This window comes from Lutra lutra, chromosome 9 (genome assembly GCF_902655055.1).
Source record: "Lutra lutra chromosome 9, mLutLut1.2, whole genome shotgun sequence".
Lineage (NCBI taxonomy): Eukaryota > Metazoa > Chordata > Mammalia > Carnivora > Mustelidae > Lutra > Lutra lutra.
Genome location: NC_062286.1, coordinates 58243538 through 58387368, shown reverse-complemented (window position 1 = coordinate 58387368; position 143831 = coordinate 58243538). Strand labels below are relative to the sequence as shown.

Genomic DNA, 143831 nt, shown 5'->3' with positions numbered 1-143831 from the left:
GGGGGCCAAGCACAGCAGGCCTCTGGGTCAGACCCATTGCACATCTCATCTCTTCTTGGCTTTTGCTTCTCAGCACACCCAGGCTAACACACACTTGCCATATTGAATTATTTGCTGCAATGTTCTGCTCGCCTTCCACCAGCCTTTGCCACGCTGTTCCCTCCATCTGGAAGATCTTCTTTTCCCTCCCTGATCCTTTCCTTAACCAACCCTTGTCCGTCCTTCAGGATCCAGTGTGGAGGTCACTTCATTCGTCAGAGACCTTTGCTGATGGCCCCCTGTGATCCAGGCATTTTTCTGGGCACCAGGGATACATAAGGGCTAAAGAATGGGCAGTCCCTGCTCTCATCAAGCTCACTTTATAGAAGGTAAATCAGGACCCTAGGGGGCTCAGTTGGTTAAGCATCTGCCTTCGGCTCAGGTCATGATCCCAGGCTCCTGGGATGGAGTCCCACATCGGGGCTCCTTGCTTAGTAGGCAGCCTGCTTCTCCCTCTCCCACTCCCCCTGCTTGTGTTCCCTCTCTCTGACAAATAAATGAAGGGGATGGGGTGGGTGGGAGTTATCTTAGGCAGAAAGATCAGGGAAGGCTCCTTGGAAGGAGGTGACATTTGATCAGAGTCTTGAATGATATGATGGAATGGGTCATGCAGATTTCTGGGGGAAGATATTTCTAGGCAAGGAGAGACCACAAGAGGGAGGCTGCTAGGGCTGGGAACCCCAGCTCTGGGGAAAGTGCCCCCAATATGTGCTCCTACCGTACCTCCTGTGTCCCTAGTGGAGTGTGTGTGTACTAGTTAATGTGTTATGGTTAACTTGTCTGCCTCCCCTCCAGATAGTAAGTCTGAGGACAGGGACCCTGCTTGCCAGGCTCATAGGTAAACACTGTATCCCCAAGCCTGGAGCAGGGTGGGTACTCAGTACTGATGGCAAATGCTTAATTATGGTGACAGCCATCAGTTAATTGAGAGCTTACAGTGTGCCTGGCTCTACAGTGTGCCTGGCTAAATGTTTTATGGGTCTTTTCTCACTTAACATTCCTAAGAGTTAAGTAGGTAGCATTATCATCCCCACTAAACAGAGCCACAGTGGGGCCCACCATGCTTCCTCTGCAGGCACGAAGAAACTGAGGCACAGAGAGTCCAAGTCACTTACCATGACAATATAGCTGAAGGTGCATAGAAATGCATTGAAAGGGGTCAGGCTTTGAACCCCACCAGGCTGAGGACTTAGCCACAGTGCTCAAGAACCTGTCCTAATTCTAACACAAGGCAGGGCCTAAAAAACTTAGCAGGTGCTCAGCTCCAAGGCAGGAAGCCCCCCAGGTCGGTGTGGGGTTTCCAAGGTACGGTTCTAGCCAGAGGCTGCCAGTAGACAAGGTCAAGGGGATCTTTAGGAGGTCCACGCCAGCCCTTGCCTCCAAGGAGACTGAACTAGAAGACCAGAGTGATTTCGAAGCCAACTTAGTGTTCGCTCTTTCCTGCTCCCTAGTCCAAGCTTAAACCTGACGGTGAGAATTGCAAAATCCATTTGATCAGAGGCCAGACAGTGCCTGCCCGGGAAAACATGTTGCTGTGAAGAGAGGAGGACATGGTTCATGCCAGCACTGGCAGCCCCCGCCGGAGCTCTGCATTGGAGACATCGGTGTCCTGGCCACACCCGAGAGCCTTGGCTGTGCTTGCTCACTCCTGGCCTTAGCCTTGTCCTTCTGCTTGCCGTGAGGCCCAGTGGCCCCGGGTGCCCACCCCTCCGGCCACTTTGGCTGCTCCTCTGGCACTCCTGGTGGTGTCAGCTCTAGGCTGAGGTACAGAAGGCTTCGGAGTCATCCCAATGGGAGAGACTGCGCCCAGTGCCACGGTCTCACAGAAGCAGAAACCGAAATCCCAGGTTGGGGGCAGAGCCTGAGCAAGACGCCATCCATCATCTATAGTTTCTTCTTCCTGCCTGACTGCTGCCTCCTCTCTGGCTCTCTTCCCCAGTGATGCTCTCCAGACCTGAGAGTCAGCCTCGCTGTTCTTGCCCAGGGCCCAGCACGAGTCCCGCCCACTGGTACAGTCAGGCCCGACTGCAGCCACGACCTGCCCAATGCCCAATGCCTCCCAGCATGCATTCCTGACCCCTCCACTCCATTCTCACCCTGCGGCCAGATGTACTGCTCCAGAAGCCAAGTCAGGTCATGCTGCAGCCCTGTGAAAAGCCCCTGATCACTCCCATCACCGTGGATGGATCCCTGGTACAGCATCTGGTCCTCTCCAGCTGGGTCCCAGGCCCCTCTCAGCAAGTTCATTCCCAGCGCATCCCATCCTGTAGGCACAGCTGACATCCCAGCCACACAGCTCACCTAACTCAAAGCTGCTGCAGGAGTTAAACACTATTGGACTGGGCACAGCGCCTGGAGCATACTAAGAGCTCAGCAAATATTAGCTTCCCTGGGGGCCTGGGCACTTCCCCACCAGGCTGCCTTCTAACATCCACCTGTGCCAGCTGATGGGTGAGCTTGGCTCTGCTCTCCAAGGCAGGAGACATGCCCTTAGCTGGGACCCCAGCCAGGCCCTCCACTCCCCAAATCCAGGTTACACACTCCAAGAAAAAGGGTAAAATGAAGAACACCTGCCTTGCCCACTACTTCTTGGGGATTTTTTTTTTTTTTGAAGATTTTATTTATTTACTTATTTGAGAGGGAGAGAGTGCACACACACCAAGGGGGAGAGGGAAAGGGAGAAGGGCAGGCAGACTCTGCACTGGGCTCAATCCCATGACCCTGAGATCATGACCAGGGGGAAATCAAGAGTCAGACGCTCGACCAAATGAGGCACCCAGGCAGCCCTCAGGGATATATATATATATATATATATATATATATATATATATATTTTTTTTTTTTTTTTTTTTTTTTAAAGAGAACACTGAGGTGTGCCTGGGTGGGTTAGTCCGTTAAGCATCTGCCTTCAGCTCAGGTCATGATCCCAGAGTCCTGGGATTGAGCCTCATGTTGTCTCCCTCCTCCCAGCAAGGAGCCTGCTCCTCTCTCTCTCCCTCTGCAGCTCCCCTTGCTTGTGTTCTTTTACACTCTCTTTCTCTGTGTCAAATGAATAAATAAAATCTTTTAAAAAAAGAAAGAGATTGAGGTAGTGCTTCTGGAATGGCACACTTTATTCCCATCGCCTGGAAAGCCGACGAGCCACTGTCCCCTTGAACTCCCATGCCTGCTCCTGCAGGTCTCAACTTGGGACTGGGGAAGGACGCCAGGGATATTTCACCCCTGGCACAAGGGGATAATCGGCAGTAGGTACTCTGTGTTCTAACTGCTTAGTATAACATGCAGGTACTTGTGGTTTGACAGGCAAAAGCACAAGGGCCTTGTTTCATGAATGCTGTGTATAACATTCGGAAGTGAGCAGAGAGCAATCCCATAGCTGCAGGGGATGGCCTCTGTGAGCCTTCATGATGGATGCAGATACTTTTTTTTTTCTTAAGATTTTATTTGTCAAAGAGAGAGAGAGAACACAGATGAGGGAGAGGCAGGCAGAGGAAGAAGCAGGCTCCCCATTGAGCAAGGACCCCAATGCGGGACTTGATTCCAGGACCATGAAATTGTGACCTGAGCGGAAGCCCAACCCACTGAGCCTCCCAGGCGTTCTGATGCAGGCAGATTCTAAGCTGCACCAAGAACCCGGAAGCCATCTGTTCATTAGGATGTCTACTTACCCATCCATCCATCCATCCATCCTTGCATCCATCCATTTATCCAGAGTACATTAATTTTGCCTCTTTCTTTTTTATTGCCAAATAGACATTGTGGAAGAATACTACAGTTTGCATGTTTGTGTTCCTCAAAAGTTATATGTTGAAGCCCCCATCCCCAATGTGATGGTGTCTAGAGGTGAGGCCTTTGGGAGGTGATTACACTTAAATGGTATCATGAGGGTAGGACCCTGATGGTGGGATTAGTGCCCTTATAAGAAGAGGGTGCAGGGCACCTTTGTGGCTCAGTCAGTTAAGCATGCAGCTCTTGATTTGGGCTCAGGTCATGATCTCGGGGTCGTGAGATCAAGCCACCTGCTGGGCGCTGTGCTGAGTGAAGAGTCTGCTTCAGATTCTCTCTCCCTTTCCCTTTGCCTTCCCCCCACCTCGCTCCCACTCTCCCTTGCTCTCTCTAAAATAAATAAAAATAAAATCTTAAAAAGAGAAGAGGATGTGAAGGATAGTGGCTGTCTGTAAATCAGGAGGAGGACCCTCACCACACATGGATTCTTCTAGCACCTTGATTTTGAGCTCACCGGCCTCTAGAACTCTGAGGAAGAAATGTTTGTTGTTTAAGCCACCCAGTCTATGGTATTTGATTATAGTAGCTCCAAGTGATTGAGACAAAGATTAATGAAAATCAGAAAAGCAGACTAGCTCACCCAAACTCATTGCAATCCTTCCTCTCTCCTTTCCTTCCCTAATTTCTCCTATCCTGGCAATGGACAGGGAGTTGCTAAGATGATAAGTTACAAATAAGGTAAACTCAGTCCTTTTCTCCCTTTATTGCAGCTAATCTTTGAGCTTATGAAGTATTTCAAACATTTGGAAAATTGTAGAGAATAATGTTAACAATCACCCAGTCACCCATCACCCACTCTAATGAACATTAACCTTTTGCCATATTTGCTTTGAGGTTTTGGGTTGTTGTTGTTTTTTTTTTTTTAAGGAAACAAAATGTCATGGCTCAAAGTGGCCTCCCTCACCCCCACTGCACCTCCCTTCCATAACAGTTCTCTGCAGCTAGTATGTAGTGTCTGGGCAGGTTTGGGGCTTTTACTATGTAGGTTTAGCCCCATACACAATGCACAGTATTGTTTTTGTAATTTGGGATTTTATATACATGATATCATCCTTTTATGCATCCTTTTACAACTAACGTTTTACTTTTATTGCATTTTTTTAAATGGCATGTGTTGTAGATGGTGGTTGTAACAAGTTGGGCAACACAAAGGTGAGTACAGGAAAAGTTAATCGTCTCCATCTGCACCCTCCCATCCCACCACTCAAGGGAACCACTGTTTACAGGTGACACAAGCCTTTCTGTGCCTTTTCTCTGTCCTGCACTAACCCACAGAAGGGCTCTGATGCCGAGAGGAAGAGCTGGGGAAGGTTTGGGACAGGCTGGGGCAGGCAGGGGTGGCCACACGCACAGATGTTGCCTCTCTGGTGCTGCGGCCAAGAGAGGAAGGGCAGTCAGGCTGGGGGTTGTGGGGGGAGGGGAGGTGTGCAACTTCCCTGCTGGCCGTTAAGCCACAGCCTGCGGGTTTCACCACCCATACCCTCTCCCCACGGGCCCTGCAGTCTGAAGGCTCTCCAGGTCAGCTGATGAGCGGTGTCCTTTCTATAAAGTACCATTGGGCTAGGACGTGAACAGGGTCTGTCTCTGGACAGCTGGGTGACCATAGCAAGCCATGTAACCTCTACAGTGAAGAGACCACAAGACTTCTCCAGTTCTTTCCCATTGATGACTATCCGCCAGAGCATCCTGGCTGGAAGCTGACCTGCCAGTGGGTCAGAGATGTTGGAGAAGCTCTGGTAGGCCAAGCTGACTTTAGCTGTGACTGAGAAAGGGTTCACAGATAACATGTGTTTTGACTCCTTCAGGAACCTGGAATGAGAACACAGAATGCCAAGAAAGTTTCCAGGTTTTAGGTTTTTGTTTTGTTTTGTTTCACTTTTTACAAGTGAATAGGACCAGACATATTATGCTTAGAGCTGGACTGGAATGTTTTTTTCTTCCTTGCAAAAAAAAAGAGCCAATAATTAGAGCTTAAGTTATTTGTCTTCAAAATGCAAAGCAGTGAGAGAACGTGAACGGGAGAACTGAGTTGCTCCATGGAGGACGCCTGCCTGGTGTTGGACTCCTGAGCCCGTCTAGTGTGAGGAAAAATATAAACCTTGCCAGGGCTTACAAATCGGGCTCTGACCTTGACCCTGGGACCTCTCTTGTTGTTAAGTTCTATAGTTCTATGTTTTTCCTTTTTCCCATTCATTCATTCAATGATTTTTTTTTTTTTTTTGATGTGTCAGTCATTGTACTAAGAGCTGGGGATATCAGTGAAAAATCAGACAAACCCTCACCCTTATGGAATTCAGAACTTCTTACAAATAATCTCAAAACACAAAGACTTCCACTTTTTATCAATATTCCAATAATTCATTCATTCATCTTTCAAATGAAATGATTTCCACAGTACCCTCGTGCCAGTTGGATACAGGTATTCCCGGCCCCATTTCGCCATTGGTCAGACAGAGAACTAATAAATAAATTAATAAAGACAGAGAAGATCAGCATGAACATTGCAACCTTGAAGGAAACACACACAGAAGTGGAAAGGCCCATATCTCACTTCCTGGAACCTCTAACAAGCTCCTCTCATGGGCTGGAAGAAACTTGAATGTACAGATCTCCTGATTTAATACCAAGAAGAAAGTTGAGGGCGCCTGGGTGGCTCAGTGGGTTAAGCCACTGCCTTCGGCTCAGGTCATGATCTCAGGGTCCTGGGATCGAGGCCCGCATCGGGCTCTCTGCTCAGCAGGGAGCCTGCTTCCCTTCCTCTCTCTCTGCCTGCCTCTCTGCCCACTTGTGATATCTCTCTGTCAAATAAATAAATAAAATCTTAAAAAAAAAAAAAAGAAGAAGAAGAAAGTTGAGTTTTCAGACCTGACTGAAGAAGCTGGTGGCAAGTTTGGAGAAATGATACTGGGGTAAGACAGCTAAGGCTTCCTGACTCCTTGGGCAAATAAACACTCCCTAGCCTGATCCTTTTCTCCAAAATGTTGAAATCCCCATCTGGCATCCCAAGCTACACTGTTGTGAGGTCCCCTCCAGGCTGGGATAATGACACCTCCTCAGGTCCCACCGAGAGCCTGGTGGCCATCCGGTCCCTTCCATTGACGCCATTCAATAGCAAAGCCTGGGCTCCCTAACTTGCTCTGTGGGGCTTTCACAGGATACTTAGTAACTTGCCCATGGCTCTGGTTCCCTCAGCTCCAGGCTCCCAGCCAAGTTCTCCAAATTGTGTTTATTAGCAATGAAAGGGCTTTTTAGCCTTGCAGCAGAATGGGGTGGTGGTGGGGGGAGCTTTTGTCTCTTTTCTTCACAGGGCTATGAAATCCCTTTCAGGCTGCTCTTCTCTCCCAGCACGGCCCACCCATCAGAAGGCATCCAGTCCTGAATGTGGGCCCGCTGGGCCAGAAGGTGGCTTCCAACAAACTCCCCAGGTGGTCTCAAGTTGGTAGCACAGGCATAACAGATTATGTGAATCTAATCTGTTCCTAAAAATTTGCTGGTGATTTTAGGATATCCAATGTCTATACTGCATTAGTTATAATGCAGGGGGAAAAAATAATGCATTCCCAACCAAACAAAAAACCACAACCAACATCCTCTCAATCACTAAAAACACTCCAACACTTATAAACAACCCATCACGGAGCTCTAAATAATATGAATCAGTGGTCCCTGGAAGTATGGTTGTAGATCAGCAAGCATCAGCATCACGTGGGAACTTAAAAATGCAAATTTAGACCCCAAACTAAACCTACGAAGTCAGAAACTCTGGAATAGGGTCCAGCAGTTTTGAGTTTTAGCAAGACCCCCGGAGATTTAGATGCATGCTAAGGTCCGGAACCACTCATAGAAAGCATTTAACAATTACCTAGTTAGTTAACACTTAAAGAACTCCTTAGCAGGTACATTCGGGGTGTTTTTGTTTCTAAAATTTTATTATTTTATTTATTTTATTTTTACTTTTTTATTGAGGTGTAACTGAGCTATTATATTCAAGTGTACAACATTGTGATTCAACATTTATAAACATTGCAAAATAGTCAGGGCAGTAAGTTTAGTTACCATCGGCACCTTACAAAGCTGACACAATGTTATTGACTATATTCCCTATTCTATACATTACAACACCAGGACTTACTTATTTCATGACCGCAACCTTGCACTTCTTGATCCCCTTCACCCACTTTGCCCCCAACACCCCTCCCCTCTGATAATCACTAATCTCTGTATATATGTATCTGGGTTTTGTTTTATTTGTTTTGTTTTTTTAGATTTCATGCTTAAGTGAAATCATGTGGTACTGTCTTTCTTTGTTGGGCTTATTTCAGTTACCCTAATACCCTCAAGACTTATCCATATTGTTACGAGAGGCAAAATTTCATTCTTTTTTATGGCTGAGTAGTATTCCCCCCCCATGTGTGTGTGTACCACATCTTTACTCATGCTTCCATCAAAGGGCACTTGGGTTGTTTATGTTATTTCCATATCTTGGCTATTGTAAATAATGCCACAGTGAACAAAGGTGTGTATGTATCTTCTTGGATTAGTATTTTCATTTTCTTTGGATAAATATCCAGTAATGAACCTACTGGATCATATGGTATTTCTATTTTTAATTTTTTAAAAGATTTTATTTATTTATTTGACAGATATCACAAGTAGGTAGAGAAGCAGTCAGAGAGAGAGGAGGAAGCAGGCTCCCTGCTGAGCAGGGAACCCGATGTAGGACTCGATCCCAGGACCCTGGAATCATGACCTGAGCCGAAGGCAGAGGCTTTAACCCACTGAGCCACCCAGGCACCCCCTATTTTTAATTTTTTAAGGAAACTCTTTACTGTTTTCCATAATGGCTGCACCAATTTACATTCCCATCAATAGGACATGAGTGTTCCCTTTTTTCCACATTCTCACCAACATTTGTTATTTCTTGTCTTATTTTTTTTAAAGGTTTTATTTATTTATTTGACAGAGGGAGAGGGATAGTAAGAAAGGGAACACAAGTAGGGGGAATGGGAGTGGGAGAAGAAGGCTCCCCATCAAGCAGGGAGCCCGACGCAGGGCTCTATCTCAGGAACCTGGGATCATGACCTGAGCCGAAGGCAGACACCCAACGACTGAGCCACCCAGATGCCCCTATTTATTGTCTTACTGATGCTAGCCATTCTGACAGGTGTAAGGAGATATCTCATTGTGGTTTTTTTTTTAAGATTTTATTCATTTATCTGTCAGAGAGAGAGAGGGAGAGAGAGCGAGCACAGGCAGACAGAATGGCAGGCAGAGGCAGAGGGAGAAGCAGGCTCCCTGACAAGCAAGGAGCCCGATGTGGGACTCGATCCCAGGACGCTGGGATCATGACCTGAGCCAAAGGTAGCTGCCCAACCAACTGAGCCACCCAGGCGTCCCCTCATTGTGATTTTTACTTGCATTTCCCTGATGATTACGGATGTTGAGCATCTTTTCATGTGCCTGTTGGCTTATTTGTGTATGTTCTTTGGAAAAACATGTATTCAAATCTTCTGCCCATTTTTTAATCAGATTGTTTTCTGTTATTGAATTGTATGAGTTCTTTATATATTTTGGATATTAACCTCTTATCAGATATATCATTTGCAAATCTTCATTCAGTAGTTCGCCTTTTTGTTTTGTTGACTGTTACCTTCATTGTGCAGAAGCTTTTTGGATTGATGTAGTCCCACTTGTTTATTTTTGCTTTTGTTTTCCTTGCTTTTGGAGTCAGATTCAGAAAATCATCACCAAGACCAATGTCTAGAAGCTTATTGTGTATGTTTTATTCTAGCAGTTTTACATGCTTGAGCTTTAGAAAACAAAGCCCTATTAATTGCCCCATGAGGCAAGAGAAGTTACTAGTTCTAGGACACAGCCATGGAGGTGGGGAGGCAGGTAGAAACATGGATACCATTTATCCCTCAGTGATCATTTATTTTTTTTTTAAAGATTTTATTTATTTATTTGACAGAGAGAGATCACAAGCAGATGGAGAGGCAGGCAGAGAGAGAGAGAGAGGGAAGCAGTCTCCCTGCTGAGCAGAGAGCCCGATGCGGGCCTCGATCCCAGGACCCTGAGATCATGACCTGAGCCGAAGGCAGTGGCTTAACCCACTGAGCCACCCAGGCGCCCATCATTTATTTTTTTTTTAAGATTTTATTTACTTATTTGACAGACAGAGATCACAAGTAGGCAGAGAGGCAGGCAGAGATAGAGGAGGAAGCAGACTCTCTATGGAGCAGAGAGACCGATGTGGGGCTCGATCCCAGGACTCTGGAATCGTGACCCGAGCCGAAGGCAGAGGCTTTAATCCACTGAGCCACCCAGGCACCCCTCAGTGATCCTTGAAAAATAGACACCATTGATTTCTTCATCAGGAGAAGCTGCCAAAGTCACCCATTTGCTCAGCATCTCAGAGTTTTCCCTCCCAGAAAGGAGAGGAAGGCATCCACCCAGTTCACAGACTATAGACTTGGAATGGGACCATCCCTGCAACTTCCCCAAGCACATGCACACAGAGTCCCTTACCCCCAGGGACTGAAGCAGCAGTGTTAAGGTAAGGACTCCCTCGCTGTGCAGCTTCTTATGGGAAGCAGTGAGCACAAGAATTTCTGTTTTGTTTTTACAAAGAAGGCAATGCATTCTTTATAATGATTATTTATAGTGATTATGCATTAAATCATAGTTATTATTTAACACATAATGAATGAGTGGTATTATGTGGTGAGCATAGCCTTCCCAGGAGACAAAAGCCTTGAGTTTTCAGAATTTCTCTTATGACTCCTCCAAACTGCAATCCTCAGAGGTCGGTGTTCCAAGTCTTAATCATCTCTGTCCTCCCACACTCAAGACACTACTGGCCTCTTTAATGATTTAGTGAATTAACTCCTTTCTGTTCCCGGTACTTCATGGAAGCACCCAAGAGAAGATAAAAGATAAAGCCCTTGTGGACAATTCCCTGTGTGCCCGTGGGAGGAAGCGCTTGTGATGTTTGCATCTGAAACGAGACCAGTGTGACCTAACTGGCAGAATGCTGTGAACGAAGGGGTTGGGAGTGTCCATAATCCTTCCAGAGAGTAAGAGTTAGCCCCTGAAAAGAGCCCACTGTACAGGGCAGCTCCAGAACTGAGGCCAGCGGCTCCCCGCCCAATGGAGGGGGTTTTCTCAAAGAGGGAGACCATCATTTGTCTTCATCATTAGATCCCCAGCACCATCTGAACACTCTCTCTCCCAATGTTTGCTATAAAAACTTAGCAACATTTTTACTCAAAATTCACTATGTGAATCAAAAATCATTCCATTAGAGAACTGTTGTTGCTTCATCAACAACGTGGAGGTTTCGGGAATTCCCCGCAGAGGCTGTGCCATAGACATGTCCCTTCTCTTCTCCTAGCAGTAGAAGGACCTCTTGCACCTCTATTGTTCATACATATTGTGAACCTATCTTGTAAAAAAGTTGAGAAGCCTGTGAGTTAAGTAGATAATCGAAGAGTCCTAAAAATCCCATAACTTAGAAGAAGAAAAGTTGGGAAATGATAAAGTATATTGCAAGAGGTGAAAACATGAGAGGCACAGATGTAGCCAAGCACACATTCCATCTAACGTGTGTCATGTATTTCTGTGCCTTCTAATGTATTAATTTTGGATCTTTAACAAGTAATTTAATTATTTTTTATATTATATTAAGGGACTGTCTATAAACTCCTTGAGTGAAGGTGTGATGTAAAATGGGGATCATATGAATGTCGGTCTAGGTGTAAAGCTATTTTTGATGTTTAGCAAAAGGATATGAAATCGAAGCAATGGTCAGTGAATTTTATTGAACAGCCAGAGTTTTTATAGTGAGCACTAGAACTAGAACCCTTCAGTAATGGTATTTTTCTAAACTCTAAAATTATGAAGAAGAAGCAAGTCCCCTGACAATAAATTCAAATTAGGAATATAACTAAAATGAATGAGCCCAAAAGCCATCTCAAAGTGCTGGAATACAGCACCACCTTAGTTCATGCTCAGAAACCACAGTGAAGTGTCTTACATCACAGAGGATCCAGATTAAGAAAATGTCAAGAAGAACTGGAGATGGATGATAGTTGTAGAACAGGGTGAATGCACTTAATGCCACGGAACTGGACACTTAAAAACAGGCCAAAATAGTAACTTTTATGTTATGTACATTTTACCACAGTGAAAAAAGAATATGGTGCATCACTGACTTTCTTGGTTTTGTATGTATTATTATAGGTGTTTAGTTAAGACTCTTTGGTAGTGAGACGTTGTGATTGCAAAAAAAGGAAAATTATAAGGATGCAAGGGTATATCCCAGAACCCCCGGGCAAGAATGCTAAGAAATCTCAGGGAGGAGTAGAATAAGGAACAGGAGAGCCATTGGGACCCTTCTTTGTCTCTACCTTTCTTTGTGATTCTGTTTTATCCTCATTCTCTCTACAGCTTGGTTTCTCTGTTTCTTGGGCCCACAAAATGGAATATGCTCATCGCCTTCCTCTCTCCAGTGGCTCCCAAGTTCACTTAGCATGCTGTACTCCCAAGTTGAGAAACTCTCGCAGTCTCTGACTCCCAGCTCCATATTCGGAAAAAAGGGAAGCTGATTGGCCCACCCTGAGTCAGGTGACCTCCCTTGGTCCACTCAATCCTAGTTACAGGGTAATACAATCATGGCCAATTTCTCTGGAGAACCCAGACTATACACCATGTTATACTCCCCCCCCCCCCCCCATTTTGATCCTTTTCTTCACAGTTAAATACAAAAGTCAGATACCCGGGGCGCCTGGGTGGCTCAGTGGGTTAAAGCCTCTGCCTTTGGCTTAGGTCATGATCCCAGGGTCCTGGAATTGAGCCCCACATCGGGCTCTCTGCTGGGCAGGGAGCCTGCTTTCCTTCCCTCTCTCTGCCTGCCTCTCTGCCTACTTGTGATCTCTGTCTGTCAAATAAATAAAATCTTAAAAAAAAAAAAATCGGGTACCATACACAAAACAAATATCCAAATCGAGGTCAAACTGTTCCTGGCATTCAACATGCTTAATGATTTCCGTCTTTGCCTTAACTGAATTGAGTCTAAACTCCTTATTTTTGATCACCAGAATGAGCTCTCGTTTTCCACTTTAAATTTGTTTTATAAAAGAACCACTGCAAATATAATAAAATATTTAAGTAATTATCCCCAAACTGTCATAGTGACAAAAATGATAAAGCAGTAGAGCAGTCGGCTAGCAAGCAACTTCCTGCATGATAGCTGGAAATGTTCGTTTTTCTCAGCTGAATCTTGAGAGTCTCAATCTGGCATATAACCCTCTGTTTAGGAGTGTCAGTTAGAACATAAAGAGGAAGTTTAGGTAATCTTAAAGCCCAGCCATTAAAGTTGAGAACAACCTATGCTGTGTAGCACTAAGGTGTGTAAGTACACAGCTCACTCTCTCGCCATATTTAGCAAGTGACCAAAAGTGAAGAAAGGAAGGACATTGAAGAGATTGTAGCAAGGGCAGGTTGTGTCCACTTTCAGGAGGAGGGGTAGTAAGGATGGCATTTGGCCTGGGCCATAAAAGATGAGGAACATTCTGATACATAGATAAAGATTATTAGGGTTTTAGGAAGTCCAAGAAATAATATCCTTTTTCTATCCCCCCCCTTCCCTCCTGAGTTTGAACTATTTGAGATGCAGACACAGGAGTCTGGCTGGTGGAAATGAAAATATCCCTCTTATTGTCTGTAAAGCTGTCAAGATAACATGTCTAAAGTCCGTGGCCAGTGGGTTTAGGAAGGCTTAACCTCTGAATTAGACACACTCCCCAGTCTGGGGCCCAGCTGGGTGAATGCTTTATACTGCACAGAAGAGATGTCAGAACATAGGTCTATCCCAAAAAAGGAAGGGTCTGGAGCCAGCATACCCAGATCTTTCTCTTAGAGCCACCTACCAGATACTACTTCTGAGATGAAGATTAAGGGATTGGGGTGGGAAGAGAGTTAACAGTTATCTATGAAAGGGATAGGGCTAGGGAAGACATAAACGTGTGGTGGTGTTTTTTTTACAATGAGCATGCATTATTTTCATAACACCATTATTTTTATACTTAAAAATAAAGTCATTCAGAATTGAGTGTGAGAAAGGAGGATCAATTTCACTCAGGACAGAGACTATGTCAGTAAAAGAATAAAAGAAGACTTGTAGCTGTAGCCAGGAGAATGTCAAAACCGTGAAGCAGAGACTAAAAATGATTCAGATTAACTAGCACACATTACTGTTTTTAAAAGAGTTACCCAGGATGTGAACCATGTGTTATTATTTATCCATTTGGAATTTGGAAATGAAAACTTGTAGTCCTGAGGAAGATACAACAGGTTCGGTGCTGAGATACAGAAATCAATTGTTAAATTGTAAATTAAGTTAAAATTTTAATCTAAGAGAGGATATACTTTAAAGAAATCTTGAGATAGGTTTTCAGTTTTGTTTTTTTTTTTTTAAGATTTTATTTATTCATTTGACAGACAGAGATCACAAGTAGTCAGAGAGGCAGGCAGAGAGAGAGAGAGAGAGAGAGGAGGAAGCAGGTTCCCTGCCGAGCAGAGAGCCCGATATGGGGCTCGATCCCAGGACCCTGGGATCATGACCTGAGCCGAAGGCAGAGGCTTTAACCCACTGAGCCACCCACGTGCCCTGGTTTTCAGTTTTCTTACTGTAAACTCTGTCATATGGAGTAAGTTACTTCTATGACTTAGGCCAGAATTTTCCTGAACTGTGCTCTAAAGAAATTGAATGATGTTCCATAAAAATAATTGATATTGATGCTGTTTTTCTACCCAAATTTATTCTAGAAAAACAGATATGTAAAAAATCAACTAAACAAATATCATTATTTAAAGATCTGCCTTTAGCCCACCTCTCTGAAGCCATCCCTGGAGGACACATGCTCTGGGCTGTGAGGGAGGCGTAGCATTTACCAACTCACGTGTAAGCTCAGGCTCACATTCCCAGAAATTGCCTCCACAACACGCACCTTACTAGTGGAACCCTCATGTTGTTCAGGGTGCCCCAGGCTGTAAGACTTGATTTTTCTGAGCTCTTTCACAGTGAGTAGCAGCCGCGTAACAGAGTTTGGCAGGTGCAGTGAAATGTAAGAGTATGTCTACTAAATGGGTTTCTGGAAAGATGTTTTCCTGATGAAAGGGAAAGACTCACCTGCTTGGCAACTTTGACCTTTTGTCCTTGCCCTTTCTCGTGCTTGAGATACAGACTTCACATCTGGAGTTGCAGCAGCCAGCTTGTGACCCTGAGAACAAAAGTCACATGCTAAGGATGGTGACCCAAGGAACAAGACAGAGTTGGGGTCCTTCAGGACATCAGTCCTTCAGTGACATACAGTCACTGTACCAGTTCTGGTATGTTCATGTCCAAATTTATTCTTATGGGGGAAAAATGATTTTATTTAAACCACTGTCAGATTCTTGTTAAGTGCAGGCAAACCCAACCCTATTGTATGTCCATGTACATCATTTATTGATCGATTACCATAAATGTCACACCCCTGGTCACATGATTTCAGCATATATTCATGTTATTAAGTACTGCTTATTCAATAGCAAACAATTGTACGGTATTAACATGTTTAACATTAATCTATGGCCAAAATAAGAAAGCTTTAAATACAAAGAAGGGTCTTGGGATTCTAAATGGTATCTGAAATGACACAAATTTAGAATACTTTAAAGTGAAAAGACACAAACTGAGCTTCAACTTCCTAAGAGAAAAAAAAAAATCTGAGTGTGTTGCCCAAGCTGAAACAAGGAACACGATCTGGAGTAGCCTAGTTTAAGAGGACACAAATATCACACAACATATAGCTGACATCCTTTCTGCCTTTGCGCCAGTGTATCTGGCCAAGGCGGGACTTTTTATAGCACCCTGGCCTGAAACCAGAGGCCAGAGACGCACCTGATAGCCTTCTCAGCCACACCAAGGCTGTTCCCAATAGAAAGGTGATGTTTAAAAGACATACAATAGGGGCGCCTGGGTGGTTCAGTGGGTTAAGCCTCTGCCTTTAGCTCAGGTCATGATTCCAGGGTCCTGGGATCAAGCCCCGCATTGGGCTCTCTGCTTGGCAGGGAGCCTGCTTCCTCCTCTCTCCCTCTCTCTCTCTCTCTCTCTCTGCCTGCCTCTCTGTCTACTTGTCATCTCTGTTAAATAAATAAATAAAATCTTAAAAAAAATAAAAGACATGCAATATTTAAAACAATATAAAAGACACAAAACATACAAAAAATTAGAACACAGATAGGACACAACCTATATTAGAATTATTTTATGAGTTTTATAAGAACATGAAAAATAGAAAGACGTTGTGCTTGAATGTTTTTCCTTAAGGAAATTCTTCTCTGAGACCCTTCCCCCTGTCTTCTCTAGTACCAGCTGGTATTACAGCAGATCCATGTCTGCTGCTGTTCCCACAATACCTCGACATTTTTAGTGTATTCCATGGTTAAGGTTAAGGAGTTTGGGAAACTCTATCCTAAACTGATAAGATTTCCAGTTTAACCTTAAAAAATGTTTAAAAATCGTAGTCCAAGGGGACCTGGCTGGTTCAGTCAGAAGAGAGTGGGAGTCTTGATCTCGGAGTCATGGGTTCAAGCCCCATGTTGGGTGTAGAGATTACTAGAAAAAAATAAATAAACTTAAAAAAAAACAACAACAACCCTGTAGTCCAAGAATAAGAGTCAGTGTGGCCTAGAAAATCCCAGTTAACATCCATAGGAAGAACGTGCTGGTTGTTACTTTTATTCAGCTTCCTCTTACATTTTTTTTATTCATAAAAAATCAGATTATGAAAGTGGGTCATGTTGATTAAGAGAAATTCCAGCAATGCCAAAGTATACAAAAGCCTTCCCTGACAGACTGAACACTTTGCTAGGGCAGGCCATGCCTGTCTTATCTACTCCAATCTCTCCAATCCCTAACCCTGCACATAGTAGGGCTTCAAAGTGGTAGCACCCCCTTTCCATGGTTAACGAGCTAAGGTGTTGCATTGCAGACCTCTCATATGCAGGATTTTAAAAATAAACTTTTAATTTTAGAGTAGTCTTAGGTTTATAGAAAAGACTGTGACAGTAATACCGAGTTCCCATATACCCACACCCGCTTTCCCCTATTTTTACCATCTTACTTTAGAATGGTACATTTGTCACAATTAATGAACCAATCCTGGCACTGTATTGAGATTTCCTTAGTTTTTACCTAATATCCTTTTCTGCTCAGGATCCCATCCAGGACGCCATACTACATTTGGTCCTCATGTCTCTTTAAGCTCCTCTTGGCTGTGGTAATTTCTCAGACTGTCACTGTTTTTGATGACTCTAGCAGTTTTGAGTGCTGGTCATGTATTTTGTAGGATGCCTCTCTTTGGGGATTTGTCTGATCGTCTTCTCATGATTAGGGGTTATGGATTTCAGGAAGGAAAACCATAGAAGTAAAGTACATTAAAGGTATATATTATTGGGCACTTGGGTGACTCAGTCGGTTAAGCATCTGCCTTGGTCTCAGGTCCTGATCTCAGGGTTCCAGGATCAACCTCCCCAGTGAGTTTCCTGCTCCGTGGGGGGTCTGCTTCTCCCTCTCCTCCCTGCTCATGCTCTCTCCATCTCTGTCACTATCTCTGTCTCTCTCTCTCAAATAAATAAATAAAATATTTTTAAAAAGGTATATATTATCGGGGCACCTGGGTGGCTCAGTGGGTTAAAGCCTCTGCCTTCGGCTCAGGTCATGATCCCAGGGTCCTGGGATTGAGACCTGCATCGGGCTCTCTGCTTGGTGGCAAGCCTGCTTCCCTTCTTCTCTCTCTGCCTGCCTCTCTGCTTACTTGTGATCTCTGTCAAATAAATAATAAATAAAAAATCTTTAAAAAAATAAACAAAAGGTGTATATTATCAATATGGCTTGCCACTATTGATGTTGACCTTGACTCCTGTACAGATTAACATTACTCATATACTACTAAATGGAACCTTCTGTCTTTCACATCAAAATGAACGTCTGGTTCCAGTTTAGAACAGTGAGTGTTCCCAGTTAGTTTGGACTTGAGCTACCTAAACACATAGATGATTCAAAAGAAAGATCTGTGACCTTCACACCAGCCGTGGGTGTGGAAGGAGGTACAGGGTGGAGAGGAGTGAGGATGACCTGCCCATTTCTACAGTATGCCAAACCCATGGGGGAGGCTTGCCAAGGGCCAAGGTCAGCTGCCAAACAGGGCCAAATGCCCAGTCTTCTTCCTATTCTCTGGTGATGACCTTTCATGGTACGGCTCAAATTTTCAATCCTCTCTCCTCTCCAACTGCCTTCCTGATGGTGGTGACTCACCCCCCAGCACTCTCAGAGGAAATAGGAGTCCAAGGAAGCTAGGCCAGAATACAAGGGAAAGAAAAAAGAAAACAAGGATTTACATTTGACAAGTTCACCAGATGATGTCTACCTGCCTTTCTGTTACACTGCAAAGTTTTGGTGGATTCTTTCTTGCAATAATCAGACAAGAATTCAAATTCATTTTCTTTGGATGGAATTAGGATTCTGAGTGTTGCTTTTCTTTTCTATTTATTCTGATAAATTAACTCATTCAAGTAACTGAACTGGACCACACAAAATAGTAATAAACATGTATTATATAATTATTACTTTAGGCAACATTTATTAAACATTTTATGATGTACCAGGAGCTATGCTAATTATTTTATGTATATAGCTCATGCAATTCTCAGCAACATGCTGCGGTTGTTAGCTCTGTCTTCTATGTAATTATACGTAGCACAGGAAGGTTAAGTAACTTGCCCAAGATCACATAGCTAATAAGTAGCCAGGAAAGACAGAAACACAGTCTGACTCCTCATGCCATATGCTATACCATTTAACAAACCAGAGCTCCATACTTCTACACAGCTCAGCAAACCACCAGACCACTGCTCCATGCTCCTACACAGCTCAACAAGTCCCATACTGTATCATAGTATCTACAATGCTCTCAGCAGCCTGCAAGATGCTGGGGATAGGTGGATAAATAAAACAGAATCCTGGCCCAAAAGATCTCACTGTTGCTTCACTTTTTCCCAGAAGTGCAAGGGATCCAGAAGTCCCCACAGGCCCAGGAGCAGATTCAGGGCTGCTGGGGGAGTTGACTGTCCAAAGCAGACCTCAAGTCAGGATAAAGAACTTCAGGCTGTGGTGATTTTGAGACCAAGGGAAATGGCCATGGAATTTGACCATGATCCAAAATAACTAACAATATTCAAAATGTTGAGTAGTCAGTTCCAACCCATTAGAAAAGACATACAACCATCAAGATGGAGGACACGGCCTATCGGCCGATCCAAACAGCAGCAGATAAGAACAGGTAGGAGGGACTGAACATTAGCCCTGAGACAACCCTCAGAGATGGAGCAGTATGTGTCCAGGAGATCCCTGAAAATCCTGCTGCTCTCAACCTTCCCCATCTCAGGTGGATGTCAGTTCCAGTTTTCTAATTTTTAGGCCCAAAACTCAGAGTTGTCCCTGTCTCTTCCCCTTCTCTCACATCCTGTCCAATCCATTGGCAAAAACCTTTGGCACTACCTTCAAAATATGTTCAGATTTGAACCATTTCTCACCACCTGCTGTGCCACTACCCTGACCTAACCCACCATCACCTCGGCTTGGGTAATTACAACAGCCTCCCAGCAAGGCTCGCCGCTTCTATTTTAAATCCCCTGACAGTCTTATTCTTAACACAGCAGGTCATTTCAAACCAGCTGAATCACGCCCCCAGAGGTCTGCGGTAGCTCTCCATCTCACAATAAAAGCCAAAGTCACCATAGTGTCCCACGACGCCCCGCCGGGCCAGCTCTCACGACACCTTTCTGACCACAGCTCCTGTCCCTCTTCCCTTATTCATTTTACTCCAGCCACACCCACCTCCTTAGTGTTCCTCGAACATGCCAGGTACATTCCTAAGTTAGGGAAAGCAGGATCAAAGTTCTCCTTCCAGGGTGATCTTGTCCCAAGCAAGTATTTTTGAGGGCTAAGCTGAATTGCTACTTCCTGGATTTTCCTGGTAATGCTTAGCTGCTAACTAAATCTGATGCTGATGTATGTGATTTGCATTAGCACAAAGAGCATTTTCTGCAAACACTATTTGAGACTTACTATAATTGCCTTTTCTTTTGAATGTACTATATTTTAGTTGTTTGAGTATCATTATGTACTCTTGTTTTGCACAAAGGTGTCAGCTAAGGGGGTGGTGGGGAGGTGTAGTGAAAAAGGGATGCTGGGCGCCTGGGTGGCTCAGTGGGTTAAGCCACTGCCTTCGGCTCAGGTCATGATCTCAGGGTCCTGGGATCGAGGCCCGCATCGGGCTCTCTGCTCAGCAGGGAGCCTGCTTCCCTCTCTCTCTCTCTCTCTACCTGCCTCTCTGTCTACTTGTGATCTCTCTCTGTCAAATAAATAAATAAAATCTTTAAAAAAAAAAAAAAGAAAAAGGGATGCTGAGGTAAATCAGAGATTAATAACCTAGCAGCTACTGCTGGGCTGGGGAGCAAATGGGAAGAGGTGGTATTTCTAGAAACGAAGTCTTCGAGGAGGGCTTGGCAGGGCTGGCACCCAAAGTTCTCTGAGCAGGTGCGTGCTCCATCCTCCTTGAGGGGTGCAGACCCGAGGGAGCTTCCGCTTCTGAGGAAGATGTAGCCGGCTGGTGTTGGCACCTGTGAGGGCTGTGCAGGGCTGAGGACTGTGGTGGGGACTGTGGAGAGAAGCTAGAAGCTGGAGCTAGGGCTGTCTGCTGCTGCCAATTATCTTCCAACAGGAGGGAGGAACAGGAAAGAAGTCCTCCTCCCTTCCCTTCAGCTCACCCATTTCCCACCACTGCTTCCCAGAACCGCAAGGAGCAGGCTGGCAAGGGAATGTGGGAAATGTGGGAAATGTGGCTCAGCCCCAACACGCCCAGAAGCGGAGAAGGGTGGGCCTGGTGTGGGCAACAATAGCTGGATAAATAGCACAGAGGTCATGAGGTCACTGGGACTTTCCAGTTAAACTCTTAACTTCTTTCAGTCATATTTTAAAAAAAAATCTTTCGCGCTTTCCCTTGAAACAATAAATAAATAAATAAATAATTTAAAAAATCTTGTTCTGGTTTGAAGTATTTCCTGAGTTACCAGTTCTCCATATATCATATTTCTTATCAATTTTAGTGTCATTGAATATATATGTGTGTGTATATATACACACACACACATTTACATGAAACTGTGTATTTAAATATCAGGATAACGTTAATGGACACTATCACGTGCTGGTATCCGTTTAGAGTTTACTCAGGGTCTGACCTGGGGACTGGAAGTGCACTCCCTTTCTTTGTCTTTCTTTTATTGTGGTAAAATATACATAATACACATTTATCATCTTCAAGTTTAGTAGTATTAAGTATATTCATATTGTGCAGCTCTTCTCCAGAACTCTTCTCATGATGCAAAACTGAAATTCTGTTTTCTCTATGAAACAATAACTCACAATTTCCCTCTCCCCAGCCAATGGTAACCACCATTCTACTTCCTGTCTCTATGAATTTGCCTACTCTAGGTAACTGGTTTTAGCAGAATCATACAATATTTGCCCTTTTGTGACTGGCTTATTTCACTTGGCATAATATCTTCAAGGTTCATCTATGTTGTAGCATATGTCAGAATTTCCTTCTCTCTTTTTTTTTAAAAGATTTTACTTTAAAGTAATCTCTATACGCAACATGGGGTTCAAATTCACAACCCAAAGATCAAGAGCCAGGCACCCCTTAAGGTTTTTTAATATTCTGTTAGGTACACACATATATACACCACATTTTATTTATCCATCCATCAATAGATACTTGGGTTGCTTCTACCTTTTCGGCTATTGTGATAATGCCGCTATGAACATGGGTATATTTCCCTTCTCTTTGATAATCCTTATATAGCGTTTGTTTGTTTGTTTGTTTGTTTTTAAAGATTTTATTTATTTATTTGACAGACAGAGATCACAAGTAGGCAGAGAGGCAGGCAGAGAGAGAGGAAGGGAAGCAGGCTCCCTGCTGAGCAGAGAGCCCGATGCGGGCCTCGATCCCAGGACCCTGAGATCATGACCTGAGCCGAAGGCAGTGGCTTAACCCACTGAGCCACCCAGGCGCCCCTTATATAGCGTTTTGATCCTCATTCTACATGAGGCCTAACCATGTCAGGCCTAGCACTTCCTTTCATCCAAAAATGAAGTTTGAAAATAGGGGTGCTTGGGTGGCTCAGTTGCCTAAGCGTCTGACTCTTGATTTCAGCTCAGGTCATGACCTCAGGGTCGTGAGATTGGGGCCCACGTGGGGCTCCACACTGGGCATTGAACCTGCTTAAGATTCTTTCTCCTCCCTTTGCCCTTCCTGCACCCCTCCAAATAAATAAACAAATAAAGTTTACCTACTGCATAGTTTGAGGAAAATCAGTATAATGAAATAATATATGTTTTTATTGTGAGTAAATACCTGGGAATGATCACAAAGGGAATATAATGAAATAATCCAATGTTTGCATGTTGCACATGGTGGCCACCATAGCTGAGGCTGAATTTCCCTTAGACTGCATGGCAGACTCGTCTACCCAACTTTCCTTCTCTCCTTCCTTCATCTGGGTCAGACTTGCATTGCCTTCTGACAGCTGTCTTGGGACACAGTTCCCTCCACCCTTTTTTCTCTCACATTGCTGCTCCCTGCATAAAATCCTAGTATGTTTTCTTCCATCTCAGCATCTGCTGCTTAGTGGATTTGGACTAACACTATAACAAAGAACCACAAAACTTTCATGGCACACAACAGTGGTTTTTATTGCTCATGTTTCTCGGAGTGGTGGTGGGGGCGGCTAGACAGCTCAGCTGACTGGCTGGTTCCACTTCCACGTTTGGGGTAGTCTGGCTGGTAGTTGATGGAGGATGAACTCTGCTATGATGACTGAGGACTCAGCTGTGCTCCGCGTGTCTCTCTTCCCCCCAGGCATGTTCTGATGGCAATGGCACAAGAGAAAAACCTAATGTGTAAGCCTATTTCAAACTTCTGCTTGCCTTGGGTTAGGTATGGTTGAGTCCAGACTGAGTTGGAGGACCCTGAAAAGTAATATAACAAAAAGTCGGGATACAGGGAGAGATGAAGAATGAGGCTATTTTCAGAATCTACCACAATGTCTGTGCCTTTTCCCAATTGGTGAAGCACCACTCTTTCTCAGCTTATAAAAAATTTTAACCTCTTAAATTTTCTATAACCACCTCATTGTAGAGTAACTCAATAGAGAGGAATTCTGAACTGCTGAGTATTTACCAAGAGACTGAGTTATCCACATGAAGCTATTTAAACTGGAGAAAAACTTCCATGACATTCACTGTCAAGTTCAGACTATTTTCTTCCCCTCCCACAGCCCCCTCCCTCAGTGGCCCAGTGCTGTGAGTGCCCAGAACAAAGATTAGATCAGCTACAGATAGCAAGTAATCTATATTTTCTTTGTACATTACAGTGATCGGTTGGATTTTCAAAACACTTCCACACAAAAATAGAGAAGTTTGGGCATGATTGTTTTAAAAATAAATTTGAATGAATTCAAAGTTATCCATATAATAACATCACTTACTTGCAGGCCAACATTCTTTCTTAAATAGCAGGAAAATCTGTTGTGGTTCAGGTAGGTAGCCAGGAACTACATCTAAGCCTAGGTTCACTGCAGTTGTGGGCACTGAGTATAAGCATCATTTGTCATGTGTGTCCTATAAGAAAATGCATGGAGAACCTCGTTGTAGCCCACAGTGACCTCTCTCCAACTGTTCAAGCTTCTGTAACTCATACTTCCCGGTAAAGTTACCCAAATCTGCTGTGCAACAAAATCAAGAATGGAGCCTTCCTACCTCACGCACCACCACCCCTTGCCATCATTTATTCTCTCTTGTAAAAATAATTAATGTTTTAAATTTTGAAAAATTTTTAGCCTGAAGAAAATCTCAAGAACAAAACAGTTATCATCCATATACTCCTTACCTAGCTTTAACAGCCAGTAACATCTCCCCCGACACATTGGTCTCTGTATAGGTACAAACATTTCCCCTTTGCCAAGCCATCCAAGAGTGGCATGCAGACACCATGACACTATCCCTAAATACTTCTCAGCACTATCCCAAGAATGGGGACATTGTCCTATTATCCAGAACACTATTGTCACATCTAAGAAACTCAACATTAGGTTTGACATATATTAACTTTCCCTAATGGTCTCAAAATTTTACTTTGCTTTTCTTTTAATTCAGATTCCATTGGATTGGGTTGTTATATCTGGTTAATCTGTTAACTGGAAGCATAAATAATATATGACTGAGTCCTACCCCAGAGCTACAAAAATAAAATTTCCAGGACTTGAGCCCTGGAATCTATTCTTTCTAAACTCTTTCTAGATGACTCTAATGAGAGTCAAGTTTGATGACCACTGAGTTCTACTTGTAAGGTTATCTTTTCAGAAGTCTGCCACTCTTTCCCAAACAGACCTCAGAGAATTCTAGGGCCAGGCTTAAATTAAATTAAACTAAATTCTTGGGAGAACCATAACCCATTCTGATTGATGTCCATTTCTCTTCTACCCTATCCAACGTCCCTCTCCTGTAATTCCAACTGCTTCTTCTCTTAGCATTGTAAAGGTGGTATGGTTTATAATTTTTGACTTTACCATGATGTGAAATTGATGTGCATTCAGTAGAAACAGTACTTTGAATTTTAAATTTGGGTATTTTTCCCAGGCTAGTGATATGCAGTAAGATCCTCTCTCATGATGCTGGGCAGTGGCAGCTCTGGCTCTCAGTCAACCACACAATCAGTAGGGTTGATGACTGATACACTTACAACCAATCTGCACCCACACAATCACTCCATTTTTTTTTCACCAGTACAATATTCAATAATGACAATGGATATTCAATGCGTTATTATAAAATAGGCTTTGTGTTAGAGGATTTTGCCCAGCTATAGGTTAAGGTAAATGTTCTGAGTGCACTTAAGGTATGCTAAGCTAAGCTATGATGGGCCATAGTTTAGGTATATTAAATGCATTTTCAACTTACGATATTTTCAATTTGGGGACATAACCCTATAAGCTGAGGAAGATCCCTCCTCAGGAAGAAGGATTTAATCGATAGGCTTCGAACACCTAACCCTAGACCTTTTCTTTAATTCTAAACTCTGTTAACTCAATGCCCTTGTAAATACTTTTTGATTGTACCGAGGCATGGGGTAATGCAGGGGAGGATTGGCTTGTTGTAATGCAGGTTCCTAGGCCATCCTCCAGGCTCAGGGATATGCACTTTGATCAGCTCCCCAAGTAATCCATACTCCTTTTTTTTGTATTTCACTCAATGGACCTTGCAGAATGATTTATGCTCATTAAGCAACTCGGTAAGAATCTGATTGTGTCAATGAATCAAATCCCTACCTGTAGAACACTTGTCCACAAAACGCAGATACCAGACTAACCTATATTCCCATCTTGTACACATTTCTTCTGATGCTCCGGTTCACTGTTCTCTCTAAGAAGCACATGTTAGCTAACATAGCTTTAGCTACTCTCTAAAACCAAAGAAGCAGACTTATTTCTGTTTCATTCTGCCTTTTACTCCCACTCTGACCAAATTCCCTTTTAGTGTTGACTCACAGTGTTTATCTGAGTCTGCACCTGACCTTTTGATTCTAGGGGCATCTTTATGGCCCCCTTTTCCCTTTTCCTTCCTTTTGGTGGCTAGAGATGATACTAAGGGGAGGCTTGAGAAAGGATCACCAATTACAAAGTCACCAGTGCTTTGACGCCACAATGCTTTTGCTCACAAAGTTGTCCACCATACAAGAAAAATACCTTATTTATTATTTTGGATTTTCACCTCACTTGCTTTGTTTGCCAAGTAATCTGATCTATGTGAAAGGCAAATAATCTTTTTTAAAAAATCACACTGCATCTTCTACAAAGCTGTGTTTTGCTGACACAGAAAGAATGAGACTAAAGTTTAACTTTTTAAGTATAGTTGTTATAATTGTTAAACTATCTGGTATCTCTCAGTAAAGGTAAAGACGTATTCTGGAATCCAAATTGGCCTGTGTGGGATACCATTTTCCTTTTTTAGTTCATTCGTGGCAGAAGATAATTCCTACTATGTAATTCTAGTGATGCCATTATCATCCTAGTGAAATAATGAGGAAAATACTGAACTGGCATCAGATGTGAAAACAGAACTGATACTATCTCTTGACTAGCAGAAGCCTGCAAGTGTGTACAATACCAAGTATTAGCCAATACATAAGTATATTAGGAGTGATAAATAGTCACTGTTGACGATGTAGGGAAAACACCATATCTATGACTTCTTATATAAAAAAAAATCCATAGCATCACTTTAGTGAGGGAAATGAATTCTTCTTCATGACAGATAATGCAGCCATGGCTTTAAGAACATGACTAAATGATCCCAAAGGAACTTTCTAACAGAGTCGTCCAAAGAGACCTCAGAGCGAGGGCACTTCTAGAAGCAGCTGACGTATGTGTGTGGATCTAGAACACATGCATGTTTAAGCTTTATGTGGATTGAAGATGGCAGCAAATTCTTTGCTACTCCCTTTTTTAGAGGTGGAGTCTAATTCTCCTCCTTTGAGTCAGGGCTGGTCTTAGTGACTTGCTTGACCACCAGAAGGTGGTCAAGGGAGGGAAGGAGGAAAGTCAACCACTCTAAGAAGTTTGACTACACTGAGATCAATCACCATGCTGTGAGGAAGCCCACACTAGCCACACTAAGAGACAGAAAGACAAACAGAAGAGAGAGAGAGATGCCCTGCCAGCTTCACTATTCCAGCCACACTAGCCCAGGCACCGTGGTGGGAATGAAGAGCCATCTTGGACATTCCAGCCTCAGCAGACGTAATGTGGAAAGGAACCAAGGATCCCAGCAGCTCGCCAGGCATGTGGCTTGGGTCGAGCTGGAGCAGCCATGTCCAGTCATGAAGCCTGCCCCGCTAAGGCTCCCATCTGAATTTCTGGCCTACAGATTCATGAGCATCAGAAAATGGCTGTACCTTTATGCTGCTATGTTTTGGAGTGGTTTGTTCTATAAAAACATAACTGGAACAGATGTCGAAGGGAGGATTTATATGACTCAGCTATTGCCACAATGAGACAGCATAACACATGACTCCAAAACTCAGTAAGTTTCAACAACAGCATTTTATTTTTCTTTCTTCGGGGTCCGTGGGCTGCCTGGGATGTCTTTAGGCAGCAAGGTGGTCGCATTTGCAGGGGCAGGCTGGATTCAGACATGTTTCTCACCTTTGTCCTGATGCCAGGCTAAAGGGGCAGCATCTACCTGGGACGTGCCGACTCGCACGTCAGCAGGAGTCTAAGTGCAACTCCACAAAACATGTCGATGCCTCTGCTTACTTTATGTCCACTTATTTTATTGGCCAAGTAGGTCATATGGTCAAGCTCAAAATCAAAAGGGCAAGTAAATATACTCCCATCCAAGTGGGAGAAACAAGAGAGGAAATACTTACCGAGCAGTACTCCAGCCTATTGAGAGTGTCAAGCACCTAATGATGGTGGTGGTGGTGATGGCGAGTGGTATCATACTGCACCACTTGCAAGGTATTTTGTAATGTGGTACTTACACATCTAAAATCCAGAGAAAACACATGTAAGTGTTGTAGGGGGATGTGTCTAAATATAAGAATCAATGATTTTTTTGTACTAAATACTGACAGGGAGGAGGCGTGTAAAATTATGAAAAGATGAAAGAAATGTAATGGAAGCGCAGAAGGGGAGGAATTAAGAAAAAAAAGGGGGGGCGCCTGGGTGGCTCAGTGGGTTAAGCCGCTGCCTTCGGCTCGGGTCATGGTCTCAGGGTCCTGGGATCGAGTCCCGCATCGGGCTCTCTGCTCAGCGGGGAGTCTGCTTCCCTCTCTCTCTCTCTGCCTGCCTCTCTGTCTACTTGTGATCTCTCTCTCTGTCAAATAAATAAATAAAATCTTTAAAAAAAAAAGGGGAGAGAAAAAGAAAGCAGAAAGTTAAACCCTTCAGCAACTGTTGGGGAGGCTAGGAGCCGACAACCTGTTTCTTGATTTGCCTCCCGTGGAGGCAGAGCAGCTCCAGGGCAGCCATTCCCCAAAAGAAGTCCCCAGACACCAGCTCCTACTTAAAGGGAGGGGTTTCTAGTTCAAACATGAGGCACAGCATAAGGCACTCCCAACACTGCTCTCCCACCGAGCACCACATATATGTCCAGGGAAAGTGCCAGCACGGCAGGGCGTTCCTTAAGTCAGGGCTTTCCTCACTCCCAATGGAGGGTTGACTGTTAACACAGCTCTGGGGTGCACAAAAGTGTGGGCAGCAAGCACAGTGGGAGCAAGAGGGCTGCAGAAAGGCTTTGGGAGAAAAGTGAACTGGGGCTAAGTGCAGAGGCGAGAAAAATGTGGAAGCAGCACACAGCCCTGTGTTTGTAGCATGCCTACAAGGTACAAGCCTGGCAGAGAGAGCCAATGTCAGATCCTGGTAGGTCTTCAATGCCAGGATGAAGAGCACATTCTTAATTTAGTGGGAGCCACTGAAAGCTTTTGAACAAGAAGTGGTATGGAGGAGTTGCCCTAGAATCCATCCCTTCCTGCTTCTTTAGTAACAGAAGCACCAGTCTTTTTAAAAAGATTTAAATTAATTTATTTATTGAAGTACAGTAGACACACAGTGTCACATTAGTTTCAAGTGTACAACATAGTGATTCAGCAAGTCTATATGTCAAGCTGTGCTCACCCCAAGTGTTGCTGCCATCTGTCACCATACAATGCTATTACAATAACATTGACTATATTCCCTACACTGTCCCTTTTATTCCCACAACTTACTCATCAGAGGCACCAGTTTTTAACTGGGGATATGCCTGTGCAAAATAAAGACGACATTTCTTAACTTCTCTTACAGCTAGGTAAAGTCATGTTCTGGTTAATGAAATACAAAGCACACAGCATGAACAACTTCTAGGAAATGTTCTTAAAGGGAGAAGACATTGCTCCTTCTTTTTTTCCTACTGGAAAAGTGGAACTTAATCCTAACATGTATATTATTCATTAGGAAGACTGGCCTGGGGCAAGGCAAAATATAGAAGAGCATTGGAGGGGCGCGTGGGTGGCTCAGTGGGTTAAAGCCTCTGCCTTCGGCTCAGGTCATGATCCCAGGGTCCTGGGATCAAGCCCTGCATCCGGCTCTCTGCTGGGCAGAGAGCCTGCTTCCTCCTCTCTCTCTCTGCCTGCCTCTCTGCCTACTTGTGATCTCTCTCTGTCAAATAAATAAATAAAATCTTAAAAAAAAAAGAAGAGCATTGGAGATGGGAAGACTAATTAGGAGAACATTTTGGCAGCTGAGATAACAAGTGAGGAAGTAAGACCTGAGCCAGGATGGTAGCAGTGGGAATGGATGGGAGGCACAGATGTGATAATATTGCGAAAGGGCTGTTTGTGGGACTTGCCAATTGATCAGATGAGAAGAGACACTAGAGAAGGAAGAACCAAAGGTCACCTGAAGCTTCATACAGTAATGACTAGGTGGTCAGTAATGTTAGTAACAGAAATAGGGGGTCCAGAAGGATGAGCAGCCTTGAGGAATGCCACCATGAGTTTGGTTTTGGACATGTTGTGTTGGTATGCTTGCAGGATATTCAGGTGGAGATATAAAGCAGGTAACTGAAAATTCATTTCCGGAACATGATTTGAGAATCCTTTGGTTAAATGTGGTCATCAAAACAAAGGGAGGGATGGGGCGCCTGGGTGGCTCAGTGGTTAAGGCCTCTGCCTTCGGCTCAGGTCATGACCCCAGGGTCCTGGGATCGAGCCTCACATCGGACTCTCTGCTCAGCAGGGAGCCTGCCTCCTCCTCCTCTCTCTCTCTGCCTGCCTCTCTGCCTACTTGTGATCTGTCAAATAAATAAAAATCTTTAAAAAAAAAAACAAAGGGAGGGGCTGGTTGGCAAAACAGAGTGTATCTGTAGAAAATCCTTTCTTCAGTGCACACAGAGAAATAAACTGTGTTCTGAAAACATAAAAATATGTTCACATGCTCCCCTCCCTCCATCAAAAACAAACAAACCAAAAAACCCCTGCAAACTCCAACCAGTGGCTGGCTGGCTGGCGGGCTTCAAGCAAGGAAATCCTCCCTGATCTCAAAATTTGGACAGCTCCTTAAAGTTCCTTAGGAAGGCATTTTGATTTGCACGAATATCTGTCATGACATGTTCTAAGATGACTCCTTTTCAGCAAGAGATCTAGAATAATTGCCTTCCTCCTTAACTCAGTTTAGCCACATGTAAGAAGACTTCTTTTTCACATAAGTCTTAAAAGACCAATTCCTTTCAAGCGCAGCATGAGAAAATATGAGAAAATTAATACATGTGACAGAGGTAGTAAACGACTCTGCAGAGTTTTCTCATGTATCTGCCATGACCGGAGCAGATACTAATTAAAGGTTGAAATAAAAAGGAAATGAATCGAATGTTAACATTAAGAAACCATCTTTGCAGGCTGGCTAACCACTGTATGTACAGTTTTCCTGCCACGGCTGGGGTCCGGGAGATGGAAGAGGTTAAAATCCTGTGGCTTGTCTACTACCCAGTAGAAATGCAACTGGATGTGGTGGCGAGAGAGCCGTTGATTCTGTAGGAGTTTTGCGTCTTCAGCCTACATACAGCCCACACACACAGCCTGCACACAGCTGTGGGGCAACCGAGGGCCTATCCCGGAGGCTTTAAGCCCCTCTGCCTAGGAGAGCGGGAGCGCGCGCTGGCGAGCCCGGGAGCTGGGTTTGGTGCTACCTGGGACCCCGTTTCACTTACAGCTGAGGCTTTGTCAGAGCCCTTATCGAACGTGAGATAAGGTTTTTCTAATTCATCCATCCAGCATCAATCTTCCGTCTCAGGGCCAGGCCCGCGCTGGGCACCCCGGTGTGCTTTCTCGTACAGGACTCCTGGAGGAGGGGTTTTAGGCTGGAGGAGGACACGACCGGAGGACCGTCCGGGGTGGGGGCCTAGCCGCACGCGGCCCTTTTGCAAGAGAGACCGGTGCGTTCTCGGACAGACCGCGGGGGCGAAGACACCCACCCTGGAGGGAACCCTTCCCCTCCCACAATCCTCAGGACCAAAAACGTAGCTGGATTCCACATTCTCCCGGGCCTTCTGACTCCTAGGGCCCAGACCCTGGCCAGCCTGAGAGGCCCTGGCAGGTGCCAACGAGCCCGGGCCGTCCTTCAGGCGGTGCCCAGCCGCGGTCACCCGGAGCCCGCCCCAGTTAGCCCGGCAGGGAGGTGGCTACGGGCGCCCGGATTGGCCGGCCCCCCAGCAGCCGGGGCAGCGCCCCCAGCCCTGCCGCCCCTCCCCCCGCGCCGGCAGCCTTGGCAAGGGGCGCGCGGCGGCGGTTCCCGGCGCTGATTGGCCGAAGCCGCGGGGGGCGGGGCGGCGGGTGTGAAGGGGGCGGGCTTGGGCTGCTCCCGGCTCCCTCCCCTCTTCCCATCTGCGTCCTCTCTCGCGGCTCCCGCGTTGCATCATCTCCAGCTCGCGGCTGCTGTGGAAAGGTTGGGCGCGGCGCGAACCACTCAGGCCGGGGCTCCAGCCTGCTCTCCCTCGCCTCTCCTGGCCCTTTCCCCACCTGCTTCTGCACCCACGCCGGGAGCTCCCCGCGGGCCGGCTTAACACGCGAGGTACAGCCGGCGGACGCTCTGCCAGATCTGTTCATTGAGATTCCCAGCTTATCCCAGAGCCAAGTCCCCCGCCTCCTTCAGCTTGGGGCCGCGGGCAGCGCCATGCAGAAGAGTAGCGAAACCAACGGCTACCTGGACGGCGCCCAGGCGGGGCCTGCAGCAGGGCCTGGCGCGCCGGGATCCGCGGCGGGACGCGCGCGGCGCTGCGCGGGCTTCCTACAGCGGCACGCGCTGGTGCTGCTCACGGTGTCGGGAGTGGTGGCGGGCGCCGGACTGGGCGCAGCGCTGCGCGGGCTTAGCCTCACCCGCACGCAAGTCGCCTACCTGTCCTTCCCCGGCGAGATGCTGCTCCGCATGCTGCGCATGATCATCCTGCCGCTGGTTGTCTGCAGCCTGGTGTCGGGCGCCGCCTCCCTCGACGCCAGCTCTCTCGGGCGCCTGGGCGGCATCGCCATCGCCTACTTCGGCCTCACCACGCTTGGCGCCTCGGCGCTCGCCGTCGCTTTGGCGTTCATCATCAAGCCCGGCTCTGGCGCACAGACCCTCCAGTCCAGCGACCTGGGGCTGGAGGAGTCGGGGTCCCCTCCGGTCCCCAAAGAGACAGTGGACTCTTTCCTCGACCTGGCCAGGTAACGCCCCCCACCCCTCGCCAAGTGCACAGTGAGCTCTCTAATGCACTCCAGCACGCGCGCGCACACACACAGACGCCCACACCACCCTCATAAATTGTTAAGAGTTCATTCTTTTTTTTTTTTTTAAAGATTTTATTTATTTATTTGACAGACAGAGATCACAAGTAGGCAGAGAGGCAGGCAAAGAGAGAGAGAGGAGGAAGCAGGCTCCCCGCTGAGCAGAGAGCCCGACGCGGGACTCGATCCCAGGACTCTGAGATCATGACCTGAGCCGAAGGCAGCGGCTTAACCCAATGAGCCACCCAGGCGCCCCAAGAGTTCATTCTTAATCTGCTGCGGGTGATGAACCAGCCTACCGTTAGGCGGAGTGTGTGTTAGGGAAAAGACAGTGTCTCACCAATGCTGTACTCCTTATACCAACTGGCTGCCCTTGCCAGTAAAAACGTCCCAACCACACCCCAATAGCTTCACCCTGTTTTTTCCCCACGATGCCCGAAAGCTTCTGGGAGCATTAGTTAGATTTTGCCTGTATCATCCTCAGCTGTAATCTCTGGCCTTCCCTGTTTCAGCCCTTTGGCTGAGAGGAAGGTGGCAATTTTTGAAGATTGTCAGTGGACCCAAGGATAACGAGGCTGGGGTTAGTGGTATGAGGCCCACTGTCCAGAAACATGGCTCTCTGGAGCGCTTGGGACAGGTTGCTGGCCACCCCATAGTCAGGACCATTGTAGAATACTGTGAGTTTCAAGGAGCTTTATTTCTGGAAGGGTGAGTTCTAGAGGGGAAGGAGTTTGCTTGCTTTTTGTGACTCCTTGAAGTTGCATTTTATCCCTTGAGATGCAGTGTTGTTTCTGGATTTTCCGAAGCCTCAGCCTCTCTCGGTTTCTCCGTTAGCCCAGAGTTCACAGATGGGAAAATTGCAGACTGGAGGAATTTACCGTCCTGGCCAAGTTCAGCTGAATGAGGAGCTCAGTTGGCTCCTTCTCCAGGTTTCCGAAAATTCTGGATTCGGAGCCTTGGAGGTATGTTTTGTCTGGAGTCACTGAGGCAGAGTTCCTCATGGCTGAGGCTGTGAAAAACAGCAAACCCTGGGCAAAGTTACTTGGCTTCCTGCTATTTCCTTTTCTCCCTCTGGAAAATGTGATCACTGTCTGCCACTTGAGAGTGTGTGTGTTCATTTGAAACTACAACAATAACAATAAAAAGTCCAAGGCTTTTGTATTAAACACACACACACACACACACACACACACACACACACACACACACAAAACCTCCATTGAGGGGGATCAAAAAGTTCTTACCAAAAAGGCAGGTGGAGGTGGCCTATTAGGACTTTGATATAATCACAGTCTTAGTATCTAGCAGCTTGATATTTGGAGTCTTTCGAAACCCTTAAAGTTTTGGGGCTTTTAGGTGGGTGCTGAAAACAAAGTCTACTAAGGTTGAGAAAGCCTTTTGCTTATTACATTCACCTATTAGTTAGCTTTCTCCAGGAGGAAAGGTGGTTATGGGGTTAAAAGATTCTTTTTTGCAGGGGTCAGTGGCCCTGGAAAGGAAGTATGGGTGCCCAGCTCTGACCTGCTGGTGGTACCCCAGAGGGAAGCTCAGTAGCATTCTTTTATCTCCAAAAGAAGGACAGTAGCCCCCAAAGGGGGCAAGATAGGGTGAGGGGTTATTTTATTACCACCTGCCTCAGGAAGGACATCTTAGTTCCTGATTGTGGTTTTCTAGGTTTAGAACCAAGCCCTACAGCTGTTGCTTCTGAAGTGTATGGTGAGTTCACTCTGTAGGTTAAGCATCTGCCTTTGGCTCTAGTCATGATCCCAGAGTCCTGGGATCGGTCTGCATCGGGCTCCCTGCTCAGTGGAGAGCCTGCTTCTCCCTTTCCCACTCTCCCTGCTTGTGCTCACTCTCTGTGTCAAATAAGTGGATGGGGTCTTTAAAAAAAAAAAAATGAAGTGAATGGTAACCCAGCATCATGGCTGAGTGGTCTCTCTGGGTGCAGACTTCTCAGTGACTTGGGCTGCAGGTGCTGGAAAGGACTAAGAGAACCTTTGTTGTGGCTTGTTGGAAATAGGCAGCCTTTCATAAGACTTCTTACAGTCAGCCTCCAGCAGCTCCTGGATAAAGGTAGGGCAGGTGGTATGATCCTATTTTACAACTGAGGAAACTGAGAGAGATTAAGTGATTTGCTCAAGGTCACAGAGTGGTTTATCAAAAGAGGTATTAGGGAAAATATGGGTCTTGTGCCCCAGCATTCAGGGCTCTGTTTCTCCCACTCTTCCCTCCCCCAAGTCAGTTTGCTATAGTAATGGTGTCATGGTGCTGATTTAGTCCTGCCATCTCAGAAATGTTTGCTCTGGGCCAAAAGGGCATCAGGTAAGAATGTGATTTGGGTCAGGGCAGATGCCCACTTGCTCTAAACAGAGGACCTGAGCCCCGGCAGTGAAGGAAGGCCTGTGTACTGCTGCTCTGACTGGCCTTCACCTTGAGCAGCTGGTGAGAGGGAACTGAGTTTTGAGCCATAACCTCAGTGCTTCCTGGGTCCCTGGGTCAAATTTTTAAATTTACTTCCATCAAAGAAACCCTGCAGCTGCTGATTTTGTGGGACTCTGGGCACGTTCCTTGGCAAAGGCAGGGCGCAGTCCTTTCTGCCTGTGGGCACTGAATGAAGTGAGCCGGCTGGCAACCACCTCAGTTATCCTGCAGGCCGTCACTGGGTAACTGCCCAGAACTCAAACAGGCAGGAGGAGTGGGAGAAGTCTCTGACTTCTCATCAGAGAGACTCTGATGACCAGGCTTTGCTGGTGGGGGTGCTCCTCGGGGTCTCTCTGCTACGATTTCTAATTTTTCTCAAGATGGAACTACAAGTCAGAAAGGAATGAAGCTCATAGACATTCATTATAACTTTTAGAAGATTTTCAGAATGCCATTGCTGAGTGGTTTGATTTCCCATCACACAATGGATTAGAAATAACAAAGGCCAGGGAGTGTCTATGAGGCACAGGTGCTAGAAGCAGGCCCTTTGAGAACTGAGAAGGGGTAATGGAGAGCAACTGGCAGGTGGGAAAGTCCTAGTCTCCTCCTGAGCCTCCCAGAGCTTTATGCCTGGGAACCCAGAACAGCAAAGGACTCTCAGAACTGGGTGGGACCCAAGTTCTCAAGCTGTGACTGCTCGTCCAAAATGAAACAGATGCAGCACCAAAGAGACCAGGAAACAGGTTATGAGGAACTCATTATGGAACTTCTTGGTCCCTAACAAGGCTTACTGATTGTGAGTCCTAGAGCATGTCCCTAACCCCTGTGTCTTAGCTTCCTCATCTCTGTAACCGGCATCCTCAAAGTATCTACCTTGGAAGTTTCCTCTGAGGGTTACATGAGTTAATGTTTGTAAAGCTGTTAGACCAGGGCTGGCCCACTCTGCTCTGGTTATACACGGAGTGGTATTACAGAGCTATCGGGAAGTTGTCTTTGTTTCACATGAACTTATGGGGATGGCCCTCTTTTCATAGTCTGAAAGAAAAGAGAATGAATGTTGCGGGGAGGGAATGTTTGGAGGAGCTCAGGATGACTTGAAGCTTATGTATTTAGGTATTTTGGGAACTACATGGAGCTTGGAGAAAAAGAAGTGAACAGTTACTATGTTTTGGACTAAGAGAATCAACACTGGGGGGAAAAGTTGGGGGGCACCTGGCGGACTCAGCAGGTTAAGCATCTGCCTTCGGCTCAGGTCATGATCTCAGGGTCCTGGGATCCAGCCCTGCGCCCTGCATCAAGCTCTCTGCTCAGCAGGGAGTCTGCTTTTCTCCTTCTCACTCTCCCTCTATGTTCTCTCTCAAATAAATAAATAAAAATCTTAAAAAAAAAAAAAAAAGAAACAACACATGGGAAATTTGGAAAATGTACAAAAGTCAAAACTGAACCTAGAAGACCCTTCCATTCTAAAAGGGAGCAGAAATTCTCAGGTATCCTCTCTGACATTGCAATTTCTGCATTCCCCCCACCCGCCCCCTGCCCCGGCCCCTGTATTACGTATTTGTGGTCTCTAAAGTTGACCAGTCGACCTCAATTTTCTTCAGCTATAAGTGGAAAGAACTGGCTTCTAACATTCCCTTGGGTATTAAAATTTATAGTTTTCAGTTGGAAAACCAGAGGCTTATCTGCAAAGGTGGCAGGTAGGGACAGCTCCTGGGCCCAGTGCTCTGTCTGCACTGGCATCCGGAAGAACGGCCCAAGGCCACTTTTTTTTTTTTTTAATTAACATATAATGTATTATTTACTTCTTGGGTACAGGTCTGTGATTCATCAGTCTTACAGAATTCACAGCACTAACCATAGCACATACCCTCCCCAAAGTCCATAACCCAGCCACCCCATCCCTCCCCCTCGGCCCCCCAGGAACCCTCAGTTTATTTCTTGAAATTAAGAGACTCTTATGGTTTGTCTCCCTCCCAGAGGCCACTGTCTTTTGCAAAAGTGTAGCAGGGCACAGCCCTGTGCCTGGTAGACACAAGTGAGATTTTGCCCGTTGCCCAGTTTTCTAGGCTTTATTGTTTAATTCTTGTGCTCATTTTTTTTTTTAAGAATTTTTTATTCATTTATTTGACAGAGAGAGATCACAAGCAGGCAGAGAGACAGGCAGAGAGAGAGGAGGAAGCAGGTTCCCTGCTGAGCAGAGAGCCCGATGCGGGGCTCGATCCCAGGACCCTGAGATCATGACCCGAGCCGAAGGCAGCGGCTTAACCCACTGAGCCACCCAGGCGCCCCTCTTGTGCTCATTTTTTCAACACTGAACAGTGCTCTGAGCCTTTCCCTTCACGGAGGGAGGCGTGAGGGACTGACTTTTCTGGTCAAGGACTGGTGTGAGTATGATGCCTTGCAACTTGCAAAGAACACATTTCTTTAATAGCTTCAAAGAAACCTATCAGAGACTGAGCTCTAATCCTAGCCCCTAGGTTGCAGTCAAGAGAGTGAATAGTGAATAATTTCTTTTAACTGTTGGCCATAGGAGGCTGTTTGGCCTATGCCTATGTCTCTCTTCTATAGGCAAGAGGAAGATTGTTAGCAAATCTAACACGGATCCAAATTAATGGAGGTTTCTCAGCCTAATTAGTCACCAAAGGGAAAAAGTGGCAGCGTGTTATTTAAAAAAATAATAAAAGATTTTACCTTTACACCTTTCCTTCTGCCACCCAGGAGACTACCTGAATAGTTCTGAGACTGAAAAGAGCATATACCCAGTGAGGTTGCGTTGGGGGTGGGGGTGATTAAAAGCAGACACTGGGATCAATTACCTGATTTTTTTTTTTTTTTAAAAACTCTTGGAGGTAGGTGTTATTTTTTTTTTTTTAAGATTTTATTTATTTATTTGACAGAGAGAGATCACAAGTAGACAGAGAGGCAGGCAGAGAGAGAGAGAGAGAGAGAGAGAGGGAAGCAGGCTCCCTGCTGAGCAGAGAGCCCGATGCGGGCCTCGATCCCAGGACCCTGAGATCATGACCTGAGCCGAAGGCAGCGGCTTAACCCACTGAGCCACCCAGGCGCCCTCAATTACCTGATTTTGAATCCAGCTCTATCACTTACTAGCTGTGTGGACAAGTCTTTAAGCCTCTCTTTTCCTCAATTTATTATCTGTAAAACGAGACTAATAATAGTATCTACTACCTGCATTTGTTATGAAGATTAAATGAATTAATACTGGAGTGTCTTGCTGATACTGTCAAGTGTCCCTGCCCCTCAGGGATAGCCCCAGGTCACTTGTTACAAGAATTAAAACTGTTTTCAATCTTACTTCCCGAAAAGTCCCCCAAGCCAGGGGCCTGGCATTAACCTTTCCAGCTGGAATCTAAAACTGGAGATGGGCCTCAAAAAGAGGATAGATTACTCTCCTGCCCCCCACTGTCACCAGAGTGTGAGCCCACTACCCCCAGCCCTTCCTCTGCTCCCAGCTTTGTGGGGGGTACCAAGATCTGAAGGGGCATGTCCCTGTTAACCGACTCTGTAACAATAAACACTAAGGATAATAAATGTTTAGCAGGTGTACATACCGTGCTATATCCTGTTCTGAACAGTCTTTGAAATTTTCATAAATTCAGTAAAGAATTTTTGAACTTAAATAAAAGGAAATATTTCTGGAACAAAAAAATATACCTAAGCAACAGTAAATTGTTTTCCATTCTTCTCCTATAGGACAGGGAAATGCATACCACCCTTGACAAATAGGATCAGAAGAGCAAACAGTACCAGATGTATAAAGAAGGAACATTTTTGAAGTTTTTCATTGTGTGAGCTGCGTGCATGTTCACCACCACTAACAGAAGTTCAGCCTCCTCTCCTACCAGGTTCTCGGTTTAAGTAATGTACCCAAAGATTCTTCTAGCACTGGAAAGGCTTGTCCATTCATTCTTTCCTAATTGGGTCGGACGTGGACTCTGGATTTAGTATGGACTTGATATTTTTGCAGATGTTTTTGACTTAGACCTACTCTAAGAAATGTACTTTAAATTATGGCTTCAGTACACATCTACCCCCTCCCTACCCCACCCCCATACGCAACATGAAACAAGTGCTAAAACAGCATTTTAAATGTGATACATGGAGGTTTTTTCAATTCTGTCTAATGTATTACATATTTTATAAAATAATGGCTTTAACTAGTAAATTGCTTTCACAGCCTACTAATGTTAGAGAAACTGGTCCAGTGTAGATCTGGTATTATGTAATTTAGGAAAATTTCTAGGGATCCAATAACAGAAAAAGGAAATATTTGAGAATTTGAGTAAGTTGAAGAGCTCAGCGATTTGAAGGCCTCTAACACCCAGTGAAATCGGGTACTGTGTAAATGTGAAGAGTGGAAAGACCATTTGGTCCTTCTTACTCCCAGACTCTGGATCTCAAAACTCTAGATCTGCACTGTCCAGTAGGACAGACACAGCCACAAGTGTTTACATTTAACTCATTTACATGTAAATGAAATAAAATAATTCAGATCCTCCCTAGCACCAGCCATATTTCAAGTGTCCAGCAACCAATGGCTACCATATTGGATGATGTTAGTCTAGGTATGGAGCATGAATGGGAGATGTAAGCCAGCTTAATGTCTCCAGGTTCTTGGTGTCCCATGTGTTAAATGAGGGTGTTGATCTTGACCACCTCTAAAATCTCCTCCAGCTCAAATGTTTCTTATTTTGAAAGCACGCAGAGTTATTGTGTGAATGTGAGCCTAAAGATAGAGCTGTGAGGGGCAAACCTACCTGAATGCAAGAGAGCTCGGGAGTAAGGAAGCTAGAGTTCCTTCATAGCAATGTCTGTGTTTAAGAGCCAAAGGAAAGAGGGGTAAGAAGCTTGCAGAGAGGAGATCAAAGCCGAAGGGCTGACACTACCCGACTATATAAGACTTACCATTAAACAGCAGCAATCAAGACAGTGTGGTGTTGGGGCACAAACAGTCAAATAGATCAATGGAACAGAACAGAGAGCCTGTGTAAATACAGTCAGCTGATCTTTAACAAAGAAGTAGAGGCAATACAATGGCACAAAGATAATCTTTTCAACAAATTGGGCTGGAACAGCTGGAATCTGACCCCTAGATACTGACCTTACACCTTTCACAAAAATTGACTCAAAATGGATCACAGACGTATATGTAAAACGCAAAACTCTGAAACTCCTGGAAGAAAACAAAGAAAACCTAAATGACCTTCAGTACGGTAATGACTTTTTAGATACAACACCAAGGACGTAATTTGTGAAGAGTGCAGAGAAGTGTTTTTGCTTTACTCTATAGCCTCAGCTCCTTGCCCTTAGTATGGGCAGGAGGGACTGCGCCTGCTCTGTGACAACCAGAGGGACCAGGGGAAAGGAGGATGATTTTATGGTTGCTACATCTCACTGCCCTCAGGTGGTGCCTTCCCAGGGACTAATATCCGAGAGCTGAGCTATAGAAAGTGCGGTCATCCCTTTGAACGTATGTATTTTTTTGGTTGTAACCTCTTTGCAGTTAGCACTGTATCTCACTTTTTAGCCTTTTAAGGAGATATGAGATACGATTTAAATATAGTAAAATGCACCCATTTTAGATGTACAATGAGTTTTAATAAAGAATGAGTTGCGGGTACCTGGGTGGCTCAGTGGGTTAAAGCCTCTGCCTTCCACTCAGGTCATGATCCCAGGGTCCTGGGATCGAGCCCCATATTGGGCTCTCTGCTCGGCAGGGAGCCTGCTTCCCCTGCCTCTCTCTGCCTGCCTCTCTCTGCCTGCCTCTCTGCCTACTTGTGATTTCTGTCTGTCAAATAAACAAATAAAAAAATCTTAAAAAAAAAAAAAGAATGAGTTGCAATAAAGAAAGTCTCACAGCAAGAAATAAACCCCAATTTTATGTAACCTAATCATGAAAATGACATCCCATCAGCATGCTGTATTCTGTTGGCTAGATGAAAATCATAGATAGGCCCCACCCACACTCAAGGGGAGGGTATTGTACAAAGTGTGACTACCAGGAGTCATTTTAGATTGCTTGCCAACCTGGGTTGCAGTCAGACCTGCCTACCTCTGAAACCAAAGGCACTGCAAATGGTTGCCTGGAGATTCCAGGGCTAGGTAAACAACTCAGCTGCAGAAATAAGTATTAATGGGTGTGTTCGCCACAAATTGTAAATGATTCAGTGTTTTACAAATGGGTCGTCAGTGGGATTTTGTTATATATCACGACCAGCATCCTGCATAGAGCCTGCAAAGGAGGTCCTCATCAAAAACTGTTCCCATGAAGAGATTTTGGCTTCAAAATCTAGCTTAAGTTGATCCGTCCTGTTGCCCGCCTTTTACAACAAATATTTTATAAAATCCTTCATCCTGAAATGAAATCCATAAATAGAATTTCAGTGCATTTCAATTTCAGAGCATCAATGTGACTCAACAGAAGGATAAAAAGAGACTTAACTTATAATAAAAATAATGTGTTTCCATATGTAGAGATCCTAAAATGAAGTGGTTAGGCGCTTGCTTCTGAATTTACAGTCACCATTAATGAGACAGCTGTAAATGCAGGCTGTTGCTTGATACTGGTGTGTATAATTAAGGAACCCAGATCCTAAAGTTTGCCATTGGTGATGTGATTTTCCAGGAGGATGAGCAATTTTTAGAAACATTCTGAACAAAACAAGTAAAAACTCATTCTATGTTTTACACAGTAATTACATTCCTAGAAAAGTCAGTGTGTGTTCAAATTGTACCAAAAGACAAACAAAACCTCGTTTTGGAATGAGTTTAGGCTGAGGTCTTTATAAATAAGGTTTTCATCTACAAGTATGTCATATGGGACATTTGGGATATGTGAAGGCCACACTCAGTAGAATGAGTGGCTGGGACCTGGCACCACCCCCTATAACTCTCCCCCAATGGCAGAAATGCCCCCCAGTTATTTCAATAATGAAAGCACTCCCTTGGATTCCACCAGTGGGCAGTACCACTCCCATTGAAAAACACTGCAGTAGGGCTTAACTTCAAAGGGATGGGAAAGTGATGCAGTTTTCCTAGAGAACCACAATGGAGATAAGGGTAAAAATTGGTGCGCTCTGAGTATTGTGACCCAGCAGCTGAGGCATGGCTGGGTTGTTGGATCAAGCGGAGACCACAGTAACTGCTGGAGGGAGAGGGAGAGGAAACACTGTGTTGGGCTGTCAGGAATGGGTATCCGAAAGTGGACACTTTGAACACTGAATTTTAAGAACACTGACAAAGTGCTTTTTTTTCTAACAGAAACCTGTTTCCCTCAAACCTTGTGGTTGCCGCTTTCCGCACGGTAAGGCTTGATGCTTTGCAAAAAATTAGGAAACTTACAGGGGTGGTGTATAAATGATGCTATGGGGTTATTTAAGGTGGGTCAGAAAGGGGTAGTATTGTTACAAAATTTGGTAACCTGGGCCTAAATTTTTATAGCATGGATCCTGGAGTAAAAAACAAAGTGAAATAACAACAACAAAAAAAACAAACAAGAAGGTTTTCTAAAATATCCCACTGGTTCCACCATTTTTCATATCACCTGAGAAATACTCTTAAATCACATTTTGGGGTCTCTTAAATATTTTATAATGTTTGAAAAATATACTTTTTATCTTTTTTCTGATTATAGAGGTAATATATGCTTATGTAAAAAATAAAAAATAGGGGTGCTTGGGTGGCTCAGTGGCTTAAAGCCTCTGCCTTTGATTCGGGTCATGATCCCAGGATCCTGGGATTGAGCCCCGAGTCGGACTCTTTGCTCAGCAGGGAGCCTGCTTCCCTTCCTCTCTGCCTGCCTCTCTGCCTACTTGTGATCTCTGTCTTTCAAATAAACAAATAAATAATCTTTAAAAAAATTAATAAATAAAAAATAAAGTGCAAAAACATGGAAGAAATTAAAAATCACTCATAATCACAGCCTAGAGATACCCATTAACATTTTGGTACACATCCTTCAGATACATTTTTTCTCTACATGTGCACACACACATGTGTTAGAAATAAAAACAACTGTATTACATATCTGTTGGTATGTACACATACTACACGTTTTTAACCTCTTATTTTTTTTTTTAAAGATTTTATTTATTTATTTGTCAGAGAGAGAGAGGGAGAGAGAGCAAGCACAGGCAGACAGAATGGCAGGCAGAGGGAGAGGGAGAAGCAGGTTCCCTGAGGAGCAAGGAGCCCGATGTGGGACTCGATCCCAGGACGCTGGGATCAGGACCTGAGCCGAAGGCAGCTGCTTAACCAACTGAGCCACCCAGGCGTCCCTTAACCTCTTTTTTAAGGCAGCATATTATAAACATTTTTTCATGTTGGTAAATACCCTTCTGCATAATGTTAATGGCCCTATTCCACTATGTGAGCATATCATAATTTTATTCTGTCTGTCCCTTATTGATAGACATTCAAGTTGTTTCTAGTTTTACCTAATTTTGGCAAGACTGCGAGTAACGTCCCTGTAGCCGTGCTTTATAAGGAGAAGGAGTATAAAGGTCTAGATTAGGTGGACTAATCTCATTGCCTTTTCCAAGCAGACTCTTCCGTTTCTATTTACAGCCTCTCCCTCAATCTCTCTCTTTAAAAAAAAAAAATTTTGCTGGGTGTGTGGGAGGCTCAGTTGGTTGAGTGGCTGCCTTCTGCTCATGTCATGATCCTGGAGACCTGGGATAGAGCCCAGCATCAGGCTCTCTGCACAGCAGGGAGTCTGCTTCTCTCTCTCCCTCTGCCCCCTCCCCACTGCTTGTGCTCACTCTCTCTCAAATAAATAAATAAATAATTTTTTTAAAAACTGCATATAAGCACAGCTGTGGCTTATGTATATAATGTAAGGTAGGAAAAAAAATAAAAGGTTTATGGGGTTTTCAGTGCCTGTCACAGAAGGCATGGGGTGGGTTTTGTTTCCCGTCACTGGTAATCACGGGACAGCTGAACACCTCTGCTTGTCTGAAAGCCTGATAAATCGAAGGTGAGAGAGACCAGACCGCATCAAAGGCAGGCACAAAGCAGTACCCCATAATGGGCTCCTCTTGACAGTCCGGAACCAGGTGTCCTTAGAACAGGTCAGGAAAGGCATTTTCTTAGAGACTCCATTCAGTCGTGCATTCTGTGATAGGTAGACCCCTGAGTGCCTTGTGCAGAAGTATGTGAGGTTGATTGTAGGACCCAAGTTTGGAGAGTCATTTCACTTCTGATAAGTGAGTCTTCCACAAGACTTAACCAGAAAACACCATCTTGTCTCATATCCTTTGCTTTGGAGAGTGGGAACCAAGCAGATTAGAAAGATCAGAAGTAGATGCTGAGGGGAACCTGGGTGGCTCAGTAGGCTAAGTGTCTGCGTTTGGCTTAGGTCATGATAATGGGGTCCTGGGATCGCCCTGCATTAGGCTCCCTGTTCAGAGGGGAGTCTGCTTCTCCCTCTCCCTTGGCCCCTACCCCTACCCCAGCTCATACCCTTGCTCGCTGTCTCTCAAATAGATCTATCTTTAAAAAAAAAAAAAAAAAAAAGTAGGTGCTGAAAAGCATTCAGGCTCAAATAAGTTCTGGAACAGAGAGGAACATTATGAAATTAATACCAAAAGTCAAATAGTATAACATGTCAGCTGTTAGAAATATCAAACTATCAGCATGAAATTGTGCAGACCTTCTCCTCCAAACCATTGTTCCTAATGGTGTGAGTCCCTAGATAACTCAGAGGCCTCTTGGGGTGTATGCTGCCTTGGTCTTAAGTAACTTTTGTGTAGTTCTTAGAGGCCCTTGTCAGGCCAACCAAGTGAGGAATTCCTAGAACACTCAGAGTGAATAAGAATAGCAAGAGGTACAACAGTCCTTTTTCAGTTTCTCTGGTCGGCCTTTACCTATGAACTGACAATGTCTTCTTCTTCCTCTTGTTCCCAGTATGCAACTGATTATAGAGAGGTGACCCACAATACCAGCTCTGGAAATATAACCCGTGAGAAGGTAAAGCTCTTTATAAGATGACTTGTGGCAAATAACTTACAAAGCAAATAATGCTTTTTAATTGAGGGAGCATACATGATGCATCTTCTTCTCAGCAGGGCCGAAAACTCTGGGGTTTGAAGGAACTATCTGAAAAACATAGATTAGGTTTGCTCCTTAGGTTACTTAGCAACATGGCCAAAGGCCAACATTGGCAGCATTGGAATCTTCAGCAGATCCATTTCATCAAATTGGACCTGATGTCCCTTTCTTCAAAAAATATTTTATAACACCCCTTCTGCTGTCCTGAAATGTAACGAATAGGTGATTTAACCCATCTCTACACATAAAACTTGTCTCAGAGGCTTAACTCACTATAGCCATCATTCACTCACACATATTTTTTGAGTAGCTATTAATGGCTGGACACTGGGTGAGGTCCCAGCCTTCACGATAGAGCTGGAAGGGACAAGGGACCTCAAGGATTATTTGGTCCTGCTACAGAGCTGTCATGGGAAGAAGAAGGTACTTTGCCCCTTCCCCACCCCACACAGACAACTTCTCAGGGCTGAGGGGCTCTGCGCTTTACCAGCCTTTCTTTGAGGAGAAGTTGTACTTAAAAAAAAAAAAAAAGTCGAAAGCTACTAATTAGTCCAATTCACTTCATCTCACAAGGTCAGAGAAGTTTTCTAGTCCCAGAGCTGGGACTAGAACTCAGATCTATGGTAAAAAATGCTCTTCTCTTTTTACCATGCTGATGTATGTTTCCCGTTCAGAATTTCATGTGCTTTGATGGAATAAAATGTTTGTCCAATACATGCTTATAGTAGTGAGATTGAGCATTATGGAAACAAAATAAGGAATATAGTATATCTATATATTTTATTTTAAGTCAGTGACTCAGGAAAGAATATCCTGAAAACCTTTTGTGAAATTTGTCAGGTAGGAGGCCACCATAACAGTCTAGCCACAAAAGATTTATTGACCTTTGGGAGGCACAGTTACAATCTCGATGTGAAAGAACTTTTCACCAACCAGCTCTTCTTTAATTTTTTTTAAATTTATTTTTTTATAGTTATTACTGCAGTGTAGTTGACATACAACGTTATATTAACCAGCTTTTCTTTTAAAAGCAGCCCTTTGGGGGCATCTGGGTGGCTCAGTCGGTGAAGCATCTGACTCTTGACCTCAGCTCAAGTCTTGATCTCAGGGTCTTGAATTCAAGTCCTGCCTTTAAAATGCTACCTGATAAAATAAAAGTAACCCTTTGAAGTTATCGTCTGACCTCTACTTGAATTCTCACTCATCCGCTGTAAACTTAGACCCTCTGTCCCCTGCGATCCTATAGATCCCCATTGGCACCGAGATCGAAGGGATGAACATTTTAGGATTGGTCCTCTTTGCACTGGTGTTAGGAGTGGCCCTAAAGAAACTTGGCTCTGAAGGAGAAGAGCTCATCCGTTTCTTTAATGCCTTCAACGAGGCGACGATGGTGCTGGTGTCATGGATTATGTGGTAAGTTTGGCCTGCCTGCTACTCTCCCTCTCCTCTCTCTTGCCATCCAGAAAAGAAACCAAGTCTGCTGTGTTAGGTCAGCCCTGTGGGGCCACCCAGCCTGTAGTTGATGCACCATGGGCCGGACTTGATACAGGGGGTGGTAGAGGTGGAGACAGTTCTTCCTCTTGTCCAGGCCCTCAGAGAATCAGGAATGTGCCATCATTACCAGTCCCTTTTTCAGCACCCACAGTGACCCGTTATGGTTCTATCCCTGGTAATCGATTTAGTTATGAGGTTCCACCATTATCCATATCATATAGGATGCCCATATCATCTTGTGGGGCAATGAACTCAGTAAGTATGCTACCTGCTGCATAAAATAAGGTTTATTTATCTTAAAACAGTCGACTTCAAGCTTCAAAGGGGCCCCTTCCTATAATATTTCACAGCATGGAAGACAAATTTATTTTCACCCCATGCATACATAAACTTGGAATGGTCTCCTTTTACATAAATATTTCTTTATGGAACATCAATAAAAGCACAGTTGTTTAATAAAAACCAATGGATTGATTTCTGGCTAACAAGTAAAAATTTGACCAGAGGGGCGCCGGGGTGGCTCAGTGGGTTAAGCCGCTGCCTTTGGCTCAGGTCATGATCTCAGGGTCCTGGGATCGAGCCCCGCATTGGGCTCTCTGCTCAGCAAGGAGCCTGCTTCCTCCTCTCTCTCGGCCTGCCTCTCTGCCTGCTTGTGATCTCTCTCTGTCAAATAAATAAATAAAATCTTAAAAAAAATTTTTTTTGACCAGAGGTCTCAAAGAGACTTCTCAAAAAGCCTACCAATCCCAATGCCCATCCCTTAAAAGTTTTACCTTGCTGTTTTACTTGGGCCAAACTGCTGTGCATTTTAGCTTCTACTTGTATATTGTCCAGAAACGTAGTGTATTCTTTCGTATATGAAACATTTTCCTTATTGGCAACCCTTAACTATCTCAGGAGAGAAGCCTGGAATTTGGTAGTAAAGTTTGGAATCGAGTGGGAGGCCAAGTCCAGAGCCCCCACTGGTGGCGGTGTTTATCTTCCTCAATCAAAAATTTCAGAGTCTGACTCCATCATTTGCAAACATGACTGCTCATATGACTGTTGTTGTTCTGGGCAGAAAAATATTTTTCAGAAAGGAAAAAGTGTTTTCATCGCATGTCAGGTTCTTTTCCTGTCGTTTTTTTTTTTTTTTTTTTTTTTTTTTTTTAGTCTAAAATCCTCCCAACGTTTGGATTAAAGGAAATTATGCAAGAAAGTGATGTTCCTATGTTAAGACATTTGTTTTCAATTTGAAAACCAATTTATAGTCATTCCTTCAAATCGGTATACTAGTTACATAACCAGGTGTTCGGTCAGGCAGACCCTGCTGTGTGTCTGACTGCCCCTGGAGATCTGATGCCCAGCCAAGTGTATGTCACACAGAATTGGGGTGTAAAATGACTTACCTGGTTAAAGGATCTTAACCAGGTTTGAGAGGGATCTCCAATAGCAGCTCTTTCTGCTTTCTTTCCTTTGCTCATTACCCACTAAAATGTCAAAGCACCTGCCTGTCCTGCACTATTCACAGAAATAATGCCTCAGTGGCTTAAATACAGGCTCAGCAAACTTGGCAGACCATGTGGTCTCCGACAAAACTACCAACCTTGCCATTATAGGATGAAAGCAACTATAGGCTATTTATAAATGAATGAACATGGTTGTTCCAATAAAACTCAGGGTGCCAACTCACACATTAAACTATCCAAGGAGGAAGGAAGAAGAGAGGAGGGGAGTGTCCTAAATTATTAGAAGAAAACTCTTTAGGAAACTCTTCCTAAATGAATGGAAAAAGTAAAAGCCATAAAAAACTGCTAAATCTGACTACAGCAGAATACAAAATGTTTGCCTACAAAAGATACATTGAACAAAAGAGGACAATTACTGAAAAAAATTATATTTATTTACATATAATGTATATATGTACACACAGACACATATCTGAAAGCATAAATTTCTGGAGGACTGGTACCAGTTCACAAACTATTTGTCTGTCTGCAATGAGATTTATAGGGAAATTAAGAGTAAGCGTTTAGAAACTTCTGTAGCAATTTCATATTGCTGCAACATCCAAGCACCTGACCACTTTTCTAATATTTTATTTCTGTTGTCTTTTATAAGAATATTGGTCCATGATCAGCTGGATAAAAATACACCAAAGATTATCCGAGAAGCACTAAAGCAAGGAGTTCTGGTTGTTGAAAAAGAAAAACGACTGAATATACTATTAGAAAGTAGACAAAGTATGTGAGCAGGTAATTGATAGAAGAGGAAACCTGAATGACCAATAAACATTTTAAGAGATGCCCAACTTACTAGGATTAGGAAAATGAGAAGTTTGGTCTTATCAGGCATTAATAAGAATGAGGATAGTTTTGAGCAAAGGGTGGGATGTCTAGAAGCATCCCTGGCCTCCATCCACTAGATGCCAGTGACCCCTTCTGCAAAGCTGTGACAACCAAAAATATCTCCAGATATTGCCGAATGTCCCATGGGCAAAGTCATCCCTGAATCAGAAGCAGTGGTGCAGGGAAAAGATTATTCTGGACAGCTGGTGGGACTATGAATTCGAAGAGCTACTTTAGAGAACAAGTTGTTGAAATCTACTAAAATTTAAAATATACACACACCATAACCCACCAGTTTACTTCTTGGTGTCTCTACCTAGAGAACGCAGCGAGGTAGGCACAAAGAGACTGCTTGCAGCATTGTTTGTAATGATGCAAACCTGGGAACAGTCTGAAGGTCCAACAGCAGAACAATGGCAAGATGATGTATAGTATTTCAGTTTTGAGGCTAATATTTAAAAAGAAAAAGGTAAAGGTGGAAACAACCCAGATGTCCATTGGTAAAGGATCAGAAAAATGTGATATATACATATAATGAAATATGATTCAGCCTTAAGAAAGAATGAAATTCTGACATGAATGAACCTTGAAGACATGATGCTATGTGAAATGGGCTAGTCACTAAAGGGCAGATATTGTATGATTCCATTTACAAGAGGTACCTGGAATAGTCAAATTCATGGACACAGAAAATAGAACAGTCGTTCCCAGGAACCACTGGGACGCAAGTGGGGTTATTGTGGAACCACTGGGGGTTATCCCAGGAACCACTTGGGGACAAAAGAGGTTATTGTTTAGTGAATACGTAGTTTCAGTATAGGACATGGAAGCATACAGGACATGGATAGATGGATAGTGGTGATGGCTGCACAGCCATATGAATGTACTCGAAACCACTAAAGTGCACACTTAAAAAAAGGTTAAAATGGTAAATATTATGTTATGCACGTTTTGCCACAATTTAAAAAGACAAAATGAGGTAGATTTCCATGTATTGACATGAAAAGATCTCAGAGATATAATGTGAGGTTCAAAATAAATATATAGATTTATATACCTATGGATGTACCTAAATGCATAGCAAGTGGGAGTAGTTACCTAAGGTGGGGTCTGACATGAGTGCCAAAAGAGGATTTGGGCCTAACCTGTATTTTAATTTTTTCAAAGGAGAATGCATTCATGAGCTCTATGAAATTTAACATTATAACACTGCTTAGAATATCTCTGTAAAGAAAATTCAGGAAACCAGTGACAGTGGCTATCTCCAGGGAAGGAAACTGAGTACTTGGGAGGCAAATGTGGAAGGAACACTTGACTCGTCCTTTTGAACTCTTTCAAATTTGTGATATTATTATCTATGTGATTGAAACTTACAAATAAAGTCAATGGTTATAAAATTCTTCCTAAATTTATATTAAATTCAAAACAGCTGACTTATGGGGTTTTGTAGCTCCCATAGTTCATTCCTTCCCTTTCTTCTTCCTGTCTCACCATTAAAAAAATCTTCACGTTCGAATGAGTGTTCCCTGAGGGTCATTGTTAATGACTTTTTCCCACGGAATCATGTTTTCCAAACCACAAAGAACTGAAAACTTAACAAAAGTCCCAGCTTTGGCTCAATTCTGTATCACAGCAATTCTGCAAAATAGGTGTTAGTCTTTTGTGTTTCTAAGTTCTCAGAACAAGACTTACCAAGGCTGAAGGTTGAATTCTCAGTCCCAGAGGCTTTGATCTTGAGTTCCTCGGCTTTCTCCTTGGCAGCCCATGTGGTTGGTAGCATCCCTCTCTTAGGAACATAATATTTCCAGTCGTTTAAGCATCTGCCTTCAGCTGGGTGGTTCAGTCGGTTACGCATCTGCCTTCGGCTCAGGTCATGATCCGGGGGTCCTGGGATCGAGCCTCACATGAGTCTCAGCAGGGAGTCTGCTTCTCCTCCTGCCGCTTCCCCTGCTTGTGGTCTCTCCCTCTCTCTCTTTCCCAAATAAATAAATAAAATCTTAAAAAAAAATTTTTTTTTTAAAAGAGCGTAACATATCCAAGGGGAAAGAAATCTGGGTTCTGGGCCTGACTCTATGACCCATGGTGATTCATCATGTTAATTTTACTCAGTTTCACAGCCTATAAAATGGGCCCATCCTTTTCAGTTCCTCAGGATCATTCTAGAGAGATCTTCCTTCTTTTTTTTTTTTTTAAGTAGGCTCCATGCCCCATTTGAGTCTCAAACTCCCCGCCATGAGAACAGGAGTTGTGTGCGCTCCTGACTGAACCAGCCGGGCACCTTTAGAATCATCCTAGGGAGAAACGAAGACCACTTAGTTGAAAGGCCCCATGCTGGGTATCAGGAAGGGCCTGGATCTCCTGGGCCCATCATCACATCACTCTTACTGACAGGTACCTGTGCTCATGCCCTAGGTATGTACCTGTGGGCATCATGTTCCTGGTTGGAAGCAAGATTTTGGAAATGAAGGACATCATCGTGCTGGTGACCAGCCTTGGAAAATATATCTTCACATCTATATTGGGCCATTTTATTCATGGAGGAATTGTTCTGCCACTTATTTATTTTGTTTTCACAAGAAAAAACCCATTCAGGTTCCTCCTGGGCCTCCTCACACCATTTGCAACAGCGTTTGCCACCTGCTCCAGGTGAGTCGGGTGCTCTCAGCTACCCTGAGCCATAGTGATGTGGAACCAGGTGAGTCCAGCTGCATACTTATATGGAAGTGGGTTTCTGGGATGCCAGAATGCGGGATTGTCTCATTCCCTTTTCCTTCTTGCTCCTTAGAGGTCAGATCATTGTTTAACCTAATTGTGGGTCCTCACCCTAATTACTAAGACCTTTGCCTGAGTGAAAGAAGGCAATCACTTACCTCAGAACTCCTTACAGGGAAGTTTCTAGAATGATGCCTGCCCAGTTCTCCCTCTAAATGCATGAATCACAAAATAAGACCAAGGTATCATGATGAGGAACAGGTGCTTAGCTCTCTGGGAGTCCACAGTATTGTGGGATTATTTAATTTAGTACAAAAGATGCATTTTTTTTTTTTAAAGATTTTATTTATTTATTTGACAGAGAGAAATCACAAGTAGGCAGAGAGGTAGGCAGAGAGAGAGGAGGAAGCAGGCTCCCTGCTGAGCAGAAAGCCCGATGTGGGGCTTGAACCCAGGACCTGGGATCATGACCTGAGCCGAAGGCAGCGGCTTAACCCACTGAGCCACCCAGGCGCCCCAATACAGTGTTCTTTTTTTTTTTTTAAGATTTTTTTATTTATTTATTTGACAGAGAGAAGTCACAAGTAGGCAGAGAGGCAGGCAGAGAGAGAGGAGGAAGCAGGCTCCCTGCTGAGCAGAAAGCCCGATGTGGGGCTTGAACCCAGGACCTGAGATCATGACCTGAGCCGAAGGCAGTGGCTTAACCCACTGAGCCACCCAGGCGCCCCAAAAGATGCATTTTGTCATTACTGGAAATCCTTCCCAAAAATTGAGCTCTCCAGGTGTGTTAAAGAAAACTTTCAAAGGGGACGCTGGGTGGCTCAGCTGGTTAAGCATCTGCCTTCAGCGCGGGTCATGATGCCAGGGTCCTGGGATGGAGCCCCGCATCAGGCTCCTTGCTCGGCAGGGAGCCTGCTTCTCCCTCTGCCTGCTGCTCCCCCTACTTGTCCTCTCTCTCTCTGTGTCTCAAACAAATAAATAAAATCTGAAAGAAAGAAAGGAAGGAGGGAAGAGAGGCAGGAAGGAAGGAAAAAAGAAGGAAAAGTATCAAAGGATGGCCGCACATTACATTCACAAATTTGGTTTTTGTCTCCCTATTGCATGTTTCCTCCCATCCTCAGTGGCTATTTCCGTGATAACGTGCTGGGGTGGTAAAAAGAATTAGGGAGGTAAGTTTCTGTGGCTTAGAAACAAACCTGCTTCTCAGCTGTGGCAGCCTCCCACGAGGCTGGCTGGAGAGCATAGGACTTACTCTTCCAGTTATCCAGGAACACAGTTCCTCTCCAGGCTCTCACCGCCATTGCCACTTCTTGGTCAAAAAGGAAAAAAAGTCATAGTTTGCCTTTTACTTCCAGGGGGGAGGGAGGCGGGGAGAGGGACAATTCAAGAGAGGAGATGCACTTATGGAATAAATAGTTCTTTGTTGTCTTGAGAACATTTTGCACCATGAGGCAATGTGGTGTTTCTTGAGATATGAACACGTGTATCCAAGTAAAAACGTACCAGGTAAATCTAGAGGGTCCGATTTTGAATACTTCAGGAATTGACATTATTGCACATTGTGACTGAAACTTTTCTTAAAGATTTTATTTATTTATTCATGAGAGAGAGAAAGGGAGGCAGAAGGAGAAGCAGGGTCCCTGCTGAGAAGGGAGCCTAATGTGGGACTCAATCCCAGGACCCTGGGATCATGACCTGAGCCGAAGGCAGACGCTTAACTATCTGAGCCACCGAGGTGCCCATGACAGAAGCTTTGAAACAATTCCAATTTTCCCTCTTTCTTCAAGGGAAAAAAAAACCAGACATTAGGATGATGTTAACTGCTCTGTTCCTGGGTCTGCACTGAGTAGTCTCTTAGCCAGGCTGGAAAGGACTGTTGTCACAGTTGGCCGTTTCTCCCTTTCCAGCTCAGCAACCCTCCCCTCCATGATGAAGTGCATTGAGGAAAACAACGGTGTGGACAAGAGGATCAGCAGGTTCATCCTCCCCATCGGGGCCACGGTGAACATGGACGGGGCAGCCATCTTCCAGTGTGTGGCCGCGGTGTTTATTGCCCAGCTCAACAACATCGAGCTGAAGGCAGGACAGATTTTCACGATTCTGTAAGTTCATTATTATTCATCCTTAGGTCTGGGTCAAAACTCGAGGGGTTTTTCGTTGTGTGTGTGATTTCCTTTGAAACACGTCATGAATACCAACCTCACCATGACTTGGGGAGGTCCCATTTGGAAAATGACAGCATGAATTCATTACTTGAAGAGAGTGAATCATCTCTGAAGGGCTCAGCTGGCAGCATCTAGGGTTGTGTGGTTTTTGGTTTCGAAGCCGTAGCCGCCATATTTTGCATTTCTCTGGGCCCACACCATGCTCTGTATTAATGGCTAGTCTTCTGTGCCATCCCCTAGAGTGACAGCCACAGCATCCAGTGTCGGGGCAGCAGGCGTACCAGCTGGAGGGGTCCTCACCATCGCCATTATCCTGGAGGCCATCGGCCTGCCCACTCATGACCTTTCTCTGATCCTGGCTGTGGACTGGATTGTGTAAGTAGCAAGTCCTAAGGGCAGTGAATAAAATAATGTTTGTGGTGCCTTCCCTAGGAGCTTGGCATCCTGCTGTGTCTGGGAGAAGAGACACTTCAGACATGCCTTGTGAAGGAGTTCAGCTGGCAAGACAAAATTTTATAATTTTGTTTATTTATTTGTCAGAGAGAGAAAAGAGAGAGCACATACACACAAGTAGAGGGAGCAGTAGGCAGAGGGAGAAGCAGCCTCCCCACTGAGCAGGGAGCCCGATGCAGGCCTCGGTCCCAGGACTGGGATCATGACCTGCGCCAAAGGCAGACCCTTAACCAACTGAGCCACACAGGTGTCCCAGGCAAGACAAAATATAGGAAAAATTAAACAGTATAAGGGTCAAAGGCCCATAAATGACCACGAAATGTCATTACTGAGAACTTGGTTAGAGCATCCAGGAAAGTGGGAGTCCAAGACCCAGGCTGGGCTCCCAGTGCAGGCCCAAGGCGGGGACCAGGGTCTAATGGAGATTGTTAGCTGCATAAGAGTCATAGCCATTGGAGCAGTGAGCCTTTGGGAATGATTGTCCTTGGCCTGAAACATGCGAGGAGTGATTTCATCAAGGGAAGTGGAGATGAACCCAGCTGATGTGAGTGGATTGGGCTCAGGGGAGGAGGAGTTACGAAGGAGATGTGATTCAGGCCACCATCACCAGGGCTCCTGTAGAGGCACAGAACAGTGAGTGTTGATTCTGAGTGTGGACTCCTTGAGTCATTTGATACCTTCTTTAGGTTTCAATAATACATGTTTTATAGGGAAGGTCACCTGAGGTGCTAATGTTGGACAGTAGAGCATATGGGTAAGAAAATGAGCCCTGGGGCGCCTGAGTGGCTCAGTGGGTTAAGCCGCTGCCTTTGGCTCAGGTCATGATCCCAGGTCCTGGGTTCGAGCCCCACATCGGGCTTTCTGCTCAGCAGGGAGCCTGCTTCCTCCTCTCTCTCTGCCTGCCTCTCTGCTTACTTGTGATTTCTCTCTGTCAAATAAATAAATAAAATCTTTAAAAAAAAAAAAAAAGAAAATGAGCCCTGGAATCCAGGTACCTGGGTTCACATCCCAGCTTTACCATTTACTAGTTGTGTGATAGGAACTGTTCTGGACTTTGATGCGTTCACCTGTCAGATGGGACTAGTAATAGAACCTACACAGAGCTGGGTTAGAGATGAAATAAGTTAATATATCCACAGTGCATGGAGGAGTTCCAGGCTTGTGGTAGAGCCTAGTAAACAAGTAAACACTAGTGAAAAAAGACACTGCTTGCCAGGCTAGCCCGAGCCAGGCATGGCATCACCTAAAAACTAGAGTCTGGCCCTGGGCTCGTGGCTCTGCCCATTGTGGTTGGGAATGGTGGTTTCCAACTTCTTGTGTAAGCCCCAGAAATTTTCAGGGACTTCTCAGAATCCTTTAGAACAAGGAGGGTGAAATGGAGACCCGCATTGTCTACACAGCTCATTAGAGGGAACTCGGTTCCTTAGCTGGTGTGTTGGACAGGACCGGAGCAGAGTGTTAGAGCCAGCTGCTTCTGTCTGAGGAAGGCAGGCCTCTAAGAGACTGTTAGTCAAAAACAGGGACAAAGGGCACCAGGCAGATGGCCCAGTAGAGACCTGAAGTCACGTGAACCACTCACCACCCCATAGCCTCTGCTTACACAGCCCTCAGCTTCTGTGGTGCTGGCAGACAAGTTCACACTTTTCTCCCTTTCTGCAAAATGGGCACTGTACTTGCTCTGAGCCTCAGGAGAGAGGGTGGTTATTGGACTAACCTGTGGGAAGACAAGCTTCTGGAAAAGGACAGTGCTATGAGATGGTGTTTGCCAACTGCCATAGAATACAGGAAAAGTTGAACATTCAGCAGAGACACAGTGTTGAGAGAAGAAGAAGGGGTGTTCCCACAGTGTGCTGCTAAGCGGGAGAGAAGTTGGGTCTGAAACCCAGTCTACACTGTCTGTCCCAGCTGTGCGTGACCCTCATAGGATGGTGTCTACTCTGCATAGAATACATCCATAGAAAGGTGTTACTAACCTCACTGGGAGTTGTGAAGTGTGGGTGGGTGACTTTTGTTTTCTTTTTTCTTTTTTTTTTTTTTTAAGATTTTTTATTTATTTATTTGACAGAGAGATCACAAGTAGACGGAGAGGCAGGCAGAGAGAGAGAGAGAGAGAGGGAAGCAGGCTTCCCGCTGAGCAGAGAGCCCGATGTGGGACTCGATCCCAGGACCCTGAGATCATGACCTGAGCCGAAGGCAGCGGCTTAACCCACTGAGCCACCCAGGCGCCCATGACTTTTGTTTTCTTGATGCTTCTCTTCTTTCCAGGTTTTCCACAATCAGGGTCTGTTACTTTCCCGAGAGTAAGAAATATTGACTGAAACAGTTTGGAGTAAAGTGAGGCCCAGGCTGCTGTGTGGCAGCAGCCGCAAGACCTGCCTTTTCTTCCCCCGCAGGGACCGCACCACCACCGTGGTGAACGTGGAAGGGGACGCGCTGGGTGCCGGCATTCTCCACCACCTCAACCAGAAGGCCGGGAAGCAAGGCGAGGAGGAGCTGAGCGAAGTGAAGGTGGAGGCCGTCCCCAACTGCAAATCGGAGGAGGAGACATCGCCTCTGGTGACGCACCAGAACCCCGCTGGCCCTGCAGCCAGTGCCCCCGAGCTGGAATCCAAGGAGTCGGTTCTGTGAGGGGGCTGGCCCCGGGCGTGCCCGCCGGCGGTGGCGCCCCGCCGTGTGGGGGCGGCCAGGGGGCGCGGGCCCCCTGCTCACTGACTTTTAGCCCCGTGCAATGCTTTGGCCCGGTCAAGGGTTCGAGGATTATGTCTCCGTGCAGGCATCGCGCTTCCCAGCGGGAACTGGTTACCGGAGACCAGGGGGCTCTGCCATATGGCTTGATCCGTGTACAGGTGCAACTGTGTGTGCTTTGGAAACCCGTCCTGGAGCTGCAGGCTGGGGGCAGATCGGGCTCCCCGGGACGGGGTAGTTACGGCTTGGAACAACGCACAGGTGCCCTTCACTGCCCGCAGGCAGCTCTGCCCTCGAGGTCTTTCTGGGCAAACTAGGGGGCTTTACAGCCCTCTGTCATGCAGCCTTGAAAGCCAGAGTGATTGGAAAAATTCCCAAATTCTTACCTGTGGCTGGAATTCACTGAGCTGGTACCTGAGGTGTTGAGAGATTTCTAACTTGGAGGTGTGGCTGATTCTGATTCACTGGTTGCTGGTGGGCTTGGAGGTGCAGCACATTGTTCGGTTGGAAATACTACAGATCCCATTAGCACTGTGGGAGTCTCTGGTCAGTAGCATTAAGTAAACAGCTTAAATGCTAAGGTCAGAGAAAGGAGGGGGTATGCAGCCAGCAAGGGTAAGGGCAGCACCCTGTCAGGACAGACGGACGGACACACACACACACACACACACACACACACACACACACACACACAGATACACACAGTCATCCTCAATCTCGATCCATCCCCAGGGAAGTTTTCTGCTTCCAGGACCTGGCCTCTGACAACACTGTAGCTTAATCCCCATCCAGGCCCACAAGGGGCCTTTTCCTTCATGATCTTCACATCGAGGATGGGCTGGTTCATTAATCCAATCTTAGAATTCAGCTAGCCCCCTAAAATGCTGCACTTTGCAAAACAAAAATGAAAACACATAAACCCACTTACTAACTGGGGTGGGGTGCCCCATTCCCGGGTCCCCAGGTCTCCTGGCTTTGGCTAATTTGCTGTGGGCTGGGTTTCTTTTCCGGCCAGTAGATCAAAAGTTTAAGACTGGAAACCAAATGTCCCCATTCCTGCAGATACCTGCCGACTTGGTCTGAATCTAGGCGAGGGGACTTTATCCGGAAGACCAGTGTTGCCAGGGATGGGGAGACTGAAAGGCACAAGAATGCTCATTCCCTGTGGCTGTTGGTGGGTCTCTGTGATGTGACCTGCCTCGAGTCCTGGGCCTCACTTTACTCCATTTGTAAAATGGGGCTGATGTCACCTGCCTCTTACCTACCTCAGAGGGATCTGGTGAGGCAAACTGACTGAATCTGTGATAACAACCCATTCATTTCTTGGATAGCAAATGCTAACAACCTACGCTCTTATGTTTTACCCAAGTGAGACCTTTCTTCATGGAGTCCTTGTGCTCCTGGTAAAGACAGCTTCTCCGAGCAGAACTTTGTTCTCTGAGTGCGGTTGCAACTCTGCCATGCAGCTTGTTCTCTTCATAGATATTTGCCAGTATCGAGTGCAACCTCTTCCGGATGTTGTTCAGCTACTCTTGAGTGAACCACGCCATCCTTAGCACATTTCTGGGTTCTTGGCTTCCCTGTGACTCCTAGACCCCAGGCACTGGCCGGCCACCTCACAACAGTCCATTAACAGTTCCCGGACGTCCCACCTCATGCGGTTCTCTTGTTTTCCCTGTTGCTGTGACATGGCTGTCACCCAGGCCCTGCAGAAGAGGAAGGCGCTGTGGAGATGTGTTTCTGGTGCTGTTGAGAATGGGAGGGCAGGGACAGAGGCAGTCAGGCCCCTCCTTTTGGGGTGTGTGCCTGAATGGAAGGAGTGGGGAAGAGCCCTGAGGCTTAGAGCTGGCCTGGCCAGTGGGAAGGCCCAGCTCCCTCCAAATCTCTTTAAACCAGCCAAGCTGCTCCCATCCTCTGTGAGGCCAAGAGGGACCAGGAACTGAGCCGAGAGCTGCCTGGAAACCTTGACACTCTGGCTCATTGCTGATCCCCCTTCTGTTTTGAAAGGGGAAACAATCACATTGTTTGATCCCAAATTGCAAATGAACATTCTGCCTTTGCCTCTGCTGTCTTTCCTTCTCCCACATATCTATGGCTCTATTTGCACACAAAGGCATATATGTATGTGTGTCTCCATGTTGTTTTAGCTCTCATCCAAGCAAGTTTTGAATTTGGATAGAAGTGACCTAACCACAGTGTTGTGGCTTCTGCAAACTGATTTTCCTATGTCTAAAAGTAAGTTTCACAAAATGTTAAAATTAGAGCTGCCCATCTCGTGAGCGCGCCTCCTCTGTCCCAAACCTGGCAAGGCAGTAGGCAGAGTGCTGGGCCCAAGAGGGGCCCTTCTATATGAAATCCCATACGACAGCTCAGCTCCCCTTCCTCTGCGAGGAAGAAGGTGCTGTGTGCCTCCTTGTTTTTCAGACCAGAGTGACCTGGCTGGGGAAAATCCCACTTTCTCACTGTCTGAAGCTATCTCCCCCACTCTTCTAATATGTTGTCGTAAATACTGTTTTGTGTGTGTGACATTTGCCTTAAAACATAGCAGTCCTCAAAATGAATACAGTATTTCTGCTAGGATCTGCATGTTCCTTTCTTCCTCTCTTGTGTTCTGCAGTGGTGGTTCCAGGTTACGGAGCTTTTCTAGGGGATCACCTGAGGGGGGTCTGAATGGATTTTGTTCTAGCAGCTTTTAGCCAGTCTGACCTCCTGAGGCAGGGTAGGCCCGCTCTGGTGGGCCAAGCTGCTGCAGGGCAGTCACTGAGGTCCTGCTGTTTCTGGATGCTTCCTATTCAACACTACCAAGGCTCAGTAAAAAGTGGGTAGTTTTGCTATATACCTCCATAAAGTTAAGTCTTCTTAGAACAACTAGGTCAACAGGCCTTAACGGAGCATCTATAAACTGAGACCCACGCTGGAAGAATGCCCTAGTCCATAGAATTACCGAGAAAGTCCCTGCGTGGGGCACTTGCCCAGGCCTCGACCATCATCCACACCACACCCAGCCCTTTCTTTTATATAATTTCATTTTCAGTGACACCACATTCCAGCACAATTAGGGAATTTAGAAGCCTCTTACGAAAGATTATCTGACAAGCTCATACTGGAAGCCTTAGTTTCCAGGTTCTGGGGCCTCTGAAGAAACAAGTCCCATTCTAACCTGGACATTTCCAGCTTTTCATATTGTACAGACACTGGTTTTAATTTCTGGCCAAGGCTTAAGGGGATGAGAACAGAGTTTACACAGACCAAGGGCCTGATGGGGCCTGTTACTAAATGACCAGATTCTCACCTTGGAGGACAGCTGTCTTACTTCTTGGTTTTGAAGAGCGTGTGAAGGTTGTGATGGTACTTAGTGCTTCAGCTTTTTAATATAGCTGCAAATCAAGAGGAGCAATTCCATAAGCTGCCTCTTCCCAAGTGAGCAAAAAGTGTACTGTTCTGTGGGCTCACCTGAGCATCCTGAGGGGAACTTCCCACAGCATCTGTGAAGGACATGAGTGACGCAGCAAGGAGTGTGCACTGTCTGGGCTCTGGCCTAGCTCTGCTGCTTGCTTTCTCTGTGACCCCAGGCGCAACAACCCCTCTGAGCCTCAGCCTCCTTACCTCCTCTTCTTTTTTTTTTTAATTTGACAGAGCACGCAAGCAGGGGGAGCAGCAGGCAGAGGGAGAAGCAGACTCCCCACTGAGCAAGGAGCCAGGCAAGGACTCAATCCCAGGACCCTGGGATCAGGGCCTGAGCCAAAGGCAGATGCTTAACCGACTGAGCCACCCAGGTGCCCCAGCTTCCTTATCTTTAAAATGGGGACAATAATTTACCAGGGGCATAGGCTATTGTGAAGAGTAAAGGAGTTAATACATGTAAAGTGGCTCAGAAAGGTGCCTAGCACATGCCACGTGCTCTGGAGTGTTGGCTCTCAAATCAGACGCAATGGCAGAAAAAGTTCCCGACCAGCCCGTGTTTCTTTCTGTGTGGGCCCATTGAGTAACATGCTGGCGTTTGATCCCTTGCTCTCTTGAGGAGATAGGAAGATCTCTTTCAGCTGGTCTGTGGCTTTAGAGTAGAGGAGTGTGCCCATTTGGAATATGTGTTCTAGAAATATTTGGATAACTGCTTAAAAAGAACCAGCCCTGCAAACAATCGTCAGCATGCACTCAAATGTTTCTTACTCACAACAGAAACCCTCTACTCATGCTTTCTCTCTTTAGCTGTATCCTTCCAAGTTGCCACTCAGAATGATGGCAACACCCTGTCATCTAGATAGAAATTTGCTCTCCTGGTCAAGCTCAACCCCTCCTCCTCATGCTTCTGGGAGGCGCAGGCAGGCTTTGGTGTTGAGGGCGGTTCTGGTCCACCTCCCAGTCTCAGGGCCTTTGACCTGCAGTCCCCTTTACTTGGGGCTGCCAGTAAGTGAGAACATAGCAAGAGGGAGAGTATTAAGTCCTTTGAAAGATGGACAGAGATTTAATCCATCATGCCTATGTAAAGAAGCCTGCATAAAAACCCAGAAGGGCAAGATTCAGAGACCTGAGAGCTTTCAGGCTGGTGAACATGGGGAGGTGCTTGGTGGTGTGGGGAACCCCCCAACCCATAGACACACTGGAATTTGGTCTTAGAATCAGAGCTAGCCACTTTGGGTCTCTTCTTAGCACATGTGCCTTCTTTCACTATCTAGTTAGTGCTCTTGACACAAAACCTCTCTATGTTGCTGTTAGTACTTCTATTCACACTTCCTGCCATCTGCGTTTTTGTACAATAAAAGTATACTACGTTTAGTATTGTTCTGGACAAAGCTGATAGTGCCTTTCACATGAGGAATTACAGTCCTGAAGAAGAGTTGACATAGATGTTCTTTTTTTCTTTTTTCTGTTTTTTAATAATACCCATTAGTCAGTACGTGGAGAATTATCCTGTGTCCTCAGCCAGTGAGAGCTCTCCTAGCATGCCCTATTTGTGAGCCTGGATCGATGAGCACTTGTGTTTACTTTTTCATTTTGAGTCATGGAAGTCAAAGTGTGTATTTCCCCATGGTGTTTCTGTTCTCATGGCAATAGCTATTAAAAGACATCCAAGTGACAGGGCGGGAAGGGCCACAAATGTGTCAAGGAAGAGCGTCCAGCTGGATGTCCAGATGAGCCCCTTCAAGGAACCGGATGAACAAACAAGACAAAAATCGGCAGTTAGGCATGGAAGCGGGGACCCCTCTAATGAACATCAGAGCACATGAGCATATGAAACTGTGAACAGCAACTAGAAGGAAGGGTCTCAGGAGACTTGTCACAACTTTAGGGGATTTGAAGAGAAGGATATCCCAATGCATCTCCTTGAGACCAGGCTGAATAGCTTTGATCTGGACAGAGTCCCTACTAGTCAGTGTTCTAAGTTGCAGACAACAGCATCCACTGTAGTGGCAAAAAGCAAAAAAGCATGATTTTACAGTATTAGGAGTACACTGAATTTCTGAGGAGGGGGAAACAGGTGGGTTGTTAGTGGCCAGGAACAATGCAGCTAAGGGTTCTGAGTTCTAAAAAACTGTTTTAACAGAAGTTACATCGCTGCCACTGCCCGCCCCTCCCCAACACCTGGGACATTAGGAACCAGTGTAGAACCCCCCCCCCCCCAGCAACTGCAACCTCCCAGTGAAGCTCTACCCTGTATTCCTCAGTGCTACCTTCACACTCACCTCTGAGTTTCACACAGGTGCCTCTGCTTGGCAGGGCTTTGAGGAAATCCAGGAAGGTGGTCTCTAGTTTCTTAGCCCTCACAGATCAGGAAGCTACACCTGAGGGAGGTTAGAAGGGGCCTTGAGCCAATGGGTCTGCCACAGTCCCCACTTACAGGACACGTGCCCCTGTTCCAGACAGGGTCAGAAGTTCCCTAAATGCCTGTTAGGACAAACGCAGACTTTCATACGAGTGAATGAAACACTTCAAACCTTGTCATGGTGCTACTGCCCACCAGCCAGTGGATCTCTGTCTGTGGTATCACCATCTTTGTTCAGCAGTTTTCATTTGACAATTATGTGAACTTGCACTTCTTTTTCATCCCTCAAATGAGCAGAAAAGCAGAACTGAGAGGAATGATATTTGTGATATTAAGCATGGGCCTCATAAGTTTAATAAAACTGAAGGAAAGATTACCAGGAGTACCAAAAGCAGTCAACCCAGAGGCTCAATGAGACCCTTACTGAGGAAAAAAAGTTGAGTTGCTTATTCACATGTAAAGAACACATTTAAACTTGTAACACTATATATATGTGTATATACATATGTGTATATGTATATTTTTAAGTAACTCTATATCCAACATGGGGCTCGGACTCAATCCTGAGATCAACAGTCACGTGCTCCACTGACCAGGCCAGCTAGGCACCCCCACTAAAACTATTATCATTGAAAAATATGTCTGATGGACAAAGTGTCATTAAATGAGCCATTTATCTGGATGAGAGTGAAGTAAAGACATGAGGGAAGGGCAACTGAGGGAAAGGCGCCTTCCTCACCACAGCAGCAAGGGGTTTGAAGGGGTGTCAGGGGCTGATCAGTCTATGCCATGTCTATCATGGTCAGGGCTCCATGGGCTACACAGAGCTAAACACTTGTCCTGTGTATGCTGCTTCCTTGTTGGCTACATTGAAATCTCCTTTCACCTTCTGACTAATATCTTCTCCCACTTACAAACATACTTCCCCCTGTATCATTCCCACCTTAGGGATGCTGGTGTCTTCCAACAGGCCAGAATTGCTCATTGCTGAGGTAGCCACTAGCCTGCTCCTGAGACTTTCTTTTTGTGAACAGCAAAGGACTGGTCCTAGTACTGGTCCTACGACTAAATTCTCTTCTTTTCCTTTTTTTCCTTTGCTTTCTTCTTCTCTTTCTTTCTTTCTTTAAAATATTTTATTTATTTATTTGACAGACAGAGATCACAAGCAGGCAGAGAGAGAGAGAGAGGAGGAGGAGGAGGAGGAAGCAGGCTCCTTGCTAAGCAGAGAGCCTAATGCAGGGCTTGATCCCAGGACCCTGGGATCATGATCTGAGATGAAGGCAGAGGCTTTAACCCCCTGAGCCACCCAGGCACCCCTTCTTTTCTTTTTAAAAAGAAATGGATTGGAACTTCACCAAAGAAACAAAACCATCTTAATTGGGACCAATGGAGTCATTACTGGAGCAAGGAGGCCACCCTGTGGCTAAGTGTCAAAAAATGAGGTACAAGGTGCCCCCACCTACATTTCTGCAATTAATCTTTTCATCCTAAAGAGCAGACAGGAACACCAAGACAATATTTGCTAAGTTTCTGTTCAGAATGTTCTATTGGCTTTACTAGCTAAAAGATTTAGGCCAAGTTTGTGCCTAGACCAGCATCATTAGCATCACTTAGGAACTTACTAGAAATGCAGATTTTAGGTCCACCCAAACCCACTGAATCAGAAACTAGGAGTGGGGCCAGCCATTGAGTTTTAATAACTCCCCTCCCCCAGGTGATTCTGATGCCAGGTAGCCTGAGAACCACCAGTTTAGACCATCTAGGTAAAAGATTATCTCCCTGGGGAGTGCCTGGGTGGCTCAGCGGGTTAAGCCGCTGCCTTCGGCTCAGGTCATGATCTCAGGGTCCTGGGATTGAGGCCCACATCGGGCTCTCTGCTCAGCAGGGAGCCTGCTTCCATCCCTCTTTCTGCCTGCCTGTCTACTTGTGATCTCTCTCTCTGTCAAATAAATAAATAAAATCTTAAAAAAAAAAAAAAAAGATTATCTCCCTGGGCTGGGCTAGCATAGCAGCTGTACTAACTTGCTGATTGTAATTATTGTGTCATTAATTCAGCAACCATTGCATTTCATTCATTTAACAAATGCCTAGTGTGAAAGCCTATGTGATTGGAGCAGAATAGCTGAGGGAGAGTAGAGGAAAGGAGTTTGAGAGGCAGGCATGGGCAAGGTTGTGAAGACAAGTAGACCACAACGAGGACTGATGGGTCATGGGAGCTGCTGGAGGGAACTAAGGGAAGAGAGAAGACTGTCTTATAAATAATCACTTTGGCTATAGATGGAGAACAGATTGTCGTTGGAAGCAGAACAGGTAAGAAGCTAGAACAAAACTAGGGAGAGGGGAATGGTGACTTGGATGGGGTATGGCAGTTAGATGTGTTGAGATGGCTGGCTGGTTCTGAATGCGTTTTGAAGGTAGAGCCAGTAGGATTTACGGATGGATTGGATGTGAGATGAGATTGAAGGGAATCTAGGTGGACTCCAAGGTATTGTGCCTAAGCAAAACATATTAAGTGAGAAATAATTAAGTGCCTACTAAAGATATACTTAAGATGTATTGCATAAAGATCAAATGTTTTAGTAGGCAAGACCAATTAAATGAAGATTATGGGTTGTTTTTCTTTCCACATAATTTACCCAGTTGTTTTAGTCAATATATCTCTTCTTTTATAAAAATGTTTTAATTTCAATAAGCTACTCAGTGGATTGTCACAGACAATACTTTCATGCACTTGTATCTACAATGAACGCAGAGGTTGTACTTAAGGTAATCAACGGCTATTCTTCACATTAGAAGTAGAAACAACTCCTTTACCAATTTGCTACTTTTGTTCTTCCTGCGGTGCAAATTAGCAGCAATTATGCATACCTGCAGACATACATTTTAATACCTAACAGAGCCATACCCTCCCCCACTTAATTTAGCAGCCAGATACCTGGCAACCTTAACCATCTGGAACTCAGGTATAAATTCCCAAACTATTCTCAGCAGCTTAAGTGATTTATCTAAAATTAGGGTTAATGGTTTAATAAGCTTAATTATTTGATTTCCTCTGGCAAACTTGCATTTTCCCCAGGTTTAATCTAATTCAGTAAGTGGTTATTGAGTGCCTACTGTGCACAGGGCACCCTGTCAGGCTGCCATGAGGAGTGTAGAAGGGACCGCAGAGAGCAGATTACATTCACGTGGAGGGGGAGCGGGGCGGAGGGGAGCAGACCCACTGGCTGGCACAAGGAGGTGAGAACTCAGGAAGACTACCACCTAGGAAAGAGGAAGTCCCAGAGCTTTTGATTCAGCACTAATAACACCAGATAATTAAAGAGCTCCCTAGGCTAAATTACAGCAAGCTCAGTGCCTGAGCTTTCCTAACGACAATGAGTCGTAAAATTAAAAAGAAAAATGATTGTTAGTAATTTAATTTCTTTTTTTTTTCTTTTTTTTTTTAAGATTTTATTTATTTATTTGACAGAGATCACAGGTAGGCAGAGAGGCAGGCAGAGAGAGAGAGGAGGAAGCAGCTCCCTGCTGAGCAGAGAGCCCGATGCGGGGCTCGATCCCAAGACCCTGAGATCATGACCTGAGCCGAAGGCAGAGGCCTAACCCTCTGAGCCACCCAGGTGCCCCAGTAATTTAATTTCTTACTGGGAAATGATACAGACATTTTGGAAAACGTTTAACCAAAATAATTAGCATTTAACTTAAAGGGTCTTCTCTGGTTGTCATAAGTGATTAATTAAATTTGGACTATCTCCTTTCCATTAGAATTAATAGGATGTTAATTAAGTGTAAATGTATTGTAAACATACCTGAAATGTTCTATTAAGGAAGAATTTGAAAACTGTATATTGACTGGCCAAATAGACTGCTAGTTTGATCTTTTCACATTAATGGGCTACGGGCTAGATGTACTGGGACTGGGGAGCAATTGCTAAGTTGTTACCTTGGGTTCTTTCCTTTCTTTCAAATTTCCCATAATAATTTTTTTTTAAAATACACAGAAAAGGGGGTGCTTGGGAGGCTCAGTGGGTTAAGCCTCTGCCTTCAGCTCAGGTCATGATGTCAGGGTCCTGGATGAAGCCCTACATCAGGCTTTTTACTCAGCGGGGAGCCTGCTTCCCGCCCCCCCCCCCCACCCCGCCTGCCTCTCTGCCTACTTGTGATCTTTCTGTCAAATTTAAAAAAAGAAAAAAATCTTTAAAATACACATTAAAGTAATAGAATAGAGTAAGGAACCTCCATATATTCATCACTCATTGTTCAATCTCATTTCATCTACATCCACTCACATCCCCCTCCTATATTATTTTGAAGCAAATCCCAGACATCATATAATTTTACCCATGAATGTTTCAGTATATATCTTACTTTAACAAGTAAGGACTCTTTTTTTTTTTTTTTTTTTTTTAAGATTTTAGTTGAGTGAGAGTGCGCATGCGCGGGGTGGGGAAGCCAACTCCTTACTGAGTAGGGGAGCTCAGCCCAGCGTGACAGAGGGTCTTGATCCCAGGACCCTGGGATCACGACCTGAGCCGAAGGTGGTTAACCGTCTGAGCCACCCAACTGCCCCCAGGTAAGGACTCTTTAAAGAAATCCCCCAAGCTCCGTTATCATGCCTTAAAAAATTAACAGTAATTGTGTAATAAAATCAAACTCTGGTCAGTTTGAATTTCATTTGCTTTGTACAGTTACAATGTGTATTAGTTTGATATGATTTCAACTCCACTTGTCTACGACTTGAGTTGTTTTAATCCACTTGCTTATGACAAAGACCCAAAAAAAAGTTCTTAGAAGTTAAGTTGTTTTGATATGAGGTAAGTTGTGTCAGGATGGTATCATCTGTTCTCACTGAGAAGAGGCGGGGAGCTCAGTGCAGGAGTGGGGGCCCTGTTGGGGCGTATCAGTAAAGACATAAGAAGCAACTATGGCAAGTTAGTCTATAAATAGCGAGAGCGAGAGACGGTGAGGACTATCAGAAAGGGTTTGTCCGAGTTCAGCTGTACTTTGCTAATGTAAATAGCTCTCGAAAGACTCTGGGGGCGATCAGCTCCTACCTGGGTGAAGGCTGCCGTAAAGGTGACTCTTTCCTCCAGTCGTGAAAGCTGAGCAGCAGCCATAAAGGAGATCCTCTGGCCCGCGTCCCCAGCAACGCGCCCTAGCAACCGGGGATTTTCACTTTTGCACTGGCAACAGGACGGCAGCCCTGAGTTGGTTAAACCATCTCTCCTGAGTACCAGCTAAACATAATCATATACCACAATTAAATTTAGACTTTACTCCTTTTGTCTTTCCTTGTCTGGAACAATTACGTGATTAATCTCTCATTGGTTTGGAGTGTGTTATTTACTGGCTTGAGACATTATCCTGTTTGCTATTGGCTTGTGACATTCCCACACTGAACCTGTGTTAAACACTGCTGACCCTTGAACAACATGGTTTGAACTGCATGGGTCCACTTCTATACAGATTTTTTTCTATACACTACAGTACTGTAAATATATTTTCTCTTTCTTAATAGTTTAACTTATTGTAAGAATATAGTATGTAATGTATATGACATACCAAATACATATTAATCACCTGTTATCAAGAAGACTTCCAGTCAACAGTAGGTTATTAGTGTTGAGTTGTGGGGAAGGCAAAGTTACATGTGAATTTTCGACTGCATGGGGTTTGGTGCCTCTAACCCCCACGTTGTTCAAGGGCCAACTGTAAATTGCTGGCCAAGGCCTACTCAGTCTCTGATCATTAACATGCTTCCCCAAAAAAGTTATAACTTTTAAAAGGTTCATCTGAATTAGGATCCGTATCAGGTCCACACTGCAATTGATTGGTATGTCTTAGTGCATATGTTCCCATATACCACTGCTGCCTTGCTCTTTAAAACTTTCAAACCACTAAACAAGAACTTCTCCCTTCCCTTGAGCAATGTGGTTTGAAAATGTATGATTTGGGACTGCTACAAAACATTTTGCTACTGTCCAAGGTGAAAGCTGGTCAAGGTCCCAGCAGGAAACAGCTGCTACAGCCAATTTGAGGAGCAATGAATGTATATAAATATATATGGGGTGCCTGGGTGGCTCATTCAGTTAGGCAGCTGCCTTCAGCTTGGGTCATGATCCCAGAGTCCTGCACTGGGCTCCCTGCTCAGCAGGGAGTCTGCTTCTTCCTTTCCCTCTGCTTCTCCTCTCATCCCCCACCTCATGCTCTCTCTCTCTCAAATAAATAAATAAAATATTTGAATATATATATATATATATATATATATATATATGCATAATCCACAATCATGGCAAAGTGTAGGGAAAACGCAAGAATAGTGAAGTATCTTGTGACTGTTCCCACTCTAAACCTCTGGGGAGAGTGATGACCAGAATGCAGACAGCAAGGCCTGTATGGAGAGGGTCACCTCACAGGTGAGGGCTGAAAGCAATGCGTTGTAAGCCCCAACAGAGACAGAAGTTTAATAAATACTCCTAGCCATCCTCTGAGCTCTCCTGGTGCTCCACACTGGCCAAACCCCCAGTGGAAGGCAGAGGGGAAAGGAGTGTACCAATGTAATCCAGGTTAGCCTCCAAGATCACTGAACAGCATGCAGAAGAATAGAAAGACATGAAGAGGCAAAAAGAAGGTATGGGGGAAAGGAAAAGAATGCCAGTTGTAGAACCAGACTATTTGGGTTCAACTTTTGGCTTCATCACCGACTAGTTTTATAGCCTTAGGTAGTTAATCTCTATGCACATCAGTTTCCTCATCTATACAATGGGGATTTAAAAAGTACATGAATGCCAAAAAAAAAAAAGTACATGAATGCCAATAATAGTATTTGATAATAAAACACTTGGTGAGATTAAATGAGATTATTTAATTATTTTAATAATTTATCATTAAATTATTAATAAGTTAAATTAAATTAATTATGTGAATTTCTTAGCATTGCCTAGTACATAGTAAATGTCCATTAAATGTTAGCTATTATTGTTGTAATGAATATTATCTTAGAACTGTCAATGGAGATATCAAAATACAATAGATTAGGGTACTAATGTAAGTTGTGAGTTAGACTAATTTGTAGGATTTTCAAAACAGAGGGCTGAGATCTATTAGACAAATTGCCCAGACTGAGGCTGTCAGAGGGTACTGGTGGTTGGAAATGAAGAGAGAATTTTCACAGCATTTCTTTAGAGTAATAAAGAGGGGTTTGGCAGTCATTGAGCTGCGGTCCCTCGGCTATGAACCCACCCTCTGCGCTTAGGTTTCATGGTTCTGGCGGGGGGATCTCTCCCTGGCCTGCGGCTCCATTTAAGCTCCGCCAGTAGGGGGCAGCAGAGGAGGCCACAAAGGGGAGCAAAAGGGCTTTTTCCTTCCTGTCTGTGTACTCCTCCCATCTCCACCACCTTGGCAACGCTTCTTCACCTTCGCAGCAACAGTTCATGCCAATGGCATCAGCTGTTTGCAGTTTAGTTTCCCACCTCTCTCTGACGTAGCTGCGCACACCCACTTCGGCATGGAGAGCCATCTGGCTGGCACCCTGTCCCCAGACATCTGAGTTTCAGCTCTACGGGCCCCTCGACAAGCTCCTACATTAAAGAATTCCAACTACTTGTCTTTGTGCTCCCAGCAGTGGTGTGGTAGTGGCCTCCTGCAGATGCTATGTCCATGCAACCTGACTGTTCTTTTGCCTTTCAGTTTTGCCCAGTTAACAACTCTTATGTTGGGGCGCCTGGGTGGCTCAGTGGGTTAAGCCGCTGCCTTCGGCTCAGGTCATGATCTCAGGGTCCTGGGATCGAGTCCCACGTCGGGCTCTCTGCTCAGCAAGAAGCCTGCTTCCCTCTCTCTCTCTCTCTGCCTGCCTCTCCGTCTACTTGTGATCTCTCTCTGTCAAATAAATAAATAAAATCTTTAAAAAAAAAACAACTCTTATGTTAACTTTTCTCAGTTAAAATAATGGACATGGTTTCTGTCTCTGGACTGGACCCTGACTGACGGGGTGGGGTCGTGCCTGTCCTCACCCAGGCTGAGTGAGAGGGTCGTCAACTAGAGGTCTTGGAGGGCTGGCTGTGTCCCCTGCAGCTTTGGAGGCAAGTGGATGAGTGTCTCCCCATCACTCAGGAAATCTACAGACAAGAGGTGGGCTGATGAGCTGCTTTGGAAGGAGGATGGGTGACCCCTGCATGCCCCATTTCTCAGGGCATGGAACACAAAAGTATGTCTCATGGACATAATGGTGGCTGAACAAGAGAGATGGAGCCAGTGGGATTGTCTTAGACAGCCAGCAAAAGGCCCATCTAGAGGAACAATGGAGGAGCAAAGGAGAAGGTCAAAGTAGATTTTTAGGGACTGTGTGGAACAAAGAAACTGCTGCGTTTCTAGGTGGAGAGAATTCAAGTGAAGCCAGCAGTATTAGGGTTCTTGAAAGAGAACCCCATGAGAAAATGAGTTGTTTTTTTAAAATTATGCACATCGTTTTCTTTCTTTTTTAAGATTTTATTTATTTATGTGACAGAGAGAGAGACAGCAAGAGCAGGAACACAAGCGAGCGGAGGGCAGGTGGTGGGGAGAGGGAGAAGCAGGCTTCCCATGGAGCAGGGAGCCCGATGCAGAGCTTGATCCCAGGACCCTGGGATCATGGCCTGAGCCAAACGCAGACACTTAATGACTGAGCCATCCAGGTGCCCCCAGAAAAATCAGTTTTAAACCCTTCCTGGCCTAAAGAGCATGAAGCCCTCCTACCATAGTACCAGGCCAAAACTTACTTGGCCCCATCTAACCCCTGACTCCTGTAATCTGGATGGGTCCAAAAGCAGAGTTAGAACACTGGGTGGGGGTGGGTTCTTAGAGCTGGGAGCAGGTGGAGGCTTATTACTTCTCCCCCTAACACACACACATACACACACACACACACACACACACACACCCCTCATAGCACACCCTTGTAGGGAGAGGGAGAAGATATAAAATCAGATTTGGAGTTCTGAATACTTAGGACTAACATCTTAATGGCTAAAATGAGACTGTTTATGATTTAAAGCTATGACTTCTGTTTACTTAAAAGTAATGAGGCTTGCAGGGTTTGGTGCAGGTGAGGGGGAAGACTTACTAACACCCCCACCCCAATCCCCGCAAAGGGGATGGGATTTAAAACTAAAGTTGTAGCAACACCTGGATGGCTCAGTCGGTTAAGCATCTGCCTTCAGCTCAGGTCATGATCCCAGGGTCCTGGGATGGAGTCCCACATTGGGGTCCCTGCTCAGTGGGGGAGTCTGCTTCTCCCTCTGCCTCTCCCTCTGCCTCTCCCCTTGCTCATGTTCTCTTTCTCTCGCTCTCTCAAAAATAAATAAATAAAATCTTAACAAAAATAATAATGCTGACAATAGGGTAATTCCTATTAATACAGCATCTTATTTTGTCTAGCTAGCAGAGGTTCGTTGTCCCCCAGCATTCTCTGCAGGAAAGATCTGTGTCTTCAGTCAGATTTGCCCTGTTCAAATGTCTATGTCCTCATTGTGTGTGTGTGTGTGTGTGTGTGTGTGTGTGTGTGTGTGTGTGTGTGTGTGAAAAGAGAGTGGGGATGAGCTTTAGTAAAAAGTCCCAGGAAATCTCTTGAGTTCTGTTCAATGTTCTCTTTTTCCTAAGTGCATTTTCAGAAATAGAAAAGTCCTAGCTCTTAATGGAACTAAGTTTTGCTGTTGAGTCTGAACCTGTCAGACACAGCAGGGGCCATCCTGGAGGGAAAGCCTTCCTGATCGGGTAAAGCGGGTAAAGCGTGCAAACAGGAACTGACCGCTTCCCGCCAAGGGGCAGACCTCACCATACATGTCAGGGAGTTTCTGGAAGACGGACTCCAGCACAGAGAAGACCCTCTATGGCTGTTTTGCTAACCAACACTGCACCCAGTCAGTCCACGGTTTGTGACACTCTCTGAGACAAAACAGACTCCATCTTGCGGTCATACTTGAGAACTGCACCACTGCCCTCCGGTTTCCCCTAAGGGCAACAAGATCGCAGTCCCTTCTTCCCTACTCCTTTTCATACCTCAAGGTCTCTTAAAAAAAGAAAAGCATACCAAAATAAAAGTTACTGTGGGGACTCTCATGCAGGCATCTTTTTTTTTTTTTAAGTTTTTTTTTTTTTTAAGATTTTTTATTTATTTATTTGACAGAGAGAGATCACAAGTAGACGGAGAGGCAGGCAGAGAGAGAAGGGGAAGCAGAGAGCCCGATGTGGGACTCGATCCCAGGACCCTGAGATCATGACCTGAGCCGAAGGCAGCGGCTTAACCCACTGAGCCACCCAGGCGCCCCACATGCAGGCATCTTAAACACAATTTGCCTCAAACTGTTTTGGGACCGTTGAGCTCGGGCAAGAGAATTCTTGAGATGTTGTACCCAGCAACTTAGTAAGTTTATTTCAATAGGGCAGGGACAGGACCTGTGGGCTGAAAGCTGCAGATTCACTGTATAAAGCTGGTCGTTATATGCTTAGTGCTCTAGGGGGAAGGGACATGCAGGGAGTACTAGATCATAGATGTTTTCTTAGAATTTCTACTTTTAAAAATACTTTTGCAAGATTTCTCTGGTGCTTATCATCCAGCTTGATATTAACTATTGGTAAGACATACAGGCAGTCACAAGACCCTATAAGAATGTAGCAACCAGTATATATTTGATTCTTGTGGGAACTATGCGGGCCTTAGGTCAGGCTTCTGGGCTAACAGTGAACGTTTTTCTGCTTCTGTCCCTCATCAGAATCATCTATATTCTTTATTCTCCAAGTTTCTACATTCTCTTCTACCACTATTATCCATTTTCTTTGGTTTCTTCAAAGTCACAACAGGCCAGGTGCTTTTATTTTTATTTATTTTTTTTATTTTTTAAAGATTTTTTTTTTTATTTGACAGAGATCACAAGTAGGCAGAGACGCAGGCAGAGAGAGAGGAGGAAGCAGGCTCCCCATTGAGCAGAAAGCCCGATGTGGGGCTCGATCCCAGAACCCTGGGATCATGACCTGAGCCGAAGGCAGAGGCTTTAACCCACTGAGCCACCCAGGCGCCCCTGGGCCAGGTGCTTTAAAAACACTTTCACATTTAATCTGATAATAACCTGACAGACTGACAATTGTTACTGTGGCCATTTTACAGATGAAGAAATCTAGGCGAATGGGCCCTGAGTTTCAATAACTCATCCAAGGCCATACAACTAATGAGTAGGGGAGTGGGATTTGAACTAGGTATATTAGATTGACAACTCAGGCTCTTTCCACCGAGCCATGCTCCCTCTTGGTTGATAGGATTTTCATCTACTCGGGTTTGGAAGCTGGAAACCAGTAAGGTGTTCTTGATTACTCTGTCTCCTTCGCCCCGTGTGGAGACGGTTTACTGGCCCCACCTCCTAAAGGACACTGAACATGTCCTTTCCTCTTTCCCACTGTCAAAATCTTCCTTTGGCCCTTCCCTTTGTTTCTCGTATGAAATCCTGCACAGTCTCCTAACAGTTCCCATCCTGTAGGGGCCTACTTAGCCAGAGTGACTCCATCTCGGTTAAACAGCCATTTTGTTGTTTGTGCAGTAAAACTTAAACTGACCCTCCCCGCCGAGGAACTTACTTAAAAGCAAGTCTGGAAAAGCAGTAAAATATGGTCGACCAGTCCCTGATAATAGAGCCCAAATACAAGGACGGGTCAGGTCAGGTGGAGATAACAGAGCCCAGAAGGCAAGGACAAGTTAGGCCAGGTGGAGACAATCTCATTGGTCAGGCTTAACCACATGGCCTTTGCTCTATAAAAGCTAGTCTGTGAAGCTGGGGGTGGTTGTTCTCTTTGTAAGAGATGGCCCGGCTGGTCGGTTTGATTCTCGGTGCTGGTGCAAAATAAAGCTTTGCTTGATCTTCACTTTGTATCAGTCTCGCTCCTTTGATCACGGACCCCATCAGTCCCTCTTGCATGTGACCCCGCTGAAGAGATGTCCTCATTTTAAAATCGAACTCTAAAAAGGCACAACACATCCAGAACATGTATTGAGAGCCTTAACAATGTCTATACCCTTTCGGGGCACCTGGGTGGCTCAGTGGGTTAAAGTCTCTGCCTTCAGCTCGGGACATGATCCCGGGGTCCTGGGATTGAGCCCCACATCGGGCTCTGCCCTGTGGGGAGCCTGCTTCCTCCTCTCTCTCTGCCTGCCTTTCTGCCTACTTGTGATCTCTCTCTGTCAAATGAATAAATAAAATCTTAAAAAAAAAAAGAAACAAAAAACAATGTCTATACCCTTTCAATCAATAATTCTCTTTCTATGAATCTACTTCCAAACAAAAAAATCCTGCATATATAGAAAAAGTTAAATGCACAAAGATGGCGGAGAGGCAGTGTTATTGATGTGGAACAGTCATCCTCTACCGCTTTTTAAAAACTCCATTATGGGATATATTATCTAAATTAGTTCATTTCAACTCCAAACCAACAGGAAAACGTGGCCCAGGCCATCCTGGGGAGGTCCTTGGAAGATCCTGCAGAGTGGGTCCTCCTTGGTCACTGTGGAAGGCCCCCCACCTCAGTTTGCCTGGTTCCCTCAGTTCTAGGAGCTCACCAGCCTGCATGTCACCCTTGGGGACACACAGATACACTGTGGGGCTGTTCCTCACTGTTCCTCTCTGAGGTCTGGCCACCTCCCTGGAGTGCTGCCTCAGCAAGCATGGACTCCTCCCCTGGCCTGAGGACCTCTTGCCTGGGGAAGGTTCCCCAGCACCCCCCCTCCCACCCCTCAGCTTTCCCTCAGAGCCATTTCCTGTCTCCTTTGCCTGCCGCCATCACTAAATCACCTCAGGGGGTTTCGGCTTTTGAAAACAAAGGCAGGAAGGGAAGTGTTTTGTAGACAACTCCTTTCAGCCTGCCACAGACCTCCCTGGGGGAAAGTAAGCACAATGCCCGGCTACCAGCTGGAGGAGGAAGGCAGAAACCTGGGGGGAAATCCCATCAAGGTCAAAATGTGAATACTAGGGGCGCCTGGGTGGCTCAGTGGGTTAAGCCTCCGTCTTCAGCTCAGATCATGATCTCAGGGTCCTGAGATCAAGCCCTGCATCGGGCTCTCTGCTCCGTGGGGAGCCTGCTTCCCTTGCTCTCTCTGCCTGTCTCTCTGACAACTTGTGATCTTTCTTAGTCAAATAAATAAATAAAATCTTTTTTAAAATTGTGATTACTACACATGAAATCTGTGGGCTGCGCGGAGAGGCTGATGTAGTCTGGACATCACACAGTTTGTATAACTGTTCACCCCACTTGTTTATTCCAGATGCAAATATCTGAAGTTTTGGTGAAGGTGGTTGAAAGAACAGTTATTTTTACAGCAATGGCACTTGGTTTTCCCGGATTTACAGTGTCTTCCATGCCTGTGGAAGTCCCTCCCGTCTGTGGCTTTAATTGTCTTGGCCATATGACCAACTACCCGAGCTCCATCTCCAGCCTTGACCTCTGAATTTGAGCTCCACGTCTCCAAAGGACTGAACGACAGCACTACCCAGACACCTCCTTTCACTTCTTGTCCCAAACCTGCCTCACTGTCGTTCCTGAGACAGCTTCCCCTGCACGTGTCTTCTTTCTGTCAGTGCAGTGGCAGTGTATATAAGAAAAGCAGCATTCCTCTCTACACTGGCCCCTTCCAGAAGCCTCAAAATGCCTGCCAGAGGCCCCAGTTTAGAGGCTTCTTTACAAAAGTTGTCCTGTTACCACCTCAAAGGCAAACGAATGAACTGGGAGGAGCCCAGTCCCAAGGGCATCCAAGCTAGTGGCCAATCTAGACCTTCTAAGTTGCTTGGAGTGAAAGCCCTGACCAGCCAGAACACCCTCAATACCGAGAGACAGGGAAGCAGGGGAGAAACGACCAGGAGGGACGGGAGATGGAGAAAGAGAAACACAGAGACAGAGATCGAGAGACAGGAAAAGTCAAGAGACAGAAAGAGGTGAATCAGAGGGTCAGGGATAGAGACGGTGAGGGAGACAGAAGGGATGAGAGACAGAGACACACACCAAGACATAACAAGACAGATGACAGAGGCAGAGAGATAGACTAAGGAGATGGAGAGAGAGAGAGGTGAATAAATTGGACAGTCAGTTAGCATCAAGGAGAAAGGTTCAGACATGGGGAGGGGGGAGAGACTCAGGGTTAGGAGGCAGAGTGGCACCCAGTGAGCCTCTCTTACCCCAACCCCACCACAGCCCAGCCCCCACCTCCCCTCCCTGTCCCCCGTTGGCCCCCTTATCTGAAGCTAAAAGGTGGGGGGCAGTAAGGCAGATGGTGGGCAGCTGGGCATGGGGAGGGAGTTCGGTGGAATGCATGTAAGGAGAGCAGCCAGTGGGAGGGTAGAAAATGATAAAGGCCATGGTAAAGGTACACACCAAATGTTGCAGAGTTCCAAGGAAGGGGTAGCGGTGGTCTGGTTGAGATAAGGGTGGGCTTGATGAAGGTGGGGGATTTAACCTGGGACCTGATACACAGTGTATGGACTATACTGGTCTTTTGCTAAGCTCAGACTGCTCATAGTCTGCTTATCTCAAATTCTACCACCCGTAAATTCTTGGCTTTTTGAGACCTTATTTATTTGACTGTGATTTTTTGTTTTTTGTTTTTTGAAGTTCCCTTCATTTTGATTTGGTGTCCTGATTCTCTTTTTGATCTGGTTGCCCATTTGGACTTGGCCCAGTTCTCTGTCCAGCAGGGTATCTGGGCTGGAAAAGACCCAAATCTCAGCTCCTGGGGTTAGGTGACTCCCCCAAAGGTCTTCTGTGTATTCAGTGAAGACCAAGGGTCACATAGGCAAATGCCTTCTTTTTTTTTTTTTTTTTTTTTTAACGATTTTATTTATTTATTTGAGAGAGAGACAGTGAGAAAGAGCCTGAGCTAGGAGAAGGTCAGAGAGAGAAGCAGACTCCCCGTGGAGCTGGGAGCCCGATGCGGGACTCGATCCCGGGACTCCAGGATCATGACCTGAGCCGAAGGCAGTCGTCCAACCAGGCGTCCCATGGCAAATGCCTTCTGATATCAGGCAGGTAACAAATGTGTGAAGAGGCTGGCTTTTTTTTTTTTTTTTAACATTTTATTTATTTATTTGACAGAGAGAAAGATCACAAGCAGAGAGATCACAAGCAGACAGAGGCAGGCAGAGAGAGAGGAGGAAGCAGTCTCCCTGCCGAGCAGAGAGCCTGATGCGGGGCTTGATCCCAGGACTCTGGGATTACGACCTGAGCCGAAGGCAGAGGCTTTAACCCACTGAGCCACCCAGGCGCCCCGAGGCTGGCTGTTAATTAATCCCTGTTAATCAGCCAATCCCCAAAAGCCAATCCTCTGGGCCTCCTCACCTCAAATGAGGCTGACTCCTTGGCTCCAGCAATTGGATATTTTGTTTTTCTTTTTGTTGTTCTTTACTCTTCATTTTATAAAAGTCTTATGCCTCCTACCCTATTTCACAAACAGTGCTCGTGAGATTTAATTTTTATTAAAAAACAAAAGCAAATGGGGTGGCTTAGTGGTTTAAGCCGCTGCCTTCAGCTCGGGTCATGATCTCAGGGTTCTGAGATCGAGCCCCATATTGGGCTCTCTGCTCAGCAGGGAGCCTGCTTCCCTCTCTCTCTGCCTGCCTCTCTGACACTTGTGATCTCTGTCAAATAAATAAATAAGATCTTTTATTTTTTTTAAAGATTTTATTTATTTATTTGACAGAGAGAGATCACAAGTAGATGGAGAGGCAGGCAGAGAGAGAGAGAGAGAGAGGGAAGCAGGCTCCCTGCTGAGCAGAGAGCCCGATGTGGGCCTCGATCCCAGGACCCTGAGATCATGACCTGAGCCGAAGGCAGCGGCTTAACCCACTGAGCCACCCAGGCGCCCATAAATAAGATCTTTTTTAAAAAAAAAAAAAAAGCAAATAAAATCAATGTGCAAACCCATCAGTGTGCTACTTTCTGCTTTTGCTGTGACTCTTGGTTTAGACAAAAGCTGTAGCTATCAGGACAGGTTCAGGAAAACCCAAGTCTTTACACCCTAACTGCCTGAGGCTCCAAGCTCCACGAGAAGGTATGTACACGCTATTCACAGCTGGGGTTCACACTTTTAAAGGCCTATTTTATAAACGAATCTGGTATTCAATGTAACCCAGACTGCTCAAAATGCTGCTGAGCAAAAAGATCAGAAGGGATGAACCAGTCTAACACAGGTTACGTTGTGACTCCCCTCCCCCACACCCAGCACAATGGTAGTTCTCTATGCTCCAGGATTCCGTAGGGCAGTAAACGCTAAAGAGCTGGGTCATTACGGGCTTCTAGGTATCACTGCTGGCGGGGGTGATGATGGAAAGGGACAAGCATCAAAGCCGTCCACCCTCAGACTCCACCACGGATTCCCCATCAGACCTGGCTGCTCACAGAGCCTCTAAGCGGTTGCCGGCTCATGTATCCACACGCCTCCCACCCTTTACGAGACTGCTTAAGTCCCACCTCGCCCCTTAAGTTTTCCCCAACCACTCCTGCGCTTGTGCCGGCTGGCACCAAGTCGCGCCTCGGTCACACGCCTGCGTGTTTAGATGCGAATGCGGACGCGAATACGCAAAGACCGTGGAACCGCCTCCCGCGTGTCGGCGCTCCTCAAACGCTACCGCGTGCCCTGCGCAAAATGAATGAACGAATGCATGACTCAGCGCGCGACCTACACGCTAGAAGAGAGCGCCCTCGCAGGACCCGCTTTCCCGAAACAGACAAACGTGATCCGCGAGCGCGGAAGGCGAGGACTGACGGCCGAAGAAGATCCGGCCTCCTATAGGCCAGAACGGCACGAGGGGTGGGCTCTTTGGGGGCACCGGTCGTATATTGGCCGAGCCTCCCGTCTTAGGGCTGGGACTGGCCGCGCAGCGCCAAAGGACGCCTCCGCGCGGAGGAGGGCGTGCCCTAGGGGCGTGCCCGGCGCTCGGTCCCGCCCCCGGCGTAGCGGGCTCGGGCGTGAGGACCGCGGTCTTCACCTGGGACCCCCGTGTCGGGGCCGCCGTGTCGGTGTGCTGTCGCCGCAGGCCTGGTCGGGGCCTTCAGAGGGCTTGAGGCGAGGTAGGTAGCCTCAAAGTCGAGGCTTTGCAACCCCCGCCCGCACGGCCCGTTCCCCCTGCCCAGCAGCCTCTCCGGGTCTACGAACAGGGCGCGTCGCCGGGCCCCACGTCCCCTGCCGGGAAGGGCACAAAGGGCTCCTGGGGGACCAGGGGGGCCTCGTGCCTTCGCCTCCATTTTGCAGGCGGAACGACGAGTGCCGGGCGCGGAAGTGAGAGGCCGGGGTTGGAAGAGCCTGAGCGCGGGGAGGCCGGGCCGAGGGGGGCGCGCGTGTCCACGTATCCTCCTGCCTGAGCAGCTGTGCTGCTGGTCGGCCCCGGCCGCGGACGAACTCACTTTCCCTCGCGGCCTGTCCTCGGGCGTGTGCTGTTTACCCTGCGCTCTCGCCGGGGGCCAAGTGGCCCCTGGAGTCAGGCACTGGCGCTGCTTGCGGTTGGTGCTAATGCGGAGACCCTCTCTCGCCAGCTCAGGGTCATTCCCACGGGGAAGATGGAGACGAATGATGCTTTCTTGGTGCCGTGAATGCAGCAGCTGCCGAGGGGGAAAAAGTACAGTGTCTTGCTTTTTTGTCTGGAAGGGCCACCCTTTCCATCTTCACCGGAACTGTTCTTAGCAGCCTAGGGGCACATGCTCTGGTCCTTTGTAATTATTTGGTTGGGCTCCGTGTATTGTTTGTAATAAAAATGAGCGGAAACCTGCCAGTGCCACAGCAGATTGAACCTCACTGAGAATTCAGTGGGGAATGGGGCCTGCACGAAGATTGGTAGTATTCATAAATACCCTAACAGCTCCTAGATCTAGGGTGGGAAGGATGTTGCTAAGATGCATGACAAAATCTATAGGTCATTTTGCCTAGGGTTTGGTTAAAAGAAGTTGAGGTCACCATTTAATCCTCGTTTGTACGTCACTTGGATCAATTCTAGGCTACTCAGTACTGAAAAGAGTAAAGAACTCAGTTTCACCTCTCCTGAAAAACCTTTAAAGCTCTCCCCCACCCCACAGCTAATTAATCACGTCTTCCTTTAGGTTAGTTTCTACTGCCTCTGCTTTAAACATCCCATTGTAGTTTCCCCAGCTCCTAGCACAGTGCTTGCAACATAGAAGACACTTGGTGACTAAAGCCAAAAGAAAACAAAAAAAAACCAGCAGTGTAGCCAAAACTTAACAAAACAAAAATTTTCATTCTTTAATTTTTTTAAAAGATTTATTTATTTATTTGACACAGAGAGAGAGAGAGCGAGAGATCACAAGTAGGCAGAGAGGCAGGCAGAGAGATGGGGGGGAAGCAGGCTCCCTGCTGAGCAGAGAGCCCAGTGCTGATGCTGGGCTCATGCCAGGCTCCATCCCAAGACCCCGAGACCATGACCTGAGCTGAAGGCAGAGGCTTAACCCACTGAGCCACCCTCATTCCTTTAATTTGTTGGGCCAATTATTTTTAAGATTACTTCGGCTTTTCAGTTAAATCAGGCTTTATCTGTCATGTTACTAACTCTGGGTAAGTTATTTAACTTCTCTGTGCCTCAGTTTCCTCATCTGTAAAATGGGAGTTACAGTAGTACCTAGTCCACGGGTTCTGAGGATTAAATAAGATATTGATATAAAGTGCTTAGATAGTTCGTGGCTCAAAGAAAATGTTCAGGAGCTGTTAGCAGTTATTAGGATAAAAATAAACAGATACTTAAATAGATTTACTCATGTTAAGTATCTGTGTATACTTGACCCTTCAGGGTCTCTCTGCCTGTTAGTCCTTATCTGTTGCTTGATTTTACAAAGTCCTTAAGCCTCTTCTGACTCCCCCACAGTGAACATATTCCATTGATTATCTGTTACTCATTTAGAATCTCACCACCTACTATAAATTGAGTGCCAGATAATAATTTGGCCAAGTATTATAGTAGTAGTTGATACACTATTAGTGTGGTCTGATACTCAGAATGGTCCTGTAAGAGCAGAGGAACAGATGGGGCCTGATGTGGCTAATAAGAAATTTTCAGGATCATTGGTTCAGCCAGAAAGGCGGAGGTTGTGGAGATGGACTTGGAGTGGCTTTTCTCCTTATAACTTAACTGTGTTCTCATGAAGAAACTGTCTCCTGTCTTTGAAGTTATTCACAGACATTGTGTAAAGTGGAAGAAGTCTTCTCATTGGCTTTAGACCTGTTGGCTTGACCTAGAGGTGGCAGATAGAACCTATAGGGGATGTTGCCTCACTTCCAGGTTTTCCTGTACCACTTTCTGGGGGCAGGATGCAGGCTAAGTTGTATATTTCCTTCCAGCTGTAGGTCCCCTTGACACATCAGTTTCTCTTAAATCATTTGGAGTCTCCAAAACAAATACCTTCTCCTTTTCACTTGTAACTATCACAAGAATTCTGGTCTCTGATTCTGTTTTTAATGTAGCCATAATGAATCCTGAATCCTTTCTAGGGAATACGGTTCTTTCTGGGGTCTCCTTTCCAGATCTGACATACTATAATTAGCTATTAAAAACCTGCTACAGGGTGTGAACTTTCTCTGATGTCCTGTTGCAAAGACTTTAAGGGCAAGGACCATAAATTTCCTTCTCAAGTGTGCCTGGCATAGGATAGGCACTCAGTGGAGTGTGCCATTGGCTCAGTCTATAGAGCGTGCGACTCTTGATCTTGGGGTTGTAAGTTTAAGTCCCACATTGGCTGTAGGGATTACTTTTTAAAGATAAAATCTAAAAAAAAAAAAAAAAAAAGACAGTGAATGGTTGTAAAGCCACTGTAGTTGTTCTTTCCAGTATGCCAAAACAGACTTACTGACTAACCTGGTGCTTCTGAAACATTACCAGTCACTTGGAAATCTTGCTCAAATATAAATTCTGATTCCAAGGCTCTGGTAGGGCCGGAGAATCTACATTCCCAACAGGCTCTGAGGTGATGCCCATGTTGCTGCTCTCAGACCACACTTTGAGTAGAAACATGCTAACATAAGTATCTGCATTTGGTTTTTACTTTTTTTTTTTTTTTAAGATTTTATTTATTTATTTGAGAGAGAGAAAGCACAAGCAGGAGGAGCAGAGGGAAGGGGGACAAGCAGGCTCCCCACTGAGCAGAGAGCCTGACATGGAGCTTTACCCTAGACCCTGGGATCATGGCCTGAGCCAAAGGCAGAACACTTACTGACTGAGCCACCCAGGGACCCCTGCATTTGGTTTTTAGAAGTACTGCTAAAAACAGGTTTTGTTTTCTTATGGTTTTGAGATAAAGTCTTGAATTTATTATCTTTTTTTATTTATTATGTTATTCTATTTTTAACAATCTTATATTTTGTTCCAAAAAACTGTTCGTGAAATCGTTCCAAGATACTTTCCATATAACAAGGTTTTTAATAGAAGTAATTGAGGCAGATAGGTTGAAAGAAAAGTAAGATGAAGTCAAGGGTAAGATTAGTATAAAAGGTGAGTGCCTTTCTATCGTAAGCTTTTTGCTTGGATAGGATTGCAGATTTGTTGCTGAGTTTCCTACTAGTCAAAGCAAAGAGGAAAATTTTACCAGTTTCGCCAGTACCTTTCAAGTAAAAACAAACTGGCTGTTCAGTGAAACACTTGTTTTTGTTATGGAGACCAGAGAATTCTCTGGTGCCTTCTCCAAAAGAGGATCCTTTGGTACAGTGAGCAGCATTTTTATCAGTAAGATTCTTAGCTGTCTTCGTACATGTAACCTGACTGCCTCATGGAAAACACTCAGTACTGTAGTACAAGCAGTGGCTTGTGGAACAGCAACCATGGTTCCAGGACCAGCTTGCTCAGACAATAGGAGAGATTTTTGTTACAGGAAAGCTGTTTTTCTGCCTTGCTCTTTGGTGGGAACAGATGGTATGGTTATTAAAACATCGAGTCCTGAGCATCCTCATGGTTTGAGTTTTGTTGGATGGGGACAATCTGCTACGGAGACCAGAGAGCTCGTGGTTGAGTGGACAGGGGGCCGGAAGCTCAGCCAAACTCCTTGTAGATATGGCAGTGGCATCTCTTTAAAGGCCTTTCATAGACCTGCGTGATGAGTTAGAAGACTCGCCTTCCTGCGAGGCTGTCTGGTGGTCCCAGTCAGTTGCCAGCCAGCCTGTGAGTGAGTGAGTGAGTGAGTGAGTGAGAGAGAAAGCAAGTGAAGCAGCCTGGCCACAGCTTTCCCACCATATTGATTTAGAGGGAGCCAGTGGCTCCTTGCCAGGTGGTAGAGGATTCCTTCTGACTCTAAGTAAAACATATGGGAGTAGCCTGAGGGGAAGGAAAGGGGCTGCTGGCGCTGGAGCTTTCTGAGGATGGCATCGGCCCGTTACCAAGCCATGGGAAACATGTCTACCCTCTGCAGCTTTGAACCTTTTCTTCCTTTTCACTTGGCTTTGACCTTCCTTTTTACTTGGCTTATTCCTTTTACTTGGCTTTGACCTTCAAATAAAAAGGTGGACACAGCACCCAGGGTGACCTGCCCCACAGGAAAAGACAGGGTCAATGTGGAAGACTAAGGGACTTGGGGGCTTCAATAGCCAGGGAGGGAGCAGGTAGAATGGCGGTTGCTCTTGGCTATTAACCTGCCAGTCTCAAACTTCCAGCCGCAGTATTCCTGGCTCACTCACTCACACTCAGCCCTGAGGCAGGCCTTGGCCTCTTTGACTGTCCCTTTTGTTAGCTTCCCCTGCATATGTATTTACCCCCTATCACGCTGCCTCCCACGCCTGGATTGGCTTCTGCCTTAAGTTCTTTCCCACAAATATTGTTCCCCATCAAAGCTTTCCAGCAACCTGACAATGTTGGGTCCTGCCCCGCCCCCTCCCCTTTTTCTTGTGGGCAGTTTCATGTTTTTAGAGAAAGAGCAGTACTAAGAGCCTCTTTGTCTGGTTCTCTGGTCAGATTCCGCCACTATGTGTGAATGGCATTCACCACCCATACCTGTGGCCTCCTGTGAGAACCCGGGGAGTCTGAGGCATTTGGCCTCTGCAGTGGTAGGGCTTGCTCTGTGAAGTGACACCTGCCCTGTGTAGCTGGTCTAGGTGGCTGGTTGTGTGCTTGGGGACAGAGATGGGCCTTGCCCCAGCACAGCTTCCCTGACAAAGTTGGTATAAATCAGATTATTTTGTATGGGGGTGGTGATTTAACAGATCCTGGAGATAATGCTCAGTTTGATTAGAGGAGGATCGCTCTCTGGTTGGTCATTCATTCCTCTATCCGAACAGTTTATTATTTATTTATTTATTTTTAAAAGATGTATTTACTTATTTATTTGACAGAGAGAGAGAGAGAGAGAGAGATCACAAGCAGGCAGAGAGGCAGGCAGAGAGGGGGAAGCAGGCTCCCTGCTGTGCAGAGAGCCGATGCCGGACTCCATCCCAGGACCCTGAGATCATGACCTGAGCCGAAGGCAGAGGCTTAACCCACTGAACCACCCAGGTGCCCCCATCTGAATGGTTTAGTTAGAGGAATATCCTCTCTCTCCTAAAGCAGCCCTCTTTTCCCCCTCCTGGATAGGAGTGAGTGGGAGGAAGTGCCGGCAGCTGTGACAGGGCTGCACCAGGCGGGGGCAGCTAATACCACGAAGGGTCAGGTGTCCAGCCTGCAGAGTCAGCGTTGCCACATAGGTGACGTGGGAGCATATTTTTACTGTAGGGCAAGTGGATGCCAACCCTACCTCATTCCTGATTATATGTATCTGGTAGGTCATATGGCCTCTGCGGGAGACTGATAGAGAATTTTAATAGCAAAGTCCTGGTGGTTGCTAGAATATCCTGAAGCTTATGTGCCTTGTGTCTTGGTTTGGCCAAGGACAGAGCAGTTCTGGTGCGTATAGACATTTTCCAGATGGAGGGTGGAATTTACTGTTCGTTTTCTGCGCTCCGAGACCTTCAGGCCCTCACTTCAACCTTGCGGTACTTCCCTGTTACAGAGGTGGCCTCTGCTCATCCCAGAGCCGCTAGCCTGTAGGAACACTGTGAGATCTGTGATCTCTGAGCAGGAAGGCCCCACACAGAATTATAGCTTCTGTAAAGCTATTGGCCTGGGAGGCAGTCCAACACCACAAGTCCCTTTTCATCATCAGGAGCCGTCCATTGGAAGAGGAATAAGTTGCTTCTCATTCAAAGCAGAATCCGCAGCTCCAGCCTCACCTCAGAAGGTTAGAAGGGATGATGTGTAAGATCTAGAACCTATGGAAATGAGGGCTGGACCTTCATGCCGATGCCTGCCTGGCAAGGGCAGACAGGATTGAACCTCAGAAATCTAAGACTTGTGCATTTGCTAGGCCACTTCATCAAGAGTGAAGTTTTAAAAATGCTTTTTTGCCTTCAGCAGTCACTACTTCACGGAGTTTTCCCTGCTTTTTTCTATCCTTCGTGCTCTGTAGCATCTTATATACAACTTGGAACTACCCTCGTGGACTTCTTTTCATTCTCTTCCTTCACATGTGTCTGTCTTCCCATAACTTGTGTAGTTGGAGGGGCATGATTGGTCAGGCAGATTAACAAGTAAGATTATGAAGAGACTGTTTATCCACACTGAGAAGATAAACCTGCCTTTTCCAAAGCACTGTTTTCATGAAAATCATCATTTCATACCATCTTAACCTGTTGCTGAAGGGCCTCTGGGGACAGTGTTAACCTAGTTCTAGTTTGTATGCACACTTGAAAATTACCTAGAGATGTGTCCTGAATAAGCTTATAATTCTAGCTCACCACTCCCCACCCCCCAGGATAAATGGGTACCTTATTTTTTGAATGAGTCCAGACAAGACATAAAAATTACATCATCAAAACAAAGTGATCATTTGTTTGCACCCTTTTCTTGTCCCAGCATCATCTTCCTGCTAGGTCACAAGACCACACCCATTAGTGGATGGGGAAAGCCGGTAGAAGGGGAGTTAGCCACCCATCATGGCCTGACTGTAGCCATTGAGAGAGTTTCTAGGAATGGAGCAAGAAGTCGAAATTGGGGTCTGCAGGTTACACTCTTCCAGCTCTCGGGCTCAGCTTAGACACGTTTTTGTGTGTAGCTTTTTAAACAGCCACAAGGTGAGGCTGTAGCTCCATGGAAACCTGTTTCAGCAGGCCTTGGTCACTCATCTGTCTGTCCTGTCTCTTCCCTCTTCTCCGTGTGCTGATCTGCTCTGTAACTTGTTCCCTTGATGCTTCATAAAGAGCTTGGGTTCTGGAGTCAACAGCTTCCAGGATTTGAATCTCTCTCAGCCTTGGTTTCCCCCTCTGAAGGTAGATGAGGGACCTGCCTCCCTTGGGAAAACCAGCTCGCAGACTGCTGGGGGCGGTTCTGGACGCCGGTGCTGTGTGCTCTGCCCGCTTCTGCCTGGTTGGTGGTGCTTCCTGGCTGCCTTGCTTGTAGTGAGGAAAGATGGGGAGTAACCACAGCATCCCCCCATAAGGGACCTGTGAAATAAACCAAAAGGCAGCCTTCCAGCGGAATACAGTGCTGGGCAGTGATTTGAAAGAAAGGAAACTCTCTCTGTGTATTGCTGAGGAAAGGTCTCTGAGATAATTATTTTTTTAAAAAAGGAAAGAAAACATTCTGAAAACAGTGCACTGCTTTCATGTAAAGAGGGAGAAGACTGAAAGATTTTTGTGTTTGTTTGCAAATGCATCAAGAGGTGAGAGACATACACAGAAATTACTGAGACTCTTCACCTGTTTTTATGGGAATATCTAATAGTAAATATTCTGCCTTTGTTCTCTGAAACATTGGCTGTTTTTTCTCCCTCTGTTGGATTCCTTTTTGGCTTGCAAGGTGACTTGTTGGCACTGATTCGGTGCCCCACACCCCCCTCCACGATGCTGATGACCTTTGCTGCCACTCAGTGTTCACTGGGTGTGGGCCACTGTCGGATCGCCCGATGTGCGGTAGCTGGTTTTAGTGAGGGATGGAGACAAGGGCAGAGGGAGACTTCTGCGGCGCATTTTATATTACAACTACCTGTTACCTGTCCAAAAACATTGTTCTTCTGCCCCACCCGGTGGTTGTGAGAAGTAAGAGAATAGTGTGAAGTGTGTGTGCTCGTCTGGGGTCGCCTCTGATTGGACCTGCAGCCTTATGTGCCCAGGCAGACAGAGTGCTCTCAAGGGGCAGCTGTGCCCACCGAGTTTCCCAGTGTGCGAGCTGAGCCCTTTCCATGGCCAACCCCACTTTCTCAGCTTCCCCATTGCTCCCAGCACCTCCTCTTGCTATCCCTCCAGCCTCTGGTCTCCGCGGAAGCAGGACTATTTTTGTCCAGGTTCTAGCTTTGAGGTTGGCCCAGTGCATTCTGGGTGGCCTCTGAAATCCCGGGCACTTACGCTTCCGTTGTACCCCTTACAAATCCTCCGGGAGCTGTTCCCCTCCCACCAGCCCCAGCCCCATCCACCAGTGCTCCCAGCCTGGACTTGTTGCCTGTACCCTTAGGCTCAGGGAAGGGGGTCTCTGTTATCCTTGCAACTCTTAAAGGAATGGTTGTTATTTTCAGGTCCAGTTCCCACATTGTTCCTTCTTCCCCCACCAAGTGCTCACCCTGGTCTCCCTTGCTTGCTTGCCCACGCGTGCATGTGCATGCGTGCTCGTTGGCATGGGCTCTCTCTCTCTCACTGTCACTGCCACATGCATACATGCTATGTGGCCATTGTCCTTGTTACCCACCTGCATTTCCCCACCTTCCCTCAGGTGCCCGTTCATTATTCCCCAAGCTAGTGGGAGAAGAGTTGCTGCTTGCCTTCTCTCTGGTCGCTGGCCATCCTCGGAATGAGAGCTGGCCACCTGCCTCACAGCCCGAGGTGGGGTTTCTGTGTTTTGAGAGGATCCTTCCCCCTCCGCTGGGCACAGTGGGCACTGCGGGAACACCCCAGGCACAGCCACGGCCGGAGCCCTGACCTGCTGTTCCCTGGAGCAGAGCAGCCTGCCGACAGGAGCATTGCAGCAAAGGAACTGTGGCTGGCCTGGCACAGGGAAGGCCCCAGCCAGGCCCCATATGCACTGGGGCCCAGACGAAAGGAGGGGTGTAAGCCTTGGTTCTGATTGGGACCTGCATTCACCTGCCTGGGCACCTGCTGCTGGGGCTGGTGCTGGCCTTGTAAAAGCAGAGGACATAATGGTCTGCTCGTCTGTCCCCTTCAGAAAACTCCAGGGCCAGGGAAAAGCCAGACCTGTGTTCTCCTCTGAGGAAGGAGGATATAATAAATAATATATAAATAATAGTAATAAATAATAAATAATATATAATAAATAAATAATAATAAACACTATTTTTTTTAAAGATTTTATTTATTTATTTGACAGAGAGAAATCACAAGTAGGCAGAGAGGCAGGCAGAGAGAGAGAGGAGGAAGCAGGCTCCCTGCTGAGCAGAAAGCCCGATGTGGGGCTTGAACCCAGGACCTGGGATCATGACCTGAGCCGAAGGCAGCGGCTTAACCCACTGAGCCACCCAGGCGCCCCTAATAAACACTACTTATTCTTTATTTTCTTGACCAAAAAAAAAAAGTCCTTTTTTTTTGACATACTGGTTTCATAAGTACGACACAGTGGTTCCACAATTATACGTGTCACAAAATGCTAACCACTGTAAGTGCTAAGTATAGTCTTTGTCAGCGTACAGTGTTATTCCAATATTATAGATCATATTCCCCATACTGTGCTTGTTTACCTTTTTTTTTTTTTTTTTAAGATTTTATTTATTTATTTGACGGGGGAGAGAGAGAGAGATCACAAGTAGGCAGAGACACAGGCAGAGAGAGAGGAGGAAGCAGGCTCCCCGCCGAGCAGAGAGCCCGATGTGGGGCTTGATCCCAGGACCCTGAGATCATGACCTGGGCCGAAGGCAGAGGCTTAACCCACTGAGCCACCCAGGCGCCCCTGTGCTTGTTTACTTTATACATCCCTGTGACTGACTGACTTTCTAACTGGAAGTTTGTACCTCTTAATCCCGGTCACCCACTTCACCCATTCCCCACCCGTCCCCCTCCGGCAACCACTAAGTTTGTTCTCACTGAGTCTGTTTCTTTTTGTTGTTCTCTGTTTTGATTTTTAGACTCCACGTGTAAATGAAAACATATGGTATTTGTCTTTCTCTGACTTATTTCATTTAGCCTAATACCCTCTCGATCCATCCGTATTGTCAGAAATGGCCAGATTTCATTCTTTGTTTCCATATTCTTCAGCTGTTTCCGTATCTTGGCTGTGGTCAGTAGTGCTGCGGTGAGCAGGGTGGCATAGATCTGTTTGAGGAGCCTCCATACCGTGTACCATGGCGGCTGCTCCGGTTTCAGGAATTTACCGGCACTCTGTGGGGCTCCCTTTTCTTCACCTTGCCGCAACACTTCCCATGTCTTGTCTTTTTGATTTTGGCCATTCCGACAGATGTGAGGTGAGCTCTCATTGTGGTTTTCATTTGCATTTCCCTAATGATGAGTGATGTGGAACATCTTTTCATGTGTCTCTTGGCCCATCTGTGTGTCTTTTTTGGAAAAACGTCTGTTCAGGCCCTGTACCCATTTTTAAAAATCAGATTTTTTTTTTTTGGTGTTGAGTTATATGAGTTCTTTATATATTTGGATAGTAAACCCTTATTGGATACATGATTTGCAGGTATCTTCTCCCATTCAGTAGGTTACCTTTTCTTTCTGTTGGTTTCCTTCATTGCAGATGTCTGTCTTAATCATTAAAAAGCAAGGTTTCCTGGACACAGATGCAGAGAATATATCTTTTTCTTTTCCTTTCCCATTCTGTAGAGAGCTGAAGGCTTCAGGGGAACCCTGACCTAGGGACATCTCAATGGCCTTGGGAGAAGAAAAGGCAGAGGTGGAAGCATCCGTGGACACAAAGACCCCGTCTTATGGGCAGTGGAGCCGCAGGGAGCAGGAGGTGGACATCGTGGGGCTCGTGAGCAAGGAGCAGGAGCCACCACTGTGCCTGGAAGCTGAGGCAGGGCCTGCCTCCCCTGTATGGGGAACAGAGGGGCAGTCTGCCCCTGCCTGCTCTGATGGGGGTGACCCTAGCCCCTCTGCATCCTGCCAGCCACAGGCCAACGCCAGCAGCAGGGAGCCAGTGGCTGGTAGAGCTCAGCTTGCTCTTGGTTGCCTGCCTCCTCCTGCTGGTGCGGGGACTAGAGACATTTTGCACTCTGTGGGAAGCCAGGTAGGTAATAAGGCAAGTGGGACTGTAAGTTTAACTAATGTGGTCCTTTGGGATTATGTTCTAGCATTTTCTTACCATCTTACCTGCTTTCCCAGCCCCTGTACAAGATGGGAAATTGGCGGGTGGAGGGGGGGGTGTCTGGGTGTGATGATTTCTGTTTAATAGGCTCACTTGGAGAGTTGGGCCTTGGAGCCAGTGGAGGACTCTGTCCACACATGTCCTGTTCCTCAAGAGTGTGACTGGTGACCTTCTGAAGACTGGGGATTCTCTGGCCGGGACCTAGTGCCCAGAGGGCTGGGCCAGAGGGAGCCGGGTCCTATTTCTGCCTTCGTGATCTGAACTCTTCGGGGGGGGGGGGGTGCTGAAGAGACTTGGGGAGGGAGGGTCCAGGGCTGTGGGCTCTTTGAGGCTCTGAGACTGTATCCCTTTGGGACCCAGGGAACCTGGCAGAGCCCTGGAGCCGCCCTGGAGCCCCCGTAGTGGGCGGCCCTGTCCCTGGGTAAGAAGAATTTCTTGGGCCTTGCTGACTGCAGGGAAGCCTTGCCTAGTCAAGTCAAAGGGAGCAAGCAGTCCTGCTTGGCTCTGTGACTTCAGGCATATCACCAAATCTTTCAGGCCCTCAGTATATTTGGGAAGGTGACCTGAATGATACTTCCCAGGTCATGAATATCCTTCCCAGCTCTGACATCCTGTTACGTTCTGCTTGCCAAGGCCTCCCACAGGACTGGATTTGGTCTCTTCAGTATCCTGTGGCCTTGGCTGCTGTAGGCTGCCCCCATGTGGTTCTGTCCTGTGAGGATGGGCTGATCATGACGGGGAGGAAACAGCAGCTGGGCCCATCTGCCTGGGAGCGGGGATGGTGGGAAGCCCAGGGCACCTGTGAGTCAGAGATTTGGTGAGGCAGGAAGCAAATAAGCAAACCTGGAAGTAGCTGTTTCATGAACTTACTACATATGGACTTATTATTTGTGGTACCTGTTGTTCATTGAGCTCTTACCCTGTGCTTCTCACACCTGAGTTCCTTTAATCCTCGTGTCCTGAGGAAGGGGTACTTCCCCCCCCTTTTTTTTTTTAATTTCTTTTCAGCATAACAGAATTCATTGTTTTTGCACCACACCCAGTGTTCCATGCAATCCGTGCCCTCTCTAATACCCACCACCGGGCTCCCCCAACTTCCCACCCCCCCCACCCCTTCAGAACCCTCAGATTGTTTTTCAGAGTCCATAATCTCTCATGGTTCACCTCCCCTTCCAATTTCCCTCAACTCCCTTCTCCTCTCTATCTCCCCTTGTCCTCCATGTTATTTGTTATGCTCCACAAATAAGTGAAACCATATGATAATTGACTCTCTCTGCTTATTTTTTTTTTTTTTAGATTTTATTTATTTATTTGACAGAGAGAGATCACAAGTAGACAGGCAGGCAGAGGGGGAGGAAGCAGGCTCCCTTCTGAGCAGAGAGCCCGATGAGGGACTCGATCCCAGGACCCTGAGATCATGACCCGAGCCGAAGGCAGCGGCTCAACCCACTGAACCACCCAGGCGCCCCTGCTTGACTTATTTCACTCAGCATAATCTCTTCCAGTAGGAAGGGGTACTATTACTATCACCATTTGACAGACCAGGGAAGGGAAGCCCAGAGTCCTCCGTCCGGAAGGTGGCAATTGGGTTGGCATAAGTCTGTCTGGTTCCAAAGCCCACGCCCCTAACCTTCCTCGGGGGCAAGTTCTTCATCAAACAGACTGGAAACTCAGAGCTGAAGAGGCTGAGATGAGGGACTCACTGTGTTCGTTTATAAGAGGCATGAGCTGAGCAGGTGGGGCTGGTGGGTCCCCTGCCTTTTGGGTGTGGATGTATCTCAGGGCAGGGGTTTCTGCTGCCCAGGACACGCTTCTCAACAGTTAGGTGGTATGCCCCAGCATGACAGCCACGCGAGCTGTGCCTGCTGTCTGCTTGCATGAAGACTGGAGGGTAGGAGTGGTTTGGGGACCACGGTTGGCTTCCCGGAGCACGTGGAGCTTCCATGCTGGCCACTTGCCACACGTTGTCCAGTTCTCGCATCAGATGGCAGACTCTGCTTGCGAGAGCTCTCCTGAATATCATCTGGGTCCCCAAGGAAAATTCTACAGCTCTCCTCTGAGAAAGACACTTGGTTTGCTTATTTTCACCTGAGTGCTTTTTTTTCCCCCTCTTCTCATTGCAGATGGAGGAGACCAGGCTTTCTGCCTCAGAGGATCTACCTCAGGCTCTCAGTGTTCCCAGAGCTACAGGCCTTTGCTCAGGACATGATGCTGATAGCGAAAATGACTCATCCCCGGTTGAGTCGCCGCGAGCACTAGACCTCAGCCAGCAGCCCCACTACTCAGGTTTCCCTTTCCCACCAAGGTGGAGGCCGCTGGCGAGCCAAGCTGCCCCTGTTCCTCAGTTCTCCAGCTGCAGTGTCTCTGCCTCCTCCCTGGGTAGCAGTCTCCAGGGTCACCGAGAGAAGGCAGAGCCTCCAGGTTGCTCCATTGCCAAGGTCTCCTCCTCCCTGCAGCTGGTTGTCCCCCCGCTGGCCCCCTCTGTGGTGGGGCCGGGACTCCAGTGGTCACCACAGCCCGCGTCTTCCGGGGTTGATGCTCCTGGGCTGGGCAGGAGGCGCCTCTCCTTCCAGGCGGAGTACTGGGCCTGTGTGCTGCCAGACTCCCTGCCTCCTTCCCCCGACCGCCACTCCCCACTCTGGAACCCGAATAAAGAGTATGAAGATCTGCTGGACTATACATATCCGCTTAGGCCCAAGCCTCAGCTCCCAAAGCACCTTGACAGCCACACGCTGGCTGACCCTGTCCTGCAGGACTCAGGTGTAGACCTGGATAGCTTTTCTGGTTCCCCAGCAAGTACCCTGAAGTCCCCCACTAATGGCTCCCAGAATTGCCCATCAGCAGAGGCTTTCCTGCCATTCTCTAGGCCCAGGGAGCCAAGCCTTATGCGGTCGCCCTCTGGAGTACCCCAGAAGCAGGGCAGCCTGGGACTGGCATCTTGTAACCAACTCGCATCTACCCCCACAGCCCCAGGCCGTAGGGACGCTCCTTGGGAGAGCAGAGAGCCAGCCCTGAGGGGTGTGAAGGACTGGCTCCCCATGGGCAGGCACCTTGAGGTGGGATCTCCCCAGCTGATGACATGGGACAGAGGGTGGCCCTTGCCCAGGATGGAGAGAGAGAAGGGGGCCAGCCATGGTGTCTGGCACCCTGCCTGCCCAGAGTCCAGATGGAAATCAGAAGAGGAGGTAGAAAGTGATGACGAGTATCTTGCCCTGCCCACTCGGCTGACGCAGGTTTCTAGTTTGGTTTCACATCTAGGTTCCATTTCTACCTTGGTGACCCTGCCCACCGGGGCTGCCAAAGGGCAGACCTCCCTGGACGCGTCAGACAGTGATGGGCCAGCTTCCCTCCCATCAGACTCGAGCCAAAGCCAGCTTCCTTCGGGGACTGTCTTCAGGGGGCCCCGGGGCCCCGAGGGCCAGAACCACTGTTTGCTGCACTCCTTCGTCCAGGCAAGGGGCCCTGCAGGGGACGGCAGTCTGGGGAGCAGCCAGGCGCTGGGGGTCTCCGGACTGCTGAGAGCACGCTCTTCCTTGCCAGCTGTGTGGGACCAGCGTGGGTGCTTGGACCCAGATGCTACAGGGCAGCCTCTCGGGAAGGGAGAGCAGGGAAAAGAATCGCTCGTGCAGTGTGTGAAGGTAAACAACGTTCAAAGGGCTTTGCCTAGAGGTGTGTGTTCTGCCAGTGCATGGAACCAAACGTAGAAACCTGGAGCACTTCTTATGGGCTGGGCACCGTGCTGTGCCTTCTCTTACTGGATTCTCACAACTGGGCCCAGTAAGGACTGCTGTGGTCGTTTCACATGTGGAGAAAAGGCAGTGAGGGGTTAGGTAAGCTGCCCACCCGAGGCGGGAGCCTGACTTAACCACCACTCCAGGCTGCTTCCTGGGGCTCTCGACCCTGAGGATTGAGAGGTATTCTGCACAAGAAACGGTCCGTGCTCACGTGCCCTTAGGAAATACTGAACTGAACGAAGGTAAATGGTTTTCTTTCTGTAGGTCTTCTGAGAGCTTCAGTTTGATAAAGTGGTGGAGCCGCTGAGTTGAAGTCATGGAGGCACTGTGTCCTGGCCATCTTGGTCACCAGACCTCTCGTAGACTGGGGGCTGTCTGGAGGTAGAATTCACAGTCTGTGGAACGGGGTCGCCAGCATCAGGCAGATCTGAATTTGAATCATGGCACTGCCATATTTGGAATTTTGGCTCAGTCTTTTGAGTTTGCTCATTTGTGAAGTGTGGGGCCTTGTCTCTTTGGGATGATGTGTGGATCACATGAAATAATTCATGCCGAGGGCTTTGTATAGTCCCTGACACAAGGATGTTCGGGAACGTGGCTCTCCGCACACACACAGTCCACGCGTGACCTCAGGCCCTGGGTGGGCGCACGGACACTGCACATGCGCAGTAGTAGGCCGGGTGGCGAGACCCAGAGCCAGCACAGCAGACATTTCCTAGCACTTGAGGGCTTGAATCAGCCCCCGTGATGTCCATGTATGATTCTGTTTGTCCTGGGAAGGAGGAAGGACAGATGTTAGCATGTGCCTCTTCTGTGGTAAAATACTGAACGCAGTCTTTGAGGCAAATGCAAAACGGACACACAGTTTTGATTCACTTGTTTCCTGCCATGGGTTCCAGTTTGTCACGATTATAGTCATTTATTTTGTTTTCCTCAGGGACAGAAAGTTAGCAGTGGTGCTCACCCAAGAATCGGTTCGCATGGCAGGTGTGCCTGCTCTGGGCTGGATCCTGTTCTCCCCTCGTGCAGGGCAGGCTTCTCAGCCTGTCATTTTTGGTGTCACAAAGGCTGAGGGGAGACCGAAACCATAATGCCTTCACGGAGGTCTGGAGTCATGGGGTGTGGACAGGCAGGGAAGGAGGGAAGAGACTGACTCTTCAAGGGAGGGAACGCTCAGGAAGGGTACACAGTCTGTCTCCCAGAATCCCCTGGCTTGAACACATAAACCGCAGTTTGGTCAGTAATACCAAACTTGTGTTCTTTTGTCTACACAGACATTCTGCTGTCAGCTGGAAGAGCTGATCCGCTGGCTGTATAACGTAGCAGATGTTACCGACCACTTGATTCCATCCAAGTCCAATCTTACAGGTCTCAAGTCTTCTCTGCAGCTTTACCGGGTAATATGTGGTCCTGGCTTCTGGCTGTTCACTCACCAGAGTGGTGGCTAAGTACTTGATTACAAAGTAAAAGCTCAAATAACTGATACCCGGTATGTGATGGTGCAATTGACTGTTTTACCTGAAACCTAATCAGAGGCCCTTTTCAGATTTTTACTGCTGAGAAACTAAAATGTAGGAGCTATTTCCCAGGCCAAGCAGAGTTTGGAGAAAATATACTGATCCTCACTCAGATCTACTTAAGGGAATTTGCCATGTAATTTTGCAGATGTCTCGGGGTTAAATGTAGAACTGCACTACTACGAGTCACTAGTCACATATGGCTATTTAAATTAAGTACAATTAAAGATTCCTATTTTCCAGTTATACTAGCTACATTCTAAGTGTCCGGGCATCATATTTGTCTAGTGGCTACCGTACTGAATGGTGCAGATAGTACATTTCCATCATCATGGAAAGTTCTGTTGGACCACCCTAATTGGAACCTGCTTCTCAGTGTATTTGGTTTTGGGTTGGGGGGTGTTTGGGTTTGGGTTTTTTGGGTTTTTTTTGTGGGTTGTTTTTTTTTTTTTTTTTTTTTTTTTGCCTCTTTTTCATTAAGGTTTTGTTATTTTTAAAATCTTTAATTATGAGTTCTGGTTACTTTGACTTTAGAGTAGGTGTTTGGTGTGATAGTGTGTGCCTGCTGTTCTGGAATAGTTGTCAATAGGTCCCCCTTCATTTTCAGAAGTGTTCTGAGATGTATGATAAATTGTACAATTACCCTAAGTATAACATTAACCTTGACTGAACTACCCACAGACCTCTAGCATGTTTGGTTGGCCAAGCATTTCTAACCTCTTTTGACGGAGCACAGGTAGTGTGTGGGGTCTGAGCCCGTGAGGCTAGTCTAGAAAGGGTTTTCTGAGACAGTTCTTTGGATTTCTGTCACCTAATCAATTGCCTTTAGAGACACCTTAGCAGAGCAGCACACCCCAGCATCCCCCCCACACCCTGGCAAGAGAGCCTTTGTCCTCCAACGTGGCACCAACTAAAATGTAAGGGCAGGGCCTTCCCTGAATGGGCCAGCTGTTGTACTTCAGTGGGAGTGCTGTTTACTGCTGTGTGGAGAGGTTGCCCTGAGTTCCCTGCCCAGAGTATGCTTGAGGAAAGAGAAGGTTGAGTGGGACAGGGTCCTCCATGTGTAGCTTCCAAGTGTGTGTGCAGAGCTGAGCAGGGCCCACTCCTTCGGGGCTCAGGGATAGTACTGCTGTGGGGAGAGAGGAAACTGCCTGGAAGTTGCCCAGGAGTGTGGGCCCAGTGTCTGAGCTTCATCCTCATCAAGGCAGGTGCCAAGTAGAACAAGTCCAGTCCCTCCATTTTATCCCTCACTCTGTCCTTCTCCCCATCATCGTGCAGGCTAGCCAGAGCAGCTTTCTTGCTTTGTGGGTAGAACTGAGATCTGAGCTGGGCGTTATCCTCACAAGTCAGTAAGACTAGCCCTCTTGTGTGTCACCCACACAGCTGTGTCACAAAGTGGGACTGTTGTCAGCCCCTTCCCCACACAGATTGGTACATGCCGCATGTGTGTGGGAGAGCTAACTTGACCCCTAATGAGATGATAGCTCATATAGGCATGTCTCTGTGTTCACATATTGTCAACTCTGACTCCATCTCATGTACTTTGTGTCCCATAAACACAGTGGGTTTATGGCAGCATATAAACTACAGAAAATACTAAATAATAAAATAATAAGTACAGGTATTAGGGCAAAGGAAAACTAAAGATAGGAATATAGTTAAATCTAAGATTAAGATTTTTTTTTAAGATTTTATTTATTTATTTGACAGATCACAAGTAGGCAGAGAGGCAGCCAGAGTGAGAGGGGAGGAAACAGGCTCCCTGTTGAGCAGAGAGCCTGATGCGGGGCTCAATCCCAGGACCCTGGGATCATGACCTGAGCCGAAGGCAGAGGCTTTAACCAACTGAGCCACCCAGGTGCCCCTAAGATTAAGATTCTAATTCCAGAATGTGAACCACCCAAGTTCTGTACCCCATACTAAAGGTCGTCATGGATTTGACTTTACACATCTTAGCCGCTAGAGGAACGTCAAAAACAACTACAAGGCTTGGTACCCACAAGGGGAAAACAAATCAGCTATTTAGGAGACTCACAGCTTCCCTGATGCTATCCCGAGGCCCAAGGTCCGCACAGAGTAGGACACTGAGGGAAGAAGTGGGTGGGGGTCCCTCTCTTGTGGGTCTTACTAGGTTCGTTAGAATAGAAGTGTTTTGAGAATCCTGTAGCCTCCTGAGTTTAAAGAAAACTCCGTGAGATACGACCGAAAGAAACCTGGACTCCCAAGTTGATCATGAACCAGACTCTGTCGGGGAGAAGAAAACTCTTATTTTGTCCGACTGTAAATGGAAAAAAGGATGGGGTATTTCCTTTGGGCTCATAGTAGGTGAAGTTAAACTAATGCACTGCTTATTTGGGGAATTGTGATGATTGGGTGGGTTTGTCTTCAGGTTAGAGGGGAACTGAGCTACTACTCCACAAAGGATCATTTTGAGTTAAGTTTTATCAAACAATAGTAACAAAACTTCTTTCTTTTCTGATATGCTTTAAGCAATTCAAGAAAGATATAGATGAACACCAGTCCCTGACGGAGAGTGTCTTACAGAAGGGGGAGATTCTTCTTCAGTGCCTGTTGGATAACACCCCAGGTGAGATGCTTGAAGTTTTGAATCGAGCCGGCACTCACTCCCTCTCAGCAGCAGGTCCAGGGGCCACAGGGTCACTGGTAAGGATCCAGCAGTGCAAGAGCACCACCCTCCCCCCACCCCCCTGGCACCCACTGCCTTAGATGCTGATGGCTGCCCGCCAGCCCTCACCTCATCACTGTCCCTGCAGCCCAGCAAGCTGGTCACCTAAAGGTAAGCGGAGTTGAGCCTGCGAGGAGGACACTCTTTTTTACCTTCTCCTGATACTGACCTGCATGGGAATGCTGGTTTTCATCCAGTCATCCTTGGTTCTTTAATAGGATGTTCACAGTAGGGGGCCTTCAGGGGTTCCCCTCCTTTCCCAGCACAGGCTGAACCCCTCTCTGGTTATCTGTTCTCTGGCATTCTGCTCTGAGGAAGTATCCGTTTCCGTATTTGAGAGCAGTCCATTCTAAGGGAATGGGCTGAGGGAAGTGCGCTGATGAGAGGGGACAGACTCAAGTTCATTTTGCGGGGTGGCTTACCAATTTAGGAAAATGTGAAATCAGACTTTGAGAGTACACCTAAGCATGCAGGGTGCAAGGATTTACGATCAGTGTTGCCCTTGCTATGGACAGATGGGACATGGAGGATGAGCTCAGAGAATGCTAGGCTAAAGCAAAGAACTGATAAGATTGCCAAAAGCAGCCCCTGATTTCCTGTAAGACTAAAAAGAGCTAAAAGATCCCCTTTATATTCTGTGTCAGTTTGGAGTAGAGGTGGGGCTTCTGCTGGAAACAAACCACAGAAGCAAAGCTGGGCCAGACCCTTGGGCTTGGGAGGCGGTGAGGTGGTGCTGACCCGACCAGATGGGCGCGTGGGAGCGAGGTGGCCTAGAGCAGTTTCTCAGCCTGGGCAGTATCCGCATTTGGGGCCATATCAAGCCGTGTGAGGAGGGCGGCCCTACACAGTGCAGGAAGTTTAGCAACATCCCTGGCCTCCACCCATTAGATGTCAGTGGTACCTCAACCTCCTTTCCAGTAGGGACAACCCTACCTCCCTCCAGATGTTACCAGATATCCCCTGGGAAGATGGATGACCAGGGTTGAGAACTGAGAACAGGCAGAGGGGTTTCAGTGGGACGGGGAGCCACTGAAGGACTTTTCAGCAGGGCAGTTATCCAGTGTGAATTGTGGGAGTTCTTTGTTTTGGTTCCTGCACTAGGGTTTTTGGGTTTTATTGGGGCAGAAACAGTCCTTCAGGCTCCTGTGCTACTTGTTCGGAACGCCGTGCCCAGACACTGCGCTGCAGCAATTGACCTATCAGGGTTTTCCTCCTGTTTAGTCAGCCTGAGATGGATGGCGTTATTACTCATCTCAGAGTTGTGAACCTGCCTTGGAACACACAAGCGGGGACAGCCTGCCTCAAGCCCCCTTGATGCTGACTGCCCTGCTGCTGTGCCATGTCTGGAGGTGTGGGGGCCTGAGCAGGAAGGGAGAGAGCTCCATAGTAGGAAACTATGCCCAGAGGCTGCTTATTAACAATAGGCCTCTTAAAAGCTATAGGTTCTTTGACCTTCATTCAAAAACCAACCCAACAATACTTCTCAGTGCTTAATCTGGAAAAAGAACATCCCCCTTTCCCTTGTCTCAAAATAAGAGGCATTTGGGGTTCCTGTGATTTTCAGATATGTACCCAGGCTCTTTGAGATGGACACATTGCCCCTCCCATCTTCTGCTCAGACTAACCAGAAACTTGGGCATTGCGTGAAGACCACATGTTCCCCTTGACCTTCATAGAGTTGCTCCAGCTAGATGTATGCATGTTTGACTCTCTCCAGGGTACATACCAGTATGGGTAGAGCCTGAGTTCACACATCCCCTACCCAACTTCATACCCAGTTTTCTTCCCCAGCTACGAGCAGAACCACAGGTACAAGAACCAAATTCATTCCCCCTCCAAAATGTTTCTGCCTCCGCCTCCTCCCAGAGGCTTTTTTGCCTTATGCCGGCCTGGCTGCTTCGGTGCACGGGTTGCTAGTCCTTTCTCGTACCCAAACTCCGCCTTCAGCTGGATGGCGTGAAGCTGAACCAGGCCTCTGGTATGTCTGTATTGAATTAAAACACAAAAGCCTGGCTGGGAAAGATTGCATTGTCACTCCCAGCTTTCCTTTTACTTGGCCCCAACCAAATATTCTAACATCCTAAAATAAAAGTTCAGAACAAAAATAAAGGGTCTCTGAATTCCACACTAAGGAAAAAGATCTGGTGACTGGAGTGGAGAACAGCTGCTGCCCTCAGGCCACCTGCACACCTGGGCTCCGCCTGCAGGACACCGCACTGCTCTGGCCTCCGCCCACATGACATGGCACTGCTCTGGCCTCCGTAGAGGCTGATTTCACTGCCGCATGCCCTGGTTCCTCCTCGTGCTGCATCCTCTGCAGATAGGCAGCTTCCCCTTTCCCTTCCGCTGCTGGCAGATGTTGCAGCTGTAGCAGGAAACTGGAGGGAGTGTTAACATAGCTGATAAAGGCTCAGGAAGCTAAGGCGGCCTTTGTGTTTAACAAAGGAAATACGGTTTTTCAGAGAAAAGCAAGCCTGCTGTGTGTGATGTACTCTGAACCTAGTCCATCCCTTCCTCAGATGAACACTTGGCCTGTTGGAGGAAATCTTGGCTTCACTAACCTCTTGTCAGCCTGCTTTCAGATCACTTTCTTTTGAAGTCTCTTCCTTGAGGACCCACGAAAAGGGGTTCACAAGCGTTCCTGAATACATTACCAGGCTAGCTGTATACATGTTAAGTACCAGTTCCCCAGCCAACAGAAGCTGTTAGGACCTGATAGCAGGACCCAGTGTCCTAATCTTGGCATCTTGTTTTATGTAAGTCTGCCTCATAGGATCTGGGTGTGCCTTGTGTCTTAACTCTGAAAGCCAGATAACACCAGTCACCAGAGAACCATGCTTATGTGCCTGTTTGTGAATTATGTAAATCCAGAGTGGAGCCAGTGAAACTCTTCTCCGCTCCAGTCAGAAGTTAACATAGATCCTCCAGTGCAGCAGCAGTCCCTGGAGTCACTGTTAGAAAGCGTAGGCATCCTGAAACTATGGCCCGGTTCCTATTCTGAGTAAAATGCTGTAGCCTTCTGTGATTCTTTAGAAAATGTAATTACATGTTGTGTTTTTGTTTTGGGAGGGTTTTTTGGCCTAATTGCTTTGAACCTCATTTGTTAGTGTTAAAGGATGTCCTCGGGAGGATCTCGAAGCAGCCCAGTGAGCTGGAGAGCCACGCAGATCGCCTGTATGATGCTATCTTAGCTTCTCTGGACATGCTAGCTGGCTGCACCCTCATTCCTGACAACACGCCAGTGGCACCCAAGAGCACTGATGTAAAGGGGATGAGCCTGGTAAGTAGGCAGCTCAAGAGAAGAAAATCTGTCCTCGGACCCCAGTGACCAATTAGGGTACAGAGCTCATCTAACAGTTGGCTGTTTCTTAGAAGCTTGCTGAACCGAGTTATTGAAGTAAATGAGATGCTAGGAGGGGACCCTGACACTGAAAAAGATGCTATCATTGCCAGGAAGAAGGTTGGGTGTCTTCCTGTGGTGAGCTGGCTCACTGGTACCTTCCATGACTTCCTTTCACCCTTGCTGCCTGCTTGAGGACTAGGGTGCCCCATGCTTGCATTTTTGTGGCAGTCCTTCCACCCCTTCAAGACAACAGTTGCAAAACTCCTCTATCCCTAAACTTTGTCTGGATATGTAAGCTTCTCCAGTATAGGGCCACTGTCAGGCTGCCTGTTCTGTAGGCTCTTCCTGCCCAGCTCCTTTGGTGCTCAATCTTCAAGCAACTGGACAGCACCAAGTGCCCACAGAGACTGTTACTGATAGGTCCCCCTTCCTCCCTTCCCAACAGTGATCCCTGCAAACGCCCAAAAAGGGCTAGGGGGATAGGCGGGATGTAACCTGCTTTAGAGACTTAACAGTACATCTTTCCTTAGATCTTTGGGAAAGTTGAACAGGGAATGAAAGGGAAGAGGGGTTGGTGCCCAGCGTGGGATTGCCACTGCCTAACATTCTATATGATTCCACAACTGGACCACACTTTTTCTGAAACTTCCTCTCCCACAGCCAAAAAATGTGGTACTTAATTCACAGACTTTCTAGGTTCACTGTAGCCAAGAGAACATAAAGGATAAAATCAAAGTATGTCAAGACAAGGGAGTCCCTGTACTTGCCTCAGAAATTTGAGCAAGAGTCATTTTAGTTCTAAAATGAATACAGTGATTATTGTCATTTCTTCCTCTGCAGCATTCTGCCTGTAAAAAAAAAAAAAAGTTTCTCTTTCTCTTTCAGGCATCTCAAGCAGATATGTAACCTGTCGACTAAAATCTGGCTGGTGGGAAACTTTCAGGAAGCCCTTGTAAGAGCCATTTAACACTGAAATCAAGGGGGAAACTTAACTGTAATGTACTAGCTTTAAAATGCCCTTCTCGTCCCTGAAGTATAAGGGCTGTTGAGTTACTCTTCTTTATTTAAAATGAATCCTTCCAAACTGAGGTTTTCCTTTTGGTGCTTCTCTATAAAAGCATGTAGTTTTGCAGTTTTTGATCAAATAAGGCTGATAAAGCTTACAGGTCTTTCACTGCCCTGGCCCGCCCCAATCCATTTAAAAAGACCAGAGCTCCTAAAATAGTCTGAGAGCCTTTGAAGAAGGTTCACACGAGAGAGAAGGTACCAAATACTTGGTATTCTCCGGTATACCAGAAGACCCAAGAGACTGAAAAAAATGAATCATTGGCCAAGAACTTGGGGTTTTTTAATAAAATTAACTTAGGTTTATAAATCCCTCATGAAGATTTTAGAAGAGACTTTAAATCTCCAAATTAATAGTTCTGAACGAATTATTTTTGGCTATTAGGACATCTTGGGTTATCTTTGGGGTTCAGTAGGGCTCCATCTGCCTGCCTAACTAATATGGTAAAGGAAAATGTGTCAGGGACTTAGGGAACTGTCCTTGAGCTTCTGCAGGACTGTGGCCTTAAGGGGACACACCTTAAGGGGACCTCTAGAAGGAAGCCACCGTGTATTCCTACTCTGCCTTAGGAGAGTACTATAAGATCAGGGAGAAGGGCATAGATAGGGTCATGCAGTCTGGTTAACTACAGAAACTAAGGCTATAGGTAGTGAAGGAAAAAAGGGAAATTCTTCATTGCTTGGGAGTGACATGTACCTTGATAAGAAAAAATATATAATCAACCATCAGTTCTGTAGCTTTCTAAAGCAACATTTAAGACTTCAGAAAAGGATTCTTTTTTTCAAACTCCTTCCAGATTCTCATTTGAGGAGGGTTTGTTCTTAAGGAAGATCTCATGTTTATAAAGAAAAATGAACAAGTCATCTTGAACCTAAAGAAGGTGACTTTGGAACAGTTATTCTCATGAGCAGATATCACCTTAGAACAAAACATTTAATACAAAATTACCTTCTTTAAAAGTTTAGGACTTTAGTTTTGAGGCCATGTATGTAATCCTACCACCATCTCATCTACTTCCATATGAATTTAAAGTCCTATTATTAAATGTGACTTTTCTGCTTTAAAATCTGACTTTATCGTCACTGGGAAAAGTTGCTATTAGATTCTAACATTTAAAGATTAACTTCAAAAGTAAACTACGTAAAATGCACTATTTCAAGTGCCTGCTGCTGTGGTACAATTTACCAATGAGCAAGGGCATGGAGCAAGGACATGATCAGAATTCAGTGACGTGTTTTGACTCTGCCACCTCCATATTAATCTTGGTTCCACTGTGAGATTTAAAAAGGACAAAACAGAACACCTCCAGAGTAAATAATTACATGCGTAAAATATTCTTAAAAACCTACAAATGCTTTAAAAATGTATAATGGCCTCTGTTCTTAAATTGATCTATTTCACCTTCTCTTTGATGTGGCTATAAATTGGTACATGCCTTTCTACTATTACAGGATAGCCCTAAGGTGTTAAACCCATTTATATTTGCTAGTATTTGATAGACCTGTTTGTATTAAGAAAAAAAAAAAAAAAAAAAAAAGAAAGAAAAAAGAAAAAATCCCCCACAAAGATGACAACCCTAGGGAAACAAACTTGGCCAATGTTACAGCAAGTGAATGCTGAATATACCATTCTGTTCTCATCCAGCCTAATAATTACCAGTTTCAACAGACAGGAATTTTGAGAGTATTTTATTTCAGAGTACCCTGTTTCCCAAGAAACTAATTACTTTACTCAGAGATGTCTAAGATATTTTTTGTTTATCTCCTTTGAAATAAGGTGTGACTTAGGGCACTCTGGACCTAGCTATGAATGCCATGGAAGAGGTCTCAACACAGCTGTAATTTTTTTTTTTTTTTTTTTTTAAACACAGCTGTAATTCTATCTTTAGCAGTGCTGGAAGGAGTTTAAGACCACCCTTAAAACTTCGGCTGAAATGGTTTCAGCCTAGGAAGATGCTGCCAGTAGCAGGTCCATGAGCAGACGTGGCTGGGTTAGAAGCAGACAGCCGGGCCGGCCACTGCACTGTGGTTGGTGCACATTCGCCTTAAGGACAGCAGTGGCTTACACAGACATAACAGTAGTTATGAGATCCCAAGTTTACCTGTAGTAAAAGCTGCTAGTAGTCTCTATAAATAAATAAAATCGAAGCCCACGGGGAAGTGGTAGTACTAAGATCTGGGTTCGGGTTGCAGCTCCACGGCTAGGCTCATCTGCAAATAGGAGACAATATCAATACAGGGCTATTTTGAAGCTTCAGTGGGACATAAGGGATGATGTCAAGTACGCTGCAATGGCAACACATATGCTAAAGGAAATTTCAGTCAAAGAACAGGAAGTTCCTGCTCAGACCAGAGTGCCTATCATTCTACTAGGATTTCCAGAGATTGCAACCCCTCAGGCTTGGGACACTTCACTTACATATGCTAATTCATGGCAGCCAGGGACATTAAAATAGGACAAGTGGGAATTCCCCTTATTAAGGAACAAGTTATAAAAGCCCATAGTGCTTGAAGTGTTTGTATATTTTTTTCAGAACTGCATTTATTGTCCTATGCGAAAAAGCAAATAGGGAAGCATGCTGAAACATTTTGCGGTATATAAGCCCCAGTCTTGACTGCCACGGGGGAAAGAACACTAGATTTTCAAAACTAAATAAGTATGTAAATATGCTTAAATCTTAAATTCATGTAATGTTCGTTCTTGTTAACTCACCAATAAGCTGCCAGTTTGAATAGCATCACGCTAACATTTGTAGCATTCATCTACTTTAGAAAAGTTTCTGAATCCTTTCCCCCTTTATACTGTATCATTAAGGCAAAAACCAAACCTTTGAAGCACTAAAAAAAAACAAAAAACAAAAAACAAAAAACTTTACCCAAATAACTATTGGTAAAACTTGAGGGATTTTTCAGTTGCCTTATGCGAGGATGAATAGATCCAACAAGCACATCTATAATACAAAGTAAACTATGATTTTATTGTGAAATTCTCAGATGGAAAAATTAAATTGAATATTTATTCTGTCCATTTCATTTTACAATAATCTTACCACTTATTTTTGTACCATGTATTTCAGTTGCCTGTTTAGTGAAAATAAAGAAACCTATCATTTTTGGCTTGTTTTTAGTTTAAATTTTATCACTGGATTAAAGATCCCACCATAAAACGTGTTGCCAACAGCCACATCCCAAGTGTCTAAGTAGAGAATGTTTTGGCTGCTATTTCAACCCCAAGGAAACAATCTCTGACTTCTATCACCTCAAAATGTCATCGTTAGCAAGAGGTTTTTGTTTCCCACAATAAAAACAAATCTTAGGATCTTTAAGGTCCTAGTTAACAAAATTTCACATGTGCAAAATTCCACTGAAATAAATACATTTTTCTTATTTATCATTCCCACTTAGCATTTGTGTTTTCAGTTAATTTTTAGGGATATAATTCCTAAAATTAGGGCAATCAATAGTAAATTTCCTGCTTCTACTTTAATGCTTTAACTCTTCCTCCAACCTAAATTATGTAATTGTGGAGGATAAAATAGTTTGACATGTGACTCAGAGCATGGAAGAAACAATATCAGCACACAGAATTTAGTCTGATCACTTGCCAATTAAGAAAGGTGTGCTGCTTTCCACCTCTACCATAGAACAAAATGTTAATTGATGAAGCCATTTCAAATGATTTTAGAGAAGGAGCAGAGATAACAGACTAGGTAGCATACATTCTAAACTTGTTTTCCATACAACTTAGTCTCCCTGAACCACTAAGCTTGGTTAAATCCCTAACACAACACAGAAGCCACCCTAGGTCATATACTGGGTATATTATCTGGAAAGCATATTGGATGCTGCTCTAAGATAGGTCTATAGTGCCCTGGTTGCACACACAAATGGCTGTTTGAGTATAATGCAAGGCTCTATTTCCCTTTAACCATAAGAATTAAAACAATACTTATCACCATACAGTTTGATATTACTTCCAATAAGTACAATATTTATTAAACATATCTTCAGTTGTTTTGTTACATAGTGTGCAACAAATTACAATATTCTGCAGCCACAAATTATATGCAGAGTATGAAGAAACTATTAATCAGATAGTGTAATCTTTCCGTTTATAACTCTACAAGGAAGAACTAGCAAATCAGATCTTACATATAACATCTCACTAAACTTTATGCATGGAAAGTGACAGACACTGGTTGTGCTGTTTGATACAAAATGGCTGAACTTCATCTTCAGAAGACTAAACCTGACATCTAAACATGCCAATATAAACATCAAAACAAAATATATTCTAACCAACCACGGGAAACAGTCTGGTATCAGGAAAGCAACAAGGATTACACACATTATTTTATAAACCAGCACACAAAGGTTTAAAACAGTTCTGAAAATGAAGTTAGCTGTCTTGAGTCAAGGGAATAAAAAAAAAGTCAGTATTGACCATTTACAATCTCTGACCTTTGTGGAGACGGTAAGAATCTGTTGTAGTGCAGCTACATACAGTACAATTCAGGCAATTTTGTTTTTTCACTTGGGTTCAGATTGCAAATTCATTGCTGTGAGAGAAGGACGGAGGCAAATTTTAGCAGCAACCTCCACCTGACTGCTTGACTGGAGTGCTCTGAATTTTCACATTGGACTTCTCTGCACCACCAGCTGTTGCTCCAGGACCCATTCGCTTTTTAATCTCAGCTGCCATCGTCATGAAAGACTGTTCTACATTCGTTGCGTTCTTAGCACTGGTTTCCAAAAATGGAATTCCAAGGGAATCAGCAAATTCCTAAGAGAATAGTAAGGCTTAATTAACACTGAAAATTTTTTCCCACTTAGTACATTTCTAGCATCTGAAATGGGGACTGAGGACGGACTGAAGTTTACGGAATCCAGACAGACACTGCCCGGACTGTAAAGGCTGTCAGCTGGTTGTGGCTCTTGGGTGACTCCATACCCACACATCATCCAAACTGAACACTCAGTTCACATTAGTTTGAAAATCAAACTTGAAACATACCTTTGCTGTTGTGTAGTCTACTACTTTCTTTGTGGTCAGATCGCACTTGTTCCCTACCAACAACTTGTTGACATTTTCACTGGCGTAACGGTCTATTTCCTGCAGCCACTGTTTAACGTTATTGAAGGACTCCTAAGAAGACAGATGTTTTTAAGAATGATCATATAATTTTGAACATAACCACTCTAAATAAGCAAGTAAAAACCAAAAGTCTTTTCCTGGCCTATGAAGAACTAATGAGACAACTCTAGCTACAAAATAACAACTGCAGTGCTGGGAAGGAAGTGAAGTGATATATTAAAATGACTATCAGTACCTATATGAAGAAAAGAGATTAGAATGTGAAGGCTTAAAGAGAGAAAACAGGGGCACCTGGGTGGCTCAGTGGGTTAAAGCCTCTGCCTTCGGCTCAGGTCATGATCCCGGGGTCCTGGGATTGAGCCCCGCATCGGGAGTCCTGCATTGGGCTCTCTGCTCAGCAGGGAGCCTGCTTCTCCCTCTCTCTCTGCCTGCCTCTCTGCCTACTTGTGATCTGTCTGTCAAATAAATAAATAAAATCTTAAAAAAAAACCCACAGTTCATCAATAAGCTACAGCTCAAATGAAAGATTTTAGCTATGTGAAAGAGCAAGCACCAGAGAGCACAAGAGCAGCAGGCAGAAGGAGAGGGAGGACTATGACCTGAGCCAAAGGCAGATGCTTAACTGACTAGCCATTCAGGCACCGCTGAATATGCAATTTTAGCACACCTAAACAGCTGGTTTTTGAAATTTTTTTTTAAGATTTTATTTGACAGAGATCACAAGTAGGCAGAGAGGCAGGCAGAGAGAGGGAAGCAGGCTCCCTGCTGAGCAGAGATCCCAATGTGGGGCTTGATCCGAGGACCCTGAGATCATGACCTGAGCTGAAGGCAGCGGCTTAATCCACTGAGCCACCCAGGTGCCCCTTATCCAATACTTCTAATGGCACTGACCAAAGTCTATGATTCTATTTCTCTCCTAATTAGCTACTCTTCAGAGTTGAGGTAAAATTTAACATTTGCCACAAGAAAAATACATTCTAATATTCAAAGTTTATCTTCATTCTTGGATAGAAAAAAGGACCCTGAAATTTTCTTTCTGATCAAAAGAACACTTGTGGCCCCTGGACCACCATCTTTACACTATCTCTATACCACCTACATTATTTCAACAGCTAAACTTACTCTTCTTTTTTTCTTTTAAAGATTATTTTAGAAAGAGCATGCTCACGTGGGAGGAGGGCTCATGCAGGAGGAGGCATAGGAGGAGGGATGGGAGGACAGACAGAGGGAGAGAGGACACAGACTCCCTGCTGAGCATGGAGCTCCATTTAGGGCTTGATCTCAGAACCCCAAGATCATGACCTGAAACCAAGAGTCGGCTGCTCAAGAGACAGCCACCCAGGTGCCCCCTCATTGTCCTCTTGAAAATCTTCCTCCAGGGTGCCTGGGTGGCTCAGTTGTTAAGCGTCTGCCTCCAGCTTGGGTTGTGATCCCAGGGTCCTAGGTTTGAGCCCCACATCAGACTCTCCACTCAGCAGGAAGAATGCTTCTCTCTCTCCCACTCCCCCTGCCTGTGTTCCCTCTCTCGCTGTGTCTCTGTCAAATAAATAAAATCTTAAAAAAAATCTTCCTCCAGCTCATCCCATTTCTGAACCATATCTTCCATAGGCAAAGACCTCTAATCTCCCTTTTGGGAACTAAGAGGTTTAATTACTACAAATTCCTGCTAATACTTTGCACCAAGAACACAGTATACACCGAACAATCCACAGCTCCCTACAAACTCTTGCCAAAATGATCAAAAAGTTAGTTGGTAATAAATATAAGGAAAGTCCCTTGAAAGCAAACATAAAACCAATTACTATATTTCCTATTTACTAAATGAAAAAATAAAGGAAAAAATAAAATTTTGGTTGGCCAATTTATTAGATATTCAAATAATGGAGGGAAGAAAAATACCAATGTACCTGTTTTAAAAAGAGTACTGCTTTAAATGTTTTTCAATGTGACTCACTTATATTTGGGAGTAGACAAAGTATTGTGCCATGTAAATAACACTGATGCCATATGTACAAAGTGAAAGAATCTGAAATTTATCAAGTAGGAACTTCCTACTTTGTCACAGCAGCACAGTTTCCTCCTGGAACTTACCTGATCTGTCACATCATACACAACTATGATGCCATGGGCTCCTCTGTAATAACTGGAAGTGATTGTTCGAAATCTTTCTTGGCCTGCTGTGTCCCACTGTTAACAAAATAACCAAGAAATCCAAACAATTACATTAAATAAGAGTTGGGGGAAAGGGCAGGAAGAGGGAGGAGAGTTTAAAATTTACATAGTTTTGGAGATTATCAAGATTTGACATGGAAACATTAACCCTCAATACACACGTAAACTGCATGCCAAATACCTGAAGACTCGGAAAAGAAGGTAATGCATTTAATTTAGCTTGCTGTAATGCTCCCAGTAAACTTATTCAAAAACTATATCATACTTTTCATATTCCCTATAACCCTTAGCACTGTGCAAGGCATTCAGTATGAATGCAGAGACAGGTTGACTCAATTAGGAAAGCTGCTGGCCTCACACCCCATTAACACCGTATCCTTTCACAAATAAGAGAGAATCACTTGTTAGCACATGCACTGAAAGGACCTACTTCGGATAACTACTAGTCAAGATAGCACTTTAACTATGTCAGTAAGATACTACCTCAATGCTAGGAAAAACAATGTAAGATGATTCCGTTATCTTATAAAACTCATTTTAAGATCCATTTACCACAACTTCAACCATATAGGCTCAAGCAACGAAAACAAATGCTTATGTTACATTAATATTCTGGGTTTAAAAAACTAATTGTTAAAAACATCAAGAGGCAAAAACTGTTAAATTTTAAAAGCCTTGGTTTTAAGGACAGCAATGAGAATTTTGTTTGAATTACTCCTAGTCAATGACTTTTTTTTTTTTTTTTTTAGATTTTATTTACTTATTTGATAGAGATCACAAGTAGAGAGGCAGTGGGGGGGGGGGGGAAGCAGGCCCCCCGCTGAGCAGAGAGCCCGGAAGTGCAGCTCAATCCCAGGACCCCAGGGTCATGACCTGAGCAGAAGGCAGAGGCTTTAACCCACTGAGCCAGCCAGGTGCCCCTAGTCAATGACTTCTTAAAATATTTGTGTAATTAGAATAGCTAGCTACCCCACTAAAAGAAATTGGTTAAAGAGAATACTGATGGGGAGATAGCACAATAGTTACTTAATGGTTACCATTTTAAAAAATGGACTCGATGCCTAAGACAAATGGAGATTAAAAAGCAACAGCCCCCTTTTTAAAAAATTAAGTATTTTATTTTTAAGCGATCTCCACATCCAACATGTGGCTCAAACTCACAACCATGAGATCAACAATCCATCAACCCAGCCAGCAAGGAACCCCAACAGCCTTTAAAGGGAGAAATTGTAAAGTTTTGGAATATATCCATCAACTTGACATTGATCCCCCCTACCATCTTAAATGGCAAAACGAAAGGTTCAGGAACACTCAGTGAAACCACTTCCCTTTTTTTTTTTTTTTAAAAAGACCCAGCCCACACAGGAGTATGAAAAACAAGTTGCAATTTGGGGAAAATCTGAATACAGACTGGATATTAAGAGTACATTATGGCATTTCTGTCAATTTTCTTAGATGTGAAAATGGCATTACACAGTAAAATAGAGATGCACAGTCAAGTATTTTTGGAGTAAATGTAATGTCTGTAATTCAGCATGCTCCAGGAAAAAAAAAAGTATGAAGCAAATAAGGTAAAATGTTAACTGTTAATCTAAAGCAAACAAATCACCACAGCTTCATTACCTTTACTGTCCAAAGTGCTAAGCTTGAGAGCACAGAAGACTATTTACACATACGGTTTAAGTGAGGAGCATCAAATTCTTTCAGGATATCCATGCAGAAGCATGAGCTTTGGAGTCAAGGCAACCGGACTTAACTCCAGATCTTAGGTATCACTCACCTTACAGAACTGCGAAAGGCGTTTAAATGAACTAATGTTTGTAAAATGCCTAGCCTGATTACAGAAGCCGCTCCATAAAAAAATATTAGTTCCCTTCTCCACCCACCAACCCCTTTCACAAAGATAGCAAAGTTAGACAAGAAAAGGAAGACACTATTCCTGAACAAACACTAACGTAAATAATTGTCTCCCTGCCACTCTGAAAACTCCTGTGACTTCTCATCCTAACAGTACTTTCCTCTCCAACTGGTCACTCTTTGTATCTAATTCGCATTAACTCTTGTAATCACAGGGTAACTGATTTTTCCATGTTTGTCTCTCCCACTGAAATGGCATCTCTTCCTATGGGGCTCTGTTTTCCTTCATGTCTGTAATCTTGCATCTATCTTTGAATGGATTAATTATGAGAAAAGGGCATGAATCCTGAAGTGCAGGGGAGAAAAAAAACTCAAAGTCCAAATCAAGAGAAAATTTACCCCAGGTAGTCCACGCTGGCTGGACTCTATCTCATATTTGATTTTAGGAATTACATTTTAATAAAAGGCGCTCCTATAATGTGCAAGAGTGACCCAAATTGTAAAAAGTTCTGGAAGCATGCTTCCAGAAAGGAATGACTGACTTCAGAGGTAGAAGTCTGTGATAAGATCAACCTAAAGGGCAAGCTGCCAATAGAAAATGAATTAATCATGTTTAGGTGGCTCCGAAAGGCAGAGGAATGAGAAATTAAAGGAAACTGGCTTCAGCTCAATATAAAGAATTAACAATCAGAAGTTATTTATAAATGGAACCAGCTGCTTTGAAATATGGTGAACTTACCAGAAGTATTCAAAAAAAGGCACCAGATAGGAAAAGGAAATTCCTATTGAAGATGAAAGGAAGACTGAGCGACTGACCTGTAAGATGCCTTCCAGCCACAGGAAAGGAGCAATAAATGGATGTTTCACAAATATACACTCGAACCCCTTATGAGCTCAATGATCACACATAATATAATCATTTCACATCAGTAACTAAGACAGCTGGGTACACCTTTTTTTGCAATATTCTTTGTGGTACCAAGTATAAAGTTGGCACTCTACATAAAATGGGAAAAATCAATATGGAAGGTTATCTGTTCACTGGTTTAGAGTAAGCTATCTCTGATAACCATATCCTTGCAAGTCCTAATTTGTAGTATTAAGTATGCTCCTTTTATTGAAACCCAGTTCTTTTGTAATGTACCTTCTTTTTTCTTATCAAAGGCACATGAAAAAAAGGAGCAACTAAAAAACAAACTGTCAAACATCCATTTATTTGGGTATGTCACATAACCAGTAACATTTATGTAATGCCCAGAAGTTTACAACAGGCTTTCACACACATTATTGTATCCAGACACAGAGCTACTGGATTTGGTTCTCACAACTACCTTGTAAGTTAGTAAATCAAGTATCATCATGGTCATTTTAGAGATAAGAAATGGAGTCCCAAGAAAAAGGCTGAACTAAGTTAAACACATGACTCGTTGACAATATATACCAGAGTGAGGATAATATATTCAAGTTTTCTGACTCCAAATCCAGAACTCCTTTTGGCAGTCAGTGGTTCTCTATGTTACCTTGTACGAAGAGTCAATACCAAAAGAGACCCAGAAATTAATGTTTTTGAAGACCAATGATAGGTCCACAGTTGTAATGCCCAAACCCTATAGGTGATACAACTGAACTACTACCATTGCCTGTTTTTAATTCAGGGTTGGGGATGGAAGGAATGATAAGGGGGCTAGGATGGCACAGAAACACAAAATACTGAGGAAAGCAAGCTGTAAGTCACTTGGTTCTACCAGTAACTGTGGGCAAGTCATTAAATCTCCTGGCATTAGTTTGCTAAGCTGTAAAACTATTTCTGAACAAACACTAACATAAATGTTAAAAAGTTAAATTCCTTTCCAATAATTCTTGTTTCTACAGAGTTGGTACATACAATCTAATAAATACAAAAGAACTAAATAAAACTCTCCAACTAGCCACATATGAAAACCCTTTCCTAAGGTTTCTTTTACTGTTCCACAGTATTTAGCACAGTAAAAGACATCAGGAAAAGCTCAATCTACTTTGACTATTAAGACAAGGTTAACTTCAACTGAGGACTCCCCCTACCCCCACTGATAAAAGCACAAGAAAAAACTAGGACCAAGTATAACTTACAACATGTATTTCTTTACTTTATGAACATAAAATTCAACTAGAGAAGTCATTTTTAATCTAAACAATTCTTATTCTACCATTCTATCACAAGTGCGTGATTAAGATCCTTTAAATTTTAGCATGTTAAAAAGTGACAAATAATACATTTTAAATTTACCAAAATGATTTCCCGAAACAAATTCTAGTTTAAAAATGACTTACTATTTGAAGCTTGATTGTTTTCCCATCTAACTCTATAGTTCTTATTTTGAAATCCACACCAATTGTGCTGATGTAGCTTTCTGTATATGTATCATCCTGAAGAGAAAAAAAGTCAACAAATAAAATTAATGTTCAATAGAGGAAATAAGAAAATGTAATGTCAACTTATATCTACAAAGTCTGATAAAGTTTATAAGCCATAACATGTTGAGAACAGCTACTTCATCCCACTCCAGTACTCAGTTCATGTTCTGATTACAATATACTAATAGCAGTTTCTTTTTACCGAACATCTCTAGGCAAATTCTTTACATACATCATATCAAAAAAGGTTTTATATTTTCAATGATTACAAATGACTTTTCTAGTTGCTAATCAGCAAAATTCTTGCTCCCCTGACCCTCCATCCAATATATTCACCACAAAGAAATGCTCATGTCATTCTCTTCCAGTTTTTTTTAAGAAGTCAATTTTATTTCCTAGCTATTACTTATATATAATAAAATTGATCAATAAAAATTGAGATATAATACACATACCATAAAATTCAATTTAAAGTGCACAACTCAGTAATTTTTAGTATATTCCCAAAGTTGTATAATCATCACCATAAATTTAACTGCAGAATGTTGTTATCACCCTGAAAACAAACCCTGATCCTGGTAGCAGTCACTCTCCATTTCCTCATCTCCCCTTTGACCCCAGAAACCACTACTGATGTAATTTTTGTCCTTGTGGTTTTGCATATTCTGGGCATTTCATGTGAATGGATGTGGCCTCTTGTGTGTGGCTTCTTTCACTCAGCATGAAGTTTTCAAGGCTCATTCATGTTACAGTATGTACCAGTACTTTGTTCCTTTTTATGGCTGAATAACATTTTGTTATCCATCAGCTGATGGACATTTGGGTTGTTTCCACTTTTTGGCTACTATGAATAATACTGCTATGAACATTTGTGCACAAGTTTTTGTGTGAACAATGTTTAACCCAATAATAAACTTTTAAAATTACACCTGTTTTCCTCAAGTCATCTATTATGACTTTCAGAATGGAAACAAAACTTCTTTTTTCTTTAAAGTGAAAATGTGGGATGCCTGGGTGGCTTAGTCAGTTAAGCATTTGCCTTTGGCTCAGGTCATGATCCCAGAGTCCTGGGTTCAAGTCCCGTATCAGGCTCCTTGCTTGGTGGGGAGCCTGCCTCTTCCTCTTTCCTCTGCCTGCCACTCTGCTTGTGCCCTCTCTCTCTGACAAATAAATAAATAAAATCTTCAAAAAAAAAAAAAAAAAAAGTGAAAATGTTTGTGAAAAGATATGTGAACGGGGAGATCAGGCTATCACCACCCACTGAATAATCTTAGCCAGCACAAAGCAACATTTTGCAGGTACTCTGCCAACAAAGATGGGCCTAAATCTATTAAGAGTAGCCCTATCAAACAGAACTCTGATGATGAAAAGGTTTTATAAACTGTACTAGTCAATACAGTAACCACTAGCTAGTGAGAATAAGGAACCAAATTTTAAATTTTATTCAAATTTAATTAATTTAAATGTAAAAAGCCACAGGGCTAGTAGCTACCATAAGAATAGCACAGTTCCATGGTACTGGCAAAAAAAAAAAAAAAAGAATAGCACAGTTCTGGGGCTTCCAATTACAGTAACAGGAGAGATAATGGAACAAGTTTAAAGTCACCACAAAGAAGCAAAGTGACAAATCTAAAATGTTGGATAATCTATATGAGGAACTGCGCAGGTTCTGCCAAAAGTAAAAGACATGAAAAATACATAAATAAAAAAGGGGGTTGGAAAAACTCTAAGAAACTGAGCAGCAAACAACCAAATGGGATGTATAGACCATGTCTGAATCCTCATTCAAAGCAACCAGATACCACACTTCTCTGAGACAATCAGCGAAATTTATTTTGTAAGCGGACAATGACATTGTTATAAGAAAATATCCAGTTTTTATTCATTTTTAAGAAGATTTTAAGTAATCAAAGCAGCGTGGGCCTTGAACTCACAACTCCAAGATCAAAGGTCACATACTCCATTAACTGAGCCAGCCAGGCACTCTCAAAATGTCCAATTTTTAGAAATGCATTGTGAGAAGCATAAAGGAGTGAAAGACATATTTGGGATTTGCATTACAACACTCCAAAAAAGAGTAAAGGAAGAAATGAAAAGTGTGGGCAAGTCTCCATAATGTTGAATGTAATGTATCCACGGAATTAAAACAGATTTCTTAAGAAAAACTGTAAAATGTGGGGTGCCTGGGTGGCTCAGTGGGTTAAACCTCTGTCTTCAGCTCAGGTCATGATCTCAGGGTCTCGGAATGGAGCCCCACCAGGCTCTCTGCTCAGCAGGCAGCCTGCTTCCCCCCTCCGCCTGCCTCTCTGCCTACTTGTGATCTCTCTCTGTCAAATAAAATCTTTAAAAAAAAAAAAAAAAAAAAAAAAAAAAGAAAAACTGTAAAATGTGTCAGAGAGTTCCAAGTGGCTAGAGGTAGCCATGCTGACTTCCTCATATATTCACGTTTATACACATGCAAAAATCACTGGGTAAAAGGATATTTTTAAAGCACTGAATGAAATTTGACAAAATGCTGGTCTCCATTACTAGGTATTCATTTTTTAAAACTTACTTCTTTCTAAATGAGTGCCTAATAAGTATCAGGTACAACAGAAAGTGAACGAAGAACAAAGTGAGTGCAATAAATATTCACTTAGCACTCCCACATGACATGTATTTTGCTGTAAATACTATTAATGCTTTGTTAGAATTCTTATTTACGTTCCTAAAATTTGCCTTACTTGCATGCCTCTGAGCCACTGCACATTCTCTTCCTTCTGTCCAAATTTTCAACATTTCTTTATGCATACCTCCTAATCCCCAGCCCCTGGGTCATAATTTTTATTTATTCTTGGATTTTGAGCTCAGGAAATACTGACTGTCCAAACATTCTTTAACTCCCTGGCCAATAGTGCTCTCATAGCTCTTGTAGCTTATATACTTCTGTGCTCTCACAGCTTATATATTTCTTTATTATACTTTGTGCAGCTCATCTCTATTCTAGGGACCAGGGAATCAGTACTTTTTAAATGCTTCCCAGGCAATTCGGTGTGTAGGTAGGCAATACTGAAAACGTGTGATTTAGATCAATAAGCATCCCAAAGAGGATTTTCTTTAAAATACAGACACCTCAGGCTATAACCATTTTCATCAAGAGACTCCAGATTCTTCCCACATATCCAGCATTGCTGATCTAATACAGGGATGATTCCTGATTTTAATATTTGCTAACTTAATAAAAATTAAGTACTACCTAGTTTTAAAGTCCTTTAATTACAAATAAAACTGAGCTTTTCGTATTTACTGTCAACTTGTATTTCTTCTTTGGTGAACTGCCCGTTCGTGTATTTGCCCGTATTTCCATCAGGACAAACATCCTTTTCTTATTTAGTATGTAAGTATGCTTTATATATTGAGAATGTCATCCCTTCCTCATATATATGTTTTTTGCTAGTATCATGTTTTCTACATTTGCATGTGCTTGATGTTTATTTTAATGCAAATTTAACAATCCTTTCCTGATATGTTTCCATGTTAGAAAGTATTTTCACACAAGACTATGAGCTGCCTATGTTTTATTCTAGTAGTTCCGTGGTTTCACTAGCTGTTACATATAATACAATTATATATATTTTTAGGCGGGCCTGGGTGGCTCAGCCAGTTAAGTAACTGCCTTCGACTCAGGTCATGATCCCAGGGTCCTGGGATCAAAGCTGCATCAGGCCCCCGCTCAGCAGAGAGCCTGCTTCTCCCTCTCCCTCTGCTGCTCTCCCTGCTTGTGCTCTCTGTCAAATAAATAAAATCTTTTAAAAAAATTAGGTATTTTTAATTTTTTTTAAAAGATTTTATTTATTTGATAGAGAGATTACAAGTAGGAGGTGGGGGGGGAGGCCCCCTGCTGAGCAGAGAGCCCAATGGGGGGCTTGATCCCAGGACCATGAGATCATGACCTGAGCCAAAGGCAGAGGTTTAACCCACTGAGCCACCCAGGCGCCCCAGAATTATGTATATTTTTAATGATATTCATTAATATGGTCACTCATCAGAAAAGTCACAGTAAGTATCTGACATACTATCAAGCTCAAAGTGGTGAATTTTAAGTTTTCTAAACTTCTACTCTTCCTTTGAAAGCTTCAATTTTATTACAGGCAGCAAATGCTATTAGATTTTTTCCTTGAAATGAGTCTCAGTTCATTTGAGAAAATATCTGCCCAATGCCACCAAATTCTACATAACTACAGTTTGTCAGTTGTTCTTTCAAATAAAACAAAAAAGAAACAAATTTAAAAAATGGAAAAAGCAGCTAGTTCGGCTCACTCAACTATGTAAGTGCTTTTACTTTCCTCAAGGCAATCAACATACTTCAGTGTGCAGTACAAGCGCTTTATATGCACTCCTCATTTTTTTCACACAGAACATGTTAAAAAGAACACTCAAGGATCAAGATGTTTAAAAATTCATCATTCTTACTGTTCTCATCAGACACTCTGAAGTGAAAACACCCGCCCGCCCCATGAATAAATACAGGTAAGTACAGTGCCTACGTGTACAGTTTAGCACTTAGCGCTGCCTTACCATGGTGCTGAGACACCAGCAGTTTTACCCACCACTGCATCTGTAGTATCAAAACAGATATCAACAGTGACAGAGGCAAACGTCTTTGTCTTAGTACTGAGTAAGCACTTAGTAAATGCTAATGGTTTAGTATTATTAAGATAAAAGTTTTAATCTCACGGACCCTCTGAGAAAGTCTTGATTATCCCCAAGGGTCCATACTCTGAGAACCAATGACCTAGACAGTGAAAAGGAAAACAGGCTAAATCTGAAGGCAACTTTGAAGGCAACTGTGGAGTCTATTCAGTAGGTTTAAAGTTATACACCTGTTTGTAAAGTGTAGCACATAAAACACTACGCCACTGTCGGGGGGGGGGGGGGGAGAGTATGTACCAGGCCCTGCTTTTTCTTTTATTCTACTAAAATTTTACTTGACGATTCATTTTTCATCCAGTTACTTAAATACAGGGCAACTAACTGAACTCTACCAAGAGTATCAGACATTGTAACTTTATAATCATGCTTTGCTGAACTTTTTAAAAGCAACAGCATTTCTTCTACTTAACAGTCCAAGATATTATTGGGAACGTACACTTGGAGGCTTTTAAATATATAAATTCTGGAAGAACTATTTAATTCTGAATAAAATGGTTTGATCCTCTACCTAGAAAACACACAGAGCATTAATTTCTTTAAAGGCATTTCAATTTCAACTTACTGCAAACCTAAGGAGGAGGCAAGACTTTCCAACCCCAGAGTCGCCAATCAGAAGTAACTTGAATAAATAATCACTGCAAAAAGAAAAAGAAGATCACATTAATAAAAAGCATACTGCATTGTAAGTTCTACAACAAAAATATGGCCAGTAACAGATCACTTGAGGACCTCTAAAAGGCCCATGAATGGCTTCAGAAGCCAAACCTGCAACCAACAGCAGAAGCCCTTTTCATGAATCACTGAACATGACAGAATTTTTGCAAAAGTAAGATAAGCAATGCCACCCATGATCTCTTGAGATCAATGAACTTCTACTTCCAAGGAAAGAATGAGAGAAAATATAAGCAATGCATATGCCTGGAGAGCCCAAGAGACTTATGCTAGATAAATTCCACTCCTCTGCAGCAGTAGAATACAGGGAGTTAACTTTCCATTGTTCTTGTCAATGAAACATAAATCTCTCCTTCAAATTCCAAGACCAGATCATTATTTCATGGTAATCCTCCAATGTAGGGGCTTTTAATGATCCTTTCTTAGCATGTACCTGGAATTGTCCCCATTTAAAAAAAAAGAAGAAAAAGGATCATTTAACTTCTGAAAACCTGTATTAAAAATATTTTAGACTTGAGATGTAAAATCAAATGCTGTTTATATAAACATACAACTTTACCAACTTTCTAAGTTTGTATTAAAGCTTTCTTCTGAAAACTAGGCTCTATTTATGTACATTAACCTGCCAGGCCTAACTCAAAAACCAGCCCCAGGGATTCCTTCCAGGAGCAGGATTGCTTCCTGGACCTGAAGACAACTTACTGCCCACAGCCTCCCAAGGAGTCCCTCAGAGATCCTTTTCAACTTGGACCACTGCTATGTATTCTTTAAAGTAATTTCAAAAGGACCCAAAGCCCCAGAATTTACAGATTTTTAAAGGAAACCTATTCATGATTTTCAGTTTTGTCCTTTGTCATTAAAAAAAAAAAAAAATGATACTTTAACTTAAGATGAAACCTAAATATCACAATTTAAATTTAGATGACAATTATCATTATTTAAATGTAAGCAAGATATAAAACTTTCAGCAGTGATTATCTCTGTGGATATTCATAAACTGCTATCTAAGTTTACACAGAGATACAGATTACTTAAATTTTTTTAGGGTTACCAAGTTATTTTAATACACTTATTGTTCCTAATTATATCTGGGGAAAAAAAAATAGAATTAAAAAAAATCCAAAGTGCCCTTGTCAGCAACAAAATAAATCACAGAAGGAAATAAGAAGCTTTTAAACAAGTCATTAGGAAGGGGAGTGAAGCACAGGATGAACTAAATAACTATAACATCCTTTCCAGTTTGAGATCCTAAAGAAAAAAGGAGGGGAAGTGGATAATAATTATAAAATTTACCCTTAATAAATACCTAATACCAAACAACTTTTATTAGCCAATAAAGCTGCTGAAGTACTATTAGTACTACTGACACGCTCCTTAGACTAAATAAATTCTTTTTTTTTTAATTTTTTAAAAGATTATTTATTTATTTATTTGACAGAGATAACAAGTAGGCAGAGCAGCAGGCAGAGAGAGAGGAGGAAGCAGGCTCCCTGCTGAGCAGAGAGCCCAATGCGGGGCTGGATCCCAGGACCCTGGGATCATGACCCGAGCTGAAGGCAGAGGCTTTAGACCACTGAGCCACCCAGGCGCCCCTAGACTAAATAAATTCTTAAGAATGATGAACACTGAACATAGGCAATGAGTACACGGTACATGTTAACAAATTACATTTCACATTAGCAAGACTAATCTCACCATTAATACTACTAGAGTTACTTCATTTTTAACAGAAATTTAGAAACAACTAATGCCCTGAATTAACCAATCTCCCAGAGCACTGTGCCAGACATCCAAAAAACACCCCCGGAACTGGCCATACTGTAACCCATTACAATAAAGGACAGCACTGGGCCACAAATGTGCCTGAGGTATCATTCATTACCTTAAAGATCAACTTCTCTATTTCAGAGTAACCATAAGGCTGGGAAACAAAACCAGGAACGCTTCCTAGTAAGTGTGTTACAAATTACATTATGGTTAAATGAAATTAATAGTCAATTTTCTAAAAATCAACTTTTTCAATTATCACTTCTTTTTAACTTTAATATTATAAAATATTTAATTTATGAATTTCTGATAATTTAAGGTTCACAGCTATTATAAATAATATGAACAGTTGCACCCTCTTCTTTGCAATGAGATAATTATTGCTAAAGACTACTTTGTTCTCTTCCAAACAATCAGCTTTACTAACATAAGAGACATGAAGGAGAATGGGAAACAAAATCAATCTCACAGACTTCTTCCTCTTGTTGAATAAACATACCTGGAGACTGTGATCAACAGCATGTAACTTGTATTGGGACATTTAAAATTACCCACCACCAAAAAAATAGTAATAAAATACAATTACCTACTACTGTAGTACCTTATTTCTAAGTTATTAATATTCTGAATGTTCAAGAGAATTCAGAGATTTGAGACTGCTTAATAATATTCTCTAACTATAATTTATAAGATAACACGGTAAAAATGTTGACAAAAATACACAAATCTAAAAATAGAGAGCACAAGGTGAGAATTCTGGTATACAGTCAAGAATAATTTAGCAAATGGTGAGACTTTAAATGTATTCTTTTTTTTTTTTTTTAAGATTTTATTTATTTATTTGACATAGAGAGAGAAGCAAGAGCGAGCACAGGCAGACAGAGTGGCAGGTAGAGGCAGAGGGAGAAGCAGGCTCCCTGCCAAGCAAGGAGCCCGATGTGGGACTCGATCCCAGGACGCCGGGATCATGACCCCAGCCGAAGGCAGCCACCCAACCAACTGAGCCACCCAGGCGTCCCTAAATGTATTCTTCCTCTATTCCCCAAGATCTTGGATTAGTCTACAATATAATTTGACCTAAATGAAAAAACTGGATTATTCCAGTTTAGAAATCTATAGTCACAATTTTATTTTTTATTTTTTATTTATTTTTTTAAGATTTTATTTATTTGTCAGAGAGAGAGGAGAGCGAGCGAGCACAGGCAGACAGAATGGCAGGCAGAGGCAGAGAGAGAAGCAGGCTCCCCGCCAAGCAAGGAGCCCGATGTGGGACTCGATCCCAGGACGCCGGGATCATGACCTGAGCCAAAGGCAGCTGCTTAACCAACTGAGCCACCCAGGCGTCCCTATAGTCACAATTTTAATAATAGTCTTCTACTTTAGATTTTCTAGTAAATCCTACTCACTGTTCTCAAATGAGAACTTCCTCTAGTCTTCTTTTTAAGATTTTATTTATTTATTTGACAGACAGAGATCACAAGTAGGCAGAGAGGCAGGCAGAGAGAGAGGGGGAAGCAGGCTCCCCGTTGAGCAGAGAGCCCGATGCAAGGCTTGATGCCAGGACCCTGAGATCATGACCTGAGTCGAAGGCAGAGGCTTAACCCACTGAGCCACCCAGGCACCACCTCCTCTAGTCTTTTTCATGTCTAATTTACTATGACAGTGAATATTTTCTCCCCCTCAGTACTCGGGAATATACTTTTCCCCACTCTCATGTCTGACATAGCTGTCTATGAGTGTGAAGATAAACTGACTTATTCTGTGTATCTAAAATTAAGCATTGTGCCTTTTACAAAGCACATGCTAACAGATCAGAGAACATTTTAATTTTGCATTTTTAATCAGGGTCTCTTTCATTGTGAAATATAACTAAGGAAGATCTACAGCTATCACTGATTAACATTTCGGATAAAACTAGGTGAAAAAAATAGATGGGACATGGCATGTCAAAAGGACAGAGAAGCCAACATGAAAGTTCTATCATTGGTCAAGGCGGAATAACTAGAGCCACAAAATAAACAACCATGTACTGGGTTATAAGCCAAAGAATAAAATAAACATCCATGAATTCATACTGCTATCAATTATTAAATAAATAAATGGGAGAAGAGACCAATCTTCCTTACAGGAGTCTAAATAACATGTGTAGAAGGAATTAGAGAAGTAGAAACGTGTATCAATAGACCACCACAGTAAGAACTGCGGAAGGCAAAATCCACCGGTAAACGCTAAAAGTTGTGAATGAAACTTTAAGGAAAAACAGGATATTTACATGGCCTCAAAGTATGTCCCCCCAAATATTTACTGCAGTGGTGGCTTTAATGTATGTCCACCAATTCTTTGAACTGGACTTAATTCCATTTTGTTGAGTGTGGGCTCTTAATGACTGCTTTCTAAGCATACGGAAAGGGAAATACAGTAACTTTACAATGGAGAAACCTGACAGACACTACCTTAACTGATTAAGGTGAGTATCACCAAGAATAAGTCATCCTGATATCATGTACGCTCTGATATGATGTAGTGAGTAGAGTGCTTCACCTCTACAGTATCTTTCCCAAAGTCCATAACCCCAGTCCAATTATGAGAAAACATCAGACAACTCCAAATTGAAGGACATTCTACAAAATACCTAAAAGTACTCTTCAGAAGTGTCAAGACCATGAAAAACAGACTGAGAAATTCACAGACTGATGGACACTAACACATAGGTCAACTAAATACAATATGGCATCCTGGACTAGATTCTGCAAAAGAAAATGGATTGTGGGGCAAAAATAAACCAAGTGAAAAATTTTTTGCTATCAGTTTCTCCTATAATTCAATCCATGGTCTATTTAGCAATATTGGAGATTCTTTATTTCCATTATTTGAGATCTGGACATAATCTTGATATCTCTATCATTTTTGCATACAAGCACTAACAGAAAATTTTCTATACCTTTAAAAAAGACGCTACTGAGAGAGTATGAAGCATTATACTATGCTACTGCGAGAGTATGAAGCATTGTACTTTTAAAAAGTTACTAAAATAAACTTTGGTTCAAAACTGTACTTAGGGGCGCCTGGGTGGCTCAGTGGGTTAGGCCGCTGCCTTCGGCTCAGGTCATGATCTCAGGGTTCTGGGATCGAGCCCCGCATCGGGCTCTCTGCTCAGCAGGGAGCCTGCTTCCTCCTCTCTCTCTGCCTGCCTCTCTGCCTGCTTGTGATCTCTCTCTGTCAAATAAATAAATAAAATCTTTAAAAAAAAAAAAAAAACTGTACTTAGGTAAAATGGTTTCCTTCTCATGAAGTTGCCAAACTGCATACATAAAATATGTAGTAAGGCATTAATCTGCTTATGTCTGAATCTAAAATGCTACTGGTGGGGCACCTGGGTGGTTCAGTTGGTTAAGCGGCTGCCTTCAGCTCAGGTCACCATACCAGGGTCCTAGGACTGAGCCCCGCATCGGGCTCCCTGCTCAGAGGGAAGCCTGCATCTCTTTCTCCCTCTGCCTGCTGCTCTGCTTGCCTGTGCTCTCTATCTCTCTGGCAAATAAATAAATAAAATCTTTAAAAAATAAAGTAAAATAAAATGCTACTGGAAATTCTAAAATCTCTAAAAAGACTGTTTATGTGAAACTCTCTGATGTGAAACAATTACATTTTATTTAGTATAACCCCATTTCACATTTTTAAAAAAAATTTCACATACATAAAAAATATGGGGGGAAATGGATACTTCTAAATTTTAGGATTACAATTGATATTTTCTTCTTTATACTTTTTTCAAAGTCTGCAGTAAGCTCTTATTACTCTTACAACAAAAAAAATGTTGAGGAGGAAAAAGTGTTAATTGGAGGGTTTTTCAAAGACTTAACACCTTTGCAAATTTGTTCAGTGTAACTGTCCTAACAGAAATGATTTCTAAGTAGGTAGAGAGTAGGATTGAGGTTATAAGCAGATAGCACTGGCACATTCCCAATATAGTCACAAGTATATGAAATCAACTTTTTGGGTTAAATGAAAAACATTTCTTTCTTCTTTTATGAAATAAAATTTATCAGATACAGGTCACATGTCAGTGAATATTTTATAAAGGAAAGTTGACTAACATTAACAAACTTTCATCACCCCAACCTTTGGAAGGAAGAAAAGACAAAAGTAAAACAGTGGAGGACTATAACATAAAGTTGTTTTTATCCACGCAGTACCCCCCAAATACAAATTTCATAACATCACCTATAATATAAATATACCTTAGAAAAGGCCTACTATTTTCAAAAGTTCAGTGGAAAGTAAATTTTTTTTTTTTATCTGCAAATTCACTGGCATGATGGGAATGGTATTTTTACCTTTTTATAAATATCATATTTGAGAATAGCCTAAAACTAAGCTCACATATAAAATTTAAAACAGGGCGCCTGTGAGGCTCAATGGTTAAGCGTCTGCCTTCAGCTCAGGTCATGGTCCCAGAGTACTGGGATCCAGCCCGGCATTAAGCTTCCTGCAGTTCTCCCTCTTCCACTCCCCCTGCTTGTGTTCCCCTTCTTGCTGTCATTCTGTCAAGTAAATAAAATCTAAAACAAAATTATGACTATGATATCATGACACAGTGGCCAAATTTTAATTCACTATTAAACTATACACTATTAGACTTTGGGGTATAGAATGATTAATTAAAATTTTGGGCTGCAGTTAATTGTGACTAACACCCACTTTTCTTCCTCACTCATTTTAATTATGCTCCACAGAAAAGAATTCAAAACTGACCATCAGGCTGGAGAAAAGAGGTAAGAACTTTTCGTTCCTTCACATGTTTCTACATTGTTTGAATTTTATAAAGCACATATTAATTACTTTGAGGGTTACAATAAATAAAATAAACCTCCAGCTATGGACAAAAGCAGTCTATTAGTCAAAATAAACAGTCAAAATAATCATCAAGAATCTGAGAGTACAAGAGCCATTCCTCCAAATTTAAGGAAATAGCCAAGCAATTCTTTAAAAACTGTCCCCATAACCTACTCCTAAAGGTTACACATTTTTGATATTTAGAGACAATCACTTTTTCCAGGTTCCACTTTAGCTCTGTTTAGAACAGTGTTCTAAAAATTTGAAGCAGGAATTCAGAAAGCAAAGGAAAGTCTGGTAGTGCTAAAGAAGTCCCAAGTCATTCAAGTGGACAAGAAAGTAGATAGATAGTCTCACAACCTATATAACAAGTATTTGCTGAAAACTATGCCAGGGAGAAGGTGTGTTATCCTCTACCTTTTCTATCTCTCAAAGCCTGCGTGGGTTTTAGAGCTGGAAAGACCTGTATTTGAATCCAGACTCCATCACATACTAGCTGTCAGATCTTGAAGCAAGGTACTCATTCCCTACCATGAGCCTCAACTTCCTCATCTGTAAGAGATTCCATTAGTACCCTCTATCATCCAGTTAAGCTTCTTGTCAGGAATAGAAGTAATAAGAATTAGGCATTAGAAATATTTAGGAATAATGCCTCTAAAACCTGTAGCACAGTATCTGTCACAATACAGGAGGACAGTAAGTGGCTATTATTATTATTATTATCCCCTTCTCCAAACTGCAAGGTAACTTGATGAAAACCTTCAAGTGCTTTGACAAAAACTTTGAAGCTATTTACCCAAGCTTCTGTTCAAATAGCTGAAAAAATATCATGAGTTCACTACTGAAATCTAAAGCGAAAGTTTAAAAATTACGCAACTAACAGTTGTTAAGTACTATGATCACACCAGTCACAACTCCCAAAGCCTAGTAACACATAAGAGTAACAGGGTCTGTGGCATTGTGCCCTCTCCAGCAAAAGAAAGACAGTTCTCTGCTTCACCTGCTTTTACTCACAGAAAGATAACCATGACTTCTTAGGCCCCAAGTGTCAATATTCAAGAACAGGCAGGAGGGTAGAAAAACTGAGAATGGATGCAATAATTAACTTCAAGCCTAAAGAAGCTTTAAATATCAACCCAGCACAAGATGTGAAGAAAATCAAAGACCATAATATCTACCTTGTAACATGTACTTCACAAACCCTTAACATTTCTAAAAAAGACCTCTCTAATCATTAATTTTAAAACAAACTGACCACAGAAATGTTAGTCACTTAACTGGTTCAAATTTTAAATTCCTAGAGTTAAGCACACACACTGAATTAGAAAAAACATACTACGACTGTGAAATCACAGGCCCTTGAGTTAAAATTCCAATTCTGCTATTTACTCTGAAAGCCCTTAGGTAAGCCATTTAACTCTTCTCTACCTCTGTTTCCCCATCTGTAAAACTAGGACACTATTTCTTCATGGGACTGAGAGAAAGAATTTACATACATAAAATTTATGGCTGGTGGTAACAACTCAAATTCTTAGTTGTTGACCACATCCCACTACTAGCACCAAGGGTTCTGGAAAATCCTGCTGCTCAACGGTGCTCTGTTACTCTCCAGCTAAATCAAACCTTCCGTTAATAATAGAAATCACAGGCCTTTTCTCTAAATCTTTTGCACTATTTTGCCACTCTATTCTTTGAAAGTATCACAAGATTTAGTCTGTGCTAATGCTATGATACTGATTATACTTGTCTGAGCATGAGTCATGTTCTTAACTAATTGGTAAGGACCTGGGAGCAGAGTCCATGTTTCATAATCAAAAAAAACACAACAACCCCCCCCCCCAACCCTTAGCATAATCTTTACTGGTGACAGAGAAAAAGCTGGCTGTTTTCTTTATCAAGCTTTCTTCTAAGATTAAATTAACTCTGAGTGTGTGTGCATGTGTGTATACACACATATGTGTACGCATTTACTGGAAGATTTTTTAAAAATCTGTATTGAAAAAACTGTTAGACAAAAACAGACATAATTGTGTGATGATTAATCATGTGTGAGAAAAGCTTTAAAACTGAAACCACTTGCCATTTGCATATATTCTAACACCCTTTATTAGATTATACATGTCAAATAACATCTGCATAGTACTGCACAGTTTACTCTGGAGACTCAGAACTGAAGTGGTACTAATCATATGTTTTGGATAAAGAAACAGGCTCAAAAATCACAAATAACTTGCAGAGGTAAGTGGCAGTCTGAACTTAAACCTAGGGTTTGTAACTCCAAATGAGTTTTTTATCACACCACTTTCCTTCAATGATTTATTTTATATACTTAGATGATAAAAATGTCAGTAAGTTAAATTATACATATAAAAACCTATCAGAATGAAATCAAACCATCTATGAACTGGCACACAGGACCTGACCAAATATAAAGAAAAGTGTGATTTACTGTTTAAATTAACTTAGAACATTTGCATTAGTAGAGAATAAGTTAGCTCAGCTCAAAAAGCATGGTAAATTTTAGAGTTCAGACTTCATTAGCTTTTAGTAAGTGATGAACCAACTGCTCCTCATGAAGACAGGTGCTACCAATCTACAGAGCACTAACTACCCACAGCATGTATTTCACAAAGCTGCTTCAAATGTCCTTTTGTAAACCTAGCTATTCAACTATTTTTATAAGTTCCATCAAAAGCTTAAGACTATTAACTTGGTTAGGCATTTATTCTAACTACATCCATATGCATTCTGAGATAGTAAAGATACTAAAGAGATGACCTATTGCTCTTCATGAGAACACTAATGGTCTGTGAAGTTAGTATGCCTCTGTTTCAAGGCTCTTGGAAAACTTGGAAAACAAGGCTCATGTATTAAAAACTTAATGAGAAACAGAAAAGTAGCATTTTATTTATTTTTTTTTTTAAAGATTTTATTTATTTATTTGTCATAGAGAGAGAAGCGAGAGTGAGCACAGGCAGAGTGGCAGGCAGAGGCAGAGGGAGAAGCAGGCTCCCTGCCAAGCAAGGAGCCCGATGTGGGACTCGATCCCAGGACGCTGGGATCATGACCTGAGCCGAAGGCAGCTGCTTAACCAACTGAGCCACCCAGGCGTCCCGAAAAGTAGCATTTTAAAAAAAGAAAAAGAACAGAACAGGTCATCAAAATAAAGCATGCCCAAACACATCTCACATTTTAAAACGAATTAGTTCAGAACACCAGATTTTAAATTGTCATTTTCAGGTTTGCACTTTTATGCAAAATGTATGAGCATGTACGCATAGAAGGAACAGGTTCACAGAGTTTATCAAATGCTCCTAGGAGTACGTAACCACAAATGGGTTAAGAATAACTGCCCTATATATCCAAAGAATACAAGAACACTAATTCAAAGGGATACATGCACCCCTATGTTTATAGCAGTATTTGTAATAGCCAAGATAAGGAAGCAGCCCAAGTGATCATCGATTGATGAATGGACAAAAAATATATAAAATATGAATTTACATGTAATGGAATTTTATTCAGCCATAAAAAAAGAATGAAACCTTGCCATTTGCAACAACATGGATGGAGCTAAAGTATAATGCTAAGCAAAGTAAGTCAATCAGAGAAAGACAAATACCATATGATTTCATTCATATGTGGAATGTAAAAACAAAACAAACGAGTAAAGGAAAAAAATAAGAAGAGACAAATCAAGAAAGGATTCTTAAATATAGAAAACAAACTGATGGTTACCAGAAGGGAGGGGCGTGGGGGATGGGTGAGATAAGTGATGGGGATTAAGGAGTGAATTTGTTGTGATGAGCACCAGGTGACGATGGAAGTGTTGAATTACCATATTGTACACCTGAAACTAATATAACACTGTTAAACTAGCATTAAAATAAAAACTTTAAAAAAGAATAATTACCCTCAATCAAGTTGTTGGAAAATATCTATAGGCAGAGTGGAAATGACAATAATTCCATTTAAGTACTATTGTTATTCAAAGGAAATACATTCAGACAAGCAGAATCCATCACTGTTCTTGGAAAACTTCAATTACATCATTCAACTTCATCTGTAAAGCTCACTAGTTTGAAGGGCAGACTGCATTAAATACCCTGTGTAAAGACCTTATGCCAAGCAGCTAGCACACAGAGTAAGCACTCGTTAAATACTAGCTACTATTAAAAAATGGTGTTTCCACATGTGCGCAAAGACACTTACATTAACACTTCTTGTCATAATTAGGAGTCCACAAACAGGGAACAGAGTAAAATTAATCAGAACCTATCACAACCTTGGATTTAATAAAGCTGAGTGTTCTGGTCACCTGAGCCAACCAGTCACAAAATTACCAAGGAAAGCTTCATTTCCTACTTCTCCTTTGTACCCCATTTCTTTAATTTAATTATTAAAGTCAGTCAACACACCAACACTTGTTCTCTTGCTCCTCAAGTCTATTTTTTTTTTTTTCAAATATCACCCCACCGTTACCATTTCATAATCTGAAACACAGAGCAGTTCCAAAGAAAAGCAAGACCTAGGGGTTCTTCCCTAAATTCTATTGTAGACATCAAAGAAGCAGTATCAGCTCCACCTTCTACAGGAAAACAGTGGAATAGTCTGACCACTCCCTTCTCCCTGCAAGATTAAAAAAAAAAAAAAAAAAAAAAAAGGCTTTTCCTAACTCTATTATTAAAACTCCAAAATTGAGTTCAGACAGAGTGGTAAAAAAAACTCTAAGTGACACATCTAAAATACATCTCATGCGCTGGCATCCTATACCCATTTTTTGTTTATTTTCACCTTGAAACAAAGTATTTTTTAGCAAATCTTTAAAAAAATCTCAGGGCCCCTGGATGGCTCAGTGGGTTAAAGCCTCTGCCTTCCGCTCAGGTCATGATCCCAGCATCCTGGGATCTACCCCTGCATTGGGCTCTCTGCTCAGCGGGGAGCCTGCTTCTCTCTCTCTGCCTGCCTCTCTGCCTAGTTGTGATTTCTGTCTGTCAAATAAATAAATAAAATATTCAAAAAAAAAACCCAAACAAACAAAAAACTCGGGGCGCCTGGGTGGCTCAGTGGGTTAAAGCCTTTGCCTTTGGCTCAGGTCATGATCCCAGGGTCCTGGGATCGAGCCCCACAATGGGCTCTCTGCTCAGCAGGAAGCCTGCTTTCTCCTCTCTCTCTGCCTGCCTCTCTGCCTACTTGTGATCTCTGTCAAATAAATAAATAAAAATCTTTAAAAGAAACAAAGACAAAACTCAAAAACTTTAAAAAGGATTTTATTAGACCTTAAATATTTTCATATATTAGAGACAAAAGTAGATAAATTAGCAAAAAGAATCTATTCTTAATTATTAAAAATGAAATTATTACAACTACAAAGAGTAAAACTATCCTAAACTTACAGTCAAAAGTGGCCAAGAAAACACATGTACACAAGGGACTGCTAAAAGGATGTGAATATAACAAAATGTTAGACCACAAATTACTAAGATTGCTTCCAGAATTAAAAAGATTGAACTATCTAAGACATAAAATTACTTATAAAGCAAAATTCTCTTCAAAAGTCAATTAAAGAGTCAATCAAAGCACATCTGATTCTGAAGCTCTTCCATCTTTATTATTTTTTAAACATTAAAAATTTTATTTGGAATATGTAAGAAAGTGTCAACTCTCATTTTAACTTAATTATGAAAAAGAAATTTTTAAATGCAAAATTTCCATCATCTTCAAATGATCTTACAAGATCGTCTATTCACACAAAACTCTCTAAGATTCATTCTGCAGATTCTATAGAGCTCCTAGAAACTTACACTACCCAAAGAATCATACTTGCTGATTCTCTACAGACATTAAATCATATACCCTATGGTGAGAATACTGGTTATTATTCTTCTTTAAAATTTTCTGGATTTTTCAAACCACTACCAACACCACCAAAATGTCATCAAGACAACCAACAAAAAAGCAACTTACTTTTAGTTGATTTATGCTTTTCTAATTAAGAAAGTTCTAAATAAAAATTCTATGACAGCCAATTATGACATACTTATTAATGAAATTATACTGACACACAGACAACAAAACTAATTAAGCTGCTTTTACATTCAAATCCTTACCTTAAAAAAATATTAATTCAAAGCACACTGCTGGGGGGACAAAAAGTCAAATGTTCCTGAAGTCTACTATGACAGAAGAGCAAAGTTTAAAAGACTGACTAAATCTTGAGCCATAATCTTAAACATCACTCCAGAGCCATATTAAAAAAACAAAACAAAACAAAAACAACACATTTACTATAAAATTTTTCTGCATTAAAGAACTACAGTTGATCCAAGTAGACTACTACAGTCCTTCCTATTATAGTTAACTGGAATATCCATGATAGGTAAACATACTTTATTAACACATTCCTTATAGATGAAGTAGCCAAAATTATTTCCTTGACACTAAAAAAAATCCACTAAAAGCTAATGGATTAGAAAAAATGTTTCTGGAATGAGAATAATGTTAAGCATTTCTCAACCAGTGTGCTGAAATAATCACTGCCTGCTTCACCACCTAGCTCAGAAAATCAAAATCTTTCTTCAGATCTCCAGAAAAATGAAAGCTCTGATCTTTTCCATCTTTCCACTATTCAGATCTCACTTTCAGTTGCTTTTTCTTTTTGTTTGTACTTGAAATTCAGACAAATCAGTCATTACCCTTAATTTCTACTATAAAGATAACCCAGGGTTTTCATTTCTCCCTATTAGCCAAATAACACAGAAAAGGGACAAAGGGACAGCTTAAAATTTAACCTTTGACTGATGTATTTATCATCCTCACTCCCAAAACAAGCTTACAATTTAAAGATCATAAAGTAAATTCAATAAAAAAGCTACCTACAAGTAATCCTATGTCAACCAATAATCTAAAATCCTGTTCCTTTTGAGAGAATCAAACCTCTTTTGTCAAGAACCCATTTTCATTACTAAATTCAGTGGCACCCATGAAGCAGTTTTAAATGTTTCTAAAAGGAATAAATTAGTAGATGATAACCAAAACCAAGGAATATTCAGATTGGACTTTGAAACATTATCTAGTATACTACCCCCCCTTCACATTAGCATATAAGCGTATGCTATAACACATATATTATAACATATAATATACCCAACATACACATAGCTATAAATGGTAGGTATTAAGACAACATCATGGAATCATGAAAGGCACTCACCCATTAAAAGTTTGAATTTAAGAAAAAACTTAAGATTTTAAAGTTCAGAACAAGGTATTAAAGTAAATAGACCTGTATTCGGTGATAAAACTCTAAGAATTTCTTTCCTTCTTTTCTCTATTTTCCAATTTTTCACTAATTACTTTTATGATGGTAACAAACTTCATTAAAGACGTAATGAAAAAACTGCTGAGGTCACATTGTTAAAAATCTGCCTGCTGGATGCCCTTGTGACCTTCTCCAATAAAATGTCCAGCACCTTCCCTCCAAATAATTTTCAGTAATGCTCTTACAAAGGTTTTTCCAAACTCCTATTTTATAGACACAGTCTAGAATATAAATATAGTAGGCCTGGTACTGGCCTAGTCAATGGCAGAACAAGTATAAAAATGATTTCTGGGTTTGATTCTGTTAAGGTCATTAATCTGACCGATGGTTTGGCACGGTTTTACTTAAAAACTGCTATCACTGCCATTTATTAACAAGCCTTCCTTCCTCCCCCTTGAAAAATCCTCCTAATTTCCCTACTACTTCTCTAAACCTATTGCTAATAATTCCCTCAGAAGTCTCTTTTCTATATATTTTTCCTGAACCCAACTAGCCAACCACAATCCTCCATCCTCCTCTGAAATCTTGTTGCTCCTCTCCATCCTGCACATGTGGAACAAACTAGATCTACTGGTATCTGACATATATAACCATCTATTTTCTATAGCCCATTTTAAACTCCTTGAGGGTAAGGATCATATTCCTAAATCCTAGCACTATAGGAATGTCATACGTGATAACGACATATACCACTTAGAGTGCTCTTATGTTTTCTTTTACCTATACTCGAATTTCACAACTACCCTGATAGGAGTAACGACTCCTACTATCCTATTTTACAAAAGGAGAAACAAATTCAGAGGCTAATTTGTCATGGTTCTGTTCAACTAATCCTAAAGATCTATTTATAGTACTATATGTAGCAAATATAAGAAACTCCCTGAAAAGAGGAGGTTTACAAGTCTCCATAAGTGGCAAATCCATGTACTTTATTGCTGCCAGGAAAACCACCAAATTAGGGACCTCCCTGATCTCCCTAACCGTGCAAAACCAACTCTGTCCTCCGAATCCTTGATAAAGAAATTAAAAACGGCCAGCATAGCAAATATGGCTATGAGAACATTCAACTTCTTAAAGTATATAAAATTTTAATGAAATACAGTGGCTTCTGTTTAGTGCAAAGGGGGACATTTCGGCATCAAACCACCGTATTACAAAACTTGAAGTCAGAATGCATTTTGCAAGAGCCATGTGATACACACATGACAGCTAAACTGATGGGTGGACCTTTTAGGGGAAATGTTTAGCAGTAACTGACCAAAGGAGCAAATATACTCAGCTTTTAAAATACTGATTTTTACTTTAAAAAGAAGTATTCCCTCTTTCCCCCAAAGCCTTCTGATGCTGAAGAGGCATACTAATCAAATCTCCAATTATTCATTAATTTATATACTAAACTGAAAGAGATTTTAAAGGGCAGCTAAGGAGCGCCCAACAAAGTCTTCCCAAGAAAAGTGAACACCAATTCCCAGGAAAGGTGTCAGGTGTGTCACATACGCTGTGGTGACTTCTTGAGTAAGCAAGAAAAAGAAATGCATTAACTTTTCATGACACGTCATGGAACCTCACTCCCTATCTTTGAGCATTCAAGCAGGTAACCCAAAACCTACAGATCATAGACCCCATTTGTTTCTCTTTCAACTTGACAGCAGTCGTCCTTTAATTTGATAATATCAGAAAAATGTTCTTAAGTCTTAGTTGTTATTTCCCGACCTACAGAAAATAAAATGACTTCAGTGTCCTCTAAAAAAAAAATTCTCACAAATGTCCAGGTTTTCAGGAAGGCAATGGGCCCCCTGAGTTTTTGAAGAACTCCAGGAAATAACTTAAAAAAAAAAAAAAAAAAACCACTAAAAATTTAAAATCTCTTCTCACCATCTACTCATTCCCCTCAATCCCACGCAGTCCTGAAAAACATCCATATTACCTGCAACCTGGCCGGAAGGGTGAAAGAACAGAGCCAACAAGCTCAAGATTTACAAGTAAAGCTGGTTTCCACCCTGACGATTCTGACAGCTCCGCAGAGTGCGGGCGCAGGGTCTGACAGTGCCCTCTAGGAGAGCTCTCCCACCCTAGCCTCTCCCCTTAAAAACAAGTCTTCCTTCAAAAGTCACTGCCTCCGCGTGAAGCTACCCCTTCCCACCGCCCCACCGACTCAAAAAACGCCCCAACACCCTCAAGACTGCTCCTCCGCACCGGTCCGACACTCAAGGCCTTCAACCTGACCCGTCCAGGCCCAGGCGGCTCACCCCTCCGGCCCGACCCCTCCCCTCCCCCCGGCCGCCCCTTCTCCGTCAGACAATGGGGCCCGACTCTCGGCCGCCAGCATCTCCTGCCCTACGACCCTCACCTCACCGCAGCCGAGGCTCCCACCCCTGCCTCAGCCCTCCTCGCCCCCCTTAAGCTTTTCCAAGCTGGCCCACGGACCCAGCCGACCGGTGCTCTCCTGCACTCACTATTCGGGATTCATGCTGGACATGTCACTGCAGCTGCCGCCGCCGCCACCGCCGCCCTTGCTGCTGCAGCCGCCGCCCTGACTCTTCACGCCACGGGTAACCGAGGGAGAGGAATGATATAGGCTGTTCCGGGAGAGCAAACGTCTTTCCCCACTCCGTCCCCTTAGAACACAATCAGCAGCCGCCGCCACTCAGCTATCGCTTCCACCCAAAATGGCCGCCGGCGAACCAGGAAATAGGAAAGCCTTAAACCAAGGGGTCTTTACACAGCACAGAGGGCGACCGCACCGCGCGGCACGCCGGGAAAGAGAGTTCGAACACCCAGTGGGCGCTGAAGACCTACGGTGCGGCGCGGCAGTCAGGACTCAACTTCCCGCGAAGCCCCGCGCCCATGGCGCATGCGTATTTGAAAGCTTGTCGCCCGCCCCATTCCCCACTCTCTCACCTCCCCCTCTTGCCCCTCCTTGCTTCCCGCCCCGCTGACTCGCTGCCTAGGACTTCGCTCGGACTCCCCCTAGCGGATTGGCTAAGACCGAGCGGCCCTGGTGATGTCATCAGTGAGACGTGGCAGCCGGGCGAGTCAGCGCCCCAAGGGGGAGGGGGAGGGGAAAGGGAGGGACAGAGGGCGGTGTCGGCCACGAACTGAGGATGGGGCGGGGGTGGGGGTGCGGGGGGTGAACTGGGGACTCCGAAGGGTGAGAAGAGATGGGTAGAAATCGAGGGACAGCCTGATTGCAGAGGCGGGGAAGGAAGGGCGGCTGGAGTATACGCCCGGCGGGTCCTTCCGCCTGTGAGCCAGCCTGAAGCTTGAGCTTTCCTGCGGATCCCAGGACGTCGGCGATAAGGACTAAGGACGTAAGAGGAGTCGAGGGGCCTCTGTAGAGAACTTCAGGTCTCTGGAGAACACGAGGCTGTTCTTTCAGTTCTCTTCCTTACTCACCCAACCCCACTGGATCTGGTCATTGTCCAGTGTTGGCCACAGACCACACTACCAATTTCTCTTTTCATTTTTTACCATTCCTTTCCCACGCGGCTCTAATCACCTCAGCCTCTATATTACAGGAGCCTCCGAATGCAGGCTGCCTCTCATCTCTGTCCCAGACCCTTTGCACACATAGCCAAATTTCTCTTCCTGAAAAAGCACTTCCATCATGAACCCACAATTTTCAGTGGCTCCACTTTTCGGGGAAGCGATGCAGCGCGAAGTCAGCCAGAAATTTAAGATCTTCCTGCCCTGGTCCCAGACCTCAATTTGAACCGTAATTTTAGTTATTTAATGCTGAGCTGTTCTGCAAGATTGAAAAATAATAAGCGAGGGAAAGAAGCAATTCATCACTACCTAGTGCCTAGAAACTCCGGGAGTAATAACATTTATAAAACTAAATAGTGTTAACTCTCTTTAATCAGCTCAGGAATTTAAATCTCCACTAAACGTTAACATATTATCTTGAATTGCAAAGGGCATAGTATAATACATTGTCCAAAGTTTATCTTCCAACTTATCCTAAGAACCAAGAAATTATCTCCCAAGAGTGATTGCAAAATCACTTTAAATTCTCGTGACACTATAATATAGAAAGAAAGCAGTTATTATTACCCACTTAGTAACTCTACTCCTTAACCCCCAAATTCCACCATGTGCCTTTGCTGACAACCTCATCAAACAGCACACTAGCATTCCTTCACATGATACTGGCTTCTGAAATGGTCACCACACCAGAAGTACCCTGAATGGATCAATGGCAGACATCTCCCCCCCGACCCCGCCAAAAAAAATTATTACTCTGGACTCTTATCCCTTCTTGCTTACTGTGATTTCACAGAAGAAAAACTCAGAATCTCCAAAGAACTTAACCTGAAATAAAAAATGGTTTGTTAACTTGTCTTTCCCATTAGGAAGTACCCATCAAACCTCCTTTAATTATCTATTTCCTTTCCCAATAAAGAGTTACCTCCTAATTACTTTTAACTTCAACGAGAGAGTAGTTGTAAGAATTAAATAAAACAGTACAAAGCATAAAACACCATAACTTTGGGGTACTTAACATTACCTTTCTCCTTCCCTTAACTCCCCTGGAAGTTTTAAATGCATGTGCTATGTACCAAGAACAGAACATTTCATATCTTGGTAATGGTGGTGTGAGGAGATCAGAGGCAGCTTAGCCTGGGAGTGGTGGATGGTCCTTTCCTACCGGCTAGTACAACTTATGTCATTCACATTAAGATTTCCTCCCCAGGGACGCCTGGGTGGCTCAGTTGGTTAAGCAGCTGCCTTCGGCTCAGGTCATGATCCCAGTGTCCTGGGATCGAGTCCCACATCGGGCTCCTTGCTCATCAGGAAGCCTGCTTCTCCCTCTGCCTCTGCCTGCCACTCTGTTGGCCTGTGCTCATGCTCTCTCTCTCTCTAACAAATAAATAAATAAAATCTTTAAAAAAAAAAAAAAAGATTTCCTCCCCAAACCGAGTGTCAGTTTTGCTGATTCAAACTTCAATATATTTTATGTTTAGGTGTTTAAGAATGACTGCTTTTGTAGTTCAGATTAATAACTCAGAATAATTCATTACACTAGCATTTATTCTGTTGGCTGCCCCATGGCTGAATCAGAATTTTCCTAGGCTATTTGTCCATTTATTCTTTGGCTCATTCTTTTCTTCATTTCTTTTTTCTTCTTTCCTTTCTTCTGGTCTGCCATTCTTCCTTTTCTTCCTTTTTTCATTTATCAAATATTTATGACCTGGTATGTAATAAGTGTGTCTGGAACTTGTACTTAGAACCATGAACAATACAAAGGTGAGTGATTACATCTCTCTGTCTGCAAGGCCTGTAGGGGAAAATGCAAAAATACATTTAAATGATATGAAGTGTATAGGGACAAAAATCAGGTCGGTGATTGCCAGGAACTAGGAATGGGAAGAGGGAATTGTCTACAAAGCGACACAATGGAACTTTTTGGTTTCTCTAAAATATTGTATAACTTCATTGTGGTGATGGCTAGTTACTCAACTACATATTTTGCTTATCAAAACTCATAGAACTATATACCTGAAAGGGGTGAATTTTGCTGTATATATGTTATACCTCAATTATAAACCTGACTTTCAAAAAAAAGATATGAGCTGATACAGAGGAAGGAAACAATTCTAATTCAAACTATTGGGAATGTTGGAGACGCTGTGGAGAAAGGGGAACCCTCTTACACTATTGGTGGGAATGCAAGTTGGTGCAGCCATTTTGGAAAACTGTGGAGATTCCTTAAGAAATTAAAAATAGAGTTTCTCTATGACCCTGCAATTGTACTATTGAATATTTACCCCAAAGATACAGATGTAGTGAAAAGAAGGACCATCTGTACCCTAATATTCATAGCAGCAATGGCCACAGTTGCCAAACTGTGGAAAGAACCAAGATGCCCTTCAATGGACAAATGGATAAAGAAGATATGGTCCGTATATACTATGGAGTATTATACCTCCATCAGAAAGGATGACTACCCAACTTTTGTATCAACATGGTTGGGACTGGAAGAGCTTATGCTAAGTGAAATAAGTCAAGCAGAGCGAGTCAATTATCATATGGTTTTGCTTACTTAGCATAAGGAATAACATGGAGGACATGGGGAGATGGAGAAGAGAAGTGAGTTGGGGGAAATTGGAGTGGGAGATGAACCATGAGAGACTATGGACTCTGAGAAACAAACTGAGGGTTTTGGAGGGGTGGTGGGTGGGAGGTTGTGTGAGCCTGGTGGTGGGTACTATGGAAGGCACACACTGGGTGTGGTGCATAAACAATGAATGCTGGAACACTGAAAAGAAATTAAAAAAAAAAAAACCCTATTAGGAATGCTTTCATGAAGGAGGTGATATTTGAATTAGGCCTTGAAAAAAGTAAAATATTGGTCATTGGCAGAAACGGGGAAAAGGGAGCCTTACATCCCAGAATTATAAAACAATGTGAGCATAACCCTAGAAATGTGGATACACATGTATTTAAGGAATAGAGATCACAGGTTCCATGGTAGATAAGGTAGGAGATATTTAGGTTAAGGTAAGGTAAGGGGGACCCCAAATGCCTTCTATGGAGTTTCAGCCTTGTTTAATAGGTCATGGGAGAGCCAAGAAAAGTTCTGAGAAGGAAAGTGATGAGCTCAGTGTTTTATGTTTGTTTGTATGTATGTGTGTATGTATGTATGTATTTATGTATGTGTGTCAGTGTTTTAAAAGAAACACTTTGGAGTTCTCTGATGACTGGAGATAGGAAGATTAGTTAAAAGGTAATTAGATTCACTTAGGCAAGAGGCTGATGTCCTGACATAGAGTAGTTGCATCCAGAATGGAAAGGAAGGAAGATTCCAGAGAGCAAGATGTAGAACCTGAAGGTGTGGAGGGTAGAAGGGGGAGTGCTAAAAGTGATCCAGAAACATCCAGTTTACCTGCCAGCGTGGAAACCAAGGCCCCAGTTAAAGTCAGAGAACAGAAGAGAAAGGCCTTGGAGAGAGGTACAGGTCAAAGACTGTGCAGTTTGAGGGCAGAGTTAAAGCTGCCCTGGTGCAGAAGTACTAGAAAGACCAGAAATGGTCCTCTTTCTGAAACAGAGCACACACACACACACACACACACACACACACACAAAACTGTCAAAAACAAATTCAGAAAACCCTAAAGACTCCACCAAAAAATTACTAGAACTAAGAAATGAATTTAGTAAAGTTGCAGGATCCAAAATCAATCTAAAGAAATCTGCTCCATTCATATACACCAATAATGAAGCAGCAGAAGGTAAAATTAAGAAAATAATCCCATTTACAATTGCAGGAAAAACAGTAAAATATCTAGGAATAAACCTAACAAAGAACTCTGAAAACCATAAAACACTGATGAATGAAATTCAAGATGACACAAAGAAATGTAAAGACATTCCATGTTCATGGGTTGGAAGAACAAATCTCGTTAAAATGTCTATCCTACCCAAAGCTATCTTCAGATTTAATGCAATCCCTATCAAAATACCAGCAGCATTTTTCACATAACCAAAGCAGTCTTAAATTTGTATGAAACCACAAAAGACCCCAAATAGCCAAGGCAATCTTGAAAAAGAAAGGCAAAGCTGGAGTTGTCACAATTTCAGACTTCAAGTTATATTCCAAAGCAGTAGTAAATTTCTTAAAGATTTTATTTTTAAGTAATCTCTATACTCAGCATAGGGCTCAAACACACAACTCCGAGATCAACAGTTGCATACTGTTCTAACTGAGCCAGCGAGATGTCTCACAAAGCGATAGTAATTAAAACAGTATGGTTCTGGCACAAAAAGTAACACATAGATCAATGGAACAGAATAGAAAACCCAGAAATAAACTCACAATTATACAGTCAATTAATCTTCAACAATGAATATACAATGGGAAGAAAATAGTCTCTTCAAAAATGGTGTTGGGAAAACTGGACAGCCACATGCAAAAAAAAAAAAAAAAAAATGGAACTGGACCACTCTCTTTCACCATACACAAAAATAAACTCAAACCATTTTGGACCTAAATGTGGGACCTAAGGACCTAAATGTGGGAACTGAAACTATAAAAACCCAAGAAGAGGGCACAGGCAGTAATTTCTCTGACATTGGCTATAAGCAACATTTTTCTGGTTATGTCTCCTGAGGCAAGGGAAGCAAAAGCAAAAATAAACTTTTGGGACTACATCAACATGAAAAGCTTCTCCACAGTAAGGGAAGCAATCAACAAAACTAGTAAATGTACTGAATGGGAGAAGATATTTGCAAATGATATATCTGATAAAGTGTTAGTATCCAAAATATATAAAGAACTAATACAGCTCAACACCCAAAAAACAAATAATCCAATTTAAGAACAGATAGAAGACAAGAATAGATATTTCTCCAGATGACCAACAGACATATGAAAAGATGCTCAACATCACTCATCATCAGGGAAATGCAAATCAAAACCACAATGAGATACCACCTCACACCTGTCAGAATGGCTAAAGTAAAAAAGACAAGAAACAGTAAGTATTGGCAAAAATGTGGAGAAAATGGAACCCTCTTACACTGTTTGTGGGATAGCAAACTGGTGCAGTCACTGTGGGAAACAGTATGGAGGGCCCTCAAGTAAAAATAGAACTACCATATTATTTGGTAATTCCACTACTGGGTACTTACCCTAAAAATACAGAAACACTAATTCAAAGGGATACATGCACCCCTATATTTATTGCAGCATTATTTACAATAGTCAAACTATGGAAGCAACCCAAGTGTTCACTGATAGATGACTGGATAAAGAAGAGGTGGAATAAATATACAATGGAATATTATTCAGCCATAAAAAAGAATGAAATCTTGCCATTTGCAACAACATGAATGGAACTAGAGAGTATAATGCTAAGCGAAATAAGTCGGTCAGAGAAAGACAAATACCATATGATTTCACTCATATATGAAAATTTAAAAACAAAACAAATGAGCAAAGGGAAGATAGATCGAAACAAAGAAACAGACTCTCAGCTCTAGAGAACAAACAGCTACCAGAGGGGAGGTGGGTGGGGGGATGGGTGAAATAGGTGATGGGGATTAAAGAGTACGCTTACCATCGCGAGCACTGAGTAATGTATACACTTTAAAAAAAAAAAAAAAAGGAAAGATGAGGCACCAGGGTGGCTCAGTCATTAAGCCTCTGCCTTTGGCTCAGGTCATGATCCCAGGGTTCTGGGACTGAGCCAGGCGTTGGGCTCCTTGCTCTACAGGAAGCATGCTTCTCCCTCTCCCACTCCCCCTGCTTGTGTTCCCTCTCTCTCTCACTCTCTCTCTGTCAAATAAATAAGTAAAATCTTTAAAAAAATAAAAAGAAAGACAAAACTAGACATTTGTTAAAGCAGTAAGAAGAATAGACTTAACTCAGCAACAACCTTCGAGAATATTTGCTAAAGAACCCTTGATCCTTTTTAGACAAAACAAAACAAAACAAAACAAAACAACAGCAACAACAAAACCCTAACTAAGCCTGTGTGTGAGTTAATGACACAGTAAGAATAGAACCTAGGTCTCCTGACTCCCAGTCTAGTGCTCTTCCCATTGCCATTAAGAGTATTTGCTCAGACCCCTGGAGAGGAAGTGTCAGAGCACTAAAGAGAGATAATTGCCTCATCAAATCCAGTCATCTTTTTAACACAACAGATTAATGAAACCCAAGATAAGACTCTACTCTGTTCAATAGATACTCTCTGTTACCCTCAACAGTGTTCTCTGAAAGTTTCCAGAAGCTAGTGCTATCTTCCACATATTCTCCTCTCAGAACACTATAATCACGCCCCTTTCTGGAAGCCTTCCCCGTCTACATCAACCTGAAGTGGATGCTCTTTGTCCTCTCTTATCTACCTCAGCCGTTTTGTTAGTGCTTATGTAACGCCTCACATGAAGCTGTCCAGTTCAGAAGCCTTGGTCCACATATGGCTATTTAAATAAGTTAAAATTAAGTTAAAAATTCAGTTTAGTTCCTCAGTTGCACTACCTGTATTTCAAGGGCTCAATAGTCATAAGTGGCTAGTGGCTACCATATTAGACAATGGACAT

The 143831-nt window shown here is 43.9% G+C and overlaps 3 protein-coding genes and 1 long non-coding RNA gene across 6 annotated transcripts; 2 read left to right on the top strand and 2 right to left on the bottom strand.

Annotated features, from left to right (window-relative positions):
- Positions 1-22666: 22666 nt before the first annotated feature.
- LOC125108879 (uncharacterized) lies at positions 22667-32061 on the bottom strand. Its single transcript, XR_007130037.1, has 4 exons — positions 31924-32061; positions 27420-27537; positions 23482-23614; positions 22667-22963 (listed from the first exon to the last, which is right to left on the bottom strand). It is a non-coding gene; the product is annotated as an uncharacterized LOC125108879 (long non-coding RNA).
- SLC1A4 (solute carrier family 1 member 4) lies at positions 31370-59120 on the top strand. The gene is made up of 8 exons (XM_047745263.1): positions 31370-32228; positions 41988-42030; positions 44631-44693; positions 46021-46187; positions 51008-51241; positions 53215-53409; positions 53713-53847; positions 56319-59120. Exons 1-8 carry the CDS (start codon positions 31702-31704, stop codon positions 56551-56553), a joined length of 1599 nt encoding a protein of 532 aa, XP_047601219.1. The 5' UTR covers positions 31370-31701; the 3' UTR covers positions 56554-59120.
- Positions 59121-79289: 20169 nt separating this feature from the next.
- On the top strand, positions 79290-103707 carry CEP68 (centrosomal protein 68). Of its 3 annotated transcripts, none has more exons than XM_047745260.1 (7): positions 79290-79447; positions 90159-90351; positions 92766-94280; positions 95651-95773; positions 98384-98480; positions 101687-101859; positions 102808-103707. In XM_047745260.1, exons 2-7 carry the CDS (start codon positions 90202-90204, stop codon positions 102826-102828), a joined length of 2079 nt encoding a protein of 692 aa, XP_047601216.1. In that variant the 5' UTR covers positions 79290-79447; positions 90159-90201; the 3' UTR covers positions 102829-103707. The 3 variants fall into 3 exon arrangements, with proteins under 3 accessions (XP_047601216.1, XP_047601215.1, XP_047601217.1); XM_047745259.1 differs by having other exon boundaries at positions 90159-90564; XM_047745261.1 differs by lacking the exons at positions 101687-101859; positions 102808-103707 and having other exon boundaries at positions 90159-90564; positions 95651-95865.
- A 2232-nt stretch (positions 103708-105939) lies between these two features.
- Positions 105940-136537, bottom strand: RAB1A (RAB1A, member RAS oncogene family). The gene is made up of 6 exons (XM_047745264.1): positions 136247-136537; positions 119760-119832; positions 114422-114517; positions 110174-110269; positions 108002-108133; positions 105940-107770 (listed from the first exon to the last, which is right to left on the bottom strand). The coding sequence occupies exons 1-6, from the start codon at positions 136267-136269 to the stop codon at positions 107573-107575; spliced, it is 618 nt and encodes a 205-aa protein (XP_047601220.1). The 5' UTR covers positions 136270-136537; the 3' UTR covers positions 105940-107572.
- Between the last annotated feature and the right edge of the window lie 7294 nt (positions 136538-143831).

Bases quoted from the DNA above. Each gene is read 5' to 3' on its own strand.
- SLC1A4 (XM_047745263.1), top strand. From the start codon at position 31,702: ATGCAGAAGAGTAGCGAAACCAACGGCTACCTGGACGGCGCCCAGGCG. The intron at 42,031-44,630 runs GTAAGGCTTGAT...TCTTGTTCCCAG, and splicing joins TGGTTGCCGCTTTCCGCACG to TATGCAACTGATTATAGAGA. The intron at 51,242-53,214 runs GTGAGTCGGGTG...CTCCCTTTCCAG, and splicing joins GCGTTTGCCACCTGCTCCAG to CTCAGCAACCCTCCCCTCCA.
- CEP68 (XM_047745259.1), top strand. From the start codon at position 90,202: ATGGCCTTGGGAGAAGAAAAGGCAGAGGTGGAAGCATCCGTGGACACA. The intron at 90,565-92,765 runs GTAGGTAATAAG...TTCTCATTGCAG, and splicing joins TGCACTCTGTGGGAAGCCAG to ATGGAGGAGACCAGGCTTTC. The intron at 94,281-95,650 runs GTAAACAACGTT...TTGTCTACACAG, and splicing joins CGCTCGTGCAGTGTGTGAAG to ACATTCTGCTGTCAGCTGGA.
- RAB1A (XM_047745264.1), bottom strand. From the start codon at position 136,269: ATGTCCAGCATGAATCCCGAATA. The intron at 110,270-114,421 runs GTAAGTCATTTT...TTTTGTTAACAG, and splicing joins AAACAATCAAGCTTCAAATA to TGGGACACAGCAGGCCAAGA. The intron at 107,771-108,001 runs GTATGTTTCAAG...CTATTCTCTTAG, and splicing joins TAGACTACACAACAGCAAAG to GAATTTGCTGATTCCCTTGG.